General features: G+C 47.3%; 3 protein-coding genes across 7 annotated transcripts; 1 reads left to right on the top strand and 2 right to left on the bottom strand.

Annotated features, from left to right (window-relative positions):
* Positions 1–25,071: 25,071 nt before the first annotated feature.
* On the bottom strand, positions 25,072–49,594 carry ZBTB8OS (zinc finger and BTB domain containing 8 opposite strand). 2 transcript variants are annotated; one of them, XM_012511557.2, is made up of 7 exons: positions 49,024–49,594; positions 37,642–37,666; positions 36,844–36,965; positions 36,542–36,624; positions 30,414–30,502; positions 30,147–30,183; positions 25,072–25,183 (listed from the first exon to the last, which is right to left on the bottom strand). In XM_012511557.2, the coding sequence occupies exons 1-7, from the start codon at positions 49,151–49,153 to the stop codon at positions 25,097–25,099; spliced, it is 573 nt and encodes a 190-aa protein (XP_012367011.1). In that variant the 5' UTR covers positions 49,154–49,594; the 3' UTR covers positions 25,072–25,096. The 2 variants fall into 2 exon arrangements, with proteins under 2 accessions (XP_012367011.1, XP_003276423.1); XM_003276375.4 differs by lacking the exon at positions 30,414–30,502 and adding an exon at positions 34,750–34,802.
* Positions 49,595–49,734: 140 nt separating this feature from the next.
* On the top strand, positions 49,735–79,571 carry RBBP4 (RB binding protein 4, chromatin remodeling factor). The gene is made up of 12 exons (XM_003276372.4): positions 49,735–49,909; positions 50,498–50,645; positions 55,993–56,138; positions 66,938–67,111; positions 67,451–67,566; positions 67,684–67,844; positions 67,943–68,069; positions 68,202–68,279; positions 71,041–71,117; positions 71,244–71,301; positions 71,393–71,503; positions 78,561–79,571. Exons 1-12 carry the CDS (start codon positions 49,894–49,896, stop codon positions 78,624–78,626), a joined length of 1,278 nt encoding a protein of 425 aa, XP_003276420.1. The 5' UTR covers positions 49,735–49,893; the 3' UTR covers positions 78,627–79,571.
* Positions 79,007–103,142, bottom strand: SYNC (syncoilin, intermediate filament protein). 4 transcript variants are annotated; one of them, XM_003276371.4, is made up of 5 exons: positions 102,984–103,142; positions 94,529–95,699; positions 82,823–82,947; positions 82,578–82,654; positions 79,007–80,780 (listed from the first exon to the last, which is right to left on the bottom strand). In XM_003276371.4, the coding sequence occupies exons 1-5, from the start codon at positions 103,034–103,036 to the stop codon at positions 80,770–80,772; spliced, it is 1,437 nt and encodes a 478-aa protein (XP_003276419.2). In that variant the 5' UTR covers positions 103,037–103,142; the 3' UTR covers positions 79,007–80,769. The 4 variants fall into 4 exon arrangements, with proteins under 4 accessions (XP_003276419.2, XP_012366840.2, XP_030679194.1 ...); XM_012511386.2 differs by lacking the exon at positions 82,578–82,654; XM_030823334.1 differs by lacking the exon at positions 102,984–103,142 and having other exon boundaries at positions 79,284–80,780; positions 94,529–95,941.
* Positions 103,143–121,896: the final 18,754 nt, after the last annotated feature.

Raw genomic sequence — 121,896 nt, forward strand, 5'->3', positions numbered from 1 at the left:
CTCAGCCCCCCAAATGCTGGGATTACAGACGTGAGCCACCGCACCCGGCCTAAATCAGGATTCTTAACAATTAAAGTGTATCTGAATGAGGAAGGAAATGCTTGTCATTGTCTAGTCTTACCCGAGTAATACTGACACCTTTTGAAATTAAAACGTGATTTTTTAGTTGTTGGAGCCAGTAGGAAAAATGGCTGATTTGAACTTTATTCATATAAATGAAGTAGTGCTTGCATGTGTATACTCTAATGCACTTTAGTCTATGATCTAAATGTCCTTTTATGCTATAATCTTCTGCATGCAAACTTTACATACATCAGCATGAATATCCAACATTCACTGAACACAGTGCCACCAGCACTTGTAATTGCCTTTTCAGAAATAATGCTTTCTCATAATTGTTTATAACAAGCATCAAACTATCCCCACAAAACAACGATCAAGTTCACCAAACTAGACAGAGAATCTGTTGTATCATTTTAACATCATAGAAGAACATTTAAGACATGTTTGTAAGTTGTAAATAATGACTCCAGTTAGAGCATATATATTTAAGACGTTAGAGACCAGTTCTTTTCTAGAGTGAAACTGTCTATTGATGATTTGAGAAAATTGAATTCTTTGGTTTTTACATGTGGGCAAATGTTACATAGGGGTATAATCTGTTTAAATAAGCTTTATTTATGCCAAGGATTTTTTTTTTTAATATCGAGACTTGGTTAGACCAAAGTTTGCTCTTGCAGGAATGCCATTTATCAGCTTCTGAATGCCCTTCTAACTCCATTACCCTCAAGAGTGTCTGGGTATAGGATGAAGCATTACAAAAAGAAAGCACCACTGCAGTCATGCCTAGTGTCTGGAAGAAACAAAATGGACTAGATGTGCAGTTTAAACTCTAAGATCAGAGCTGCTGTGGTTAAAGCCTCCAACAAACCTTTCCCCAGACACCTCTGCAGAACTCAGGTGCACAATGTTGAAAACCATGGAATTAGACAACTTCCTGAATTCCCTTTGAGCCTTGCAGCCTCATCTCGTTACTCCTGTTACTCACCGTGCTTATAAGCAGGTAACCATATGGTCTCTTAGTGAAGCAAATCACATCCTTAGCACATGATGCTCCTTCTATGGGTATCAGATCTTAAGACTTTTTAAAATTTAGGAACAAATTTTTCAATATTATATTTTCAGTAATGCAATCAAAATAAGCATAGTTACTGTTTTCTGTACGGCTAAATACTGCCTAATGGATGAAAGAAGTTTGGTGCGGCCGGGCGCGGTGGCTCACGCCTGTAATCCCAGCACTTTAGGAGGCCGAGGCGGGTGGATCACAAGGTCAGGAGATCGAGACCATCCTGGCTAACACAGTGAAACCCCGTCTCTACTAAAAATACAAAAAATTAGCCGGGCGAGGTGGCAGGCGCCTGTAGTCCCAGCTACTCGGGAGGCTGAGGCAGGAGAATGGCATGAACCCCGGGGGCGGAGCCTGCAGTGAGCCGAGATCGCGCCACTGCACTCCAGCCTGGGTGACAGCGAGACCCTGTCTCAAAAAAAAAAAAAAAAAAAAAAAAAAAAAAAAAAAAAGAAGTTTGGTGCTTCAATTATTTATGAGCTCAGAACTCAATTCATTAAAGTTATTTTGCCAAGTCATGCCAAGGTATATTGAAATTTCCACTCATTAGTTTTTAAAACTTTTTTTTAGTCCTAAAATTAATAAGTATGGAAAATCACTAAAAGCAGTGTAGGATAAGGTGTGTTTAACTGGCCGGGCACGGTGGCTCATGCCTGTAATCCCAGCACTTTGGGAGGCCGAGGCGGGTGGATCACTTAAGGCCAGGAGTTCGAGACCATCCTGGCCAACATGGTGAAACCCCATCTCTAGTAAAAATACAAAAAAATAGCTGGGCATGATGGTGGGTGCCTGTAATCCCAGCTACTCGGGAGGCTGAGGCGGGAGAATTGCTTGAACCCGGGAGGTGGAGGTTGCAGTGAGCCGAGATCGCGCCACTGCACTCCAGCCTGGGTGACAGAGGGAGACTCCATCAAAAAAAAAAAAAACTGTATTTAACTGGGAAGGGTGATAATAATAGAATAATAGGTACAGAAGGACCAAACTTTAGATTATAAACAGAAAGTTTTATGTTATTTTATATGAGTGTATCAGTATTACTAGGTATCATTTATATAGCATTTTATATTCGCAAAGTGTTTAATAATTTTTATGTTATTCTTTACATATCTATGAAATAGGACAGTTTTTTGTTTGTTTGTTTTTTTTGAGACAGAGTCTCGCTCTGTCGCCCAGGCTGGAGTGCAGTGGCGCAATCTCGGCTCACTGCAAGCTCCGCCTCCCGGGTTCACGCCATTCTCCTGCCTCAGCCTCTCCAAGTAGCTGGGACTACAGGCGCCCGCCACCACGCCCGGCTAATTTTTTTGTATTTTTAGGAAAGACGGGGTTTCACCGTGGTCTCGATCTCCTGACCTTGTGATCCGCCCGCCTCGGCCTCCCAAAGTGCTGGGATTACAAGCGTGAGCCACCGCGCCCAGCGTAATAGGACAGTTATCCCACATGAAAGGTAAATAAATTGAGGCATGGAACAGTAAAAAAAACTAAGGGTCAGGCGTGGTGGCTCACAACTGTAATCCCAGCACTTTGGGAGGCCAAGGTGGGTGGATCACTTTAGGTCAAGAGTTGGAGACCAGCCTGGGCAATATAGTGAAACCCCTTCTCTACTAAAAATACAAAAATTAGCCAAGCATGGTGGTGGGCACCTGTAATCCCAGCTACTCTGGGGGCTGAGACAGGAGAATTGCTTGAACTCAGGAGGCGGAGATTGCAGTGAGCCAAGATCACGCTACTGCACTCCAGGCTGGGTGACAGAGCGAGACTCATCTCAAAAAAAAAAAGAACCTAAGACAACCCAGTTAAATGGTAGCAAAAAATAGGAAATAGAATGATCACATTTTCTGAATCCTAGACCATCAGCCTAATTCACTGAGGTGTATTGTGTATCACTCTATTTTATAGATGATTTTATACAAGTAACAGTGGATTGTTTTAAAGCTGATGTCATTGTATGTGGATACATTCTATATAGAATAAATGTTACGTAAAGGATGTGACTTTAGTTATGTCACAGGATCCTTAGGGTGTTGCTTTGCCACCAGCCAGAAACCTCTTGGCCGGTGGCTCCTCTGCTTGGGTTTTGCTTGTGCCTGCTGGGCTCATTCCACCCATGTGGCCTGGCAGGCTGTGCTCCACTGGGTGGTACCGGCCTGGATCTCGTGCCTGCCGAGGGTGAGCCAGGCACGGAGTGACGGGTGTGTGAGTGAGCGAGCGTGGGGTCCGGCCACTGCATACAACCAGGCGCACTGGCTGCAGCGGGGTGGACAGCTCTAGGCGCTGGCACAGGCACCAGCTTCATGCGAGGCTGCAGCGGGACCAGAGGTACCGAAAGCGGCTTCCGCTGCGGGCAGCAGCATCTGGACAAGGGGAATGCAGTGGCGTCCGAAATCTCAGGGATGCCAGGAACTGCAGAGCCCCAAAGAGGGTGTTAACAGTGTCACAGCCCTGGCTCAGGGAGCCCCGAGGTCTGGGCTGCCAGAAGGGCTGCAGCTCTTCTCTCCTTCTCGTCGCCCCCAACGTGGTGAGCAGGGGCGTGTTTCAGCCCTGCTTATGTTACAGCTCTTTCAGTCCACCATTTGGTGGGTCCCGAGTTCTTTTCCTGCATCCGAGAAGAATGAGGTACGCAGACAACTGGAGGGTGAGCAAGGCGGAGAGGAGCTTCACTGAGCAACAGAACAGCTCTCAGGAGACCTGAAGCAGGTAGCTCCTTTCCACAGGCAGGTCGACCTGGTGAGTGTCCGGATGACCAGCTCTCACCCAAGAGGAGACCTGCAGGCAGGTCCTTTTAAGGAGACTCAAAGCGGGTAGCTCCTTCCCGCAGCTGGTAGTCCTGACAGTCTGCTGAGTCCAGGGGTTTTTATGGGCTCAGAAGGGAGGAAGTGCATGCTGCTTGGTCCATGGGTGTCCATGGGCAACCCAGAAAACACCACAGGTTCTTACTCCAGCCCTGGACTCCACCAGGAACTGCCAGACCAACCCCCAGGCTTCAGGCATTCCCTGGCTTGAAGGTGGGATTTCACTGGGAACCCACCCTTTTCTACCCAGGAACCTGTCTGCCTCCTGCCATCAACATGCCTTCCATGGTGCCCAGGCTGTTTGTGCCAAGGGGCGCCTGCAGGCCTGAACCGAGCCACCCTCATCAACCGCCTGACTGGCCTCCCTCCCACGCACATGGGTGCCCAAAGTTTAGAGGGGGCTGAGGTGGCAGGGGGCTGGCGTGTCAGTGCCACCTCTAGCATGCTCAATCTGGCCAGGTCACGACAACACCTAGGTTTGGCCCAACTTTGCTGTGCAACAGAGCAGGTGCCAGGAGCAGAAAGAGGCCAGGGAATGGGAGCAGGCACTTCCGAGCCTGTGGGCGCTGGGAGCTTCCCCAGCCCTGAAGAGTGCAGGGATGCCCAGGTCTGGAGCCACAGCTGGGCGGCTGCAGCTGTGCCCAGGAGTGTGGGACTCCAGCCCTGCCAACTCAGTAGGGGCAGGGCTCCTGCCTGTAGCCAGCCCCTGTGGGCTCCGTGGAGCCATGAGCCTCAGCTGCGTTTCCCCCACTGCAGCTGGCATCGCAGCAGCGGCTGTTACAGATGGGCCACTGATGCCCTTAGTTACAAGAGTTTTAATGATAAAATTCAGGTTATCACAGAAATGGTAGTATATAGCCAACTGTTTTATATATTGTGAAGTATAAGTAACATATAATTTTGATACAGGAGTTTCTTAACTATTCCTGCTAATGGACCCATGAATAGGCCAGAAAAATGAAATCCACTGAGGATCTATAAACTTCATTTTCACGTCAGCCTTCTCCCCACAGAACTGTATTAATGCCACCAAAAAAGTAAAATATTTAAATATAATGTTAACAAGTAATAAACCACACAAAGCAATAGAAGCAAAGGGACTGTTGAAGTCAAAATATCTTGAAGTCAAAATATTTTGCAATTACTGAAATAGTATAACACTTTTCCCTACTCTTTTTTTTTTTTCAAACCATCAAAATCCATTGCATACTTTTTCACCTTTAAATAGGAAACCAGAGGCTGGGTATGGTGGCTCACACCTGTAATCCCAGAACTTTGGGAGGCTGAGGTGGTCGGATCATTTGAGGCCAGGAGTTCAAGACCAGCCTGGCCAACATGGTAAAACCCCGTCTCTATAAAAAATACAAAAATTAGCCTGGCGTGGTGCCGCATGCCTGTAATCCCAGCTACTCAGGAGGCTGAAGCACAATAATTGCTTGAACCTAGGAGGTGGAGGTTGCAGTGAGCTGAGATCACGCCACTGCACTCCAGCCTGGGTGACAGAGCAAGACTGTCTCAAAAAGAAAAAAGGAAACCAGAGACCAGGGAAATACCCTTTACCTTTACCTTTGTGCTTAGCTAGATCATTTGCAAGCAGAATTTTATACTTTGCCTGCCTTGCTCTTTCAGATTTCCAGATACACAATTCCATTATATAGTTTCTTGATTTTCCCATTGGGAAAATCATTTATTTCCTTGTTGATATTACTTACAACTACTTATTTTCTTTATTAAAGAGAAACATTTTTATTCAGCCCATAAGGGGAAAAAGGGAACAACATTTCTGCCTAGACCAGAGATCCTCAACTTTGGTCGCACATTAGAATCACCTGTGGAGCTTTTAAAGTACAGATGCCGCCGGGCAAATCCGAATCTCAGGCAGGTGGGGCTTGGGTGTCAGTATTTTTGCAAGCTGGGCTGGCCAGGCGCGGTGGCTCACCCCTGTAATCCCAGCACTTCGGGAGACCGAGGCGGGTGGATCAGGAGGTCAGGAGATCGAGACCATGGTGAAACCCCGTCTCTACTAAAAATACAAAAAATTAGCTGGGTGCAGTGGCGGGCGCCTGTAGTCCCAGCTACTCGGAGAGGCTGAGGCAGGAGAATGGCATGAACCAGGAGGCAAAGCTTGCAGTGAGCCGAGACTGCGCCACTGCACTCCAGCCTGGGTGACAGAGCGAGACTCTGTCTCAAAAAAATAAATAAAATAAAATAAAATAAAATACAGATGCCTAGGCAAATCCGAATCTCAGGCAGGTGGGGCTTGGGTGTCAGTATTTTTGCAAGCCAGGCTGGCTGGGCGCGGTGGCTCACGCCTGTAATCCCAGCACGTTGGGAGGCCAAGGCGGGTGGATCAGGAGGTCAAGAGATGGAGACCATCCCGGCCAACATGGTGAAACCCCATCTCTACTAAAAATACAAAAATTAGCTGGGTGTGGTGGCGGGCACCTGTAGTCCCAGCTACTCAGGAGGCTGAGGCAGAAGAATCACTCGAACCTGGGAGGTGGAGGTTGCAGTGAGCTGAGATTGCACCACTGCACTCCAGCCCGGCGACAGAACGAGACTCCGTCTGAAAAAAAAAAAGCTAGGCTGGATACAGTGGCTCATGCCTGTAATCCCAACACTTTCGGAGACTGAGGTGGGAGGATTGCTTGAGCCTAGGAGTTTGAGACCAGCCTGGGCAACATAACAAGACGCAGTCTCTACCAAAAATTTAGAAATTAGGTGGGCGTGGTGGCACATGCCTGTAGTCTCAGCTACTCAGGAGGTTCAGGTGAGAGGATCACTTGAGTGATCACTGAGTGAAGGATGCAGTGAGCTATGATGGTGCCAGTGCACTTCAGCCTGGACGATACAGCAAGATCTTGGCTCTAAAAATAAAAATAAATAAATAAAAGCTTCCCAATGTTTGTGACATGCAAAATAGAGCCCATTCAAGGTTTCCCTCTGTCCTCCCCATATAGATGCCAAGGAGACGCAGTAGGACTATTCGACCTTACACTCCACTGGTTTTCAACCGTATCATTAAGGAAAATTTTAAAAATAGAGGTGTCCAGTCCAGGAAAATATTTATTTTTGTAAAATTTCAAGACACACTGCATGTTCCATTATCTAAGGTTTTTAATAGAGACAAGTAATATCGACACTCTAATAAAATAATGAGTAGTCTTAAAATATCCCATTTTTATTTTGGGATGCATTTGCATTTTATTTGATTATGGGTATTGCATTCTGGAATTCACACAGTATTTCAAACCAATAAAAGAACTATGTAATGAATACGTGACTGAAATACTACATACTGAAATTTTACAAGCTTTAATATTTTCTTTTTAAAGAAAGGAACCAGAACACTCCAAGCTCTGTAAAAGCTCAATTGCTACACATTAGAATTCCATAAAATAATTGAATTAAGTCATTCTTAATAGTTCCAGCTAAATGGAATACTAGAGAGGCAGGAAAATACTACTGTATTATTTAAAGAAGACTTCAGACGAATTTGGAAACAAAGCAAATTTCTCTTTTACGTTATTTCTTCAAGAATTACCATTTTAAAAAAAAAGGTTTAAAAATAACTTAAAACACAACTTTTAGATAGAGTACCATTTTCATTCCCGCCTTGAAGGTTATGTTTGCAATCCATTCATGACAAGTATATCTCTTCAGTCTCCAACAAGAAAGAATTTCTTCCAATGACCAAATGGTACTTTCTTGCATTTTTTTTTTTTTTTTTTTTTTTGAGACGGAGTCTTGCTCTGTCGCCCAGGCTGGAGTGCAGTGGCGTGATATTGGCTCACACCTCCGCTTCCCAGGTTCAAGCGATTCTCCTGCTTCAGCCTCAAAGTAGCTGGGATTATAGGCATGGGCCACCATACCCAGCTAATTTTTGTGCCTGGCCAACATGGTGAAACCCCATCTCTACCAAAAATACAAAAATTAGCCTGGCGTGTTGGTGCACACCTGTGATCCCAGCTACTCGGTAGGCTGAGGCAGGAGAATGGCTTGAACCCAGGAAGCGGAGGTTGCAGTGAGCTGAGATTGTGCCACTGCACTCCAACCTGGGCAACAAGAGTGAAACTTCTTCTCAAAAAACAAAAGAAAAGATACTGTGCCTTTTGTTGCCTATCTGAATTGATTTTAAACTTTTTCTGTATACTGAGGAAAAAGTCCACAAAAAACCCAGGAGTTGAAAACCCCACCTAAAAGTATTAGCACCACATGTTAAAAAATGAAAGCCTTGAGATATGGCCACATTGGTTCACTCCTGTAATACCAGCGCTTTGGGAGGCCGAGGTGGGAGAATCACTTGAGGCCAGGAGTTCGAGGCCAGCCTGGGCATCAGTGACATTCTACCTCCACCAAAAAAACCCAAAAAATTAAAATTAGGCGGGCATGGTGGCACAGGCCTGTAGTCTCAGCTATTTGGGAAGCGAAGCTGGGGCAGGAGGATCGCTTGAGCCCAGGAATTCAAAACTGCAGTGGGCTATGATTGCGCTACTGCACTCCAGCCTGGGCCACATTGTGAGACCCTGTCTATTAAAAAAGTAACAAATAAATAAAAAAGAAAGCCTGGATTTTTTCTCCCTAAACAATGGGTATCACCTTCAAGCACGTGACCCCTCTATAAACCATGACTTTAGATATTATTTTCAGGGATGACTATGCCAGTGAGCAAGATTAAGGGGTAGAAGCTTTTCCTTTTCAGTTCTGTTTTTCCTCACAACGACTTTTCCTGGAAAGTTATTCAGTCTAACAGCTAGACCCCCCCTCCCCCAACCGCCCCCGTCGGAGAGGCCTGGGATTTACCAGACACTCCTAAAGCTAGATTAGCTAGACTCTGGGGGCGGTAGGGGGAAATAAGACATTTTTCTGTCGTATGTAGTGGACGCCTTATAAAAAACCCACATTTGGCCCGGCGCGGTGGCTCACGCCTGTAATCCCAGCACTTTGGGAGGCCGAGGCTGGCGGATCACCTGAGATCAGGTCAGTCTGGCCAACATCGTGAAACCCCGTCCCTACCAAAAATACAAAATTAGCCGAGCGTGGTGGTGGGCGCCTGTAATCCCAGCTACTCCGGAGGCTGAAGCAGAAGAATCACTTGAACCTGCGAGGCGGAGGTTGCAGTGAGCCGAGATCGCGCCATTGCACTCCAGCCTGGGCAAAAAGAGCGAAACTCCATCTCAGAAAAAATATATAAAAATATAAAAATAAAAATAATAAAAAGCCCACGTTTGCCAGGCACCGACTAGATGCAGCACTGTCCTCATTTAAAACAGTTGGACTTGGGAGGTTGTGCGCTGGAATTGACTAACCTGGAAGCCACGCCACGACTCAGGGGCGGCGGGGACTCGAATCCGCGCGATCAGATGCCGCGGCAGGTGCTTAAGGCCTGCAGCCTAGAGAGCGAGCCTATCTTATCCCCACTTCAGGAAAAGTTGTGTGGTGTTACTTAAGGTTGTGACATTGTGCTCTGTGAAGTCACTTGCGTCCCCGACACCCCTCAACTCGGCTGGGACTGGCCAGTGCCCTGCTCCCGGACCTCGCCGCGGCGGCCAGTAGGAGGCGTCGGGCGCCCCAGGAGTCCGCGGCCGAGCCAATGGGAGACCCGGGAAGGACTGGGGCGGAGCCTGGACGCGCCAGGCCGGGGAACCACTCCCGTGGGATTTGGCCAGAGGCATCTCACTGACGTCCTGTCGCCCAGGCTGGGGTGCAGTGGCTCGATCTCAGCTCACTGTGACCTCTGCCTCCCGGGTTGAAGCGATTCTTCTGCCTCGGCCTCCCCAGTATCTGAGATTACGGGCGTGCGCGACATGCCCGGCTAATTTTTTGTATTTTTATTAGAGACGGGGTTTCACCATGTTGGCCAGACTCGTCTTGAACTCCTGGCCTCATGTGATCCACCCACCTCGCCTCCCAAAGTGCTGGGATTACAAGCTTGAGCCACCGCGCCTGGCCTGAAGTGCAGGCTTTTGAATATAGATGCTCAACTAAGATATGGGAGAAAGCAAGCTAGATTAGCACAGGAAAAAGCCACAGTAGGTAAGTAGCAGAAGGGAAATAAGTCTAGAGAAGAGAAAGGAGAGGGAAAAGTAGAAACGAGTGACTCAGCTTGCCCAGCTTAATAAACTAAGATTCTAGCTACCATGTCACTTGTGCAGATGGCACGGGCTCCCAGGGTTGTCTCTAGAATGATGACAGCCCTTCACCAAGCACTGTGGACCTTTTTTAGAATTAAAGAGGGGGCTGGACACAGTTGCTGACACCTATAATACCAGCACGTTGGGAGGAGGAAGTGGGAGGGTCGCTTGAGGCCAGGAGTTTGAGACCAGCCTGGGCAACATACTGCCTTTGCAAAATTATGACTGAGACAGTGGAAAGAGAGCTAACCCGACGCCATCTTGCTTCTAACCTCCAAGCTGTCCTTGTTCATTCCTGGGCGGAGGCTGAACTAACTTCGGGAGAAACTTATAGTTTATAGTTTAAAACAAAGATGATAACAGCCCTTTCCCAAAACAAACCTCCTTGCCTGGGGACTAGGCTGCCTTTGTAGGACTAAGAAATTAGCCACAAGATTAGAAATTATGGTTTAGGATTCATGCAGCTGGAGATTATAAAATCTTGACCCTCCCTAAACTGCTCCTCAGATCAGTGCTTGAGATATTTTGCAGACCCTGCACTTGATGGATCAGCTGGGACCATCCAGATCGATAAACTGGCTCATCTGATCTTGTGACCCCCCCCCCACCCCGACCCAGGAACTGACTCAGTGCAAGAAGACAGCTTCCACTCCCTATGATTTCATCTCTGACCTGACCAATTAGCACTCCCGGCTCACTGGTTCCCCCCCACCCACCGAGTTGTCCTTAAAAACTCTCATCCCCAAATGCTGGGCAAATTTAATTGAGTAATAATATAATGGTCTCCCGCAGAGCCAGCTCTGCATGAATTACTCTTTCCCTATTGCAATTCCCCTGTCTTCATAAATCGCCTCTGTCTAGGCAGCAGGTAAGGTGAACCCACTGGGTAGTTACACTGTCTCCCAAAAAAAAATAGCAGTCAGGCATAGTGACACATGCCTGTAGTCCCAGCCACTCAGGAGGCTGAGGCGGGATGATTACCTGAGCCCAGGAGTTTAAGGCTGCAGTGGGCTACGATCATGCCACTGTACTCTGAGCAACAGAGCCAGACCTTCTTTCTAAAAAGAAGGCTGGGCACGGTGGCTCACACCTGTAATTCCGGCAGTTTGGAAGGCCGAGGTGGGCGGATCACCTGAGGCCAGGAGTTCCAGACCAGCCTGGCCAACATGGCAAAACCCCCTCTCTACTAAAAATACAAAAATTAGCCAGGTGCAATGGCGCATGCCCATAGTCCCAGCTACTTGGGAGGTGAGGTGGGAGAATCATTTAAACCCAGGAGGTGAAGGCTGCAGTGAGCCGAGATCGCACCACTGTACTCCAGCCTGGGTGACAGAATAAGACTGTCTCAAAAAAAAAAAATGTTATGCTAGAGTCAGACTGGAAAGTAAGTCATGATATATAGGGTTAAATAAAACTCATCTGATGAAAATTTATGGTTTGTAGGGCATGATTCCCCAGACCTCTTAGATAGGAATTTGGGCAAGAAAAAAAATTAAGGCTTAGTCCTCAGAGCCCATGACTATAATGTCTTTAGTGTTTATACTGGGAGGTAATTTATTTTATTTTTTTATTTTATTTATTTTACTTTATTTTATTTTATTTTATATTTTATTTTTGAGACGGAGTCTCGCTCTGTTGCCCAGGCTGGAGGGCAGTGGCGCAATCTTGGCTCACTGCAACCTCTGCCTCCTGGGTTCCAGCGATTCTCCTGCCTCAGCCTCCCCAGTAGCTGGGATTACAGGCGTGCGCCACCATGCCCGTTTGGGAGGCCAAGGCAGGTGGATCACAAGGTCAGGAGATTGAGACCATCCTGGCCAACATGGTGAAATCCCATCTCTACTAAAAATACAAAAAATTAGCCAGGCGTGGTGGTTGGTGTCTGTAGTCCCACCTACTTGGGAGGCTGAGGCAGGGGAATCACTTAAACCCAGGAGGCAGAGGTTGCAGTGAGCCAAGATCGCGCCACTGCACTCCAGCCTGGCGACAGTGAGACTCTGTCTCAAAAAAAAAAAAAAAAAAAAAAAAAGAATCTTGGTAAATACATTGAGTCTGAAGTCCCAAGTCTGCCTCTTATAGCCAGATAGTCTTAGTTGTCACTAATTTCCTCATTAATAAAAAGTAGAATAAATGTACTACATGTAAAATTGCTGGTATGACAAATGGGTAACATTTTCCAGATGGAAGCACCTAGAAAAATGTTTTGTACAGTGGAGACCTGGATATGCGTTTATGACAAAATAAATGTTGGTTCATTCTTTTTTTTGAGATGGAGTTTCGCTCTTGTTGCCCAGGCTGGAGTGCAATGGTGAGATCTCAGCTCACCGCAACCTCTGCCTCCCAGGTTCAAGCGATTCTCCTACCTTGGCCTCCCTAGTAGCTGGGATTACAGGCATGCGCCACCACACCCGGCTAATTTTGTACTTTTAGTAGAAACGGGGTTTCTCCAGGTTGGTCAGGCTGGTCTCAAACTCCCCACCTCAGGTGATCCGCCCACCTCGGCCTCCCAAAGTGCTGGGATTACAGGCATGAGCCACTGCCCCTGGCCATAATGTTGGTTCATTCTAAAAGCACACTCTTGCATGTCCAGAATTTAATTACCTATAAGTAATTAAGCAATTACTTATAGGTAAATTTTTTTTTTTTTTTTTGAAAAGGAGTTTCACTCTTGTCGCCCAGGCTGGAGTGCAATGGTGCGATTTTGGCTCACTGCAACCTCTGCCTCCCAGGTTCAAGCAATTCTCCTGCCTCAGCCTCCAGAGTAGCTGGGATGACAGGCGCCTGCCACCATGCCCAGCTTTTTTTATTTTTAGTACAGTTGGGGTTTCACATTGGCCAGCCTTGTCTCTAACTCCTGATCTTAGGTGATCCACCCACCTCTGCCTCCCAAAGTGCTGTGATTACAGGCATGAGCTATCGCGCCAGGCCACTTACAGGTAATTAAACAAAAAAAATGTACATAGCACATTAGGAAATCATACTGATAAAGTAATAGTCACTAAATTCTGACAGTTTGCTCTGGAAGAGCTTTTGGAGGATATCTTTTCCAATGTCCTCGTTTCTGAAGTGAGGAAACTAAATTCTCAGTCTCATAGTTTCTTTTTTTTTTTTTTTTTTTTGAGACAGAGCCTCGCTGTCGCCCAGGCTGGAGTGCAGTGGCGCGATCTCAGCTCACTGCAGGCTCCGCCCCCCGGGGTTCACGCCATTCTCCTGCGTCAGCCTCCCGAGTAGCTGGGACTACAGGTGCCCGCCATCTCGCCCGGCTAATTTTTTGTATTTTTAGTAGAGACGGGGTTTCACTATGTTAGCCAGGATGGTCTCGATCTCCTGACCTCGTGATCCTCCCGCCTCGGCCTCACAAAGTGCTGGGATTACAGGCGTGAGCCACCGCGCCCGGCCACTCAGTCTCATAGTTTCTCTGCCGCAAAGCTAGTGTCGTTGAAATCATTCAGGGCTTCTTGCTGGGCAGAATCTGGTAATCCCCAAGCCTTCTGCAGGTCAGATTAGGTGAGGGAGTAGCCCCAGTAGTTCATGATGGCACTTCTCCTATCTTGAGAAGGGTATGAATGGTTCTCCTTGAACATTGTCTTCCAAACTGGAAAGAACTGGCAAAAGAGGCTGTGAATACAACCACTTAGCCATCTTAGATGGGAGGTAGCAGTGATAAGAGATCAGCTGGTGTGGTGGCTCACACCTGTTATCCTAGCACTTTAGAAGGCCATGGCAAGAGGATCTCTTGATCCCAGGAGTTCAAGATCAGCCTGGGCAACATAGTAAGATCCCATCTCTAAAATAAAAATGGTTAAAAAGATCATTGGCCGGGTGCGATTGAAAGGGGCCAGGCGGAGACCAAACTACACCGGTCGCGGTCAAGAGATCTTTATTGGAGGTATCGAGCGGCACCACGCAAGGAGAAGGAAGAGAAGAGAGAGAGGGCTGCTGGTGTGCTGGGTTTTATATCCCTTGGGCCTACGTGGATTGGGCTAGGGGCAGGCCCAAGGGAAGGCGGGAGATGCTTCTTTCTGATTGGCCCTCCTTTGGCGGGTTCAGAGAGTGCCTGGTCAAGGAGGGGAGAAGAACCCGGAACCAGCCCCATCTTAAGGTACGGCACCATTTTAAGGTACCCCATGTTACCTAACATTCCTCCCTTTTTGTTTTCTTAAATGGGGGAAAATGGGCATCGTGGTTCATCTGGCTGCTTCCTGCTGAGTGGGGGCGCTGTGGGGAGGGGGCACAGGGAGAACTGTCAGGGTTGTGCATGGGGTAATGTTCCTTGTAGGTATAGATCCTCCAGTGCCGTGAGCCAGTTGAGGGGCAGGGATGGGTTGGCAATGAGCCAGCTGTCGGCACGGAGATCGTTGAGAAATTTGTGGATTCGGTTGGCGGTTGTCATGACTGGCTTGGGGTAGCAGGTTGTGAGCCCGTCTGTGGAATCTGTCCCGTCCTCGCTGGTGGCTAAAAGTTGGTAGTTTCTGAGGAGAAGCTGGTTAAATGTTTGGTTAGATATGGAAGAGAAACTTAATGAGGCAGGGGAGTAGTGCGCAGAAAGCGAGGATACCCATTAGGGGGCCTAAAAAGGGAAGGAGCCAAGCTAAGAGGGGGGTTTTGAGGGTTTCCCAAAGGGAGAGAGTAGTGCTAGCATTCATTAGTTTATGTTTTATCTGATGTAGGTTTTAATGCTAGTTTCGATTACTTGGGAATAACAACAGTTCTCCTGTAAGAAGATGCAAGTACCGCCTTTTTCGGCTGTGAGTAGGTCGGTGGCGCGGCGGTTTTGAAGGGTGACACCAGCTAGAGATGTGATTTGTCGTTGGAGGGCAGCTAGAGACTGAGCCATTTCCTCAATGGCGGTCTGAAAATTGGGATACGCTGTATACCTATGAGAGAGGTTGTTAGAGAGATTCCAAGCATGATAGGTAGGAAGATTGCTTTTTTTTCCCGACGGTCCTCAGGAGAGTTGGGTTTAGGGTGATTAAACTGATAGGCTTGAAGGCCTTCAGAGAAGGAGAGCAATGTGAGTTGCCGGTGGTCGGCGGGGAGGAGTTGCTTGTGTTTATGGAGCTAGAGAGTGGAACCGCAGCAAGAGGGGGTTTGTTGGTGTTTGCAAAGAAACAATCGGAAGTAGGGACCTGAGAGGTGTTTAATAGTAGTAATCCTTGATTGAGGAACAGAAGCCAGGAAGCCTGTATGGAGGTTGCGTCGGCCTGTGGGTGTAGCTGGGATTGTAGTTCAGTCTCTCCTTGAGAAATATGTGTGTTAATTTCGGCTGGAACCTGTTGGGAGTCAGTTTTTAGGGTACGGGCGATGGTTATAGTTTGTGCTGGGTAAGTGCTTGGGTATATTCCCCCTGTGGCTGCCTGGCCCCAGATTGCATTGGCTGGGTCAGTGATGTGAATTGCTTGAGATGAGGCATTGTTTTGGTGACATAATATATGAATGGGGTCTGTCTGTCTTTTTTTTTTTGGTGATTTAATTCATAACACAGCTGGTCCAGGGACACCCATAGTTTTGGGGACATTCAGTTTTACAGGCACTGCGGGATTGTTGGTGTGGAAAGCAAATGGCAAAGTGGAACATGTGGAAATAAGAGTCCTAACCGCTATTTATTATGGTGAGTTTAGGGAGGGGAAGGTTTACTGAGGATGCGTCGATGGAGCATCAGGTGTAACTGATGACATTGGTGTGTGACCTCCGGTTAGCGTTGTAGGTTTCTTTGAGGGTGAACAGGTAGTAGGGTTGTGAAGGGGGCCTGTTGGCAGAGGAGGGTCCGTAGAAGAAGATGTAAGAGGAGGAGAGCCAGAAGAGCGGGCTCGGAGCAGGCATGAGGGCGGCAGCTTACGCCTTAGGAATAGTAGGAAGGGAGGGCGTTTTAGAAATGCGAACTTTGAGAGGGTTGTGGGGTACGGGCGTGCCTGGCTTTAGAGGGGTTTGTGGGTTCGTGTTTAAGGAGAGACAGGCAGGAGGGTGGCGGGATTGAGGGGTGCACATGTTTGGAAAGTTACAGAGGAATCGTGCAGGAAGGAAACTAGGAGAGACAGTACGTGGCAAGGGGGAAGGGTTTGTAGCAGGAGTTCCTTGAGTTGATGGGGGGAGGTAATGACAACAGCTGCCCTAAACGTTAATTTCTTTGACTCTTGAAGTAGTAGGTAGGCTGCAGCCAGGGCCCGAAGGCAGGGGGCCCACCCTCGCACGATGGGGTCTAGTCGGCCGGCAGGGATGCAGAGCCTCCCATGGTGAGAGAGGAAGGGGTATATGCATACGGTGGCTGGCTGAACAGGGCGTCCCCTATTAGCCGATGGCCGTGTTGTGAGTCAGAACCTTCGAGCCAGTCATCACCAAAACGACAGAACTGATGGGCCTCTGTAAGGCCGAGGGCCATGGGTTACCTGGTACCAGGATTTTTTGAGCTAGAGAAGGGAGGAAACCCAGGCCGGATGAGTGAGGAGGGAAAGGAGAAAACTCAGTTCCCTGCGGGCCGAGTTCGCTCTCAGAATTGTTTGGATAGGTATGCAGCTGCCGCAAAGGTGGGTCCTTGCATCTGACCTAGGACTCCAAGAGCCAAGCCATTGTGCTCATGTACATATAGAATGAAAGGTTGTTGTAAGTCTGGAAGATGTAGGGCTGGGGCTTTGAGTAGTGCCTGTTGGAGTGACAGGAAGGGCTGCTTGACTGTGGCCTCTACAGGCTCGGATGGGGTACCTCAGGAGAGATCATATAGGGGCTTTGCTAATAAAGAGTGGTTGGGGATCCAAGTTGTAAAGTAGCCTGCTAGTCCTAAGAAGGAGAGTATCTCTTGTTTGGTTTTGGGGATGGGAAGACTTCTAATGAAGCACTTTCGGTCTAGGGTGATGGCCTTTGAGTCATGGGCAAGGAGGACTCCTAGCTAGGTGACTTGAGTGAGGGAGAGCTGGACCTTTTAGGGGGATACTTGGTAGCCTCGGTCAGCAAGGAAGTTGAGAAGAGAGGTGGTGTCAGTTTGTGAGACAGTTAGAGAGGGACTGCATAGGAGGAGGTCACTAACGTATTATAGGAGGGTGGACTGGGGAAAGTGTAATTTTTGTAGGTCTGAGGCAAGAGTTTGACCAAAGATATTGGGGCTATCCTTGGGGAAGCACTGTCCACGTGAGCTGTTGTGACTGTTTAGTGTCTGGGTCAGTCCAAGTGAAGGCAAACAGGTCTTGTGACTGAGGGGAGAGGGGAATGGTGAAAAAGGCATCTTTAAGATCTATGACTGAGAAATGTGTGGCACTAGGAGGAATAGAGGATAAGAGCTGAGGTCTTGGACGAGGCGGAATGTACCATTGGGTTTTTTTACTGCTAGAATAGGGGTGTTAAATGGAGAATGGGTTGGCCTGAGGAACCCTTTTCTTAAGAGGTCTAAAATAATTGGTTGTAATCCTTTCAGGCTGGAGACGGGGAGAGGATATTGGGGTTGGCTGGGGAAGTGGTGTGGGTTTTTAAGGAATATTTGTACGGGAGGACAGAGTGCTAATGAGGGGGTGGTGGTGTCCCACACTATGGGGTTGACGCTGGCTGGGAGCGAAGGCAGAGTAGGAGCAGGAGTTTGATCTATGGAACTCACCACCAAGGCAATGAGTGAGGTAGATTGTGGGAGGGTGATTGGGTTGAAGGTGATGGAGGTTTTAAATTTAGAGAGAATGTCTCTTCTTAACAAAGGGAGTGGGCATTGTGGCATGACTAGGAATTGATGGGAAAAGATGTGGCCGGAGAAAGTGCAGGAGAGGGGAGGAGTGGCTCTTGGACGTATGGTTTGGCCTCTGACCTCGACTATGGGAGATCCAAAGAGGGAAGTGGCACCCCAAAATTCCCTTAAAACCAAGAAAGTAGCTCCGGTGTCTAGGAGAAAGGTGATGGTACGTCCATCCACTGTTAAAGAGACCCTGGGCTCCTGCGTGGTGATGATTTGTGATGGGAAGGAAGTCCCAAGGCCCCGTCAGTCTTGAATGGCCAATCCTAGAAGATCGGGAGTTGGGATGGTGGCCGGCCTGGCCCCCTCCGGGAGCCGGGGCAGTCTATGCCCCAATGGCCAGATTGGTGGCATTTAGGACATGGCCGGTTGGGGGGGCCTGGGATTTGGGCACTCTCGGACCCAGTGCCCTTCCTTTCCGCATTTGAAACAGGGCCGTGGGGGCTGACGTTGGGATGGATGGGCAGACGACAACTTATGGCCGTGTGATCGAGGGGAGGCTTGAAGGGCTTGTGCCAGTAACTGGTACTTTTGCCTCTTTGCCTTCTCATCTCAATTGTGACACACCTTAAATGCCGTCGCTAAGATCTTGGTTTGAGGGGTGAGGGGGCCTTTGTCCAGTTTTTTTAGTTTACCTTTGATATCAGGAAAACTCTGAGCAAAAAATGGGCCATGAGGAGTTGCCTACCGTCTGGGGTGTCGGGAGCTATGTTGGTGTATTGTTGGCAAGAAAGGTAAGGCTGTAAGCTTGGATGAGGTATTGGAATTCTTTGATATGTAAAGCAGAATTGGAAGTGTAGGAGCCTAGGCGTTTTTCTATTTGTGATATGTCGGCCATAGAAAAGGGGACGTGGACTCGGACAATACCTTCAGCTCCTGCCACCTCTCTAAGGGGGAAAGGGGGTGTGTGTGACTTTGAGCGAGTGGCGGGGGGGCTGAAGGCCGGGGCTGATGGGATAGGCAGTTGAGGGCGTGGAGGGGGGCAGCAGGAGGCTGGGCGACTTCTGGTTGGGTGGCGGCCTTAGGGTGCGGTGGAGGGTGGTGGTATGGGGGGGGTTCGTCGGCTGGGTCGAAGTCAGGGGCAGAGGGAGAGGTTGGCCGTTTAAGAGCAGACAGGAGCTGCTGTGGTTTGCAAGGGAGACAAAGGTTAGGTGTATCCAGTAGGAGAAAGAAGCCATGGGTATATGGGATCTCTACCCATTTTCCTGTTCGCTCACAATAATTGCAGATATCCTGGAGAATGTTAGGATCGAGAGACCCGTAAGTGGGTCATTTGCTTTGGTTGTCTAGGGGATATGTGGGCCAGTTTGCTATTTGGGGTCTACAGTGGCCTTAGGGGCTTGAGGCGAGGCGAGGGGTCTCTTGCCTGCCTAGAGAGGGTAGACCCTGGAGGGGAAGACTTACCGAGACGAGGCCGGTGTTGGGCGAACAGCTTGGCAAACAGGAGAATGAGCGAAGACCGGCCGGGGTCTGGACTGAGCCCGAAAGGGATCGGGGTCCCACCGAGGGGGGTGGGGAGTCCCGATCTGAGTCACGGCACCAATGAAAGGGGCCGGGCGGAGACCAAACTACACCGGTCACGGTCAAGAGATCTTTATTGGAGGTATCGAGCGGCACCACGCAAGGAGAAGGAAGAGAAGAGAGAGAGGGCTGCTGGTGTGCTGGGTTTTATATCCCTTCGGCCTACGTGGATTGGGCTAGGGGCGGGCCCAAGGGAAGGCGGGAGATGCTTCTTTCTGATTGGCCCTCCTTTGGCGGGTTCAGACAGTGCCGGTCAAGGAGGGGAGAAGAATCCGGAACCGGCCCCATCTTAAGGTACGGCACCATTTTAAGGTACCCCATGTTACCTAACAGCGATGGCTCACGCCTGTAATCCCAATTTGGGAGGCCAAGGTGGGCGGATCACGAGGTCAGGAGATCAAGACCATTCTGGCTAACATGGTGAAACCCCATCTCTACTAAAAATACAAAAAAAAAATTAGCCAGGCGTGGGGGCAGGTGCTTGTAGTCCAAGCTACAAGGGAGGCTGAGGCAGGAGAATGGTGTGAACCCAGGAGGCGGAGCTTGCAGTGAGCCGAGATCACGCCACTGCACTCCACACTGGGCGACAGAGCGAGACTCCATCTCAAAAAAAAAAAAAAAAATCATACCACTATTGTTACCCATAATACATAGATAAGGACCAAGGTCATCAGTAGAGCAAGGATTAGGAATCAAGACTTGTGACTTAAGATTCCTTTTTTTTTTTTTTTGGAGGTAAGGTCTCACTCTCACCCAGGCTGGAGTGCAGTGGCGTCATCATGGCTCACTGCAGCCTAGACTTCCTGGCCTCAGGTGATTCTCCCACCTCAGCTGCCCAAGTTGGGACTACAGGCCTGTGCTACCATCCCTGGTTATTTTTCTGTATTTTTAGTAGAGGTGGGGTTTCAGCATGTTGCCCAGGCTGGTCTCAAATTCCTAGGCTCAAGTGATCCACCTGTGTTGGCCTCCCAAGCCTGACTTGAGATTCTTAAACTCTTGAGATTTGTGCAAGAAGCTGACCTGCAGTCTCTGCCTAAGAGATTTAAGTAGCCCTAAAACGCTTAATCCATTGATCATTAAGTAGTCAATGACCATCTATCATGTGATCTGGGGGCTTGCTTTCTATTCAGAGACAAAACTAGCAAACATTCGACAATTATAAAATTGACTAAGCTGGCAAATCTTTAAAACTAACTAGACAGGTGCAATTCAGAGAAGACCACTGATGGCCGAAATGGTTGGCAAGGTTTCTTGGTGACAGGCTTTGACGTGGAATTTATTTATTTATTTATTTATTTATTTATTTATTTATTTATTTTGAGACAGAGCCTTGCTCTGTCACCCAGGCTGGAGTGCAGTGGCACAATCTTGGCTGACTACAACCTCTGCCTCCCGGGTTCAAGCAATTCTCTGCCTCAGCTTCCTGAGTAGTTGGAATTACAGGCGCCCAACACCACGCCCGGCTAATTTTTGTATTTTTAGTAGAGACGGGTTTCACCATCTTGGCCAGGCTGGTCTTGAACTCCTGACCTCGTGATCCACCTGCCTCGGCCTCCCAAAGTTTTGGGATCACGGACGTGAGCCACCGCGCCCGGCCTGATGTGGACTTTAAAGCAGAACTTGCAGGATGTTTGCCCCTCATTGTGATGACCATCGTGTTTTGTTTTGTTTTTTCCAAACGATTGGGAGCTTTGACATAAAAATCCCAATTTTTGAGGTGTCATGAGAAACTACAACCCCCAGCTTGTATTCCCACTACCGACAAGGGCTATCACTGAGGCAGCTGACCTCTCAGACACGATAAGCCCTGGGCTCAACACATAGCCAATCCCATTACCCACCTGGCTCCTTAGGCAGTGGGTTTGTTTCCCTTACTTTAGGAGGAAGGATAAAGGCAGCCCAGAAAGGAGAATTGGACAGAGAAGTGAAGATGAGTGGGTATGTCATGAGGTGAGATAATGTCGAGACATTTATAACTAGAACAGAGTTTTCATGTAAGGATAAGGTTCAGTCCCCATTTAAATCAATTAGCTCTGCAGTGGGGGAGAATCTGCTCCCTAGGCCAAAACACCTATTTGAAATTAGCAGAATAATCTGGTGACAGCCAGTGCAACCATTTCAATAAATAAACCAAAAATAAACTGTGCATTGCTGCTGATGGACTAAAGATGCCAATTTTCTATATAAAGGGTGACACACTCAATTTCCTTCTATTCATTACATTTTGGCATATTTAAAAACTAACACACATTTTTCTTTCTTTTTTTTTTTTTTTTTTTTTTTGAGACGGAGTTTTGCTCTTGTTGCCCAGGCTGGAGTGCAATAGCGTGATCTCTGCTCACTGCAACCTCTGCCTCCCAGGTTCAAGCAATTCCCCTGCCTCAGCCTCCCAAGTAGCTGGGACTACAGGCATGTGTCACCATGTCTGGCTAATTCTGTATTTCTTAGTAGAGACGGGGTTTCTCCATGTTGGTCAGGCTGGTCTGGAACTCCTGACCTGAGGTGATCCGCCCACCTCAGCCTCCCAAAGTGCTAGGATTAGAGGCATGAGCCACTGTGCCCGGCCAAAACCACATATTAAAATTTGAAATCGACATTAAAATATAATAGATTATAAGTTTATCATAAATTATAAATATAATGTGTATTGCATAATTACATCTCACTTGTTTTTACTTAACTCCATTATGTAGTGCTGGTAGTAAGCAATATTGAGGCGGAATAGGGTCTGGAGGCGGGGAACCTAAGGCAGATTTGTGCTGACTTCCTGGAACTGAATCAAGAGGATCAGACTGTGTACTCCCTTTGGCTCCCCAGTCTTCATTCAGAACTTTACTTCAGCCTCTGATTGGTCACCTCCTACAACCAATCAGACTGGTCGTGGGCCACTCCTTAATTTACATACAGTATAACCAAGTAACCAATGGGAAACCTCTAGAGGGTATTTAAACCCCAGAAAATCCTGTAACCAGCGCTCTTGAGCCCCTTGCTTGAGCCTGCTCACACTCTGTGGAGTGTACTTTTTGTTTCAATAAATGTGTGCTTTCATTGCTTCATTTTTTTTGCTTTGTTTGTGCATTTTGTCCAATTACTTGTTCAAAACGCCAAGAACCTGTCAACTCATAGTCAAGACCTTTCACCGGTAACAATATGGTTGCCTCACATGCTTTTTGTCCTAGGCAGGTCTGTGCCTCACTTGTTTTTGTTTTGTTTGAGACAAGGTTTTACTCCTGTTGCCCAGGCTGGAGTGCAGTGGCGCGATCTCGGCTCACTGCAACCTCTGCCTCTGGGGTTCAAGAGATTCTCCTGCCTCAGCCTCCCAAGTAGCTGGGACTACCGCTGCATGCCACCACATGTGGCTAATTTTTATATTTTTTGTAGAAACAGGGTTTCACCATGTTGCCCAGGCTGGTCTCAAACTCCTGGGCTCAAGTGATCCACCCACCTCGGCCTCCCAAAGTGCTAGGATTACAGGCATGAGCCACTGTGCCCAGCTCTATTTGGTTTTAATATATTCCAACTCTCACCCTCTTCTTACTTTGGATTTGGCCTTCATTGCCTTCATGGTCTTCCATTGTTCATTTTCACAATTAAGCCCCAGTTAGCCCATGATATGCAAAGGTTCTGTGGAAAAAAGAGCCCCATCTCAGCCTGGCAATCAATCCTAATAAAAGGTAAAAGGATTCTGAGGGATGTGTTTGGCTTGGAGAGTAACAATTCAAATTTGTAAAATGTGCCTGAGTACAAAGAAGGTTAAAAAGCACTACCCAGTGTTCCTGCTATATATTCATTTGAAGAGCTGCTTTTCAAACCACAGGCTCTTGGCCTATTCATTAATCCTATTTTCTTTTTCTCTTTTGACTCGGAGTCTCACTCTGTCACCTAGGCTGCAGTTCAGGGGCACAATCTCAGCTCACTGCAACCTCCACCTCCTGGGTTCAAGCGATTCTCATTGCCTCAGGCTTTCAAGTAGCTGGGATTACGGGTGCCTGCCACCAAGCCAGGCTAATATTTTGTATTTTTAGTAGAGATAGGGTTTCACTATGTTGGCCAGGCTGGGCTTGAACTCCTGACCTCAGGTGATCCGCCTGCCTCAGCCTCCCAAAGTGCTGGGATTACAGGTGTGAGCCACTGTGCCTGGCTTTCATTAACCCTATTTTCTGTTAAATACCCATAGAAAAATAATTGCTAATCCGTTCCTTTTAGTTCAAGTTCACCATACTATGATGATATTTAGCACCACCCAGTGGCAATTTTTTTCTTATGTTCTTGGGAATAAATAGCAACTTTGCAAACTCTTGATCCCAAAAGAGAATACCTCAATCAATAGAAACAAGAAAAAAGTTGCAAATCGAACTAAATTTCATTTTTAAAAAGTCATGTACTTTAAGAGTTCAGATCATTTTAAGTTGTTTTACTGGCCTCCTGTCTCCTTAAAGACAAATAGCTAGGCCTGGTGCAGTGGTTCACACCTGTAATCCCAGTACTTTGGGAGGCCAAGGTGGATCACTTGAGCCCGGGATTTCAAGACCAGTTCAAGACAACATAACGAGACCCCATCTCTACAAAAAAATTTAAAAATTAGCCAGGTATGGTGGTGCATTCCTGTAGTTCCAGCTATTTGGGAGGTTGAGTTGGAAGGACTGCTCGAGCCCAGGAGTTCGAGGCCACAGTAAGCTATGATTCCACCACTGCATTCCAGCCTAGGGGACAGAGCAAGATCCTGTCTCGAAAAAAGGGACAAATAGCTTAGGTAGTTAAACAACAACAACAGTAAAGACATTTTTCAAAAATTCTCCTTTTATTCTCTAGTTATAAACATATACTCACTTTCAAATAAAATTCTGTATTAGAAGGAAAGGTCTCTTTGTAAGGCATAGTATTGACTTTTTCTTATGAGAAAACAGGAAATATCATCAGTGCTTTTAAAAAAGTGAAAGCATGAGAGAAAAATCAGGGCTCTATCTAGAGAAGTCTAATTGTTTCTCTACAAAAACCAACTGGAATATAGGATAGCTCTGTCCTATAGCAACCTAAAACACAACCTCCCTTGATGTACATATAGAAAATCTATGTCTTGTGGCCGGGCATGGTAGCTCATGCCTGTAATCTCAGTACTTTGGGAGGCCAAGGTGGGCAGATCACAAGGTCAGGAGATCAAGACCATCCTAGCTAACATGGTGAAACCCCATCTCTACTAAAAATACAAAAATTAGCTGGGCATGGTGGCGGGTGTCTGTAGTCCCAGCTACTTGGGAGGCTGAGGCAGGAGAATGGCGTGAACCCGGGAGGCGGAGCTTGCAGTGAGCTGAGATTGCGCCACTGCGCTTCAGCCTGGGCTACACAGCGAGACTCCGTCTCAAAAAAAAAAAAAAAAGAAAAGAAAGAAAATATATGTCTTAACCAACTTGGAAGAAAAACAAAATTCTGTGCGTGGAAATATATTTTTTCAAGTTATTCTTTTTTCAACCTGGATTCAGCCACAGGTTGCTGCTGACATCAGTGCTCCTCGCTGGGGTGAGGCTGGAGGGCTTGCATTGCACTGGAAGGGCATGAGGCACCTACTGCCACAGCAGAGAATCAAAGGACCATAACTGGCCCTTGGGGGTTGAAGAATTCTTAAAGTCTGAATATTTGGGGAACACAGACCAAGGCTGTGCCCTGATTTTCCCTTTCTGAAAGTCACACTTTAACTAAAACATTTCTGTTCTACAAATTTCCATATATCAAAAGATGCTGTAGAATTTAATTCATAGTGTCTTCTCAAAAGGAAGAGGAAAAAAAAACAGTTCTTCATAGAAGTCTTTTCTTTTTTGGTGTCTTAAATGTCAATGATCACAAAAACTTCCGGCTTCTCTTCATTATAGACCTGCATGGCTGAGTATGTTATTGCTTTGACTTCTGTTCCCTAAAGTTGGGGTTAGAGAAAAAAAAAAAAGGAAAATAGGATGTTGAAATAATAATCATTAACTCTAGCAACAATCAGCAGAAAGTAAAAATTTTAGTATTTTGAAAATGAAAAACTCACATGAAACAATTAGTTATCAAATTAGAAGAATACACAGGGATCCAAGAAAAATGAGAGGCAACATATGCACAGTGGAGCTGGGACATGGAACTCTAGTCCTGGCTTTGTTTCCACCTGGGTCTAGAAATTGTCTGGCCTGTCTGGACATCAGTTCTTCGTTTATAAAATGGGTTAAATCACATAAAGACCCATCCATGGGTATGTTCACTGCAGCACTATTCACAATAGCAAACACAGAATCAATCCACATGTCCATCAATGGTAGAATGGATAAAGAAAATGTGATACATATACACCATAGAATACTACACAGCCATAAAAAAGAATGAGATCATGTCCTTTGCAACAATGCGGATGGAGCTGGAGGCCATTATCCTAAGTGAATTCATGCAGGAACAGAAAAATCAAATACCATGTTTCCATACATTTCAGTGGGACATAAACATTGAGTACACATGAACACAAAGAGGGAAATGAGACACCGGGTCTACCTGAGAGTTGGGGGAGGGTGAGGATTGAAAAACTGCCTATCAGGTATTATGCTGATTATCTGGGTGACAAAATTATCTGTACACTAAACCCCCACAACACGCACGCAATTTACCCATGTAACAAACCTGTATGGGTACCCCATGAACCTAAAAATAAAAGTTGGAAAGAAAAAAAAGTAAAAAACTTTTGAGGATGATTTAAAAAAGAAAATGGGTTGAATCAAAGAACATAAGCTTTTCTACTATTTGGCTCAGGGCTCCTTCTGAAATCCAAACCACCTCCTTATACTCTGACCTAGGCCCTAGGAATTCAACTTACCCTCTTTTCCTCAGTTGACAACACTCACTTCACCTCTTGGGACTCTTCTCTTTCCAAGTCTAGCTGAAGAGTAAGATATAGTTTCCCAGGTCAAAAGCTCTCCACACATCTCTGATACAGGACACTGCCCAACCCTGCCCCAGTTTAAAACCACAGAATTAGATGTTCTCTTAGGTTCTTTCCAGCTCCAAAAGGAATCTACAATAATTCTGTGCACCATAAAATGTATCAGGCAATAGGTAAATGGCATTTGCTAGCTCTACACCACACACAAAAAGGAAGATTTCACAGAAGGATGTAAGTGGCACTGCAGCTGCTTTTTCTCCTCTGCCACAATCACCTGGCAAAACCACAACCTAATTCAAGTTCAACTGTCTGCTTATGGCAGCACACACCATGCTAACTGGTATCACCCCGAGTGTATGTCCACACATCTCAAACAGGAATTCAGTACTCGCAGTAAAATCTTACAATTACCAATAAATTCCCTTTTTCACTCTCTGAGAAAATTCTTTCTCTTCTCCTCTAGTGATCATTCCTCCCTCATCCTCTCTCTCAATCAACTGTGCTTCCTAGAGAAAGTAAGAGCAACTCAGTAAGAACTGACTCATCTTCCTACCACCAAATCTACCATCATGCTGTATCTGTACTCACCTTAGCCTCTCTGATTGCAATGAATGGCTTGTCCCTGGCTCCCATCAGAAGGCCAACTCCTATACGTGCGTACTTGATCCTATACCCCCCTTACCAAATTTTACCAAAGAGGCTGTGGCCCTATCTCTACAACCTTATCTCCTACTATTTCACCTTCACTCTCAGCTCCAGCTTGCTGTTCCCTGAACTTATCTCATTTCAGGGCCTTTACACCTGTTTCTTCGCCTGGAGAGTTCGTCCATATTTCTGCTCACTTCTCATCTCTCTTGCCTCTGCTCAAATATCACTTTCTCGAACATACTGATATATTTTGGCTGTGTCCCCACCCAAATCTCCTCTTGAACTGTAGTGCTCATTATCCCCACGTGTTGTGGGAGGGAGCAGGTGGAGATCATTGAATCACGGGGACGGTTTCCACCATGCTGTTCTAGTGACAGTGCGTGAGTTTTCAGGAGAGCTGATGGTTTTCTAAGGGGCTTCCCCCTTCGCTCAGCACTCACTTCTCTTCCTGCCACAATGTGAAGAAGGAAGACTTTGCTTCCCCTTCCACCATGATTGTAAGTTTCCTGAGGTCTCCCCAGCCATGCTGAACTGTGTCAATTAAGCCCCTTTCCTTTATAAATTACCCAGTCTCGGGTATGTCTTTATCAGCAGCGTGAGAATGGGTTAATAAACATGTATTTTCTGACTACCCCCTCCCCTCCTTCAACCACTCTTACCTCATCCTGATGGCACTGTTCACTATCTGAAATAATGTGTTTACATGTTTGTCTGGCTCACTTCTCCCACTACATTTTAAACTCAGTAAGGGCAGAGACTTTGCTTATCCTATTACATTTCTACCTCGAGTGCATAAAAAAAAGTCTGAAACACTAGAGGCACTTGATAAGTATTTGCTGAATGCATGCATAAATTCATGGATGGATGGCATATGGATTCATGGAGAGAAAGTAAAGACAATATTAAAACCAGGAAGGTATTTTTAAACCAAGAAATATTCCAGGAACCAGATGTTTTAATAAGCTATTTGTAAAACATTCCTTTTTGCTTTGAAAAGTTGTTTGATTGGCTGGGCGCAGTGGCTCATGCCTGTAATCCCAGAACTTCGGGAGGCCGAGGCAGGTGGATCACTGGAAGTCAGGAGTTTGAGACCAGCCTGACCAACATGGTGAAACCCCACCTCTACTAAAAATACAAAAATTAGCCGGCCATGGTGGCATACACCTATAATCCCAGCTACTCAGGAAGCTGAGACAGGAGAATCGCTTGAACCTGGGAGGCGGAGGTTGCAGTGAGCTGAGATTACGCCACGGCACTCCAGCCTGGGCAACAGAGTGAGACTCCATCTCAAAAAAAAAAAAAAAAAAAGATTATTTGATCATTCATTCAAAAAATAAGAAGTAGCTGGGCGCAGTGGCTCACACCTATAATCCCAGCACTTTGGGGGGCCAAGGTGGGTGGATCACCTGAGGTCGGGAGTTCGAAACCAGCCTGGCCAACGTGGTGAAACCACGTCTCTACTAAAATACAAACATTAGCACCTGGCGTGGTTGTATGCGCCTGTAATCCCAGCTACTCAGGAGGCTGAGACACGAGAATCGCTTGAACCCAGGAGGGGAAGGTTGCAGTGAGCAGAGGTCGCGTCACTGCACTCCAGCCTGGGTGACAGGGTGAGACTGTCTCAAAAAAAAAGAAAGAATAATAATAATAATAAAAACTGTTGGCTGGGCGCGATGGCTCACGCCTCCTTTGGGAGGCTGAGGTAGGTGAATCACCTGAGGTCAGGAGTTCGAGATCAGCCTGCCCAACATGGTGAAACCCCATCTCTACTAAAATACAAAAAATTAGCCAGATATGGTGTCATGTGCCTGTAATCACAGCTACTCGGGAGGCTGAGGCAGGAGAATCGCTTGAACCTGGGAGGCAGAGGTTGCAGTGAGCTGAGATCGTGCCACTGCACTCCAGCCTGGGCAATAGCATGAGACTCTGTCTCAAAAAAAAACAAAAAAAAACCCAAAAAACTGTTAGGAGTACCAAGCTGGAATTGGTGGTGTGCACCTGTAAGCTCAGCTACTCAGGAGACTGAGGTGGGGGGATTGCTTGAGCCTAGGAGTTTCGAATCAGCCTGGGCAACATAGCAAGGCACTGTCTCATATAAACAAAAACTCTTAGGAATAAATGGAATTAATTTGCTCACAATCCATTCTGAATACTTCCATGGCAATATGAATTTAGAATACAGTTATGTGCTGCATAACAACATTTTGGTCAATGATTAACTGCATATATGATGGTGGTCTGAGAAGATTATAATACTGTTTCTTATTTTTTTTTTTGCATATATGATGGTGGTCTGAGAAGATTTATTTTTTTTTTTTTTTTGCATTATGATGGTGGTCTGAGAAGATTATAATACTGTTGTTTTTTTTTTTTTTTTTTGAGATGGAGTTTTGCTCTTGTCGCCCAGGCTGGAGTGCAATGGCGTGATCTCCGCTCACTGCAACCTCTGCCTCCCAGGTTCAAGCGATTCTCCTGCCTCAGCCTCCCAAGTAGCTGGGATTACAGGCGCCTGCCACCACACCCAGCTAATTTTTGTATTTTTAGTAGAGGCTAGGTTTCGCTATATTGGCCAGGCTGGTCTCAAACTCCTGACCTAAAACGATCTGCCTGCCTTGGCCTCCCAAAGTGCTGGGATTACAGGTCTGAGCCACTGTGCCTGGCCTGATTTTTACATTTTTAAATGGTTGGGGAAAAAAATCAAAACAATGACATTTTGTTACATTTGAAAATGATAAGAAATTCAAATTTCAAAGGGCATAAATAAGTTTTACTAGAATACAAGTGAACTCATTCATTTAAGTATTATCTATGGCTACTTTGGTGCTACAACAGAAGCACTGAGTAGCTGCTCTTCTGTCATTCTTGGCCCACAAATCTTAAAACATTTATTATCTGTCCATTTTATAGGAAAAAACTGCCAACTCCTGTTCCAATAGATTTTCCTACCATACAGTGAGGCCATACAGGTTGGCAAATACAGAATCTAGAGACACACAGAAAGTAGAAGGTACAATAGAGAACATCTAGTCCAACATCTTTATTATAGGAGAAGAAATAAAGGTCAAAAAGGCAAAGAGAATCTCAAATTCCACAATAATCTGAACAAACTTGACCCTAGAACCCAATGCTGACGCCTCATCCACTAAATCAGGTGTGTATAATCACAGTATTTTAACAAAATATATCCAGACAGGCCAGAGAAGCTTGAGAAAAACATCACTTTACACCAGTTAGAACTAACTGAAGTTGATTGTCACATATATGAACTTTATGGTAAGGAAATTTTTCATGTTCTTAATGGCTGGATTTTAAAACATACCTGAGGGTGCTTGGACAATGAAAATTCTTCTCCCCACCTGAGAATACAAATTAAAACATGATTAAGATTTGTTCTCTCTTTATATGTTTTAAAATAAGCCTTGTAAATGTGGTTAACATGCTAGAAAGCCAAAAGAGACAGGAGGGGTCAGGGAGCTGTTAAGTTTCATTTTCATTTGTCAAAAGATACAGCTGTTGAGGGACGTGTGTGCAGTGTCATCGTTTGCTCTCAAGGTTGACAGTTAAGGCCAGGTGCGGTGGCTCATACCTATAATCCTGGCACTTTAGGAGGCCAACGGGAGGATTGCCTGAGCCCAGGACTTTGAGAACAGCCTGAGCAACATAGGGAGACCTCATCTGTACACAAAATAAAAAAAAAAAATTAGCTGGGTGTGGTGGCACATGCCTGTGGTCCTAGCCACTCAAGAGGAGGAGGCAGGAAGATTGCTTGAGCCCAGAAGTCAAGGCTGCAGTGAGCTGTGACTGCACCACAGCACTCTAGCCTGGGTGTCAGGGCAAGACTCCGTTTCAAAAAAATTTTTAATTATAGGCCAGGCACGGTGGCTCATGCCTGTAATCCCAGTACTTTGGGAGGCCGAAGCAGGTGGATCACTTGAGGTCAGCAGTTAAGGTCGGCAGTTTGAGACCAGCCTGACCAACATGGAAAAACCCTGTATCTACTAAAAATACAAAATTAGCCGGGCGTGGTGGCGCATGTCTGTAATCCCACCTACTTGGGAGGCAGAGGCACGAGAATCGCTTGAAACCAGGAGGTGGAGGTTGCAGTGAGCCGAGATCGCGCCACTGCACTCCAGCCTAGGCAACAGAGCAAAATGAAAAAGGTCAGGCACAGTGGCTCATGCCTGTAATCCCAGCACTTTGGGAGGCCAAGGTGGGTGGATCACCTGAGGTCAGGAGTTCAAGACCAGCCTGGCCAACATGGTGAAACTCTGTCTCTACTAAAAATACAAAAATAGCCAGGCGTGGTGGTGGGCACCTGTAATCTAAACTACTCAGGAGGCTGAGGCAGAAGAATTGCTTAAACCAGGAGGCGGAGATTGCAGTTAGCTGAGATCATGCCACTCCACTCCAGCCTGGGTGACAGAGCAAGACTCTGTCTCAAAAAAAAAAAAAAAAAAATTAATTCTAGTGGCCAGGCACGGTGGCTCCCACCTGTAATCCCAGCACTTTGGGAGGCAGAAGTAGGTGAATCCAGGAGTTCAAGACCAGCCTGGCCAACATGGTGAGAACTCGTCTCTACTAAAAATACAAAAATCAGGCAGGCATGGTGGCACGCGCCTGTGGTCCCACCTACTCGGGAGGCTGAGGCACAAGAAAGGTTTGAATCTGGGAGGCGGACGTTGCAGTGAACCAAGATCACGCCATTGCACTCCCAGCCTGGGCAACAGAGTGAGACTGTCTAAAAAACAAACAAACAAAAAAGTTAATTTTAGAAACTTTAAAAAAGGTTGATAGTTGATCTCAAAATAAATGTGCCCCAATATAGTGTACCTATGGTGGAATCTCAATAAACATTGTTTAGCAAATATTGTTTCAAAACAGAGTAGTAACATATTCAAAATTTTTACTATCCTCAGAGTTATGAAACTAGTTAAGTAGGCTGGGTGCGGTGGCTCACACCTGTAATCTCAGCACTTTGGGAGACTGAGGCAGGAAGATAGCTTGAGCTCAGGAGTTCGAGACCAGCCTGAGCAACGTAGTGAGACTCTATCTCTAGAAAAGATTAAAAAATAAAATAAAATTAGCCAGGCATCGTGGCATATGTCTGCTGTCCTAGCTATGTGGGAGGCTGAGGTAGAAGGATTGCTTGAGCCCAAAAGGTCATGGCTGCAGTGAGCCATGATCATGCCACTGCACTCCAGGCTGAGAGACAAAGCAAAACCCTCTCTCAAAACAAAAACAACAAAAATGAAACAAAAAAGAAAAAAAAAATTAAATAATACCTCCCATTGGAGAAAGCAAGTCTGAGTACCACAAAGGCAAAATACTAGACTCTATAATACAGTCCGAACTTGGTTTACACTTTACAACTTTTCCAAAAATATCCAAGATCTGTATATAGAAGGCCCTGGAAAAGTAATCTAGAACTTGGGATCAGTCTCCTCTCTGTCTTTGACACTAATGTGAGTGAAGATCACAACGTGGTGTAGTAGAAAGAGCAAAGTTTTAAAATTCTGTTCAAACACATATTAGCTAGTACTTTTGGACATGCTTGTTTCTTTTTTTTTTCTTTTTTTGAGCCGGAGTCTTGCTCTGTTGCCAGGCTGGAGTGCAGTGGCGCAATCTTGGCTCACTGCAACCTCTGCCTCCTGGGTTCAAGCGATTCTCCTGCCTCAGCCTCCTGAGTAGTTTGGATGACAGGTGCCCACCACCACACCTGGCTAATTTTTGTATTTTTAGTAGGGATGGGGTTCCACCATGTTGGCCAGGATGGTCTCAATCTCTTGACCTCGTGATCCGCCTGCCTCACGTCCCAAAGTGCTGGGATTACAGGCATGAGCCACTGCACCCAGCAAGCCTGTTTCTTTACTCGTTAAAAAACAACAAAAAACAAAACAAAACAAAAACACAGAGAAGATAATAAAAGATCTCACTTTACAAAAAGAAGTGAATGAAATTCAATATAAATTGGGGCCACAGGAGTTAGAGACCAGCCTAGCAACACAGCAAGACCCCATCTCTATAAAAAAATAAAAAATTAGCTGAGATTAGCCAGGCATGGTGGCAGGCGCCTGTAATCCCAGCTACTCAGGAGGCTGAGGCAGGAGAATCGCTTGAACTCTGGAGGCAGAGGTTGCAGTGAGCCAAGATTGCACCACTGCCCTCCAGCCTGGGCAACAGAGCAAGACTCTGTCTCAACAACAACAACAAATTAGCTGGGCATGGTAGTGCGCACCTGTAGTCCCAGCTACTTGGGAGGCTAAGGAAGGAGGATCACTTGAGCCCAGGAGTTCAAAGCTGCAGTGAGCCATGATTACACCACTGCACTCCAGCCTGGGGGACAAGGCAAGACCCTGTCTCAAATAAATCAATAAATTAAATTAAATGGAGCCGGGAGTGGTGGTATGCACCTGTTGTCCCAGCTACTCAGGAGGCCAAGGCAGGAGGATCGCTTGAGCCCAGGAGTTTGAGGATGCCTGGGCAACATAGTGAATGAGAACCATTTCTTTTTTTTTTTTTTTGAGACAGAGTCTCGCTGTTTCCAGGCTGGAGTGCAGTGGCGCGGTCTCGGCTCACTGCAGGCTCCGCCCCCGGGGTCCGCCATTCTCCTGCCTCAGCCTCCGGAGTAGCTGGGACTACAGGCGCTCGCCACGTCGCCCGGCTAATTTTTTTGTATTTTTAGTAGAGATGGGGTTTCACTGTGTTAGCCAGGATGGTCTCGATCTCCTGACCTCGTGATCCGCCCGCCTCGGCCTCCCAGAGTGCTGGGATTACAGGCGTGAGCCACCGCGCCCGGCCTATGAGAACCCATTTCTAAAAAAATAAATGAGGCCGGGCACAGTGGCTCAAGCCTGTAATCTAAACACTCTGGGAGGGCCGATGCGGGCAGATCACCTGAAGTCAGGAGCTTGAGACCAGCCTGGCCAACACAGTGAAACCCCATCTATACTAAAAATACAAAAAATTAGCCAGGCGTGGTGGCAGACGCCTATAATCTCAGCTACTCGGGAGGCTGAGGCAGAAGAATCGCTTGAACCCAGGAGGTGGAGGTTGCAGTGAGCTGAGATCACACACTCCAGCCTGAGCAACAGAACGAGACTCTGTCTCAAAAATAAATAAATAAATAAATAATAAATAATAAATGAAAATAAAATAAAAAAGCTATATGTAAAAGCAACCTAGGAGGGCCAGGCACAGTGGCTCATGCCTATTACCTCAGCACTTTGGGAGGCCGAGGCCAGAATACTGCTTGAGCCCAGGAGTTTGAGACCACCTGGGCAACATGGGGAGACCCCATCTCTTCAGAAAACAAAAAAGTCAGCCAGGTGTAGTGGCGCACTTGGTGGTCCCAGCTATTCAGGAGGTTGAAGTGGGAGGATCCCTTGAGCCCAGGAGGCTGAAGCTGCAGTGAGCCATGACCACACCACTGTACTCCAGCCTGGGAGACAGAACAAGACCCTGTCTCAAAAAAAAAAAATTAAAAAACCTAAAAAATATAATTAAGTGACTAAAGAAACTTGAGAAACAAGTTCAATCAAAGTGACCTAATCAAGTGTTTGCAAACTCTGGAAGGAAAAGTACGATTTGTTAATAGAAGGAATTGATTTAAATAGGTCTAGAAGTGAGAACAGATGAGAAAAAAAAGTGTCAGTGTTTCCCATCCACTAAGCTGGGCTTTATGCTGTGCCATTTAGCAATTACATGTATTCGCTCCCTAAAAAATCAACAAATTGGGAATCAGATTTAACAATTAAAATCAACTTTATTTTGATAAGTTTCTGGTCCTTCCAAGCCCTTAGGCATCCCACAAAACTCAATCTGCAAGTGGCCCTCTGATTTATGTTTCCATCTGTTTCCTTGCTCATTGAATTCAAGGAAGAATATAACTTTAACTCGGTATTTAAAAGACTTTCAAAACTTACCCAATTGATCGTAATTTGAAATTTCTTTGATCAATGCTAAGTACTTTCACTTCCTAGAAAGGAAAAAAAATTGTTTAATTAAAAAACTTCATAATAGACTATCTACTAAAAATCTTTTTATTTTGTTTTGTTTTTTTGGACCATCTACTAAAAATCCTTAAAACCTTTTTTTTTGAGATGGAGTCTTACTCCATTGCCCAGGCTGGAGTACAGTGGCGTGATCTCGGCTCACTGCAACCTCCGCCTCCCAGGTTCAAGCAATTCTCCTGTCTCAACCTGCTGAGCAGCTGGGACTACAGGCGCCTGCCACCATGCCTGGCCAATCAATTTTTTTTGTATTTTTAGTAGAGACGGGTTTCACCTTATTGGTCAGACTGGTCTCGAACTCCTGACCTCAGGTGATCCACCTGCCTCAGCTTCCCAAAGTGCTGGGATTACAGGCGTGAGCCACCGCGCCTGGCCTTTACAACCTTTTCTAGAAAACAATGGCACACAACTTCTGTGAAGCAAAGAAAATTAAAATGTTAGCTAAAATAGGAAAACAAATGAGATATATATGTATACAGTTTTTTTTTTTTTTGAGACAAGGTTTCGCTCTGTTGCCCAGGCTGAGTGCCATGGCATGATCTTGGCTCACTGCAACCTTCACCTCCCGAGCTCAAGCAATCCTCCCACCTCAGCCTCTGGAGTAGCTGGGACCACAGGCATGTACCACCGCGCCCAGATAATTATTGTTTTTTGTTTTTTTTTTGAGAGAGGGAGTTTCGCCATGTTGCCCAAGCTGAGTATTAAATATATTTCAAGGAAATAAGTTTTTTCTTACATATTCAAGGGAGGTATTCTAGAAAAATGCAAGATCTAAAAATATGAGTCAAAAGAATTTCTCTGCAAGATACATGGTAGAGAACTACTCTGGGCACACAGGGGCAGTACCTCTGCCGCTGCTGTACACTGCCACTTCGATAAGAGCTGTTGTTTAACGCTGGGGGAGAACAGATATATGGTGAGGAGGAGGACATAGGATTTCAATCACTCTGAGCCTAATAAAATACTGGTAGGCACTTGAACTCTGTAGGGTGAGTGACTCAGTTGATAGAATGAGTATAAGTAGTGAAGGTGGTAAAGCAGAGAATGGAGGAATTATAAAAGCAGAGAGTGCCATCTCTGTTAAATAGCAATGACATTGCAGATGTGTTCCCTTCTAAAGGATGACAGCAGCAAGCAATCTCCATTTGGCTTTTCCTTTTTTCATGTTAAGGAAAACTAAAAGCTGCAGTTGTTTAACTTAGGCCAATGTGACAGGGCTACTAAATTTCAAATAGAACAAAAGGAACAATGGATGGACATAAATATAGCTCAAACTTGGGAAACATAAAAAGTGTGGATGAGGATGCGTGCAATGCCCACACCTGTAATCCCAGCACTTTGCAAAATTGAGGCAGGAGGATTGCCGGAAGCTAGGAGTTCAAGCCAGCCTTGACAACATAGCAACACCCTGTCTCTATCAAAAACAAAAACAGAAAAAAATGTGGATGAAAACTGTAGGTACATTTTTATCACACAATCCTGACTAGTGACAAATACATGAGATCTAAATACGAAATGTTCACACATAGGCAAATGCAGGTTAACCAGGAAGTGCCCGTGGTCATTATAATCTCTGCAAATCAGTATCGTCTTATTTGTATGGACTGGTTTTGTTTCACATGTCCTATTTTAAATCATCTTAGTTCATATTAAAATATGAACTAAGAATCCATTTGCTCAGTAAAAAAGAAAAACCTTTGCTTACCCGAGGTATGAAGAATTCATCAGCACTGAACTTATAAAGCCATTCATCCAAAAAGTGAAACAGAAGAGACTGTAAGTCATCTCCTACACAAGATCAAATAGTATATTTAATAACTCTGGTCTCTAAAAACATACTTGAATTTAAAAGTGCAATAAATGTCTTAGGTCAGTTTAAAGAGAAAGAAAAGACTCATCCTTAATTTTCTGGTTCTTTTTGTGAAAATATACTCAGATTATGTAGAATACTGCACAATTCCATACAGTACTGTATAACAATTTCTTCCTTGTGAATAAATCATTTACCTTGAGTTTCTACTTCTACTGTTTGGAGGGGCTCCACTGTCCCAGTATCTGTCATGTAACCAAACATGGCCATTGCACATTGCTCGAATGCTTCCTCCAGAGTATCTCCCCATGCATGTAACCTAAAGAAGTATATTCATGCTCTGTGTAATACAATCCACTGCGAGAAAGAAAACTTGATAGCAAGCAAAGTCAAAATAAATTCAGTATGATAAATACAAATTTTAAGGCCTCAATCAATTTAATGGCACTGCAACCAGGTGCTTTTATTTTTATTATTTATTTATGTTTTTTAGACTGAGCTGGAGTGCAGTGGTGCAATCTCGGGTCACTGCAACCTCCGCCTCCTGGGTTCAAGCAATTCTCCTGCCTCAGCCTCACAAGTAGCTGGGATTACAGGTGGGCACCATCAGGCCCGGCTAATTTTTGTATTTTTAGTAGAGACAGGGTTTTACCATGTTGGTCAGGCTGGTCTCGAACTCCTGACCTCATGATCCGTCCACCTCAGCCTCCCAAAGTGCTGGGATTACAGGTGTGAGCCACCACACCCAGCCTTATTTTTATTTTTTATTTTTTGAGATGGGGACTCTCTCTGTCACCCAGGCTGGAGTACAGTGGTGCAATCTCGGCTCACTGAGCCACTGAACCCTGCAAAACTGAGTGCTTTTAAACCATCATTTTCATATTGTGAAGGAACCAAAATGAGAGGAGAAAAATTAAAGATAGGGATACCAAGATCGAAACATTCAGTCTTCCTATTGACGTGGTTTCAAAAGAATGAACTCCTGCTATACTCACTGGACATCTGCTGTATGATCCAAATCTGAGGGAGAGAGGGAAAAACACTTGTAAGACACTGAACTTGACTCTCAGATCACACACACAAAATAATTCTAGTCCGTTATTATTAGGAATATCATCTTTAAGGAGCAAGAAAATGTGGGCCAGTCCATCAACACCTTTTGCTATGTATTTACTCAACAAAGCTAATTGCTTTGCTTTGTTTGAATCTTTTTTTTTTTTGCGGGGGGACAGAGAACCAAGATCGCGCCAGCACTCCAGCCTGGGCAATAGAGCAAGACTCCGTCCAAAAAAAAATAAAATAAAATAAATAAATAAATAAAATTCCAGGTTTCTGTCTCACCTTTTCTTTTACAGTGAACCTAATCCTAGATAAAATCAATTTAGAAAATAAACTCCACAATATATGAGCTTTTTCCTGATATTCCCACAGGAAAACCAGAAAGTAACAAATGGTACTACAGCCACTCCCATGGACTCCCAACATTCTTCATCCAGATCATGACTCTTTTTTTTTTTTTTTTTAAGATGGAGTTCCTCTGTCACCCAGGCTGGAGTGCAGTGGCGCGATCTTGGCTCACGGCAGCCTCTGCCTCCAGGGTTCAAGTGATTCTCCTGCCTCAGCCTCCTGAGTAGCTGGGATTACAGGCGAGCACCACCACATCCGGCTAATTTTTGTATTTTTAGTAGAGATGGGCTTTCACCATGTTGGCCAGGCTGCTCTTGAACTCTTTTTTTTTTTTTGAGACGGAGTCTCGCTCTGTCGCCCAGGCTGGAGTGCAGTGGCGCAATCTCGGCTCACTGCAAGCTCCGCCTCCTGGGTTCACGCCATTCTCCTGCCTCAGCCTCTCCGAGTAGCTGGGACTACAGGCGCCCGCCCCATGCCCGGCTAATTTTTTGTATTTTTAGTAGAGACGGGGTTTCATCGTGGTCTTGATCTCCTGACCTCGTGATCCGCCCCACCGAGGCCTCCCAAAGTGCTGGATCACAGGCGTGAGCCACTGCGCCCCGCCACAACATGACTTTCATCAGTTCTTCCCACTTAGGATCATAGAATATTAGGGCTGGAAGGAATTCTTGGAGATCATGAATATGATTCCTTCACTTGGAACTGCCTTTGCAAAATTATAACTGAGGAAATTATGACAGTGAAAGAAATCAGACCTAACTGACTCCATCTTACTTCTAATCTGTAAGCTGTCCTTGTTCATTTCTGGTGGGCCCAACTAACTTTGGGAAGGAATTCAGTTCATGGTTAGACTCTGAAACAAGATTAATAACAGCCCTTTCCTGAAAAGACCCCCTTCTTGCCTGGGGACCAACCAGTCTGCCCTTCCAGGACTAAAAAATTAGCTACAAGATTAGAATTAGAGTTTAAGGGTCATGTACCTCTAGCTCTAAGAGTCTGAACCTCCCCAAATTGCTCCCGTGGATAACATCACTATTGTAAAACCTAAGATCAGTACTTGAGATATTTTGCAGACCCTGCACTCAGCTGCCACCACCCAGACTGGTGATCTGGCTCAACCCGTTTTGCCATCCCACCCAGGAAGAGAAGACAGCAAGAAAAACTCACTTCAATCCCCTGTGATTCCATCTCCAACCTGACCAATCAGTAGTATCCACTTCCCAAGCCCCTACCAGCCAAATTGTCTTTAAAAACTCTGATCCCCAAATGCTCAGGGAGACTGATTTGAGTAATAAAACTCCAGTCTCATGCACAACCAGCTCTGCGTAAATTACTCTTTCTCCACTGCAATTCCCCCATCTTGATGAATCGGCTTTGTCTGGGCAGCAGGCAAAGTTAACCCACTGGGCAGTTACACTTATAAGAAAAAACTTGAGGCTGGGCGCAGTTGTTCACGCCTGTAATCCCAGCACTTCCGGAGGCCGAGGCGGGTGGATCACAAGGTCAGGAGATAGAGACCATCCTGGCCAACATGATGAAAGCTTGTCTCTACTAAAAACACAAAAAATTAGCTGGGCGTGGTGGCGCGCACCTGTAAACCCATCTACTCAGGAGGCTGAGGCAGAAGAACCGCTTGAACCCGGGAAGCGGAGGCTGCAGTGAGCCAAGATTGCGCCACTGCATTCCAGCCTGGGCAACAAGAGCAAAACTCAAAAAACGAAAAAAAAAAAAAGGGGCGGGGGGGGAAGGAGAGGGTCAGGTCCCTAGGATGACCCTAACCCACTGTCTGTCATTGAAATGCCTGCCTGAGAAAGAGCATCATGGTCAGGAGAATATGTTTGTTCTAGCAAACACCTTATGTAGGCCCCTAAATTTCCTTTCTTAGAGCAGGTACTAAAAAGAGCTTACAAATGTGAATATCTATCTCTTACTACTTAGAAGTGTCTTTCTCAAAAACCCAAGAGCCATTCCTTTGAAATGCAATCAACGGGAAGCATGGGGCCTTTGTCTCCCAGCCTCTGTGGGAGGAAAGAATCCTCATTTCCATACTGTCAGCTATCAGACACAGCTAGACTAATCACATTTACGCTGATTAACTCTTTGTACTTTTTCACTTCTCTGACTCTACTAAGCCCCCCTCACTCCTCTCCCTTTAAAATGCCCAGTCATCCCCACACAAATCAGAATGGAGCTCAGCTCTTTTCCCTCAGTAGTTACTAAATAAAACCTGTTTTCACTGCTCTGAGTAATGTCCAGTTGTATTTACCTTTGACACACGAGTGAAGAAGCCAGACATAAAAGAATCTGGCCAGGCGTGGTGGCTCACGCCTGTAATCCCAACACTTGGGGAGGCCGAGGTGGGTGGATCACGAGGTCAGGGGCTCGAGACCAGCCGGGCCAATATGGTGAAACCCCGTCTTTACAATAATACAAAAAAAAAAAAAAAATGAGCTGGGCGTGGTGGCACCCGTCTGTAGTCCCAGCTACTAAGGAAGCTGAGGCAGGAGAACTGCTTGAACCCGGGAGGTGGAGGTTGCAGTGAGCCAAGATGGCACCACCGCACTCCAGTATGGGTGACAGAGCAAGACTCTGCCTCAAAAAAAAATGGCCGGGCGCGGTGGCTCACGCTTGTAATCCCAGCACTTTGGGAGGCCGAGGCGGGCGGATCACGAGGTCAGGAGATCGAGACCACGGTGAAACCCCGTCTCTACTAAAAATACAAAAAAAATTAGCCGGGCGCAGTGGCGGGCGCCTGTAGTCGCAGCTACTCGGAGAGGCTGAGGCAGGAGAATGGCGTGAACCCGGGAGGCGGAGCTTGCAGTGAGCCGAGATCGCACCACTGCACTCCAGCCTGGGCCACAGAGCGAGACTCCGTCTCAAAAAAAAAAAAAAAAAAAAAAAAAAAAAAAAAAAAAAAAGGCTGCGTGCGGTGGCTCACGACTGTAATCTCAGCAGTTTGGGAGGCCAAGGTGGGTAGTTCACTTGAAATTAGGAGTTCGAGAACAGCCTGGCCAACATGGTAAAACCCTGGCTCTACTAAAAATAGAAAAAATTAGCTGGGGATAGTGGCACAACCCTGTAATCCCAGCTACTTGGGAGGCTGAAGCATGAAAATCGCTTGAACCCAGGTGGCAAAGGTTGCAGTGAGTTGAGATCGCACTACTGCACTCCAGCCTGTGTGACAAAGTGACACTCCATCTAAAAAAAAAAAATAATAATAATAATTCCATTTCATTGAACATAAATTATTTTTATCTTTTTGCTTTTATTTATTTATCTTAAAGATGGAGTTTCCTGGCCAGGCGCATTGGTTCATGCCTATAATCCCAATACTTTGGGAGGCTGAGGTAGGTGGATCACTTGAGGTCAGGAATTCGAGACCAGCCTGGCCAACATGGTGAAACTCCGTCTCTACTAAAAATACAAAAATTAGCCCAGTATGGTAGCATGTGCCTGTAGTCCCACCTACTCGGGAGGCTGAGGCAGAAGAGTTGCTTGAACCTGGGAGGTAGAGGTTGCAGTGAGCCGAGATCACGGCACTGTACTCCAGCCTGGGCAACACAGCAAGACTCCACCTCAAAAAAAAAAAAAGATGGAATTTCCCTATGTTGCCCAGGCTGGAGTGCAGTGGCTAGTCATAGGCATGACCATAGTACAATACATCCTAGTACTCCTGGGCTCAAGTGCTTACCACCATCCTGGCCTTCTATACTTTTATGAAAAAGTAACTATATTGTTAAAAGATTTAACTGGTCATGGTGGCTCATTCCTATAACCCCAGCAACTGAAGAGGCTGAGGCAGGAGGACAGCTTGAGGTCAGGAGTTCAAGACTAGCCTGGACAACATACTGCGACTCCATCTCTTAAAAAGTTTTTTAAAAACCAGGTGTGGTAGTGCATGCCTGTAGTCCCAGCTAATCAGGAGGCTGAGATGGGGAGGACTGCCTGACTCTAGGAGCTTGGGCTGCAGTGAGCTAAGAGTGCAGTGAGCTGAGAGTGCAGTGAGCTGAGAGTGCAGTGAGCTGCACTCCAGTGTGGGCAACAGAGTAAGGCCCCATCTCTTAAAAAAAATAAGAGTTATTAATACAAAAAAATTTAGTGAAGACTGGCACTGTTTTGCATTTTTTCAAATATTTTAAATGTCTGGCAATATATTCATTTAGTTGGAGTGCATAAATAAAATCCAACCTCACAAATATGCAGAAGGAAAATAGAGGAGCATTTTAATAGCTTTTTCAAATAATTGTGGATAGGCTGGTCCAAGTGCAGTGATGTTTACAATTAATTCATCATAACCAGTTATAGATTTCTTGGTTCCTTCTCCATTCCCACTGCTTTACTTAACTAGCCTCTTAAAAAAATTATGGATAGTCTTTTTTTGTTATACTAAAACTCAAAACATGGTATTTTTTTCCGAGACAGAGTTTTGCTCTGTTGCCCAGGCTGGAGTGCAGTGGCGCAATCTCGGCTCACTGCAACCTCCACCTCCCTGGTTCAAGCAATTCCCCTGCCTCAGCCTCCTGAGTAGCTGGGATTACAGGCACCCGCCACCACGCCTGGCTAATTATTTTTTTGTATTTTTAGTAGAGCGCGTCCGTGTGAAGAGACCACCAAACAGGCTTTGTGTGAGCAACATGGCTGTTTATTTCACCTGGGTGCAGGCAGGCTGAGTCCGAAAAGAGAGTCAGCAAAGGGTGGTGGATCATCATTAGTTCTTATAGGTTTTGGGATAGGCGGTGGAGTCAGGAGCAATGTTTTGGGGGGCAGGGGCTGGATCTCTCAAAGTACATTCTCAAGGGTAGGGAGAATTACAAAGAACCTTCTTAAGGGTGGGGGAGATTACAAAGTACCTTCTTAAGGGTGGGGAAGATTACAAAGTACATTGATCAGTTAGGGTGGGGCAGGAACAAATTACAATGGTGGAATGTCATCAGTTAAGGCTATTTTTACTTCTTTTGTGGATCTTCAGTTACCTCAGGCCATCTGGATGTATACGTGCAAGTCACAGGGGATGCCATGGCTTGGCTTGGGCTCCAGGGCCTGACAACGGGTTTCACCATGTTTGCCAGACTGGTCTCGAACTCCTGACCTCAGGCAATCCACCCCTCTCGGCCTCCCAAAGTGCTGGGATTACAGGCATGAGCCACCGCGCCAGCCAAAACATGGTAGTTTTTTCAACGTTAGTTGCAATGTGGATTCCGTAACCATCACAATGAACTTACCATACTGTAAATTAAAATCCATTGATCTATCATGCACTTAGAATGAATCTTTTTGTTTTCTTTTTTGAGATAGAGTCTCACTCCATCATCCAGGCTGAAGTGCAGTGGCACAGTCACAGCTCACTGCAGCCTTGACCTCCCAGGTCCAAGTGATACTTCCGCCTCAAGTCTCCCAAGTAGTAAGGACTACAGACACGCACCACCACACCTGGTTAATGTTTTGTAAGAGACAAGGTTTTGCCACGTTGCCCAGGCTGGTCTCGAACTTATGGGCTCAAGCCATCTGTCCCCCTTGGCCTCCCAAAGTGCTGGGATTAAGCTCATCAGGCCTGAAAATTCTAACTGGACTTAAATTTTATCATTACCAACAAATATTGTCAGCTATTTTCCTTGATGTTGAGAGGTGACAGTGTGCTGGCAGTCCTCACAGCCCTCACTTGCTCTTGGTGCCTCCTCTGCCTGGGCTCCCACTTTGGTGGCACTTGAGGAGCCCTTCAGCTCACCACTGCACTGTGGGAGCCCCTTTCTGGGCTGGCCCAGGCGGGAGGCGGCTCCCTCAGCTTGCAGGGAGGTGTGGAGGGAGAGGCGCGAACAGGAACCGGGGCTGCGCGCGGCGCTTGCGGGCCAGCTGGAGCTCCGGGTGGGCGTGGGCTTGGCGGGTCCCCCCACTCAGCATGAGCCACCGCACCCGGCTAATTTTGTTTTGCATTTTTAGTAGAGATGGGGTTTCACCATGTTAGCCAGGATGGTCTCAATCTCCTGACCTCATGATCCGCCCACCTCAGCCTCCCAAAGTGCTGGGATTACAGGCATGAGCCACTGTGCCCAGCTAAAGTTTTTTAGATTTTATTTTATTTTTTGAGACAGAGTCTCACTCTATTGCCCAGGCTGGAGTGCAATGGTGCCATCTTGGCTCACGGCAAACTCCAATTCCTGGGTTAAAGCAATTCTCTTGCCTCAGCCTCCCTAGTAGCTGGGATTACAGGCATGCACCACCACACCCATCTAATTTTTATTTTATTTATTTATGTATTTATTTATTTATTTACTGAGACAGAGTCTCAGTCTGTCACCAGGCTGCAGTGCAATGGCGCAATCTTGGCTCACTGCAACCTCCGACTCCCTGATTCAAGCTGGGATTACAGGTACATGCCACCACACCCAGTTAATTTTTTTTTTTTTTGTATTTTTAGTAGAGACGGGGTTTCACCATTTTGGCCAGGATGGTCTTGATCTCCCGACCTCCCAAAGTGCTGGGATTACAGGCGTGAGCCACGGTGCCCGGCCTAACTTTTATATTGTTAGTAGAGATGGCATTTCGCCATGTGGGCCAGGCTGGTCTCCAACTTTTGGCCTCAAGAGATCCGCCCACCTCGGCCTCCCAAAGTGCTAGGATTACAGGTGTGAGCCACCAGGTCTGGCCGCAGGTTATTCAATAAAAGTTCTGTTTTTTTTTTTTTTTTTTAGACGGAGTCTTGCTCTGTCACCCAGGCTGGAGTGCAGTGGTGCCATCTCGGCTCACTGCAAGCTCCGCCTCCTGGGTTCACGCCATTCTCCTTTCTCAGCCTCCCCAGCAGCTGGGACTACAGGTGCACGCCACCACACCTGGCTAATTTTTTTGTATTTTTAGTAGAGACGGAGTTTCACCATGTTAGCCAGGATGGCCTTGATCTCCTGACCTCGTGATCCGCCCACCTTGGCCTCCCAAAGTGCTGGGATTACAGGCGTGAGCCACCATGCCCGGCCAAAAGTTCTATTTTCAAATGTATAGACAAAAATAAGAAAATTATTTTAAAATCTCAGTGGACAAGGCCTTCCCTGAGTATGACTTCTTATCTTAGAAGCCATAAAAGAAAGGGTTGGCCGGGTGTGGTGGCTCATGCCTGTAACCCCAGCACTTTGTGAGGCTCAGGTGGGCGGATCACTTGAGGTCAGGCGTTCAAGACCATCCTGGCCAGCATGGTGAAACCCTGTCTCTACTAAAAAAAACACAAAAATTAGCCGGGCGTGGTGGTGGGCGCCTGTAATCCCAGCCATATGGAAGGTTGAGGCAAGAGAGTCACTTGAACCCAGGAGGCAGAGGTTGCTGTGAGCTGAGATGGTGCCACTGCACTCCAGCCTGGGAGACAGAGCAAGACACTGTCTCCAAATAAAAAAAAAAAAAAAAAAAAAGAGGCCGGGCATGGTGGCTCATGCCTGTAATCCCAGCACTTTGGGAGGCCGAAGCGGGCGGATCACCTGATATCGGAAGTTCGAGACCACCCTGACCAACAGGGAGAAACCCTGTCTCTACTAAAAATACAAAATTAGCCGGGCACGGTTGTGCATGCCTGTAATCCCACCTACTCTTGTCTCAAAAAAAAAAAAAAAAAAAAAAATTAGCCAGGTGTGGTGGTGGTGCATGTCTGTAGTCCCAGCTACTCAGGAGGCTGAGGCAGGAGAATTACTTGAACCTGGGAGGCAGAGGTTGCAGTGACTGGAGATCATGCCACTGCACTCCAACCTGGATGACAAAGCAAGACTGTGTCTCAAAAAAAGAAAGAAAGAAAGGGTTAATGCAGGGGGTCCCCAACCCCCTGGCCGGTACCAGTTGGTGGCCTGTTAGGAACCAGGCAGCACAGCAGGACATGAGCTCACAAAGCTTCTTCTGTATTTACAACAGCTCCCCATTGCTAACATTACTGCCTGAGCTCCACCTCCTTTCAGATCAGGCACAGCATTAGATTCTCATAGGTGCTTGAACACTATTGTGAACTGCACATTGGAGGGATCTAGGTTGTGTGCTCCTTATGAGAATCTAAAGCCTGATGATCTGTCATCCCCAGATGGGACCATCTAGTTACAAGAAAACAAGCTCAGGGCTCCCATTGATTCTATATTACAGTGAGTTGTATAATTATTTCATTATATATTACAACGTAATAATAATAGAAATAAAATGCACAATAAATGTAATGTGCTTGAATCATCCTGAAACCATCCTCCCCTACAACCCCGGTTGGTGGAAAAACTGACTTCCGTGAAACTAGTCCCTGGTGCCAAAAAGGTTGGGGACCACTGGTCAATGAACTGCACTGCATAAACATACTTTCTGCCTAGTAAGAAAAACCAACAACCCAAGAGAAAAAAAAAATAACCCAAGAGAAAAAAGCGCAAAGAATATTAACATACACACCCCAGAATGGGAAATACAAATAGCTCCAAAACACTGTAATATGTTCAACTTCACTTACAGTAAGAAAAATACAGTAAGTATACTTTACAAATTGGAAAAGATCAAAAAGTATGGTAACAATTAGTAGAAGTGGGAGGAAAGAGGCACATTCACACAATACTAGTGAAAGTATAAATTGGTACAACTATAGACAGCAATTTGGCAATAACTGTCCAAGTTAAAATATCATTTTAAAAAATGTAGGAGTCTTAGCAATGGAAACAAAAAAAAACTTGGAGAACTTGATTCTACAGATCCACATGCACATGTACAAAACAATGGATGTACAAGTGTATTCACTGCTGCACCGTTTCTAATACCACAAGAGTAGAAACAGCCTAAACGTCCATCAACTGAAAATTGGTTAAAGCAAATGCTAGAACATCTAGGTATGTACATGTAAGAAAAAGGTAACGATGACTGCTCTACAGAGGGGGACTAGGTGGTTGCAGATGGGGGCTACCAGAGTTACTTTTCACTGCCTGTGTTACACTTTCTGAATTTCGAATCAACATATATGACCTATTAAAAATAATTTTTTTTTTGAGATGGAGTCTGGCTCTGTCGCCCAGGCTGGAGTGCAGTGGCATGATCTCGGCTCACTGCAACCTCCGCCTCCCAGGTCCAAGCGATTCTCCTGCCTCAGCCTCCCAAGTAGCTGGGATTACAGGCACCCACCACCATGCCCAGCTAATTTTTGTATTTTTAGTAGAGACGGGGTTTCACCATGTTGGCCAGGCCAGGCTGGTCTCAAACTCCTGACCTCAGGTGATCCACCGGCCTCAACCTCCCAAAGTGCTGGGATTACAGGCGTGAGCCACAGCACCAGGCATTTTTTTTTTTTTTTTGAGACAGTCTGGCTCTGTCGCCCAGGCTGGAGTGCAGTGGTGTGATCTCGGCTCACTGCAGCCTCCACCTCCTGGGTTCAAGCAATTCTCCTGCCTCAGCCTCCCGAGTAGGTGGGATTACAGGCGCCCACCATCATACCCAGCTAATTTTTGTATTTTTAGTAGAGACAGGATTTCACCATAATGGCCAGGCTGCTCTGGAACTCCTGACCTCAGGTGATCCACCCACGTCGGTCTCCCAAAGTGCTGGGATTATAAGTGTGAGCCACCACGAACGGCCTATAATATTTTAAAATTGTTTTTCAGTGAGAGAAGGGGATATGCTAGGAGGTATGCCAGCTCCAGAAAGCACAGAGCCTAGAATACTATGGTAAATACGTAGATTTTACAGAGAGGACAATGAGAAATTAATGAAAGATTTTAAGCAGACAAATAAAAGTGAGATTTGTGCTCCCCAAACCACAACTACCTTTAGAGACGACAGCTTAACGTTTAATATAGAATTTAAGAGACAAAGATAGGTTATGTGATTTGCCTAAAGTCACTAAGCGAATAAATGGCAAAACCAGCTGGGCGCTGCAGCGCGGGCTATGATCGCTCCATTGCACCCCGGCCTGGACGACAGAGCGAGACTCCATCTCTAAAAACATATATATATGTTATATATATATTATATATATATGTTATATATATATTATATATGTTATATATATTATATATGTTATATATATGTTATATATATATTACATATGTTATGTTATATATGTTATATGTTATATATATATGTTATATATATTATATACGTTATATATAACATATAATATAATATATGTTATATATTATATATGTTATATATTATATATATTATATGTGTTATATGTTATATATTATATATATGTTATATATTATATATATATATATATATATTTTTTTTTTTTTGAGACAGAGTTTCGCTCGTTGCCCAGACTGGAGTGCGATGGGGCGATCTCGGCTCACCGCAACCTCCGCCTCCCGGGTTCAAGCGATTCTCCTGCCTCAGTCTCCCGAGTAGCTGGGATTACAGGCATGCGCCACCACGCCCGGCTAATTTTGTATTTTTAGTAGAGACAGGGTTTTTCCATGTTGGTCAGGCTGATCTCGGACTTCCGACCTCAGGTGATCCGCTCGCCTCGGCCTCCCAAAATGCTGGGATTACAGGCGTCAGCCACTGCGCCCGACCTAAGATAATCATTTTTTAAAATCACAATCATAAATGGCAAAACCAGGTCTTTTTGCTAATATGATCGAGGTGAAACATCAAGTTAGAAATCCCCTAATTAGCTTTCCGAGTCCTCTAACCTCGCACACTCTAATCTCACCGTTGGGAAATATATGGGGGTAACAACCCTGCAAACGCCTGAAAATATGGTTATCTTTAGAATTTACGAAGATAAATGTGATTAGGCACATGTGGAAGAAGTCCAAGAGACTGTAAATGAGGGAGGCCAGGTTTCGCAACTATTAAACCAGGTAGCTTTTTCCTTCAGTATCCCCAGAAGTACGAACGAGACTACAACAGCCGGCACAAATGGGATCATGCTTTAAGTACCTATGGGGCAAAGTAGAAAGAGCAGCAGGAAGCCGCGGGTAAGGAGACGGGATGCCTGTGTGCTTACATCTAAAGAGAGAAGTAAACCACCTACTCACACTCGTACTTCCTATTAACTGGCGGATACTTGGCCTTGATCGCCTTCTGTTCTTCAGTCAAATTGTAATCTCTAACATCCTCTTCCTGCGCCATGACTGCAGGATTACACACTCTACTTCCGCCCTTCATCCACCGGACTTCGGCCCGGAGTTACTACTTCCGCTCTAGACTCCGCCCCTTGGCACACACCCTTAAGGACCACACTCCTTTCTCGAAGTTGGCTGTTGACCTACTTTAGTCCCAACCCTGCCGCTTGGATCACGTGTTTAAAAGACCAAAACCCCATCTTCTGCGCTTCCTTCATTACTAGTTCCTTCTAAAGACTAACGAAAAACGTTGAAGGGCACCTTGAATGAAACCCGTCTGGGTCTGAGTGGTGAGGTTCTTTGCCCCGCTTCACCCCCAAAATTGATAATTAGACCCAAAGGCATTCTAGATTTTTCATCTCAGTACTCTGAAAGGGTCTTAAGCTTAATAGCCTTCAAGAAAATGGCTGCCCTCTTGCCGCGGGAGTGTGCGGACTAAACCTCTCTCACGTGACCCTGACCGGGCGCAGTCCCGTCAACGCCGGCGCGCGCAATCGCTGGAAGTCGGCTCGGGGAGGCGTGGGGGGAGGGGCGGAGCGCGCGCCTCGGTCCCCGTGGAAAGCTACTCCGCGCGTCTGGATAGGTCGCGGACGCGGCTTCCCCGCCCATCCCGCCATTAGGAGCGCTCCGATTGGCTGATGTTGGCGCGAAGGTGCGCGAGTCAGCCCTCGCGCTGGGGGCGCAGGAAACAATAGAGGCCGCGCGCACAGAGCGAGCTCCTGCAGCCTCCCCGCCCCTCCCGCAACGCTCGACCCCAGGATTCCCCCGGCTCGCCTGCCCGCCATGGCCGACAAGGAAGGTGAGGGTGCCGGGGCCGCCCCAGGAGGGCAACGGGTGCCGGGGCTGAGCCGCGGCCTCGACACGGCCTAACAGTGAGGGCAGGCCCGAGTTTGCCGAGTGCAGTCCCCGGTACTGAAGGCGTGAAGAGGGAACTCCCCGCGGGGCGGGCTAACGGCTCGCCAGTTCCCTGGGACCGACTTCGGTCGCAGCTGGCGAAGCCAGCGGTGGGGCCCCTGGCGAGTGTTTGTTCCTCTTCCCGCCCCCGGTATCGCTCTCTCGGCCTCTGTCCCGAGCCTCGGGACGCCGCTTCCTACCCACAAGGCTCGGAGCTCGGGCCTCCTCGTCGGGCTTGTTTCTTCGCGCGCGAGCGTGCTCCGAAGGCCTGGCTGGCCCCGTGGCCTGGAACAGATAACGGAGTGTTTGGCGGGGCGGGCCCGAGGAGTTCCGGCGCCGCGAAAGTGGAGAGTGTGGGTGCCTCTGCCGTGGGGATTTAGACAGATCACCTCCATTTCATAGTCAGGATGTAGGAGTCATGCCGGTAGCTTTGCAGAGGATTACCCGGTTTCCGTTGGTTTGCTAACTTAAATTTGTTTTAAAAAAATTTTAGCAGCCTTCGACGATGCGGTGGAAGAACGAGTGATCAACGAGGAATACAAAATATGGAAAAAGAACACCCCTTTTCTTTATGATTTGGTGATGACCCATGCTCTGGAGTGGCCCAGCCTAACTGCCCAGTGGCTTCCAGATGTAACCAGGTGACATGACTCTCCTGAACGTCATTTTGATGTGTCTTCAGTGTAGATTTCTCATATTGATTTTGTGTTTTCCGCTCTTCAGTCACCCGGAGAAGGCATGTGATCAAAACCTCTTAGTGACATTTTTTCTAGGCCACAAAGTAAGGCAAAATAACAAAATGATTTTGTAATTTACCTGACGAGAGAAAACATTTTGGCGTTTTCTTTCTCTGATACTGAATTAAATAGCTGTAGCTGATGATAATACCTGTAATAATAATAGCTGTACCAAATAATAGTACAAAACTTGTCAACTTTCAAAAAGTATTATGGCCAGGAGCAGTGGCTCACACTTGCAATCCGAGCACTTTGGGAGGCCTAGGCAGGAGGCTTACTTGAGGCCAGGAATTGGAGACCAGCCCTGGGAAGACCCCCGGCTCTACCGCCCCCCACACAAAAAAAGATAAAAAGTATTACCATGAGTCCAGTCCTTACAACAAAACTTTTTTTTTTTCTTTTTGAGACGGAGTTTCACTCTGTTGTCCAGGCTGGAGTGCAGTGGCGCGAGCTCGGCTCACTGCAACCTCTGCCTCCCAGATTCGAGCGATTCTCCTGCCTAAGCCCTCCCAAGTAGCTGGGATTACAGGCACCTGCCACCACGCCTGGCTAAATTTTTTTGTATTTTTAGTAGAGACGAGGTTTCACCATGTTGGACAGGCTGGTCTCCAACCCCCTGACCTCTGGTGATCCGCCCGCCTCTGCCTACCAAAGTGCCGGGATTACAGGCGTGAGCCACTGCACCTGACCTCAACAAAACTTAATTTGAATTCTCGTAGTATGTCATGGTACCTGCTTTCAAGGAGCACATTGTCTAGTTGAAGTGGCAGATATAAACTAATAATTATAGTTACATATGATGACAGCAGTTGTAGAGAGATAATTAGGGTACCTAGAAAACACCTGCAGGTGGAATGGTTTTCTTATAAGGGGTTTGGGCATAGTGAGGGCTATAAAGATTAATCCCATGTTTCTTACATGTAGGTAGCTTATCTCTAACGGGATAAAATATTTAGTTTGCATTTATTGGGGCTGTATTTGGTGCCACATCAGGGGATCCAAATTAGTTATAATTAGCATAAAAGTGGTACAGATAAAATTGTCAGAGGAAGGAAAATTTGCCTCATTTCTTAAGAAGAAATGACAATGCAAAAAACAAAGGAAGGTAAATTTAGATGATATTAACATAGTTTTAACAAGACCATTGTGCCATTTGGGATAATGGATTTTCTGTTACAAAACTACCCAAGTTTTCTGAATAACATTCAGAAGCGATTGTGTGCTAAGTAAATTCCTTCAGAACTTGGATCTTTAAAAGTTAAGGTAATTGCAAAATGTTATTAGACTATGATGTAGCTCAACAAATGATAGAAATTGGGCAGAAATTATACTAGTAACTTAGGAATGAGACTGCTACCTTTACAGTGGCATAAGGAAAAATAGGGAAATGTGTCCTAGGGACGTTACACAAAACCATAGTAAAAACCTAGAAATTTGGAGTTAGAAGCTGCTTTTTTCTTTTTTTCTTTTTTTTTTTTTGAGACGGAGTCTTGCTCTGTTGCCCAGGCTGGAGTGCAGTCACGTGATCTCCGCTCACTGCAAGCTCCGCCTCCCGGGTTGACGCCATTCTCCTGCCTCAGCCTCCCAAGTAGCTGGGACTACGGGCACCCGCCACTATGCCTGGCTAATTTTTTGTATTTTTAGTAGAGCCGGGGTTTCACCGTGTTAGCCAGGATGGTCTCAATCTCCTGACGTCGTGATCCACCCGCCTCGGCCTTCCAAAGTGCTGGGATTACAGGCGTGAGCCACCGCGCCCGGCCTAGAAGCTTCTTTATCATGACCAGGAGTTCCCACATTCAGTTGATCATCAGAATTGCTTGGGGAATTCAGGATAATTGGAATCATTTCTGTCAAGAGTTTTCAGTGGTAATTCACACCATTTAAGAACTTGTGGGCTGGGCATGGTGGTTCACACGTGTAATCCCAGCACTTTGGGAGGCTGAGGCAGGCAGATTGCTTGAGGCCAGGAGTTCAAGACCAGCCTGGGCAACATGGTGAAAACCCTGTCTCTACTAAAATTACAAATATTATCCGGGCATGGTGGTGCGTGCCTGTAGTCCCAGCTCCTCGGCAGGGGCTGAGGCAGGAGGATCACCTGAGCCTTGGGAGGTCAAGGCTGCACTGAGCTGTGATCCTGCTACTGCACTCCAGCCTGAGGTACGGAGTGCCACCCTGTCTCAAAGAAAAAGAACTTGTGGCAGAGTACTTAATGAGAAGTGTACTGGAATGGTGATTCCACATTTACTATAGTCATATGCTAAATTGTGCTTATTGGACTAGTGGATCACAGATACTGGCCACTCCATACCTACCAGACATTCTAGAACCCCTACTTTTCAGAAACTTCCCAAGTAATATACTAGAATGACTAGCTAGGTTTCGAAAGCAAGAATTAAAGACTTAATTCCCCAAGGCTGAAATCTGTACTGTCATCTTAGTAGTTTTCTGCATTAGCAAATCTAGATAAATAATGTGAGAATTGTTTTGTTTTTTGTTGTTGTTTTGAGATGGAGGACGGAGTTTCACTCTTGTTACCCAGGCTGGAGTGCAGTGGCATGATCTCAGCTCACTGCAACCTCCGCCTCCTGGGTTCAAGCGCTTCTCCTGCCCCAGCCTCCCAAGTAGCTGGGATTACAGGCACCCACCACCACGCCCAGCTAATTTTTTGTATTTTCAGTAGAGATGGGGTTTCCCCATGTCCAGGCTGGTCTCGAGCTCCTGACCTTGGGTAATCCACCCACTTCGGCCTCCCAAAGTGCTGGGATTACAGGCATGAGCCAATGCGCCTGGCTGAAAATTGTTTTTGAGACAGGATCTTGCTCTGTTGCCCAGACTGGGTTGCAGTGGCACAATCAGAGTTCCCTGCAGCCTTGACCTCCTGGGCCAAGGGATCCTCCTGCCTCAGCTTCTGGAATAGTTAGGACTACAGGCATACGCTACCACGCCTAGCTAATTTTTGAAAAATTTTTTTTGCTATGTTGTCCAGACTGTTCTTTAACTTCTGGGCTCCAGTGATCCTCTCACTTTGGCCCCTCAAAGTGCTGGGATTACAGACATGAGCCACCGTGCCTGGCCCTGTTTTTGTTTTTTAAGATGAGGATTACTTACAAGCAAGCAGCCCTGATGCAGTGTTTACTTTTGTGTGTGTTCTTTTTCTGGTGTTTACTCAGATCCGTTTTCCCCCTTTAAAGAGAAAGAAAAACCACAATTGTAGTTCTGTAACACTGTCCTCTCTTTCATTCTTTTTCTGGTTCTTGTCTAACCTTCTACATACAGGTAATTCCAATTTTCTGTTCATATCCCTCTTCATTTCTCTTCAGTGTAAGGTAGATGCTCTCAAAGCTTTGCCTGTGACATCTGTGCAGAAGAATTCCTATTGATATCTTTAGACCTAACTTCTCCAGAGCTTTTCCTGATTTTTCTTCTGCCTGCCGCTGTCTTCCCTGGTGTATCTTACTGGCTTCCCCATTTTGACATGTTGTGAATGGAATTATTCCTTACGTGAAGGCCTTACCCCAACTTTCTCTCCTGTTGTTCCTATTTCTTTTCATCATAATTGGCTTTGGTTTGACGTTTTCTCTTTCTCCATTTTATAGGCAGTCAATTTATAAACCCCAGTGAATTCTGGTTGTGTAGCATCTTTCCCATCTAGACCAGGGGTTCTCAAAATTTTATATGCATCATAATCAGCTGGAGGTATTGTGAAACAGATAGTTGTGCCCCACCTTCTAGAGTTTCTGATTCAATGGGTCTGCAGTACATGTGGGAATTTGCGTTTCTAACAAGTTCCCAGGTGATGTGGATGCCCTTGACCCGGCATGGAGTACAGAATGCCTTAAGACGGCATTCAGGACACTAAATAAAGTCGGTTTTAATCAGCCTTCTCTCCCACTGTGCTTTCCCATATCAGAAGTCAGATTTGGACTTCAGCATACTTCTGTTACTTAGTAGCTGTGTGATCTCAGGCAAATCGTTTAATTTTCTTTTCTTTTTTTTTTTTTTTTCTTTTTTGAGACAGGAAGTAGTCTTTCTCTGTCACCGAGGCTGGAGTGCGGTGGCAGATCTCTGTTCACTGCAGCCTCCGCCTTTCGGGTTCAAGAGATTCTTGTGCCTCAGCCTCCCAAGTAGCTGGGATTAGCCAGCCGCCAGTTTTTTTTGTTTGTTTTGTTTGTTTGTTTGTTTTTTGAGACAGAGTCTTGCTCTTTTGCCCAGGCTGGAGTGCAGTGGCACCATCTTGGCTCACTGCAACCTCTGCCTCCTGGGTTCAAGCAGTTCTCCTGTCGCAGCCTCCTGAGTAGCTGGGACTACAGGCACCGCCACCACACCCGGCTAATTTTTGTATTTTTAGTAGAGACAGGGTTTCACCATGTTGGTCAGGCTGGTCTCGCATTCCTGGCCTCAGGTGATCCACCCTCTTCAGCCTCCCAAAGTGCTGGGATTACAGGCGTGAGCCACCATGCCTGGCCCAGCTGCAGGTTTTTTGAGGTCAGGAATCATGTCTTAATCGTCTTTGTACTTCCATCGCGTTTGGAGTAATGTGTCCATTGATTAGGCAGTTAGTAAATATTTGAAAAATTGGTTTATTTTATGTTATTTCCTCTTCTTTCTCTTTTTTCATTCTTTTCTTTTCAATTTCTTTGCACCCTTTCCCCTTCTTTCCTTTTTAATGAAAGTTTTAGTAAACAAAATTATTAGCATACCCAACAATGGTTTGCTTTCCCTCCAACCTGTTGGTAGTGAGTGAGTAGTTAATTCACGTTTTATTCCATTAAATGTTTTACTTTTTCTCCAGAGTAATTAAGTAGAAAATATGGCTCTTGGCCAGGCACGGTGGCTCTTGCCTGTAATCTCTGCACGTTGGGAGGCTGAGGTGGGTGGATAATTTGAGGCCAGGGGTTCCAGACCAGCATGGCCAACATGGTGAAATCCTGTGTCTACTAAAAATACAAAAATTAGCCAGGCATGGTGGCAGGTTCCTGTAGTCCCAGCTACTCGGGAGGCTGAGGCATGAGAATTGCTCGAATCCAAGAGCCAGAGGTTGCAGTGAGCCAAGATCACACCACTCCATTCTAGCCTGGGCGAAAGAGTGAGACTCTATTTATAAAAAAGAAAGAAAGAAAAGACCCTTAATGACTTTTTCCCCTCTCTTAAAACCTGGTTGTAATAGTGACTTTTACATACATGTATATTGTCAACTTCGCCATCTCCTGATGTTACTAATTTGAATAGTGACTATATATTGCCGTTACAGACCAGAAGGGAAAGATTTCAGCATTCATCGACTTGTCCTGGGGACACACACATCGGATGAACAAAACCATCTTGTTATAGCCAGTGTGCAACTCCCTAATGATGATGCTCAGTTTGATGCGTCACACTACGACAGTGAGAAAGGAGGTAGGAATCTTAGAGGTGAAAGAAGTAAAGATGTATGGGTCATATCTTGTATGTCTTTGAATTATAAAAGTTATGTGCACTTTGATAAAGTAAACTCTGACTTTAGAAACAATATGTAAGCTTGAGGGAAAGCCTGAGTTTGCAGTGGTAGGTATTTATATTAGAGTTGTACGTATCAGAAGAAATACTTAACACATCCTTGGTTCTGTACCTTCACAGTAAACTTTTCTCAGCTGGTGCTGGGGGGGAGGATTTCTGCAATTGAAAGAAGCAAAAATATACCATATATTATTGCTGTACATTTTTGATTTTTAATTTTTTTACTCAGAGTCTCGCTCTATTGCCTAGGTTGGAGCGCAGTGGCGTGATCTTCTCTCACTGCAACCTCCGCCTCCCGGGTTCAAGCGATTCTCCTGCCTCATCCTCCTGAGTAGCTGGGATTACAGGCGCCCGCCACCACGCCTAGTTAATTTTTGTATTTTTAGTGGAGACAGGGTTTCACCAAGTTGGCCAGGCTGGTCTTGAACTCCTGACCTCAGGTGATCCACCCACCTCAGCCTCCCAAAGTGCTGGAATTACAGGCATGAGCCACCGCGCCCATCCATATTGCTGTACATTCTTAACATGGGAGATAACTACCCCTAAGGAGGTGAAAAATTGGTTTGTGTATATGAGTAGGTGTAAATAATCTTACTGGTTGATTGTTTAAAGCACAGATATGCACAGAGTACATAGGATATCTATGGTATTAAAATTTCATGGGACTGGTGGGGAGGGGATAGTTCTTAAAAGAGTTCTTAGAGGAGCAATAGTAAAAAAAAAAAAAAAAAAAGGTTGAGAAACACTAACTTAAATTACCCTTTCTAGGTTTAAAGTGGTAGAAATGACTTACTTAACCATGGCAGTCTCTATAGAAACTAAGTTCCAGTGAGTTGTTTAGTTATATCCTGTTTTTAGGCCATAACCTAAGAGTTTAACTGCTCATGAAATGCTTACGCTTTCCTTTTTTTTTTTTTTTGGAGATGGAGTCTCGCTCTGCCGCCCAGGCTGGAGTGCAGTGGCATGATCTTGGTTCACTGTAACCTCCACCTCCCAGGTTCAAGCGATTCTCCTGCCTCAGCCTCCCAAGTAGCTGGGACTACAGGCATGCGCCACCATGCCCGGCTAATTTTTTGTATTTTTAGTAGAGACAGGGTTTCATCATGTTGGTCAGGCTGGTCTCGAACTCCTGACCTCAAATGATCCTCCTGCCTTTTGTTCTTGTTGTTACTGAGGCACACATACTCTGACTGGTAGTGTGATAAATTGTAAAACTACATATATGTGTGTGTGTATATTTATATCGTGTGTATATATTATATGTATAATTTTGCACAATATAAATGGGTTATATTTATATATAAACAAATTACGTATATATGTATGTATATGTAAAACTACATATGTGTGTATTTATATTGTGTAAAATTATATATAATATATCTAATTATATAAAATATATAATTATATAATATATAATTATATATTTTACATAATATAAATGTATTATATTTATATATAAGTATATATAAATTACATATGTAAAACTACGTGTGTGTATATATTTATATTGTGTGTGTAAAATATATAATTTATATATACATATAAAAATACAAATTTTATATATATAAAATATATATAATTTTACACACAAAAAATATAAATATATACACACACATATATGTAGTTTTACATATATATATATAAAACACCCCTTCTCCCATGTACTAAACCTTTCTCCGGCCAGGTGCGGTGACTCACGCCTGTAATCCCAGCACTTTGGGAGGCTGAGACCAGTGGATCACTTGAGGTCAGGAGTTCAAGACCAGCCTGGCTAACATAGTGAAACCCTGTCTCTACTAAAAATACAAAATTAGCCATGTGCAGTGTGTGCACCTGTAATCCCAGCTACTCAGGAGGCTGAGGCAAGAGCATCACTTGAACCTGGGAGGCAGAGATTGCAGTGAGCCGAGATCTCACCATTGCACTCCAGCCTGGGCAAAAAAAAAAAGGGGGAAACTCCGTCTCAAAAACAAAACAAAAGAAAAACCTTTCCCCTGGATAGCACTTAAATGGTTGTATTGTGATGTATTGTTTTCTGAAGGATTTATCCTGTGTATTGGATCACTCATTCAACACATATGTTGAGTAGTTTTGTATGCCAGGTATAGAATATGCAATATAGGTTCATAATTTGCTTTTGTGGCCTAATATATCTGGGGCATGTATCTGTGTTAGTAGATGGAGACCTGCCTCCTTTCGATGGCTGTATAGTAGACCATAATTAACTATTCCTTATTGATTGACATTTAGATGGTTTCTAATTTTTTGACTTCAAAAGCGTAGTTTTGCTATAGACATTCTAAGTAGAATGTTGTATCAAAGGGCAGGACCGTTTTTTAATAAAGTGCTAAGTTGCATTCCAAAGAAAGATTTGAAGTCCCACAACAGCGTATGTATTTATGTCTGTTTCTCCATGCCCTTGCCAACACTGGACTCAGTGGAGTTCATTCTCAAGTTTACATTGCTTTTTTTATTTGTGATGTTGAGCTTACATCTCCTGCTTATTTATGTTTTTTGCCCATATTTCCTTTTGAGTTACCTCTTCATATAAGGTAAATTACACCCTCTCCACCCAATAAATAGGTGCAGATCATTTTCTAGTTTAACTTAAAATCTTAAGTCCTGTTATTGGTTAGAAGCTGTAAGTTGCTTTTTTAATGGGGCCTTGCTCTGTCACCCAGACTGGAGCGCACTGGCATGATCTTAGCTGACTGCAGCCTCCTTATGAGCTCAAACGGTCCTCCCACCTCTGCCTCCCAAGTAGCTCTGGCTACAGACATAGACCACCATACCTGGATTTTTATTTTATTTTATTTATTTATTTTTTGAGTCGGAGTCTGGCTCTGTCGCCCAGGCTGTAGTGCAGTAGCGCAATCTCTGCTCACTGCAACCTCCGTCTCCTGGGTTCAAGCTGTTCTCCTGCCTCAGCCTCCCAAGTAGCTGGGATTACAGGCACCCGCCACCACACCCAGATAATTTAAATTTTTTTTTTTTTTTTTTTTAAAGAGATGGCATGTCACTATGTTGCTCAGGCTGATCTTGAACTCTGGCCTCAATCTTCCCACCTCAGACCTCCCCATTCAATGATTTCATAAAGTATGTATTCATCTATTGTTGTCTTCTGGGACTTTTATGTTTGGGCCATTAAAACTTTTATCGTTCTGGTATTTGGTATGGAATCAGAATCCAGCCTTTTTTCCCTACATGATTGAGTTTTTGTTGTTATTTTGGGGCGGAGTCTTGCTTTGTCATCCAGGCTAGAGTGCAGTCACACAATCTCGGCTCACCGCAACCTCTGCCTCCTGGGCTCAAGCAATCCTCCTTCCTCAGCGTCCTGAGTAGCTGGGATTGCAGGCATACGCCACCATGCCCAGCCGATTTCCATTGTATTTTTTGTAGAGAGTAGGTCTCACCATGTTGTCCAGGCTGGTCTGAAAACTCCTGGGCTCTTGCAGTTCACCCACTTTGGCTTCCCAAAGTTCTGGGCTTATAGGCATGAGCCACTATACTCAGCCAAAAAAATTTTTTTATTCAGTCAACCATTGATGGACACTTGGGTTGATTTCCATATCTTTGCTATTGTGAATAATGCTACAGTGAACATACAAGTGCATGTGTCTTTTTTGTAGAACAATTTCTTTTCTTTTGGGTGTATACGCAGTAATGGGATTGCTGGGTTGAATGGCAGTTCTATTTTTAGTTTTTTTTTTTTTTTGAGATGGAGTTTCCCTGTTGTTGCTGGAGTAAAGTGGCGCTATCTCGACTCACTGCACCCTCCGCCGCCCAGGTTCAAGCAGTTCTTCTGCCTCAGCTTCCCGAGTATCTGGGATTACAGGCATGCGCCACCATGCCCGGCTAATTTTGTATTTTTAGTAGAGATGGGGTTTCTCCATGTTGGTCAGGCTGGTCTCGAACTCCCAACCTCAGGTAATCCACCTGTGTCAGCCTCCCAAAGTGCTGGGATTTACAGGCGTGACCACCATGCCTGGCCCTGTTTTTAGTTCTTTGATAAATCTCCACAGACTACTTTTCACAGTTGTTGAACTAATTTGCATTCCCACCAGCAGTGTCTAAGTGTTCCCTTTTCTCTGCAGCCTTACCATGTTATTTTTCAACTTTTTAATAATAGCCATTCTGACTGGTGTGAGAGGCATCTATCTGTTTTGATTTGCATTTCTCTGATGATTGGTGATGTTGATCTTTGTTTTTTCACATTGGTTGTCTGCTTATATGTCTTTTGAGAAGTGTCTGTTCATGTCCTTTGCCCACTTTTTTTTTTTTTTTTTTTTTTTTTTTTTTTTTGAGACAGTCTCGCGCTATCGCCAGGCTGGAGTGCAGTGTGGCAATCTCGGCTCACTGCAACTTCCGCCTCTTGGGTTCAAGCGATTCTCCTGCCTCAGCCTCCCGAGTAGCTGGGACTACAGGTCCGTGCCACCACACCCAGCTAATTTTTGTGTTTTTAGTAGAGATGAGGTTTTACCATGTTGGCCAGGATGATCTCCATCTCCTGACGTCGCGATCTGCCTGCCTTGGCCTCCCAGAGTGCTGGGATTACAGGCTTGAGCCACCACGCCCGGGTTTTTTTGTTTTGTTTTGTTTTTTTACCAGTCTCTCTCTCTCGTCCAGGCTGAGTGCAGTGGTGCGATCTCACTGCAACCTCCGCCTCCTGGGTTCAAGTGATTCTCCTGCCTCAGCCTTGTGAGTAGCTGTGATTACAGGTACCCGCCACCACACCAGCTAATTTTTGTTGTTGTTGTTGTTGTTTTTTGAGACAGAATTTCACTCTTGTTGCCCAGGCTGGAGTGCAGTGGTGCAATCTCGGCTCACTGCAACCTCCACCTCCCAGGTTCAAGCAATTCTCCTGTCTCAGCCTCCCGAGTAGCTGGGATTACAGGCATGCACTACCACGCCCGGCTACTTTTGTATTTTTTGTAGAGATGGGGTTTCACTCTGTTGGCCATGTTGGTCTCGAACTCCTGACCTCGTGATCCACCTGCCTCAGCCTCCCAAAGTGCTGGGATTATAGGTGTGAGCCACCATGCCTAGCCTAGTTTTGTTTTTTAAGGAAGTGATATCTCGGCCCAGGCGTGGTGGGCTAGCGACTGTAATTCCAGCACTTTGGGAGGCCGAGGCTTATGGATCACGAGGTCAGGAGTTCAAGACCAGCCTGGCCAACATGGTGAAACCCCATCTCTACTAAAAATACAAAAAATTAGCTGGGCGTGGTGGTGTGCACCTGTAGTCCCAGCTACTTGGAAGGCTGAGGCAGTAGAATCGCTTGAACCCGGGAGGCGGAGGTTGCAGTGATCCGAGATCGTGCTACTACTGCACTCCAGCCTGGGTGACGAGCAAGACTCGTCTCAAAAAAACATAAAAATTAAAAAGTGATGTCTCTAGTCTTTAGTCCAAATTTATAATAAATTATTATATATTTTACTCAAGCTGGTAGATTCTTAGTTGTAAGGTTCACGGGCTCAAAAGTGGCTCAGTGGTAAAAATCACTATGGTGGTTACCTTGTTTGAGGACATAGTATTGACTGGGAAGACCCAGTACCTTCTGGTAAGATGGGGATGTTTTATATTTTGACCTGGTGCATACATATGTAAAAATTCATCAAGCTATGACGATTTGTGCACCTTTACTATATCATGTTATACCTCACGTTTGTTTTAATAGTATTTATATGGAGAGAAGCCAACAAAATAGGAAGGCAAGTTGATACCTCAGCCTTTCTTTTCTACTTCAGATTGGCCTTTTCACATAACAGCTTCAACACCTATTTATTTATTTGTTTATTTTGTATTATATTACGATACATGTATTTTTTCAGACAGGGTCTCGCTCTGTTGCCCAGGCTGGAGTACAGTGGTGTGATCACAGCTCACTGCAGCCTCAGCCTCCCAAGCAGCTAGGACTATAGGCATGTGCCACCACAGTCAGCCCCTGAAATGATTTTTTTTGAGACGGAGTCTCGCTCTGTCGCCCAGGCTGTACTGCAGTGGCATGATCTCTGCTCACTGCAAGCTCCGCCTCCCAGGTTCACGCCATTCTCCTGCCTCAGGCTCCCAAGTAGCTGGGACTACGGGCGCCCGCCATCGTGCCTGGCTAATTTTTTGTGTTTTTAGTAGAGACGAGGTTTCATGGGGTTAGCCAGGATGGTCTGGATCTCCTGACCTCATGATCTGCCTGCCTCGGCCTCCCAAAGTGCTGGGATTACAGGTGTGAGCCACCGCACCCGGCCTTGAAATGTTTTTTAAATGCAGTTTTCCATTTCTTTTTTTAACCCTGTCAATTTTTTTTTTTTTTTGAGATGGAGTCTCACTCTGTTGCCCAGGCTGGTATGCAGTGGCACGATCTCGGCTCACTGCAAGTTCCACCTCCTGGGTTCATGCCATTCTCCTGCCTCAGCCTCCCAAGTAGCTAGGACTGCAGGCACCCACCACCACGCCTGGCTAATTTTTTTTGTATTTTTATTGGAGACGGGGTTTCACCGTGTTAGCCAGGATAGTCTCGATCTCCTATACCCTGTCAAATTTAACAGTGAGGGATGTGTGCAACTTTGATAACACTGATGTTAATAAGTTCTGATAACCCAGTAACATTGGGCCGTCCCAATTGTCAATTTTGAATACGCTAAGTTCCTATTACTCTGGTTTTCTTTATGGTTTAGGAGGCCTGCGTTTAATATATACCCAATACTGAAAGAACCAGTGTTATGTAGTGGTTACGCCTTGCTCTGTGGGCTCTGTGCCAACTGTGGCTTCTCCTTTGTTATTGGTGCCTCTTTTCTGGCAGCTATGCTTCTTTTTGTTTTTTTGTTTGTTTGTTTGTTTGTTTTTGAGACAGAGTCTCACTCTATCGCCCAGACTGGAGTGTAGTGGTGCAATCTTGGCTCAGTGCCACCTCTGCCTCCTAGGTTCAAGCAATTCTCCTGCCTCAGCCTCCTGAGCAGCTGGGACTACAGGCACGTGCCACCACGCCCAGCTAATTTTTATCTTTTTAGTAGAGATGGGGTTTCACCATATTGGCCATGCTGGTCTCGAACTCCTGACCTTGTGATCCACCCGTCTCGGCCTCCCAAAGTGCTGGGATTACAGGCGTGAGCCACCGCACCCGGCCACCTTTTATTGGCCGGGGATGGGGTCATTGGCCTTTGTAGTTGTACATCAGAGATATGATGGGGGTTCAGTTCCCAGTCACTGCAGTAAAGCAAATATATAAAGCAAACCACACAAATTTTTAAATGTTTGCACTATACTATAGTCTCCTAAATGTGCAATAGCATTATGTCTAAAAAACAATGTACATACCTTAATTTGAAAATACTTCATTGCTAAAAAAAATAATAATAATAATGCTGACGCAGAGGCACCAACTGAACACATGTTGGGAAAATGCCACTAATAGACTTAGTGCAGGGTTTCTGTAACCTTCAATTGGGGAAAAACACATAATATCTGTGACGCACAATAAAACGAGCTATGCCTGTACTTAGACTGAAGTTTCTTGAGGTACGTACCATATATGCCTTGTTTTTTCAGATTGTAGATGCTTGTGGGCTGGAGTTATGGAAAAAATTAGGGATTTTTTTCTCCTTTAGAATCTATCTTGAATTTTTATTTTTAGGTTTTTAGCCTGTGTGAAACATTTGCTTTTCAAAAGTTATTTTGAAGTTGAAAGTTATCTAATACGCCAGCCATACCACCCATGTATGTCTTTGCTTTCTGAAAAGATGTTTGTCCTTCAAAGAATAACACTGGGCCCGGCCCAGTGGCTCTCTCCTGTAATCCCAGCACTTTGGGAGGCTGAAGCGGGTACATTATCTGAGGTCAGGAGTTCAAGACCAGTCTGGCCAACATGATGAAACCCCATCTCTACTAAAAATACAAAAATTAGCTGGGCGTCATGGCACATGGCTACTCGGGGGACTGAGGCAGGAGAATCACTTGAACCCAGGAGGCAGAGGTTACAGTGAGCTGAGATCATGCCACTACACTCCAGTCTGGGTGACAGAGCAAGACCCTGTCTTTAAAAAAAAAGAAAAATAGCACTATATAGGAATGCGATTGACAGAATATTTTTATTTATTTTTAAGTTACTCTCACAACTTCTTTGCTTCATGGATAAGGTATTTGATGCTCAGAGAAACTGAAGGCCTTCCCTGAATCACCAAACTAAGTAAGTGACAGAGCCACTTAGGGGCCTGGGTCTGACTCTTACTTCGGAACTTTTGCAACCGTACCGTGCTGCCTTCTATTCTTTGATCATTAACTACCTTCATTTATATATTGCTTTGCCAAGATTTACATAAGCACACATTATATTGTTATATATACTACAATGGTACTTGAGAGAAGTCTCTTAAGTGCATATAGTAGTCATGTGTGAATAAAAAATGTTTTCATCTAGTTGTTGCCTACCTGGTTTATTTCAACCAGGGACTTTGGTTGGCATGTGTAAGTGGGTGTAGCAAAATGGAACTGGCTCCTGTGGCTCTGTTTTTCCTCACTGAAATAAAAGAAACACTGTGAGGAGAAGATAAACGGCATTATGGTATTCAGAACACTCATCCCAAGCTAGAGCTTCATATAAGCGATGCAAGAAGAGGGCGCTTCAGTGTTAGGACACTGTGTATTTCATACTCATTATAGTATATAAGCGATGCAAGAAGAGGGCGCTTCAGTGTTAGGACACTGTATACTTCATACTCATTACAGTATATAAGCAATGCAAGAAGAGGGTGCTTCAGTGTTCAGGACACTGTGTACTTCATACTCATTATAGTAGTAGCATTGGTTTTATTTATTCAGCATACTTATTTATACTTTGAAATTTGAAAACTTTATTTATTTATTTATTTATTTATTTATTTATTTTGAGACGGAGTCTTGCTTTGTGGCCCAGGCTGGAGTGCAGTGGCACGATCTCAGCTCACTGCAACCTCCGCCTCCCGGGTTCAAGCAATTCTCCTGTCTCAGCCTCCCTAGTAGCTGGGACTACAGGCGCCTGCCACCACTCCCGGCTAATTTTTGTATTTTTAGTAGAGACAGGGTTTTACCATACTGGTCAGGCTGGTCTCGAACTCCTGACCTCAGGTGATCTGTCCGCTTCAGCCTCCCAAAGTGCTGGGATTACAGGCGTGAGCCACCGAAAACTTTATTAAGATCTGTTTTTGAAGTATGTGGGCGAAGGATTACCCAGATGCTGAGGCAAGAGACTGAAGGCACAAACTGTTTCAGTATAATAAAATAGTTAGAATAAGAATAGTTATAATACAAAGTAGATACAGAGATGATCATGGACATTATCAATCATTAGTATAAACATTGTTAATCATCAACTTTTAATATTACTCTTTGTTGTATTACTAATATAACCAAGGAATAACCGGTGGGTATAGAACGAGGTGCTGAAGGGACATTGTGAGAAGTGACCTAGAAGGCAAGAGGTGAGCCCTCTGTCACGCCTGCATAAGGGCCACTTGAGGGCTCCTTGGTCAAGCGGTAACGCCATTGCCTGGGAAGGTACCCGTTACTTAGCAGACCATGAAAGGGAGCCTCCCTTTCCTTGGAGTCAGGGAACACTCTGCTCCACCAACCAGCTTCTTGTGGGAGGCTGGATATTATCCAGGCCTGCCCACAGTCATCCGGAGGCCTAAACCGCTCCTTGTGGTGCTGTGCTTCAATGGTCATGCTCCTTGTCCACTTTCATGTTCCTCCCATACTCCTGATTCCTCTTTGAAGTTCCTAGAAGATAGCAGTAGAAAAAATAGTGAAAGTCTTAAAGTCTTTAATCCTTCTGATAAGTGCACAGAAGAAAACGCTGACATATGCTGCCTTCCCTCTCTGCTTCAGCTGCCTGAAAGGGAAGGGCCCCTGTCCCATGATCATGTGACTTGCTTGACCTTATCAATCACTTGGACGACTCAGCCCCCTTACCCCACCCCCTTGTCTTGTATGCAATAAATATCAGCGTACCCAGCCATTTGGGGCCACTACCGGTCTCCGCGTCTTGGTGGTAGTGGTCCCCCGGGCTCAGCTGTTTTCTCTATCTCTTTTGTCTTGTGTCTTTATTTCTTATGGTCTCTCGTCTCTGCACACGGGGAGAACACCCGCTAAGCCCCGTAGGGCTGGACCCTGCATCAGTAGAATTCTAGTTTTCCTTAATTTCAGATGGTAATATAATACAGCCATCCCTCAGAATCCATGGGGAATTGTTTCCAAGACCTCCTTTGGATACCCAAATTGACAGATGCTGAAGTCTCTGATACAGCATGGCATAATGTTTGCACATAACCTATGCAGATCTTCTCATATACTTTAAAATGTCTCTAGATTACCTATAATACCTAATGTAAATATTATATAAATAGACTATTGTTCAGGGAATAATGATGAGGAAATCTGTACATGTTCAATACATGTGCAGTGTTGTTCTGAATATTTTCAATTAATGGTTAGTTGAATTCATGGATGAAGAACCCACTGATATGGAGGGCTGACTGTATTTCTTATTATTTAACTACCTGGAGTCACGGGTAGGAAAGCACTTCATAGTGCTAGCAAATGTATAGATTACATCTAGTAATTATGCCAGTTTGTTGCTAAGGAAAAGTCCTTGCCTATGTGCTTACACTATGGGTAACCTCTTAGAGTAGCTCTTGTTTTTTCCTCATTTGCAATTAATTTATTTACAGAATTTGGAGGTTTTGGTTCAGTTAGTGGAAAAATTGAAATAGAAATCAAGATCAACCATGAAGGAGAAGTAAACAGGGCCCGTTACATGCCCCAGAACCCTTGTATCATTGCAACAAAGACTCCTTCCAGTGATGTTCTTGTCTTTGACTATACAAAACATCCTTCTAAACCAGGTACGTGCCCTTTTCTGTTCAAATACAAATGAGTCACTACAGAAATACATGGTTCCGCTCACTCTGAGTTTAATTGCATGTTACCCTGTGTAATTTAACCTCTTGTGATTTGTATTGATACGTGTATATTTTTCTTCATTTTCCTCTGTGAAAAAATAATGCCTTTTTACATAGAACAAAATACTGGTGCTGTTTAAGCATTATCTCTTTGGTCATAACGGTTCCTATATCATTTATAAATGTTAAGAGCTTTAGACATCTTGACCAAAATTCCATTATGCTCAGTAGGCCCAGAGTGCCAGGGGACTGGGTAGTCTTGATGTGTCTGTCACTTTGCAGATCCTTCTGGAGAGTGCAACCCAGACTTGCGTCTCCGTGGACATCAGAAGGAAGGCTATGGGCTTTCTTGGAACCCAAATCTCAGTGGGCACTTACTTAGTGCTTCAGATGACCACGTGCGTATCCTTCCCATTTTGAAGCAAATCTGGGCTAGTTACCAATTGGTTTTTTTTGGGGGGTGTGTGGGGAGGTGAGAATCTTCCATTTATATAATGGTTAATTTTACATTTAAGACCATCTGCCTGTGGGACATCAGTGCCGTTCCAAAGGAGGGAAAAGTGGTAGATGCGAAGACCATCTTTACAGGGCATACGGCAGTAGTAGAAGATGTTTCCTGGCATCTACTCCATGAGTCTCTGTTTGGGTCAGTTGCTGATGATCAGAAACTTATGATGTGAGTAGAATCCATTCAGGGTTTTTTTCTAAATATCTTGTCTAAGTTTTATGTTTGGTCACCATTTCAAGGTTTTTTTCCCTTTTTTTTCACTGAAGTTGGGATACTCGTTCAAACAATACTTCCAAACCAAGCCACTCAGTTGACGCTCACACTGCTGAAGTGAACTGCCTTTCTTTCAATCCTTATAGTGAGTTCATTCTTGCCACAGGATCAGCTGACAAGGTCAGTTTCATTTGTTTTAATAGAAAACATAATTTCTCTAGCTTTTTTTGAATTGCAGAGATATTTTACTTACAGTATTTTTTTTCTTATCTTAAAAAATTGATTTACTCTTGCTTTTCTTTTCGTACATAGACTGTTGCCTTGTGGGATCTGAGAAATCTGAAACTTAAGTTGCATTCCTTTGAGTCACATAAGGATGAAATATTCCAGGTAAGAGAAACTAATGCTACTGTTTTGTTTGTTTTAAGAAAAACCTGCCGGGCCAGGTGGCTCATGCCAATCCTAGCACTTTGGGAGGCTGAGGCGGGCGGATCACAAAGTCAGGAGATTGAGACCATCCTGGCTAACATGGTGAAACACTGTCTCTACTAAAAATATAAAAAATTAGCTGGGCATGGTGGCGGGCGCCTGTAGTCCCAGCTGTTCGGGTGGCTGAGGCAGGAGAATGGCATGTACCCGGGAGGCAGAGGTTGCAGTGAGCCGAGATTGTGCCACTGCACTCTAGCCTGGGCGACAGAACGAGACTCCGTCTCAAAAAAAAAAAAAGAAAAGAAAAGAAAAACCTGGATGTATGAGTGGGCACACATTTGCTTTATGCTGTTGCTAAAAATAGAAATCTATATGCTTATGCTACTTTCTGTGGGAATTGTTTTTTCTTTGTTATTTCTATACTTTCTCAAACGGTTATTGACCACTTACATTCTTCAGATATTAAGAAAACTAGGCCAGGTATGGTAGCTTATGCCTGTAATCCCAGCACTTTAGGAGGCTGAGATGGGTGGATTACTTGAGGCCAGGAGTTTGAGACCAGCCTGGCCAACATGGCAAAACCCTGTCTCTTTATTTTTTAATAAAAATTTATAAAGAAAGGAAAACTAGTGCCTGATTATTTTTTCAGCCTTGCTTCTGACACTTAGTGATCTCTTCCCTTCTTCCAATATATTCTTCATCCTTCATTACATGCCACATGTGTTGATTTCTCAACCCAAGCCTAAACCTCTGGCTCCGTGTTTTCTGCCTCATCAGTTTAAACCCATTTATGCCTAGTGTTCCATTATTGGAACGCTAAGCATGTGGGAGTTTATATCCTGCTCAAGGTCATCGCCCAGGTCTGATTGCAAAAATTAAAAAAAGAAATAATCATTGCACTATGTTCGAAGCTAGTAGAGCCGGGTTTCACCATGTTGGCCAGTCTGGTCTCGAACTCCTGACCTCGGGTGATCCACCTGCCTCAGCCTCCCAAAGTGCTGGGATTACAGGCATAAGCCACCACGCCCAGCCGAGCCCAAAATTTTATAGTGAGGGAGGGCTTGTTTAGAAATTACTATAATAAAAGGTTTTGTCAAGTGTTACGAACCTGAGGGTGGTAAAGATTAGTTCTGGTGTGTGAAGGTGGCGTCTGAACTGGGTTTTAGGTGAGCCATACTCCTACATACTTAGTCTCTTATTTTCTACTTTTCAGCCCGCTTTGGTGAACATTTTATCCTTACCCTATCTCTTTGCTTTACTTGTGATGGTGTTCTTGCCTGGACAGAATCCAAATTCTTCTTAATTGCTGGTCACTAATGCCCTTTTTTTCTGTATCTTAAGGCTAGCTAGCACTTTTACCATATTTGGTAACAAACTCTGATTGTTGGATATATAGTAGTAAATTTTTTGTCTGACTCTTTAATAAAATTATTGCATGGAGTCATTTTTAATCAGACTTATGTGTAATACAGAACTCATAGTAAATACTTGGGAACACAGTTATTGTATATGTCATCTGTACTTTAGTTCTTAGGTCAGAATTGGATTGCATTTGGGTAGAGGCCAGAATTAGCCAATAAGAATAGATAAGATGTAGGCCAGGCACGATGGCTCATGCCTGTAATCCCAGCACTTTGGGAGGCCGAGGTAGGTGGATCACGAGGTCAGGAGTTCGAGACCACCCTGACCAACATGGTGAAACCTCGTCTCTACTAAAAATACAAAAACTAGCCAGGCATGGTGGTGCACACCTATAATCCTAGCTACTCAAGAAGCTGAGGCAGGAGAATCACTTGAACATGGGAGGCGGAGATTGCAGTGAACTGAGATCTCCCCACAAGAATAGACAAGATGTGATGTTTCAGAACATAAAATGATGCTGGGCACGTGGCGCATACCTCTAGCTACGCAGGAGGTTGAGGCAGCAAGATCCCTTGAGCCCAAGAGTTCAAGTCCAGCCTAGAAACAACATGGTGAGGCCTCATCTCCTTTTTTTGTGATACCAGCCTAACCCTATCTCTACACAAATACAAAAATTAGCCAGCCATGGTGGCCGACACCTGTAATCTCAGTTACCTGGAAGGCTGAGGTGCAAGAGTCGCTTGAACTTGGGAGGTGAGGTTGCAGTGAGCCGAGATCCTGCCATTGCACTCCAGCCTGGGTGACAGAGCAAGACTTCATCTCAAGAAAAAGTGTGCAAGGGGGTGCTGTGGGAATGGAACAAAAGCTTATATCCTGGGTCTAGTAATGTCTAGTAATGGGTTCTTTTTTTTTTTTTTTTTTTTTTGAGACAGAGTCTGTCACCCAGGCCGGAGTGCAGTGTCATGATCTCGGCTCACTGTGACCTCTGCCCCCCGGGTTCAAGCAATCCTCCTGCCTCAGCCTCCCGAGTAGCTGGGATTACAGGCACCTGCCACCACACCCAGCTAATTTTTGTATTTTTACTAGAGACAGGGTTTCACCATGCTGGTCAGGCAGGTCTTGAACTCCTGACCTCATGTGATCCACCTGCCTCCCAAAGTGCTGGGATTACAGGCGTGAGCCACCGCGCCTGCCCATAAAATAAATTCTTCAGCTCTTAATTTTAACTGTAGCGTCTATAATACCTTGACTTCCTCTTCCCTTTTATTTGCAAAATTTTTAAATTGTTAAATATTTTGTGAATTTTTTCCCTTTATTTTCTAATTCATGGCTTTGCTCTTTTCTTCATTCCTATGTGTAGGTTCAGTGGTCACCTCACAATGAGACTATTTTAGCTTCCAGTGGTACTGATCGCAGACTGAATGTCTGGGATTTAAGGTAATTCTTGTATTCATCTTGTATTCATTCCTCTCTCTACATAATTATTTCCTTTATTTACACTTTGCAAAGGTAGTTACTAAGGGTAAATCTGTTTTAACTTTTAAAATTATGCTTTTGTACTAGTAAAATTGGAGAGGAACAATCCCCAGAAGATGCAGAAGACGGGCCACCAGAGTTGTTGGTATGTTAAAAGCACTGGACAGTACTGAAATAGTCTGTAATTTAATGTCCTCTATCTGCATTTCACATCTTTGTTTTCTTCCCTCTTTCAGTTTATTCATGGTGGTCATACTGCCAAGATATCTGATTTCTCCTGGAATCCCAATGAACCTTGGGTGATTTGTTCTGTATCAGAAGACAATATCATGCAAGTGTGGCAAATGGTAAGGGTTTGGTCATTTATTTTGGGGAGGCGAAATAAGCGAGACATAGAATCGATTTACATTTATATATTTTATGATTACAGCTACCATCTCTGTTCATTTTACTCCCAGGTGTGATTTTAAGACTTGTCTATACATTATCATTTTCAGCTGCCTGCTCTTGACTGTATTTGGTTATACCACTGGTATTTTAAACTCTGCTAAACAAAACTGACCCTCTCTCCCACTTCTGCTTTCTCCTCTCCTCCTCCTTTCTTTTTTTTTGTATGGCTCCAACATTTTCCCAGCTAACCAGACTTGAAAACTTAAGAATTTTCTGTGTCTGTTTACCTCTAGTTCTAGTTCACTTCCAGATTTCATTCCATCTATTTGCGGTGTTTCTCCCATCTTTCCTTCTCATCTTACAAGTACAAATTTACATACCCAAAGGAGGTGTATCATATCACAGCATCAAATACTACTATTTCTCCATGAAACCTATCTAGATTTCAAAAATGTTCCCTATCTCTACCTCAAAGAATGTTAACACCCTCCTTAAATTTTCTTTCTTTTTTTTTTTTTTTTTTTTTTTTTTTTTTTTTTTTTGAGATGGTCTCTCACTTTTTCACCCAGGCTGGAGTGCAGTGGTGCCATCTTGGCTCACTGCAACTTCCACCTCCCAGGTTTGATCGATTCTCCTGCCTCAGCCTTCTGAGTAGCTGGGACTACAGGTTTGTACCACCATGCCTGGCTAATTTTTTTGTATTTTCATTAGAGACAGAGTTTCACTGTGTTGGCCAGGTTGGTCTCAAACTCCTGACCTTGTGATCTGCCCACCTCGACCTCCCAAGGTGCTGGGATTGCAGGCATGAGCTACCGCGCCTGGCCTCTTAAATTTTCAAAGCACTTCAATTTAATAAAAATAACTGTAGTGTCTCATACATTAATATTTTAAAAATAGTTATATTCGGCCGGGCGCGTTGGCTCGCACCTGTAATCCCAGTACTTTGGGAGGCCAAGGCAGGTGGTTCACGAGGTCAGGATATAGAGACCATCCTGGCTAACACGGTGAAACCCCATCTCTACTAAAAGTAAAAAAAAAATTAGCCGGGCGTGGTGGCGGGCGCCTGTAGTCCCAGCTCCTCAGGAGGCTGAGGCAGGAAAATGGCATGAACCCGGGAGGCGGAGCTTGCATTGAGCCAAGATTGCGCCACTGCACTCTGGCCTGGGCGACAGAGTGAGACTCCGTCTCAATTAATATATATATATTCTGGAGATAGGTGGTGGTTATGGTTAATACAATGTGAGTGTACTTAATGCCACTGAACTGTACACTTAAAAAGGCTAAGCTGATAAATTTTATGTTGTATGGAGTTTGCCACAATTTGGAGGTGGAAGACAATTTCTTGCTCTGTTGTTCAGGCTACAGTGCAGTGGTGCAATTACAGCTCACTGCAGCCTCCAATTCCGGGACTTAAGACATCCTCCTACCTCAGTCTCCCTAGTAACTGGGACCACAGGTGTGCATCACCATCCCTGGTTAATTTTAAAAATTTTTTTTGTAGAGATGGGGTTTGCCATGTTGGCCAGTCTGGTCTTGAACTTGTGAGCTCAAGCGATTTGCCCACCCACCTCCCAGAGTGCTGGGATTACACGCATGAGGCTGGCCTGGCGCCCCCCCCCCCCCCCCACCTTTTTTTTTTTATTTTGAGAACTGTGTAACTTGGTGGTTGTCTGGTAAAGGAAAAGAATTCAGAAGAAACTTTTGGTGTGTCTCAGAGTAGATCTAGTACCAGGAATAAGTTCCAGGAAATAATTTTTGACTAATCATGAGGAGAGGGATGTTTTCATCAGTACTGTCTTAAAATGCAATAGCTCTGTTTTTTCTTTTTTTTTATTTAAAAAAAAATTTTTTTTCTGAGATGGAGTCTCACTGCCTTGTCCAGGCTGGAGTTCAGTGGAACAATCTCAGCTCACTGTAACCTCTGCCTCCCAGGTTCAAGCAATTCTCCTGCCTCAGCCTGCTGAGTAGCTGGGATTACAGGCATGTACCACCATACCTGGCTAATTTTTTTTTTTTTTTTTTTTTTTTTTTTTTTTTTTTTTTTTTTTTTTTTTTTGTATTTAGTAGAGACGGGGTTTCACCATGTTGTTGGTCGGGGTGGTCTCGATCTGCTGACCTCATGATCCGCCCTCTTTGGCCTCCCAAAGTACTGGGATTACAGACGTGAGCCACCGTGCCCAGCATTTTTATTTTTGAGACGGAATTTTGTTCTTGTTATCCAGCCTGGAGTGCAATGGTGCAATCTTGGCTCACTGCAACCTCCGCCTCCCGGGTTCAAGCAATTCTCCTGCCTCAGCCTCCCGAGTAGCTGGGATTACAGGCATGCGCCACCATGCCTGGCTAATTTTTTCTAATTTTTTTTAGTAGAGACTGGGTTTCTCCATGTTGGTCAGGCTGGCCTCGAACTCCTGACCTCAGGTGATCTGCCTGCCTCGGCCTCCCAAAGTGCTAGAATTATAAGCGTGAGCCACTGCGCCTGGCGCAATAGCACTATTAATTGAAGACAGAAATAAAATTAAGTTTGTGACCTGCCAGATTAACAGATTGTATTACATCCATACTTTTTTTTTCTTTTAACCTCCAAATACTATCACAACATCCATACTTTGTAATATTACCTATCAAAAAGAAGTATGGGTCGGGCGCGGTGGGTCACGCCTGTAATCCCAGCACTTTGGGAGGCCGAGGCGGGTGGATCACAAGATCAGGAGATCGAGACCATCCTGGCTAACACGGTGAAACCCCGACTCTACTAAAAATACAAATTAGCTGGGCGTGGTGGCGGGCGCCTGTAGTCCCAGCTACTCGAGAGGCTGAGGCAGGAGAATGGCGTGAACCGGGGAGGCGGAACTTGCGGTGAGCCGAGATCGCGCCACTGCACTCTAGCCTGGGCGACGGGGCGAGACTCTGTCTCAAAAAATAATAGGCCGGGTGCGGTGGCTCACGCTTGTAATCCCAGCACTTTGGGAGGCTGAGGTGGGCGGATCATGAGGTCAGGAGATCGAGACCACGGTGAAACCCCATCTGTACTAAAAAATACAAAAAAATTAGCCGGGCGTGGTGGCGGGCGCCTGTAGTCCCAGCTACTCGGAGAGGCTGAGGCAGGAGAATGGCGTGAACCCAGGAGGCGGAGCTTGCAGTGAGCCGAGATTGCACCACTGCACTCCAGCCTGGGCGACAGAGCGAGACTCCATCTCAAAAAATATAATAATAATAATAAATAAAGAAGTATGATTAGGGGCTGTGCTCAGTGGCTCACACCTGTAATCCAAATACTTTGGGAGGCCAAGGCCGGATTATCACTTGAGCCCAGAAGTTCTAGACTAGCCTGGGCAATAAAGTGAGACCCTGTCTCTACCAAAAAAAAAAAAATTAGCCAGACTTGGTGGCACGTGCCTGGAATCCCAGCTACTTGAGAGGCCAAGGCAGGAGGATACCTTGAATCCAGGGGGTAGAGGCTGCTGCGAGACATGGTGGCATGTGCCTTTAGTCCCTGCTCTTTGGGAGGCCGTGACAGAAGGATCCCTTGAGCCCAGGAGTTTGAGGCTACAGTGGGCTGTGATCACACCACTGCACTCCAGCCTGGGTGACATAGCGAGACCCTGTCTCAGAGAAAAAAAGAAAGAAGTATGGTTAGGGTTATAAGATATTCATGACATGCTGTTAAAATAGGGGAATCGCAGACCGAAGAATAGCATAATGGTATTCCTCATATTAAAATTTTGTGTATCTAGTCTGTATTTAGAAAGCTAATTGCTGGCCAGGTGTGGTGGCTCATGCCTGTAATCCCAACACTTTCAGAGGCCAAGGTGGGCAGATCACCTGAGGTCAGGAGTTTGAGACCAGCCTGGCCAACATAGTGAAACCCCGTCTCTACTAAAAAATAAATACAAAAATTAGCCAGGCATGGTGGCGGGCGCCTGTAATCCCAGCTACTTGGGAGGCTGAGGCAGGAGACTTGCTTGAACCCAGGAGGCGGAGGTTGCGGTGAGCCAAGATCGCACCATTGCACTCAAACATGGGCAACACGAGCAAAACTCCAACTCAAAAAAAAAGAAAATAAAAGAAAAGCTGTTCGCTAAAATGTGCTTGGTACCTAGTTCTTGGTTTCTTTAGATCTTTCTGTGTTATAATTTTTTTACAAAAAAGATGTGTAACTTGAAAACAGAAAATTCACCTTGCTCTCTTTGTAATAAATCCCTTCAACATTAATACAAAAACTTAATAGCTGGGCGTGGTGGCACGTACCTGTAGTCCCAGTTCCTTGGGAGGCTGAAGTGGGAGGCTAGCGTGATTCCAGGAGGCAGAGGTTGCAGTGAGCTAAGATGTCGCCGCTGCACTCCAGCCTGGGTGACAGAACGAGACCCTGTCTCAAAAAAAAAATACTGAAGAGTTCAAGGTTAAACTAGATCCCTGCAAGGCCATCACCTCCATTCCAGGTTGTTACTTTATTTGATATTTTTAGCATTGTAATAGAGTAAGTGAATATTTGGTCTTTGTCCCAGTTCTTGGCACAGAGCTCCCCAAAAACACTTGGAGTTTGCAGAGTGCTAAGAGTGTCTTTGTCGTTCCTAGTGATCCACTTTGGACCACACATGAGTTTGTTCTACTGGGCGGTGACTTTGGTGGGGCCCCTAGATAGCCTCATAGTGGGTTTAGTCAGAAAGGCCAATCACTTGATTTGAGGGTTAAAACTTGTCGGCCCACTCACCAACCTTGGGGTCGCAGGGCTAGAGATTGAACTCTATAAAAACTCCTAATTTGGTGTGCTTCCGGGTTGGTGAACAACTCGACATACTGGGTGGGTAGCATGCCCAGAGACTTGATGGAAACTCTGCAGCCCCTCTCCACCTTGCGCTATGCATCTCTTCCATGTGGTTCCTCAGCTGCATCCTTTATTTAAAAAAAAAAAAAAAAACAGTAATAGTTAAAAGGCTTTCTTGGGTTCTGTGAGTCATTCCATCAAATCATCAGACCTGAGGAGGCAGTAGTGGGAACCCGAAATTTGTAGTCAAGTAGGATAGAAATGTGCAGGTAGCCTGGGACCAGCGACTTGCAACTGGCTTCTGAAATAAGGACAGTCTTCTCCAAAGCTAACTTCAGATAGTGTCAGAATAGGACTGAGTTGTTGTACACCCAGTTGGTGCCATGAGAAAAGGTACCCCACATTTGGTGTTAGAAGTGACGTCAAAAAGCATCACACAATTGTATGTATTCTTTTCTCTGGGGTCAGATCACAAGCTCTTTGAAGGTAAGACTATCCCGTCCTCTGCAGTACTTACCATGGTGATACGTGCATGGTAGGTGCTAAGAGCAGTAAATTTTGCTCCTGTAAAAGTGGTTCTTGTATTTTAAGATTATGCCATTGGATACAGGTATTCTGTCAAGCAGTAAAAGTAGAGTTTATTCTATACAAGAACAGTTTTTCTCTTCAATATATAGAGATTTGGAACATGTTGTTTTGGAAGTTTTAAGTGTGCAGTTCAGCAGTCTTCAGTGTATTTACAGTTGTGCAACCATCAACTACAGTTAGTTTGAGAACATTTTCATCATCCGAAAAAGAAACCCTGTACCCATTAGCCATCATTTCCTATTTTTCTCATAGTCCCCCAGCCCTGGGCAGCCATCAAGCTAGGGATTTGCCTGTTTTGGACCCCTATTTTTTTTAGACAAAGTCTTGCCCCCCGGGCTGGAGTGCAGTGGCGTGATCTCGGCTCACTGCAACCTCCGCCTCCTGGGTTCAAGCGATTCTCCTGCCTTAGCCTCCCAAATAGCTGGGATTACAGGCGCCTGTCACCATGCCTGGCTAATTTTTATCTTTTTAGTAGAGACAGGGTTTCACCATGTTGGCCAGGCTGGTCTCGAACTCCTGGCCTCAGGTGATACGCCCGCCTTGGCCTCCCAAAATGCTAGGATTACAGGCGTGAGCCACCACGCCTGGCCTGGACACCTTACATAAATAAAATCCTAAAGTATGTGACGGCTTTTTTTTTTTTTTTGGCACACAGTCTTGCTTTGCCGCCCAGGCTGGAGTGCAGTGGTGCAATCTTGGCTCACTACAACCACCACCTCCCAGGTTAATCAATTCTTGATGCCTCAGCCTCCCAAGTAGCTGGGACCACAGGTGTGCACCCCCACACCTGGCTGATTTTTGTATTTGTAGTAGAGATGCAGTTTCACCATGTTGCTCAGGCTGGTCTCAAACTCATGACCTCAAGTGATCCATCTGCCTCAGCCTCCCAAGTGCTGGGATTACAGGCGTGAGCCACTACACCTGGCCTGACTTTTTTATGCCAAATAATATTGCATCATATGGATTGGATATATCATGTATCCATTTTATTAGTTGATGTATATTTGGATTGTTTTTACTTTTTGGCTATTATTAATCATGTCTGGTTAGGCCGGGCACAGTGGCTTACGCCTATAATCCTAGCACTTTGAGAGGCCGAGGCGGGCAGATCACCTGAGATCAGGAGTTCGAGACCAGCCTGGCCAACATGGTGAAACCCCATCTCTGTTAAAAATACAAAAATTAGCCAGGCGTAGTGGCATGTGCCTGTAATCCTAGCTACTCTGGAGGCATAGGTTGCAGTGAGCCGAGATGGTGCCACTGCACTCCAGCCTGGGAGACAGAGCAAGACTCCATCTCAAAAGGAAAGAAAAATAATAATGCCTGGTTAAAGAACTCAAGAATGTTGGTTATCAAGACAAATAGTATCCACACTTCAGTTTTGTGGGAATGTCCTAATCAGGGGCCTGGGGACCAGCTGCCTATTTTTATTAGAACATGATCATGCTAATTAATATTTCATAACCCATTATAGGTTGTCTCCGGATACTTTCATCCAAGAATTGAATAGTTGTTTCATCTAAGAATTGAATAGTTGTAAAACAGATTGTGTGGCCCAAAAGCTCTATTTGCTGTCTGGCTTCCTGGCTTAATCTGTTGTTGAAACCTTGAGTTTTAGAAGAAGTCTTCATGTTTAAATTCTTTTTCTTGTTTTTGGGCAGGCAGAGAACATTTATAATGATGAAGACCCTGAAGGAAGCGTGGATCCAGAAGGACAAGGGTCCTAGATATGTCTTTACTTCTTGTGATTTTAGACTCCCCTTTTTTCTTCTCAACCCTGAGAGTGATTTAACACTGGTTTTGAGACAGACTTTATTCAGCTATCCCTCTATACAATAGGTACCACCGATAATGCTATTAGCCCAAACAGTGGGTGTTTTCTAAATATTAATAGGGGGGCTTGGTTCAACAAAGCCACAGACTTACGTTGAAATTTTCTTCAGGAATTTTCTAGTAACCCAGGTCTAAAGTAGCTACAGAAAGGGGAATATTATGTGTGATTATTTTTCTTCTTATGCTATATCCCCAAGTTTTTCAGACTCATTTAAGTAAAGGCTAGAGTGAGTAAGGAATAGAGCCAAATGAGGTAGGTGTCTGAGCCATGAAGTATAAATACTGAAAGATGTCACTTTTATTCAGGAAATAGGGGAGATTCAAGTCATATAGATTCCTACTCAAATCTTGACACCTGACTTTCCAGGATGCACATTTTCATATGTAGACCAGTTTCCTCTTGGTTTCTTCAGTTAAGTCAAAACAACACGTTCCTCTTTCCCCATATATTCATATATTTTTGCTCGTTAGTGTATTTCTTGAGCTGTTTTCATGTTGTTTATTTTCCTGTCTGTGAAATGGTGTTCTTTTTTTTTTGTTGTTGGTGTTTGTTTTTTTTTTTTTAACTTGGGACCACCAAGTTGTAAAGATGTATGTTTTTACCTGACAGTTATACCACAGGTAGACTGTCAAGTTGAGAAGAGTGAATCAATAACTTGTATTTGTTTTAAAAATTAAATTAATCCTTGATAAGAGTTGCTTTTTTTTTAGGAGTTAGTCCTTGACCACTAGTTTGATGCCATCTCCATTTTGGGTGACCTGTTTCACCAGCAGGCCTGTTACTCTCCATGACTAACTGTGTAAGTGCTTAAAATGGAATAAATTGCTTTTCTACATAACCCCATGCTGATGGGTTTTATTTAGTATAAAACATCCATCAAACACCAGTCTCTGGCTTCTAGAAGAGTCCTTCAGATGACAGTTGTTTTCCATGGTCTTTGACTATCAAGAGCAGAATTAAATATAATAGTCCCAGAGCTGTAGAAAAGAGCTTTACTCCTTCCCAGGGAAAGTGAAAGACATAAAACACTGAATCAGAGGTGGCACAGATTAGTCTCTGATAAGGTAACGTTTCTTTGAAGTCTATCTCTAGAGAACTACATGGACTTTCAAGAGTGTCAAAGGCAGTGTGGTAGAGAGAATTTAAGGCAAAATTTAAATTTGGAAAAGGTGCTTGAACCTTTTCTCAGAGAGAGGTTTTATCTCCCCAGTGTTTTTCACTGGGGCCTTTACTTAGGTTAGAAATAATAGGCTTTGAATGCCTCTATCACCAGATGCAATAACCAGTTAAAATGCCTGTTTTTTCCCAATCACTTAGTTTTTTTTGTTTGTTTGTTTTTTAACTGAGTAGATCATTCTGACCCAAAACCACTTTCATGAGGTGAGATCCTTGGGAAAATCTGAATAGCGTTAACCATTAGATTCAAATCTCGATTGGTTTCTTTTCAAGTCTAGTTGTTTTAAGAGTATAGTGAGAATTACTTTGATACAATTTTAAGAATAAACTATATGGGTCAGCATATTCTTGAACAAAAAGTAAACTTTGTAGAAGTATTCATTTAAATTCTAACACTCATGGCACAAAAGAATGGAAATTGTAAACCCATGTAATGGAAATTGGCTATTTTTTGACCCCACATGTGCCCCTCAAAAATGGTTTTGGTTTGGGTCAACACAAGGCAAGATACATTCTTTAAAATACTCCCAGATGCGTCCATACATTCATCCTTTACTCAGTGTATATGTGAGGGTTGCTGCTGGAAGACAGGAGGCTCATTTTTCCTTTCCTTGGTGCATTGAGATCAGTATCAACAGCAGATGAAATAGAATCCAGCAAAGAGTTGACATGTTCTGCCTCCGGCCAACTCTAGAATCTTTTTAAGCAGGTCAGCCAGTATTTGCAGCTTCCACAGGATGAATTGCTTGCCAAGTTTCTGGCGCTTTTGTCTGTTTGGAAGAGTACGTCCAAAGGGTACTTAGTGATCCTTTGCTAAGAAGTTTTTGCTGTTTCTGGGTTACAGATTTGGCCATATATTTCTAAACAGCCCCTGTAAGGTTGAAAGAAAAAGAGAAAGTTTATAACAATGAACTTCTGAGGTTTAGTTACTGCAGGCTTTGTTGAGAAGAGATTGTTACAGTGTGATTTATGGATGATCAGGGATGACTTTCCCCTAGCAAATATTTAGATGCCTCCTGTTTGTCAAATTGAATGGTAACCTATGTGATGGTGACGGGAGGGATAGTTAAACGTTTTCTCTGCTAGGTTAACTTCTCACAGGTATAATTACAATGCCTGAAATTCTGTAGTTTCATTTCTTTGGATTAGTCATTGTCTTTTCCAGATCGTACTTTTAATCTGATCCACACAAAGGTAGTTAGCAGATCATTAACCTCAATTGCAAGGTTATAATTTCTCAAACATTAAGCATATTATCAGTCATGTGGATTCAAACACAGTATAAGAAAATCCTCAAGGCTGGGTGCGGTGGCTTATGCCTGTAATCCCAGCTACTTAGCAGGCTGAGGCAGGAGTATTGTTTGAACCCAGGAGGCAGAGTTGCAGTGAGCCAACTACTCCAGCCTGGGCAACATAGCAAGACCCCCCATCTCTACTAAAAAAATTTTTTTAAAAAATAATAAAATCCTAGAAAATTAGAAAAAGCAACAATAGTTACTTGTGGCCCAGGCACGGTGGTTCACGCCTGTAATCCCAGCACTTTGAGAGGCTGAGGCAGGTGGATCACACGGTCAGGAGTTCAAGACCAGCCTGGCCAAGATGGTGAAACCCTGTCTCTACTAAAAATACAAAAACTAGCTGGCCGTGGTGGCACGCTCCTGTAGTCCCAGCTACTCAGGAGGCTGAGACAGGAGAATCGCTTGAACCCAGGAGGTGGAGGTTGCAGTGAACCAAGACCGTGCCACTGCACTCCAGCCTGGGTGGCAGAACGAGACTCTGTCTCAAAAAAAAAATTAAAGTTACTTGCGAATTTGATGTAAGTTTAGGAAATGAATAAAATTTATAGGCATCTGTATAATGTACAACTTGACACGGACTTTCTTTTATCCTTAGTTTCTTTCACGGACTCTAGAACTTTTATGAGAATATACTGGTAAAACATTGGGGAGGGATCCTGAATAGGTGATTGGTCAGAAAGATGCCTTCAGTTTTGTCAGTGTCTAAAAGTTAAGTCTGTGTAGGCCAGGCACAGTGGCTCACACCTGTAATCCCAGCACTTTGGGAGGCCAAGGCAAGTGGATCACAAGGTCAGGAGATCGAGACCATCTTGGCCAACATGGTGAAACCCCGTCTCTACTAAAATACAAAAAATTAGCCAGGAGTGGTGGTGCTTGCCTATAATCCCAGCTACTTGGGAGGCTGAGGCAGGGGAATCGCTTGAACCCAGGAGGCAGAGGTCACGCCACTGCACTCCAGCCTGGCAACACAGCAAGACTCCATCTCAAAAAAAAAATTTGTTTTGTTTTTTTGAGGCAGTCTCACTCTGTTGTACAAGCTGGAGTGCAGTATTATGATCTTGACTCACTGCAACCTCTGCCTCCTGGTTCAAGCGATTCTCCTGCCTTGGCCTCCTGAGTAGCTGGGATTATAAGTGCCTGCCACTATGCCCAGCTAATTTTTGTATTTTTAGTGGAGACGGGGTTTCACCATGTTGGCCAGGCTGGTCTCGAACTCCTGACTGCAGGTGATCCACCCTCCTCGGCCTCCCAAAGTGCTAGGATTACAGGCGTGAGCCACTCCGCCCGGCCTGTTGTTTTTAAGGCATTAATTAGTATTGTTAGGAAAGCAGTAACAATGCAAACACCACTCTTCTCTCCACAAAGATCACCTTGAGACTGTGTCTCCATTCCACCTGCCTGAGAAGTGGGAGCATCAGCCTGTTCCAGGCTCTTGGGTAGCATAGCCCTTTAAAAAAAGAGAGCCATTTTCCATATGTTTGTGGATAAGCACAATTTGAAAATCATTTCCCAAATCCTTTTTTTGTTTTTGACTCTAAGGCAAAATTTTCCCTAAGCCCTCCCACCATCCCCTTAGCCAGTGTTAGATAAGATTTGTGTAGCAGCAGAAACTGACTTATAAGTAGAGAGCTCTTCAGCCAGACTGAGCCTTAGCTGCTCCATCTCTTTGTTCTTCTGTTGCTGGAGTTGCACCCCATTTCTCAACTGCCTCTGGCGTTCTTCCATTTCCTCCAGCTGTTCCTGCATGAGATGGCCGAGAACATTTCTAATGAGCCAAACAATAAAAACTCACATTGTCCACTCTTATTTATAAAACACTTTTTTGTTCATTGTTTAATCTTCATAGCAGTATTGAGGCTGGTATTTATATGATAGGTTACGAAACAGAGGTTCCAAGAGGTTGTGTCTTGGGAGAAAAGTGGCAATGCTTTTGAAAATGGTGAACTAAAAGGAATCTTATCTGTTAACCACAGCTTACTTAATAGAATCCTGGGAGGGTGATCGGGACTGTTTAGTATTACAACCTTAGTGTCATTGAGGAGGATTTTGGTCTAGTTAGTGAGCTGAGTTTCATATACCTCTCCCTCCATGTGCAGGTTTGTTAACATAATTGGTAGTGTTTTTTTGTTTGTTGGTTTGTTTGTTTTTTTTGAGACGGAGTCTCACTCTGTCCCCCAGGCTGGAGTGCAGTGGCGCGATCTCGGCTCACTGCAAGCTCCGGCCTCCTGGGTTCACGCCATTCTCCTGCCTCAGCCTCCCCAGTAGCTGGGACTACAGGCGCCCGCCGACACGCCCGGCTAAGTTTTTGTATTTTTAGTAGAGATGGGGGTTTCACCGTGTTAGCCAGGATGGTCTCGATCTCCTGACCTCGTGATCCGCCCGCCTCGGCCTCCCAAAGTGCTGGGATTACAGGCTTGAGCCACCGCGCCCGGCCCATAATTGGTAGTTTTTAATAATACAAAATACTTAAATTGAAATACAGAAGTGTGGCAACAATTATTAAATATTGGCTAGAATTCTAGGAGAGTTACACAACTAGTGGGAGTCCATGTTTAGAAAATAAATGGCTTAAGGAAAAAGTTTTTGTGTCCAAAGCTCCTTAAAGTCAGAGATATTTCTGCCTGGTACTTACCTTAACATCATGTGGAAATTGATGCTTTAATGAGGGTGTTGGCTATCCTAGGTGTTAATTTCCTGCATCCTTTTTTCTTCTTATTTATTTCTTTTTGTATAGAGACAGGGTCTTGCTATGTTGCCCAGGCTGATCTTGTTCCTGGGCTCAAGCAGTCCTCCCGCCTCAGTCTCCCAAAGTGCCGGGATTACAGGTGTGAGCCACTGTGCCCAGCTTATCCTTTTTTCATTACACAAAAAGACTGAATTTGTTTAGTTGTTCTAAGTTGGAAGATGAAGATGGTATGCACAGGAGGCCCTTGGGAGCCCTCATAACTTTGTCATTCTTCCAAAATCAGGCTGGGATGCATTCTGTAAATTGTCCCTGCCTAGGATGTATACCTGAGGAATAAGGTAAGGAAGATGTCAGCAAGTCAGTCTCTGGTTTACCTGCTAGCTGGCATGGATCCTTAAGGAAGCAGGAGGGAGTTGGGAAGAGAGGAAGGGGTGAAGTTGGTATCTTTTAAAGGGAGAGTGACTTTACCTCAGATTTTGAAGAATACTAAGGAATCCAGTTGTTGGGGTACATGTTATTATTAGAAGGATCTGGATAATTTATCCTCTGAGTCATACTTGACATTGTACCTGTGGCACATCAGTCCGCACTGTTTGATACTCTGGCTGAATCTCAGCTTTCACCAACATTGTCAAAGGACCTTTTTTAGTGCCCAGCCATGCCTAAGAGTGTGTCATCTGAAGAGGGAAGCAGCTGCATACTGCTGTCCTGATTGCTCATTCCTCACTACCTACCAGACCTGTTGGTAAGGTACAAAAGTACATGCTTGGAAAAGCAGTCTGCACCACCAGTGATAAGCTGTGACAGAGTGGAACAGCCTCAATGAAATGAAGGATTGCTACAGTGGCATTAAGGATGGTCTCTCTTAATCCTGTGTTAACCACTAGATTAACTTTACAATCAACTCAAAATCCTTCAAAGGCCTTCCACTTTCTTTAGTGGCATTCAGACCCCCTCTAGTTTGACCCCTACCTCCAACTTGAGCCTCCATTACACTTCCCTATGAACATTTTCCTCTAGCCCTGGACTACTAGTACCGAAGCCACTAGTCACATAGGACTCATTTGAAATATGACTAGTCTCAACTGAGATGTGATGTAAGTGTAAAATACACAGCAGATTTCTTTTGTTGTTGTTGTTGTTGTTTTGAGACGGAGTCTCGCTCTGTCGCCCAGGCTGGAGTGCAGTGGCGCAATCTCAGCTCACTGCAAGCTCCGCCTCCCGGGTTCACGCCATTCTCCTGCCTCAGCCTCTCCGAGTAGCTGGGACTACAGGCGCCCGCCACCACGCCCGGTTAATTTTTTGTATTTTTAGTAGAGATGGGGTTTCACTGTGGTCTCGATCTCCTGACCTCGTGATTCGCCCCCCTCGGCCTCCCAAAGTGCTGGGATTACAAGCATGAGCCACCGCGCCCGGCCCACAGCAGATTTCTAAGACAGCACACAAAAAGAATGTAAAATATGTCAAAAATATTTGATACTGATTACATGTTGAAATATATGTGTTGGGTTAAATAAAATGCGTTAAAGTTAATTTCATCTGTTTCTTTTTTTAATAGAGCTACCAGAACATTTAAAATGACATCTGTGGCTTGCAGTGATAGACAGCACTACTCTAGCCTGACCAACTCATATCTGTGTGCCTGTGTTCCTGCCACTTTTTTCACCTAGACAGCCAGTCCCTTGTTTTCTGCTGCCTTCTACCTACATACTAATTTCCCAAGGGCCAGTACATGTCTGTCTACAGTTGCCCCAGCACTTGCATTGACAGCATTCCCAATTTTAATTTTCTACATAGGCCAAAGACAAAGAAAGGATACTTTCCCCAACTCAGGAAAAGGGGAACTGCTACAGCAATAGTAGTATAAAGTAACAGGTGCTGTGGAAACAGGAGGGTTATCTGTCGCACACTAAGGATATCAGGGGAAACTTCAGGAAGAAGGGAAACGGGTTTAAACGATGAGTAAAGAGTTAAAGGGGAAGAAGAGGTCTAATCAATGTGTAGTCACGGAATTGTGGGAAAGTGGCTTACTAGTTCATTCCCTGCAACCCTATGGATATGGGAGTATTATTAATCTCATGTTTCATGTGAGGGTGCTGAGCCACAGAGCTTAGGTAATTTGTCCAAAGTTTCCAACTTAGTGATAGAGCCAGGATTTGCCATTGGCTTAGAGCTCATACTCAAAGTAATAGGATTTTTAGTCGTTGTCAAACTTTTCTGTGCAACCCCAAAAGCTAGCCAAATTGGAGTGCCCCTGGTACTTTTCAGTTAGAGAATAACTCCACTTTTACCTGCTTTATATGTTGGCATGCTATGTAAAATTCTCTGGGGGAGAAGGTCCACACCTTTAGAGAAAACTTTAGTTTTGGAAACCACTGGTCTAAAGAATACATAAAACTGGCCAGGCACGGTGGCTCATGCCTGTAATCCCAGCATTTTGGGAGGTTGAGGCAGGCGGATCATCTGAGGTCAGGAGTTCGAGACCAGCCTGGCCAACATGATGAAACCCAGTCTACTAAAAATACAAAAAATTAGCCGGGCATGGTGGCGGGTGCCTGTAATCCCAGCTACTTGGGAGGCTGAGGCAGGAGAATCGCTTGAACCTGGGAGGTGGAGGTTGCAGTGAGCTGAGATTGCGCCATTGCACTCCAGCCTGGGGGACAACAGCGAGACTTCATCTCAAAAAAAAAAAAAAAATACATAAAACTGTTTAATACACCAGGCACGGTGGTTCACGCCTGTAATCCCAACACACTGGGAGGCCAAGGTGGATCACCAGGTCAAGAGATCAAAACCATCCCGGCCAACGTGGTGAAACTCCATCTGTACTAAAAATACAAAAATTAGTTGGGCGTGGTGGCATGCGCCTGTAGTCCCAACTTCTCGGGAGGCTGAGGCAGGAGAATTGCTTGAACTCGGGAGGCAGAGGTTACAGTGAGCCAAGATCACGCCATTGCTGGGATTACGGGTGTGAGCCACTGCACCCGGCATGAATTTATTCTTAAGGTTCAGCTCCAGCATCTTGAAGTGCCTGAGTATGAACTCAAGCTAGATTGTTCAGGAGTTACATCCTCGCTCCATCACTCTCAAGCTGCCTAACCCTGGGCAAATCACTGCTCTGCCTTACCTCTGTCTTATTTTTCAAATGCCTTATACCTAACTCACAGAGATGTAAGGACTAAAGGAATTATTTGGTGTAAAGAACTTCAAGTACATACTATTGTTTTTTGTTTTTGTTTTTGTTTTTTTTTTGAGACGGAGTCTCGCTCTGTCACCCAGGCTGGAGTGCAGTGGCGCAATCTCGGCTCACTGCAAGCTCCGCCTCCCAGGTTCACGCCATTCTCCTGCCTCAGCCTCTCCGAGTAGCTGGGACTACAGGCGCCCGCCACCACGCCCGGCTAATTTTTTGTATTTTTAGTAGAGACGGGGTTTCACCGTGGTCTCGATCTCCTGACCTCGTGATCCGCCCGCCTCGGCCTCCCAAAGTGCTGGGATTACAAGCGTGAGCCACCGCGCCCGGCCTAACTATTGTTGATCTATGAAATGTCCCCTCGTTTGCCCAGGTTGGGGTAGTCATGCCTGTTTTCATCAGGACAGTGCCTTATCACTACAGCTGTTACAGTGCTTATAACATTGAAATGTGTTTAATTGATTCCAAGACTGTCACATTTTAACATCTCGGATCAGGATGCATGTTAAAATCAACAGTGCTTAGATTTTACGAAATACACTCTTTTTGTCTGTTATGCTTCCTTCTGGAGTACAAACTTTTTTTTTTTAAGACGGAGTCTCTGTCGCCCAGGCTGGAGTGCAGTGGCGTGATCTCAACCTCCACCTTGCGGGTTCAAGCAGTTCTCCTGCCTCAGCCCCCGAGTAGCTGGGATTACAGGCATGCACCACCACACCCGGCTAATTTTTTGTATTTTTAGCAAGACAGGGTTTCACCGTGTTAGCCAGGATGGTCTCGATCTCCTGACCTCATGATCTGCTTGCCTCTGCCTCCCAAAGTGTTGGGATCATAGGCGTGGGCCACCGCGCCCGGCCTCTGGAATACAAACTCTTTGAGGGCAGGAGCGTTACCCCCACCCCCCAACACACACACTTTTTTTTTTTTTTTTTTTTTCTGAGACGGACTCTTGCTCTGTTGCCAGGCTGGAGTGCAGTGGCGCAGTCTCGGCTCACTGCAACCTCTGCCTCCCGTGTTCAAGCAATTCTCCTGCCTCATCCTCCGGAGAAGCTGAGAATACAGGCACGTGCCACCACGCCCAGCTAATTTTTGTATTTTTTAGTAGAGATGGGGTTTCACCATGTTAGCCAGGATGGTCTCAATCTCTTGACCTTGTGATCCGCCTGCCTCCGCCTCCCAAAGTGCTGGGATTACAGGCATGAGCCACCGCACCTGGCTTTTTTTTTTTTTTTGAGGTGAGTCACTCTGTCACCCAAGCTGGAGTGCAGTGCCACAATCTCAGCTCACTGCAACCTCTGCTGCCCAGGTTCAAGCTATTCTGCCTTAGCCTCCTGAGTAGCTGGGATTACAGGCGCCTACCACCACGCCTGGCTAATTTTTTTGTAGTTCTAGCAGGGACAGGGTTTCACCATCTTGGCCAGGCTGGTCTTGAACTCCTGACCTCATGATCCACACACCCGGCCACACATACTATTTCTAATTGCTATTGCCAGCACATAGCTCACTGCCTGGCCCACTGTAATTAGGCACTTAGAAACTTGAATGAATTGCCGGGCGCGGTGGCTCACGCTTGTAATCCCAGCACTTTGGGAGGCCGAGGCGGGCAGATCACGAGGTCAGGAGATCGAGACCACGGTGAAACCCTCTCTCTACTAAAAATACAAAAAATTAGCCGGGCGTGGTGGTGGGCGCCTGTAGTCCCAGCTACTCGGAGAGGCTGAGGCAGGAGAATGGCGTGAACCCGGGAGGCGGAGCTTGCAGTGAGCCGAGATTGCGCCACTGCACTCCAACCTGGGCGACAGAGCGAGACTCCGTCTCAAAAAAAAAAAAAAAAAAAAAAAAAAAGAAACTTGAATGAATTGATGAAGGTGATGACAGAGGCAACGTTAAGAGTGGAGTGCAGCCTAAGGATTAAAGGGACACCCTTAAGAAGTAAGCTGATGGGCCGGGCACGGTGGCTCACGCCTGTAATCCCATCACTTTGGGAAGCCGAGGCGGGCGGATCACAAGGTCAGGAGATCGACACCATCCTGGCCAACATGGTGAAACCCCATCTCTACTAAAAATACAAAAATTAGCTGGGCGTGGTGGCATGAGCCTGTAGTCCCAGCTACTCGAGGGGCTGAGGCAGGAAAATCGCTTGAACCCAGGAGGCGGAGGTTGCAGTGAGCCAAGATTGTGCCACTGCACTCCAGCCTAGCAACAGAGTGAGACACCGTCAGAAAAAAAAAAAAAAAAAAAGTAAGTTGATGAAATAGAACTTTAGCAAACAGTTTAGGAAGCCATTTCAGAAAGAAAACTTACGTCCTTCAGACCTTGCTTCCTACTTTAATGATGGTATAGCAACAAGAGAAGCTATTACACTACCAAGAGTGTTTCAGGCCAGACAAGGTGGCTCACACCTGTAATCTCAGCAACTCGGGAGGCTGAGGCAGGAAGACCAAGACTTCTTCTCAATAGAAAGAGAAAGATTCATTTGATAGAGATTAGATAGACAGACTTCTGAATATTCTTTTTAAAACTTTGTGTCCTAAGATTATCTTTGGAAAACAATCCTTGGGAAATCATCAAATCTGAAACCATCTTAACCTCTTCCTTAGAGTAGCTTTCTAATTATTCTCCATTGCTCTGCATCTGTAGCCCACTTTATATCCTGCCACCAGTACTTCTTGTAATCCCAGCACATTGGGAGGCCGAGACGGGTGGATCACGAGGTCAGGAGTTGGAGACCAACCTGGCCAAGATGGTGAAACCCCATCTCTACTAAAAATACAAAAATTAGCGGGGCCTGGTGGCGGGCACCTGTAATCCTAGCTACTCGGGAGGCTGAGGCAGGAGAATCGCTTGATCCAAGAGGCAGAGATTTTGGTGAGCCAAGATCATGCCACTGCACTGTAGCCTGGGTGACAGAGCAAGACTCCATCTCCAAAGAAAAAAAAAAAAAGTAGAGAGGCAGGCAGTGGCTCAAGCCTGTAATCCCAGCACTTTGGGAGGCCGAGCCAGGCGGATCACCTGAGGTCAGGAGTTCGAGACCAGTTAGCTAACATGGTAAAATTTCATCTCTACCAAAAACACAAAAGTTAGGGCCGGGCATGATGACTCATGCCTGTAATCCCAGCACATTGGGAGGCCGAGGCAGGCAGACTGCCTGAGCTCAGGAGTTCAAGACCAGCCTGGGCAATACGGTGAAACCCCGTCCCTACTATACAAAAAATTGGCCGAGCTCGGTGGCTCACACCTATAATCCCAGTACTTTGGGAGGCCGAGGTGGGTGGATCATGAGGTCAGGGGATCCAAACCATCCTGGCTAACATGGGGAAACACTGTCTGTAATAAAAATACAAAAAATTTGGCCGGGCGCGGTGGCTCAAGCCTGTAATCCCAGCACTTTGGGAGGCCGAGGCGGGCAGATCACGAGGTCAGGAGATCGAGACCATCCTGGCTAACACGGTGAAACCCCGTCTCTACTAAAAATACAAAAAATTAGCCGGGCGTGTTGGCGGGCGCCTGTAGTCCCAGCTACTCGGGAGGCTGAGGCAGGAGAATGGCGTGAACCCGGGAGGCGGAGCTTGCAGTGAGCCGAGATGGTGCCACTGCACTCCAGCTTGGGCGACAGCAAGACTCTGTCTCAAAGAAAAAAAAAAAAATTAGCCAGCTGTGGTGGCATGCACCTGTAGTCCCAGCTACTCGGGAGACTGAGGCAGGAAATCGCTTGAACCCAGGAGGCAGAGGCTGCAGTGAGCCCAGATCATGCCACTGCACTCCAGCCTGGGTAACAAAGCGAGCCTCCTCCAAACAAACAAACAAAAATTTGCCAGGCGTGGCAGTGTGCACCTGTAATCCCAGCTACTCGGGAGGCTGAGGCAGGAGAACTGCTTGAACCCGGGAGGCAGAGGTTGCAATGAGCCGAGATCACACTATTGCACTCCAGCCTAGGCAATAGAAGAGACTCCGACTAAAAAAAAAAAATTAGCTAGGTCCATGGTGGTGGGCACCTGTAATCCCAGCTACTTGGGAGGCTGAGGCAGGAGAATCACTTGAACCTGGGAAGCGGAGGTTGCAGCAAGGCGAGATCGTGCCACTCCACTCCAGCATGGGTGACAGAGGGAGACTCCATCTCAGAAAAAAAATTAAAAAAAAAAAAGTAGCAAGGCAATCATGTTATTTCCCTGATTAAATCCCTTTAATGATGCAGCAGACTACTGAATAAAGTCCAAAACTCAAGCTTTTCACCTGTAGCCAAGTTACTAATTATATTTCAGATATGTTGAGTTAGATAAAATATATTTAAATTAATTTTACCTATATCTTTTCTCCCCTGCTCCCCTCAGGCTTAGCTCAGCTGAATCTTTGCCTATTTTAATGTGGCTTTTAGAAAATTTATAATTATTTATGTGACTTGCATTATATTTCTGTTGGGCAGCACTGGTCTAGATTCTCCCTATACTTTCATACCTAGCTCAAATTCCACCTCTGGCCGGGCGCGGTGGCTCACGCTTGTAATCCCAGCACTTTGGGAGGCCGAGGCGGGCGGATCACGAGATCAGGAGATCGAGACCACGGTGAAACCCCGTCTCTACTAAAAATACAAAAAAATTAGCCGGGCGTGGTGGCGGGCGCCTGTAGTCCCAGCTACTTGGAGAGGCTGAGGCAGGAGAATGGCGTGAACCCAGGAGGCAGAGCTTGCAGTGAGCCGAGATCGCGCCACTGCACTCCAGCCTGGGCAACAGAGCGAGACTCCGTCTCAAAAAAAAAAAAAAAATTCCACCTCTTTTTTCATGAAGAGTTCTCTGATTTAACCAGTGGCTAAAAATAATCTATCCCGGCCGGGCGTGGTGGCTCACGCCTGTAATCCCAGCACTTTAAGAGGCCGAGGCGGGCGGATCACAAGGTCAGGAGATCGAGACCATCCTGGCTAACACAGTGAAACCCCGTCTCTACTAAAAATACAAAAAATAAGCCTGGCGTGGTGGCGGGTGCCTGCAATCCCAGCTACTCAGGAGGCTGAGACAGGAGAATGGCGTGAACCCGGGAGGCGGAGCTTGCAGTGAGCTGAGCGCCACTGCAATCCAGCCTGGGCAAAAGTGACAGACTCTGTCTCAAATAATAATAATAATCATCATCATCATCTGTCCCACAGCCCTTTTACCTGCACCTCTCATAAATTGCCTATTACTTTCTACCCTGAGATACAACTATTAATGTAATGTCTGTCTGAGTATTGGCTATTAAGGATAGTATTGATGCTAAATAAATGACTTTTCACTAGACTGTGAACCAATTTTTTAAAAAATAGGGTAAGGGGAATATGAAGAGTTTAAAAACATTCAGTATTACTGCTGGGTGCGGTGGCTGACGCCTGTAATCCCAACACTTTGGGAGGCTGAGGACGGCGGATCACCTGAGGTCAGGCGTTTGAGACCAGCCTGACCAACATGGTGAAACCCCATCTCTACTAAAATACACAAATTAGCTGGACATGGTGGCACAGGCCTGCAATCCCAGCAACTTGGGAGGCTGAGGCAGGAGGATTGCTTGAACCCAGGAGGCAGAGGTTGTAGTGAGCTGAGATTGTGCCACTGCACTCCACTGCACTCCAGCCTGTGTGACAGAGCCAGACTCTGTAAAAATAATTGGGAGGCCGAGGTGGGTGGACTGCCTAAGCTCAGGAGTTTGAGACCACCCTAGGCGACATGGTGAAACCCCATCTCTACTAAAATACAAAAAATTAGCCGGGTGCAGTGGCGGGCACCTGTAGTCCCAGCAACTCAGGAGGCTGAAACGAGAATTGCTTGAACCCAGGAGGTGGAGTTTGCAGTGAGCTGAGATTGGTCCAGTGCACTCCAGCCTGGGTGAAAGAGCAAGACTCCGTCTCAAAAAATAAATAAATAAATAAATAAATAAAGATAAAAATAAAAAACATTCAGTATTATGACCCCAAAAACCACAGTGTTGTTTGTTTGTTTGTGTTTTTGTTTTTTTTGAGACGGAGTCTCACTCTGTCGCCCAGGCTGGAGTGCAGTGATGCAATCTCAGCTCACTCAACCTCTGCCTCCCAGGTTCAAGTGATTCTCCTGCCTCAGCTTCCCAAGTAGCTGGGACTACAGGCATGTGCCACCACGCCCCCCTAATTTTTGTCTTTTTAGTAGAGACGGGGTTTCACCATATTGGCTATGCTTGTCTCATACTACTGACCTTGTGATCCACCCACCTCAGCCTCCCAACCGAAGTGCTGGGATTACAGGCGTGAGCCACCGCTTCCGGCCAGAGTGTTTTCATAATACAAACTACAGAAAGCTTGACAAAATCTTCAGTGAAGCGAATGCAGCCATTTCAACAGGGAAACTTGTTCCCTTAAGGGCATATCAAAATCTCTGGGAGGACATAGATTTTTAAGTTTATCCAAAGGAATCAGTGTTTCAAAAGATTAAAGTACTGCTTAGAGCACCACACTACAGTCTTCTCATTAGTGCCCAGCAGCACATGTGCTCTGAGCCTTGAGTGGCAGACAGTAATACAACAATAAGTAAAATGTATTCCCTACCTTCTGAAAGTTCACAGTCTAGGAGGGACTACGTAATTGTTTATTCACTTAGTATTTATATCCCACTCTGTTCTAAAAACGGATTAGAACTGGCTCACACTTAATCAGAAATAACTTGAATGCAAGAGAGATGGGACAAATGCACATAAAAGGAAAGTGAAGATTAGAGGATTCTATTAAGGTTGGTGCAGAATTAATTGCAGCTTTTGCCATTAAAAATACTGGAGCCCAGGATTTCAAGACCAGCCTGGGCAACATGGCAAAACCCTGTCTACAAAAAATACAAAAATTGGCCGGCCACGGTAGCTCACACCTATAATCCTAGCTCTTTGGGAGGCCAAGGCTGGTGGATAGCTTGAGCTCAGGAGTTCAAATCCAGCCTGGGCCACATGGTGAAACCCTGTCTCTACAAAAAATTAGCCAGGTATGGTGGCACACACTTGTAGTCCCAGCTGCTTGGGGGCACTAAAGCAGGAGGATTGCTTGAGCCCAGGAGGTCGAGGCCGCAGTGAGCCCTCAAGATTGCACCTGTCTCAAAAAAGAAAAAATTAGCTGGGCATGTTGGTGCACAGTTGTGGTCCCAGCTACTCAAGAGGCTGAGGTGGGAGAGTGGTGTGAACCCAGGAGGCAGAGCTTGTAGCGAGCTGAGATCGCACCACTGCACTCCAGCCTGGGCGACAGAGTGAGACTCTGTCTCAAAAAAAAAAAAAACAGAGTGCAGATAACTTTAGTCCCTAGCATGGGCCTGAATGAATGAAGAATGGAGAAAAGAATTGCGTGGCCCCAAAGAACAAATTTTTCTTCCTACATGTGACACTATCCTTCAGCCCCAAAGACCTTGGACTCTGGCCACTCTTTCCCCAGGTTAAAAGACCTCAGTTCATTCCATGCCCAATGGGCCTACCCTGTACTGCTGCACCTCTTCATCTCGTTTTTGCCTCACAAGTGCGATCTGGTCCTCCAGGTTCCTGTTTTGCAGGCGGAGCTGCCGGGCCTCTGCTTGCAGGGGTCTCAGAGCCTCCTTCATCTCCTGGATCTCAGCCTGGGTTTTCTGCAGAGCTTTCGTCCCAGCTTCTTTCCTCTCTAGGAGCTGCAGGAGCTGAGGCTCGTATTCCTCCTCCAGGTCCTGGCGGCTCTCTGCCATGAGATTCTCAAACTGGGCAGAGAGTCGCCGGCTTTCCTGGAGAAAGTGCCCATCCCTCTGGCTTGGAGGGGCTTCTAGTTGTTGCCGCAGCTGCTCCTTCTGCTTCTGATAGGCATCCCGGAGCTGGGCCAGTTCCTCTGAGAGCTGGGTTGCCCTCGTAGTCAGCACTTCCCGGAAATCGGCAAACTGAGCCACGTCCTGCTGGCGGCACTCCAGCTGGTATTGGAAGGCCACACATTCCTTCGTCACTTTGAAAAGCTTCTGCTTGACCAGCCGGATCTCCTCCCTTAGGCCATCTCTCTCCAGCTCTGCTTGGGCATGGAGCTTGTAGGCAGCCAGGATGTCTTGATGGACTTGCTGTACCTCCTGTAGGGCTGGTTCCCGGAGCAGTACAAGCTCATGGATGAGCTGATCCCTCTCCTCTTCCAGCTGGGCCACAGCTTGGACACACTGCTGGAAACGCCCCTCTAGCAATTCCAGGTCCTCTATGCTCAGGTTCTCCTCCATGCTGGGGCTCGGCTCGGCTCTGCGGCTCTCCTCGGGGTTAGATTCCTCCGCCCTTGTGACTGTCATAACAACCTGCTGTGGGCTTGTGGGCTTTCCTGGCTCCCCGGGCCCCTCCACAAACTGTATCCAATCTGGCTCCATGGTTTCCTCCACACACACTGTCTCCTCTGGATTCCCAGGCTCCTCCACACGCAGAGCCTCATCTGGCTGCACGGCCTCCTCAATATACAGGGCCTCCTCTGCCTTCTCAGTCTCTTGCACATAGAGTGTCTCATCAAGGTCACCTGTGTCGTCCAGGTAGAGAATGTCTTCGAGGTTTAAGGACCCCTCTGAAGATAGAGTAACTTCTGGGTTCAAGGCTTCTGCCTCATTTAGGGATTCAGAGTTCTCTGGAGGAGGAGAATTGGCCTCTGCTCTTGTTTTCCTGCAAAAGCAATGACTGAAAGTGAAAGGGCAGCCACAATCCAAGGATGGTGCGATCCCGGAGCCAGCAGCCACGGGCCTAGACCACCTCAGGTTCTCAGACATCAGCAGCCACTCGTCTGCTCCCTCCACTCTGTCAATCCACCCCTCCACACACCCAACCACTGTGTAGATCCCCTGCCAGCATCCCAGCAACATCACCATATGGTCTCTGCTTATGCAGCTCCAAGGACCCGACATACCTCAGGCACCACTGTTTCTTCCACAATTATAATAAATATATGTTTTTTTGAGACGGAGTCCTGCTCTGTCGCCCAGGCTGGAGTGCAGTAGTGCCATCTCGGCTCACTGCAACCTCTGTCCCCTGGTTCATGCAATTCTCTTGCCTCAGCCTCCCAAGTAGCACCACCATGCCATTTTTTTTTTTTTTTTTTTTTTTTTTGAGACGGAGTCTTGCTCTGTCCCCCAGGGTGGAGTGCAGTGGCGCGATCTCAGCTCACTGCAAGCTCCACCTCCCAGGTTCAAGCCCTTCTCCTGCCTCAGCCTCCCAAGTAGCTGGGACTACAGGTGCCCGCCAACACGCCCGGCTAATTTTTTGTATTTTTAGTAGAGACAGGGTTTCACCGTGTTAGCCTGGATGGTCTCGATCTCCTGACCTCGTGATCTGCCCGCCTCGGCCTCCCAAAGTGCTGGGATTACAGGCTTGAGCCACCGCACCCGGCTTTTTTTTTTTTTTTTTTTTTTTTTCGAGACGGAGTCTTGCTCTGTTGCCAGGCTGGATTGCGGTGGTGCGATCTCGGCTCACTGCAACCTCCGCCTCCCGGGTTCAAGTGATTCTCCTGCCTCAGCCTCCTGAGTAGCTGGGATTACAGGCACATGCCAACACGCCCAGCTAATTTTTGTATTTTTAGCGGAGATGGGGTTTCACCATGTTAGTCAGGCTGTTCTCAAACTCCTGACCTCGTGATCTGCCCGCCTCAGCCTCCCAAAGTGCTAGGATTATAGGCGTGAGCCACTGTGCCTGGCCCAGTTCTAATAAAATTATAACGTTGAGGTAAAACCTTCCTTGCAACGTTGTTTTTTTTCTTTGAGATGGAGTCTTTTTTTTTTTTTTTTTTTTTTTTTTTTTTTGAGACGGAGTCTCGCTCTGTCGCCCAGGCTGGAGTGCAGTGGCGCAATCTTGGCTCACTGCAAGCTCCGCCTCCCGGGTTCACGCCATTCTCCTGCCTCAGCCTCTCCGAGTAGCTGGGACTACAGGCGCCCGCCACCACGCCTGGCTAATTTTTTTGTATTTTTAGTAGAGACGGGGTTTCACTGTGGTCTCGATCTCCTGACCTCGTGATCCACCCGCCTCGGCCTCCCAAAGTGCTGGGATTACAAGCGTGAGCCACCGCGCCCGGCCGAGATGGAGTCTTGCTCTGTCACCCAGGCTGGAGTGCAGTGGTGCCATTTCAGCCTCCGCCTCCCGAGTAGCTGGCACTACAGACACGTGCCACCACACTCAGCTAATTTTCGTATTTTTAGTACAGATGGGGTTTTACCATGTTGGCCAGGCTGGTCTCAAACTCCTGACCTCAAGTGATCCGCCCCCTTCAGCCTCCCGAAGTGTTGGGATTACAGGCGTTGAGCCACCACGCCCAGCCCTTCCTTGTAACTTTTAGCCACTGGATTTACCTGATTCTTCCTTCTAGGATCAGATATTTCTACCTTCCTTTCTATATAAGTTATCTAAACACTTAAAGATAACCATGGTCAGCCAGGCTCGGTGGCTCACACCTGTAATCTCAGCACTTTGGGAGGCCGAACCAGGTAGATCACCTGAAGTTGGGAGTTCAAGACCAGCCTGACCAACATGGAGAAATCCCATCTCTACTAAAAATACAAAATTAGCCAGGCGTGGTGGTGCATGCCTATAATCCCAGATACTCAGGAGGCTGAGGCAGGAGAATCTCTTGAACTTGGGAGGCGGTGGTTGCAGTGAGACGAGATTGCACCATTGCACTCCAGCCTGGGCAACAACAGCGAAACTCCGTCTCAAAAAAAAAAAAAAAGATAACCATGGTCAAGTGTGGTGTCTCATGTCTGTAATCCCAGCACTTTGGGAGGCCAAGACCTCTTGAGTCCAGGAGTTTAAGGCCAACGTGGGCAGCATGGCGAAACCCCATCTCTACAAAAAACTACAAAAAATTAGCTGGGCATGACGGGGCACACCTGTAGTCCCAGATACTTGGGAGGCTGTGGTGGGAGAATCACCTGAGCCTGGGAGGTCGAGGCTGCGGTGAGCCGTGATTGCACCACTCTGCACCCCAGCCTGGGCAACAGAGACCCTGTCAAAAAACAAAAACAAAAAAAAAACAAACAACAACAAAAAAACAGCTTATCTTTGTTATTCCACACATGTCCAGGTTTCCAGTGCCCTCTTCATTTGTGTCATATCCTTGTGACACAAATGACAGCTTTCAGACTGTCACTCTCTTGAGGATTTTTTTTTAATTTACCTTTATTCTTAAGTTCCCCAAGAGCTAGAAATTGGGATGGGTATCAAAAGCAGTGCCCCAGGGCTGGGCGAGATGGCTCACGCTTGTAATCCCAGCACTTTGGGAGGCCAAGACCGGTGGATCACCTGAGCTCCGGAGTTCGAGATCAGCCTGGCCAACATGCTGAAACCCCGTCTCTACTAAAAATACAAAACTTAGCAGGGCATGATGGTGCATGCCTGTAATCTCAGCTACTCGGGAGGCTGAGGCACAAGAATCGCTTGAACCTGGGAGGCAGAGGTTGCAGTGAGCCGAGACCACACCACAGCCTGGGCGACAGACCAGGACTCCATCTCAAAAAAAAAAAAAAAGCAGGCCAGGCACAGTGGCTCACGCCTGTAATCCCAGCACTTTGGGAGGCTGAGGCAGGTGGATCATGAGGTCAGGAGATTGAGACCATCCTGGCCAACATGGTGAAACCCTGTCTCTACTAAATACACAAAAATTCGCCGGGCATGGTGGCCGGCACCTGTAGTCCCAGCTACTCGCGAGGCTGAGGCAGGAGAATGGTGTGAACCTGGGAGGCGGAGCTTGCAGTGAGCCAAGATTGCGCCACCGCACTCCAGCCTGGGCAACAAAAGCAAACTCTGTATCAAAAAAAAAAAAAAAAGTTTTTCATACCAAGTGCTTGTAAGCAACATTTCTTGTTTCTGTAAAAGTTCATCTTGTTAGAACTGGCCCACCCTTCTAGCCTGTCAAACGCTCTTGAAGACAGATTCTATCATTCCGACATCTGAGCTCTTTGACCCAGCTGCCTATTGCCTGCCAGCTCAGTCAGTTCCCACTGGGGAGTGCTCTCTTGCTGCTTTGCCCCTCAAATGCAAATGGCTTTGGTCTTTCCTGTTTCTGATTTTTGTTTTTGTTTTTGTTTTGTTTTGTTTTTTTTGTTTTTTTTGAGATGGAGTCTCCCTCTGTCGCCCAGGCCTGAGTACTGTGGCATGATCATAGCTCACTGCAGCCTCAACCTCCCTGGCTCAAGCCATCCTCCTGCCTCAGCCTCCTGGGTAGCCAGGACTACAGGCACGTAGCACCACACCCACTAATTTTTTAACTTTTTGTAGAGATGAAGTCTCACTATGTTGCTCAGGCTGGTCTCAAACTCCTGAGCTCAAGCGATCCTCCTACCTAAACCTCCCAAAGTGCTGGGATTACAGGCATGAGCCACCACATCCGGCCACAGGCAAGAAATCTTCAGACAGCTCTTTCCCTCCCCTGTATAGCCAGTTCACTGAGAATTGACTTTTCTTTTCTTTTCTTTTTTCCTTTTTCTTTTTTTTGAGATGGAGTTTCACTCTGTCGCCCAGGCTGGAGTGCAGTGGCGTGGTCTCAGCTCACTGCAACCTCCTCCTCCTGGGTTCAAGTGATTCTCCTGCCTCAGCCTCCTGAGTAGCTGGGACTATAGGTGCCTGCCACCATGCCCGGCTAATTTTTGTGTATTTAGTAGAGACAGGGTTTCACCATGTTGGCCAGGATGGTCTCAATCTCCTGACCTCGTGATCCACCAGCCTCGGCCTCCCAAAGTGCTGGGATTACAGGCACGAGTCACTGCGCCCGGCCAAAAAGTGACCTTTCTTAGAAAGACTACGGTCTCCATTCCCCTCTTCTGCATCACACTTTCAGGGCCCTACTCCAAGTCATCATGTCTCACTGGCACTTTTGTCCTGGTCTTCTAAAAGGACTTCCTCCTCTCCTCAACTCCATCTATTCTCTACACCACCACAGTTAATTTGCCACAACACAGAGTGAACTATTGTTCCACTTCGCCAATAAATACCCAAACTGCTAGGCATGGTTTCAAAGTCCTTAAAGATGTGGCCCAAACATACCCTTTTTTTTTTTTTTTTGAGCCAGAGTCTCGCCCTGTTGCCCAGGCTGGAGTGCAGTGGTGCAATCTCAGCTCACTGCAACCTCTGCCTCCTGGGTTCAAGCAATTCTCTGCCTCAGCCTCCCGAGTAGCTGGGACTACAGGCGCCCACCACCATGCCTGGCTAATTTTTTGTATTTTTAGCAGAGACAGGGTTTCACCATCTTGGCCAGGCTGGTCTCGAACTCCTGACCTCGTGATCTGCCTGCCTTGGCCTTCCAAAGTGCTGGGATTACAGGCATGAGCCACCGCACCCGGCCCCAAACATACCTTTTTTAGCTTCCTCTCACATTATTCCTGCAACCCACCCAATGCTTGACATCCCAGAGCTTGCATTAACTTTTTACACCTCCTACTCTAAGCCCACGGTGTCCAGCTGAGAAATGCAGCTTCTCAAAAACCACCTAACTAGAGAACAACCCTGTACTACCTGGGAAGGCAGCGCTCCTAGAGCCAGGGCCAGGAAGGATGCACCTGCTCAGCCAGCCAAACCCACTCTGATAGTCAACAGTCCTTGCTTTCCCAGCAGACGGCCCTTTCATCATTCTCGTGCCGAGCCGCCCACCTTGGAATGACTTCACCGTGTTCAAGATTATTCTAGGCATTTTACATGAATACTCATTTATAGAATCCTCATCATCTATTGGCTGGGCGTGGTGGCTCACGCCTGTAATCCCAGCACTTTGAGAGGCTGAGGCGGGTGGATCACCTGAGGTCAGGGGTTTGAGACCAGCCTGGCCAACATGGTGAAACTCCGTCTCTACTAAAAATACAAAAAATTAGCTGGGTATGGTGGCACGTGCCTGTAATCCCAGCTACTCGGGAGGCTGAAGCAGGAGGGTCGCTTGAACCTGGGAGACAGAGGTTGCGGTGAACTGAGATTGTGCCATTGCCCTCCAACCTGAGCAACGAGAGTGAGACTCTGTCTCAAAAAGAAAGAAAGAAAGAAAGAAAGAAAGAAAGAAAGAAAGAAAGAAAGAAAGAATCCTCATCTATTATCTCCATTTTATAGATGAGGAAGCCAATGCACAGAGTAAAGAACTCACACAAGGTTCCACAACTGTTGTAAGTGGTGGAGGCTGGAGAAGGCCTGCGGTATTTACCACCCTCCTAGGATAGGCGTGAGGTCCAAAAGAGGTAACTACAGCACATATAAAAAGCCTGGCATGCAGCAGTCACAATATACTTTTTTTTTTTTTTTTTTGAGATGGAGCTTCACTCTTGTTGCCCAGGATGGAGTGCAATGGTGTGATCTCCACTCACTGCAGCCTCTGCCTCCTGGGTTCAAGCAAGTCTCCTGTCTCAGCCTCCCAAGTAACTGGGATTACAGGCACATGCCACCACGCCTGGCTAATGTTTGTATTTTTAGTAGAGCCGGGGTTTCACCATGTTGGCTGGGCTGGTCTTGAACTCCTGACCTCAGGTGATCCGCACACCTTGGCGTCCCAAAGTGCTGGGATTACAGGCGTGAGCCACCGCGCCCGGCCCACAATATCCCTCTATCTACCTAACAAATTTCTACTCATCCTTCAAGCCCTGCTCAAACTTCATCTCTTCCATAAAGTATCTCCCAGACAGCCCCATGTGTGTTCTCAGGGCACTCTGTATGCAGCACATCTTCACACTTACTGCTCCAGTTACAGAAGTGCACGTGTCTGTCTCCCTGATAGTGAGTTTCCTAAGGACAAGCAGAGTTCTCATTCTGCTCTGTATCCTAGGGTGGGGCTCTGTAAGGGCAGACAGGCAGAAACCAGATGAACTCCAAGGAGGAAATCTGCCCAAGGTCGAATGGCAAAGCTGGAAGTAAAACCCAGGCCTCCTGACCTCCAAGCTGTGGTGTTAGCACACATCGTGTTGCCTCCACCACCCCACCCATGGCACCAGGCCTCTGCTGGGTGCTGCCCTCGCACAGCTGCCTCTTTTAAACAGAGAGAGGAGGGAAAGAAGCAGATGACAGGAGGCTCAGAGGAGAGGAAGCCAGCTTAGCTGGGGCCCCTGACCTCGGGCTTCCTTGAGCCCTGGGCAGCCTGCCTCTGACACTCTGTCCCTGTCCCCAGAGAACCGCAGAGCTCTCCAACCCTGTTCAGGGATGTGGCTGGGAGTGCATGTGACACTATGCAGGCAAGGGTCCGTGTGTCTGACTGTAGCTGTAGGCGTGTGGACAGCAGTATGGGCAAGTGTGTGTGTGTAAGACCGCTCAGCTTTGTGCCCCTGTGTGACAGTGAAGGGGTGTCAGGAGGTGTGTATTTGCACCCTCACCTCTTGGTACACTGGGAAGTTCCAGAGCCACAGTATGACCTGGGACAGAAATACTCACCCCTCACCCCAAACCCCTCAGCCACAGGTCCCTTCCCCCACTAATCAGCGGTGCCCTGCCAGCAGGGATAGTGGAGGGCCCCTGGACCTTTCCCCCACCCATCCCAGGCCAGACCGGAGAGAACGAGCCCTGATAGACTCTTAACTTCAAGCTGGCAGATGCCCAGCCTTGCACCAAGTGGCTTCCACACAGCCAATTCAGCAGGGGAGGCCTCCGTCTCCACCTGACATTTGCAGGGAGGAATGAAGGCAAGCGAGAAGTGTCTTTGGCTGCTAAGGGCCAAATGGCACTTGAGCGGTGGATGCTCACTCGCCTGAAAGGGTTAATTCTCATGTAGCCCCGGGAGGGGGAGGGGTATTATAAAAAGCCACAGACAAAAGGAGGTGCCAGGACCCCGGGACGGCCCGACTCCCCGAAGTCCCCTCACGAGGCGGCTCCAGTGCCCCACCCCGGCTGGACCACTACCCCTAGGCAGGCGAAAGACGCCCGCGGTCGGGGGGAAAGGGAACCCGTCCAGCAGCAACCCCTCCCCAGGGGGGCGGCGACGCGGGCCCGGCACGGTCCTACCTCGCGGCCTGGGAGGCGCCGTCCCCGCCGCGCCGGGGCTCCGGGCTGGCCATGGCTGCGCGACCCCGGGCTGGCGGCCGCGTTATTAATAGCCGGGCCCGCGGGCCCCTCGCTCCGGCGCCCGCGCCCGCCGCACTGCCAGCTGCAGCCGACACCGGATCCCGGCCGCCCCGGGCCGGGCGCGCCCACTTGGCCGGGGCTCCTGCCGGGGGAGGAGGGAGCGGCCGCGCGGACCTGTGGGCGGGGAGAGGCCGCCCCTCCCGGACCAGCCTGGGGCGGGGGTGGGAACGGGAGCCTGGAGCGGCCTTTCCAAACCTCCCAGCCCCCTGGTCTTCCCGAACCTTCTCCCACCCTTCCTTTCGTGGGGTCCCGGTGCAGGGGGAAAAGGGAGAAGGGGGTTTTAAGCCCCAGGGAGCACCTTCCCTGTCCAGCCTGGGAGGGTGAGGGCAGGGTTCGGCGGGCTGCGCAAAGGGAGCCAGCACCCCTCTCCCGCGAGTGTTTGGGGGTGTCCGCCGCCGCTCAGCGCCCTCTGGTCCCCACCCACGAGGGGAAGGCCCGCAGCCACCCTCTGGGCACTCCGGGCTGTCCCCCGCAGCTGTCGTGAAGGGCGGGGCAGGGCGCGGCCGGGGAGGAGGGTTCACGGCCACACCCCGCGCGTTTGGGGACAGCCTGGAGCCTGGGGGCGGGCTGGGTGGCTGGGGTGAGGGAGAACTGCGGAGGAGTTTACGCCTATCACATTGAGTCCACATTTAACCCCACTTTCTGCCCCACCCTTTGAGGCTTCCTGGGGTGTCTTCCCGGCTCCACCTGTCACCGCACTCAGCCCACTTCTGTCAACTTCAAGATAATACCTCCCCCCACTAGTGTCAGGGTCAAACCAGCACTGACGTCTTTCTCCCCAAGAGAGAAGCTGCTGGGCCCCTTCCCAGACCTGGGCTTCGGGCGTTCTTCCTTCGGATTCCTTCTTCCACTTAGCCACCCTGTCTGGGGAGGTCTTTGACTCAATCGCAGAAGAATGCCGGCACCATAACAAGCCCCAGGGGCTGGGGTGCCTGGGAGGCCGGTGGGGGAAGCATGCCGTGGTGCTGAATGTGTGTGGGCTTGTGCGCCCCTGTGTGACTCTGCGGTGATTGTGGGGTACATGTCTGTGTGTGAGCATGTGGATGTGTGATTGTGTGATCTCAGGGTGAATGTGTGTGGTGATTGTGCCATGGTGGAGTGTCTTTGTGGGGCTGGCGGTTTTGACTGTGTGTGGGGGGCATGCGTATGGTCCTGCGTGTGACTCTGTGTGCTTGTGCGTGACTGGGGGTTGATGAATGTTCATTCATCCTCGCCTCTGAGTGTGCCGCCTGTGGCTGTATATTTATATTTCTCTGTCTAATGCAAGGGGGTGGAAGATTTAACACCCAGGGCAGCCAAATATACCCTTGTAAGGTATGCACGAGAAAAAGCCAGGTTTTGAGGCTGCTGGTCATTTTCTGACTTATCCCTGAACTATTCCAGGGGAGGAGGCTGGCGAAGCCTCAGCTGCTGGGCATTTGACATCTGCTGCCCGCCAGAGGAGAGCTAAGGCAGCAAGGGCAGGCCTGCCAGCGGCTCTGTTTGCTGTGGTACCAAGCAACAGGCGGCAAGGGTGGCATTCAGAGGAGCTGGCTCTGCCCCTCCAACCCCCAGCCCAGGACCTGGCCTTGGGCTGTCCCCAGGACTGAATTTCTGACCCCCTCCTACCCGCCTGCTCAGAGCTTCTTTAGGCTGAAACCCTGAATTCCCCAGAGTCCCAGAAATTTCCCCACCTCCAGGCCTTTGTTGCTGTTGTTTTTGCTGCTGTTGTTTCTTGCAGTCAGGGTCTCACTCTGTCATCCAGGCAGGAGTACAGTGGTGCGATCATGGTTCACTGCAGCCTCAACCTCCCAGGCTCAGGTGATCCTCCCATCTCAGCCTCCCGAGTAGCTGGAACTACAGATGCACAGCACCACACCTGGATAATTTTTGTATTTTTTGTAAAGACGAGGTCTCACTGTGTTGCCTAGGCTGGTCTCAAATTCCTAGGCTCAAGCAACCCTCCTGCCTCAGCCTCCCAAAGTGCTGGGATTACAGGCATGAGCCACCGCGCCTGGCCAATACTATTCGTTGTCAATTATTTTCTTCTCTGTTTCCCCCACTAGAATGGAAGCCCCATGAGGGCAGAGACTTTATGTGTCTTGTTTACTGCTGTGTCCCCAGAGCCCAGCACAGGGACTACCACATGGTAGGACCGTAAAAAAAATTGTTTTGGTTTTTTATAACAATAACAATCATTTATTTTACCCACAGATCTGTGATTTGGGCATGGCTTGGTGGAGGCAGCTCATTTCTGCTTCACGTGGCATCAGCTGAGGTGGCTTGCCCAGAGGCTGCAGAACTCGCATCCAGGACGGCTCACTCATGTGGCTGGCAAGTTGATGTGGTCTGTCAGCTGGGAGCTCGGCAGGGGCTTTGGCTGGGGGTCTTGGTTCTCCTCCACACGGGCTTTTCCACGGGTTGCTTGTGCTTCCTCATGGCATGGTGGCTAAATCCCAACAGTAAACGTCCCAAAAGAACAAGGCAGAAGTGAAAGGCATTTTTTTTGAGCTAGCCTTGGAAGCTATACACTGTCACTGCTGACCTATTCTGTTGCTCAAGGCAGTCACAAAAACCTGGGCCTCTAGCTCAGGGGAGGAGGAGACATAGATGCCACCTTTTAATGGGAAGGGTGTGTCAAAGTCACAGTATAAGAAGAGCTTATGTATGGAATGGGATATAGTATTGCCTCTATCTTGGGAAAATACAGTCTCCCAAAGATGCAGACTCACAGCTTGGTCTTCCACCATCTCCAGACTGTGGCCCTAATCCACACCTGTCCAAGAGCAGTCCAAGCTCCCTTCTGGTGCCTCATTCTATCCAATGAAACTAAAAGGGAGGGGTCACTCACCTCACACCACCTCTGATTGTGTCCCATTGCCAGGGCTCAGTCACATGGCCATATTTAGCTTTAGTGGCTTTTTTTTTTTTTTTTAGACGGAGTCTCGCTCTGTCACCCAGGCTGGAGTGCAGTGGCGCGATCTCGGCTCACTGCAGGCTCCGCCTCCCGGGTTCACGCCATTCTCCTGCCTCAGCCTCTCCGAGTAGCTGGGACTACAGGCGCCCGCCACCACACCCGGCTAATTTTTTGTATTTTTAGTAGAGACGGGGTTTCACCGTGGTCTCGATCTCCTGACCTCGTGATCCGCCCGCCTCGGCCTCCCAAAGTGCTGGGATTACAAGCGTGAGCCACCGCGCCGGCCGAGTTTAGTGGCTTATTATAAAGGATATTTAAAAGGATACAGATGAAGAAATGAATAGGGCAGAGTTATGGAGGAAGGGGCATGAAGCTTCCGTGCCCTCCCTGGGCACACCATCCTCCAGGAACCTCCATATGTTCAGCTGTCTGGAAGCTCCAAAAAAATTGTTGAATGAGTGAAGGGAAGGAGGATGGTCTTACTTAGGCTAATTTAGGCAATATTTGATGCCTGCTGTGTGCTAGGCCGGGGCCACTCACCTCTCAGGAGCCCCAGTCTACTCGGGGAGACAGACACACATGTGCCCAGATTGCACATAGCAAGGCAGAGTGAGGTATTTGAGCCGATAAGATTCAGCTCACTTGGCAAACACTGGCACTTGGGCTGTGCTGGGCCCTGTATCAGAGCAAACAGCCTTATTTGGCCCAAGCCTGCAAGAAGCTTTCAGTGTAGAGGAAGCTGGAACCGTCTCCTGGGGAGAAAAACCTATGCAGAAAATAATGCCAAATCACTGGGCTGAGTGATGCGATAGACATTGAGAACCAGGGAAGCCAGGAATGGATGGGAGAAATGAACTCTGGGACTGGGGATGGCCTCGTGAACAAAGTACCTGGGCCTGGAAGGATGAGAAAAGCTGTTCTGGAATCAGGAATCAGGCACAGACTCTGCTTTGAAGGACAAGCGCAGCCACTCTTATCTCTCAGCCCCTCCACAAAGCCAAACCCAGGAGGAGGAGAGAGGCCCCTGGGCTGGCTACTCTTTGCCTAACCTTCCTTCCCAGAGCTGTGTGTCCTGGAGCTGACTCCTGCGGCTAGCCTCTCCTGGGCCCCCTTGCCTTCTGGTTTCAGGTGGGGTTTGGCCAAACTGGGGACCCTGGCAAGAGATCAGAGAGGGAGGAGAGTGAGATCAAGATATTTATTTATTTTTATTTTTTATTTTTTAGGGGACAGAGTCCCGCTCTGTCACCCAGGCTGGAGTGCAGTGCCATGATCTCAGCTCACTGCAAACTCCGCCTCCTGGGTTCAAGTGATTCTTGTGCCTCAGCCTCCCAAATAGCTGGGACTACAAGCATGTGCTACCACACCCAGCTAATTTTCGTATTTTTACAAAATACAAAGAGACAGGATTTTGCCATGTTGGCCAGGCTGGTCTCAAACTCCTGACCTCAGGTGATCCACACACCTCTGCCTCCCAAAGTGCTGGGATTATAGATGTGAGCCATCACACCCAGCCTAGATAAAGATATTTATTATGCCCCCCCCCCCACCCCGCCTGTGACTTTGGCAGTAACTATATTCCTCCACCAAAAGCCATGGCTCCTGTTGGGTGGTTTGTACCCATGGGTACAGCTCTGGCCAGGTTCCTTAACAAGGCTCCCTCCCCTGCTCCTTCAGGCCCAGGGGTAATGACTCCATTCCACCATTGCGAGTCCCAGGTGCTGCGCCATTCCTGCCCACACCTCTGTGAATGGTCTCTTCATTAAATCCTCTGCTGGCAAACACTGAGTGTTTGAGTGTGCCCGTTTCCTGCTGAGACCCCTAAGATAAAAACTGAACCTTAGAAAGCTGGGCCCTGGACAGATAACTTAGGGAGACTCTCTTTCTAAATACCCCCCACAGCTGGGTGTGGTGGCTCACACCTCTAATTCCAGGTGTGAGGGAGGCTGAGGCAGGAATATTGCTTGGGTCCAGGAGTTCAAGGCTACAGTAAGCAATGATCGCACCACTGCATGATGCCCTACTGCCTGGGCAACAAAGTGAGACCCTGTCTCCAAAAACATACGCAAATAAATCCCCACCAGCTGGGCTCCATGGCTCACGCCTGTAATCCCAGCACTTTGGTAGGCTAAGGAGGGCGGATCACCTGAGGTCAGGAGTTCAAGACCAGCCTAGCCAACATGGTGAAACCCTGTCTCTACGAAAAATACAAAAACTAGAGCCAGGTGCGGTGGCTCATGCCTATAATCCCAGCACTTTGGAAGGCTAAGGCAGGTGGATCACCTGAGGCCAGGTGTTCGAGACCAGCCTGGCCAACCTGGTGAAACCCTGTCTCTACTAAAAATACAAAAATTGGCTGGGTGTAGTGGCTCATGCCTGTAATCCCAGCTACTTGGGAGGCTGAGGCAGGATAACTGTTTGAACCTGGGAGGTGGAGGTTGCAGTGAGCCAAGATTGTGCCACTGCACTCCAGCCTGGGCAACAAGAGCAAGACTCTGTCTCAAAAAAAAAAAAAAAAAAATCCCCACCAAAAACCAGAATCAGAAACGTTGTGAACAAACTTCATCTTGAGTGAAGACTTCTGGGTGCCACTCCAGGCAGGGTCCCCACCCAAGGGGTCCCTCTGTCTTTTTTTTTTTTTTTTTTTGAGACGGAGTCTTGCTCTGTCGCCCAGGCTGGAGTGCAGTGGCGCAATCTCGGCTCACTGCAGGCTCCGCCTCCCGGGTTCACGCCATTCTCCTGCCTCAGCCTCTCCGAGTAGCTGAGACTACAGGCGCCTGCCACCACGCCCGGCTAATTTTTTGTATTTTTAGTAGAGACGGGGTTTCACCGTGGTCTCGATCTCCTGACCTCGTGATCCGCCCGCCTCGGCCTCCCAAAGTGCTGGGATTACAAGCGTGAGCCACCGCGCCCGGCCGGTCCCTCTGTCTTAGGACTGTAGTTTCTGTGGCTTGTAGAATGGGGCATGCAGGGGACTGTGAGTGAGTGGACATGTGTGTGAGAGGAATGGATGGATGAGCTGGGAAGTGGAGAGGCACCAGAGGGCAGCAGGGGAGGCGTGGCCTTGGCAGCCGTCTCTACCAGACCCCAGAGCAGATCCTATAGGACCCTGGGAAGCCAACCTCCCTGAACCTCAGCTCCCTCTCGGCAAAATGGGCAATTAACACCCTCTTCACAGGATTGTTGTGAAATGCAATCAAATGTGAGGCTCAACACATGAGCCACTGGAAGTGGAGTTGCTCTCCAAACTGAGAGTAGCACATCCCCCATTACTACTGATGCACGTAGAGGCCATTCTGCTCACTTTTTTTTTTTCTTTTTTTTGAGACGGCATTCTTGCTCTCGTCACCCAGGCTGGAGTGCAGTGGCACGATCTTGGCTCACTGCAACCTCTGCCTCCTGGGTTCAAGCGATTCTCCTGCCTCAGCCTCCCAAGTAGCTGGGATTACAGGCACCTGCCTCCACACCTGGCTAATTTTTGTATTTTTAGTAGAGAAGGGGTTTCTCCATATTGCCCAAGCTGGTCGCAAACTCTTGACCTTGCAATCCACCTTCCTGGGCCTTCCAAAGTGCCGGGATTACAGGCATGAGCCACCACGCCCGGCCTCTGCTCACTTTCTTTGTGCCAAGAGCTCCAGCAACCCATCTAGAGGTGGGAGGAGGGTGGTACAGAGATGCCCTGGCAGGGCCCTCAGACCCACCACTTCTGTTTTTTGTTTTGAGACAAAGTCTTGCTCTTGCCCAGGCTGGAGTGCAGTGGTATGATCAGTGGGACCACAGGTGTATGCCACCCCACCCGGCTAAATTTTTTATTTTTTGTACAGATTGCAGCCAGATAGAGGGGTATCTCACCATGTTGCCCAGGCTGGTCTTGAACTCCTGAACTCAAACGATCCTCCAGCCTCAACCTTCCAAAGTGCTGGGATTACAGGCATGAGCCACCGCACCCAGCCTTGACCTACTGCTTCTAGAGAGCCAGGGTATGAATCCAAGCTTTGGAGTGCTTACTTGCTGTGTGACCTTAGGAAAGTCACTCCACTTCGTGGAAATTGTTTTCTTCTCTGTAAAATTAGATAACACAGCCAGGCGCGGTGGCTCACTCCTGTAATCTCAGCACTTTAAGAGGCCGAGGTGGGTGGATCACCTGAGGTGGGGAGTTCAAGACCAGCCTGACCAACATGGAGAAACCCCGTCTCTACTAAAAATACAAAATTAGCTGGGCATGGTGGCACATACCTGTAATCCCAGCTACTCGGGAGACTGAGGCAGGAGAATCGCTTGAACCTGGGAGGCGGAGGTTGCAGTGAGCCAAGATCGTGCCATTGCACTCCAGCCTGGGAAACAAGAGCGAAATTCTGTCTCAAAACAAAACAAAAACAAGAAATAATTAACTATTATTTTTGAAACTCCCCTTTCTCCTGCTTCCTCTCTCTGAAGCTGCAACCAGGGGCTGGCTGACTACAGCATGTGTCTTCACTGGCTCATTCATTCACTTCACCATTTGTTAGGCCAGACAATGTGTTAAACCCTAAGAACACAAAGACAGTAAGTCATTAAAGCAAGACCTATATCTGTATGACTTCATGGCTGTGTCCCTTGTCCCTAGGTTTTCAACAAATAGTGGCCAAATGATGTGTTCATGAAGAGTATGGTAGTGAATAAGACTAATAGAGAATAAAGAATAAAAAGAAAAAACAAATAGTGGCCAAATTAGTAAATGATGTTAGCTATATTCTTGAGCCCCTACTGCATGCCAGATGCTAAACTAGTCTCTCTTTTTTTTTTTTTGAGACGGAGTCTCGCTGTGTCACTCAGGCTGGAGTGCAGTGGCGCAATTTTGGCTCACTGCAACCTCCACCTCCCGGAGTCAAGCAATTCTCCTGCCTCAGCCTCCCGATTAGCTGGGATTACAGGCACCCACCACCACGCCTGGCTAATTTTTGTATTTTTAGTAGAGAGGACATTTCGCCATGTTGGCCAGGCTGGTCTCAGACTCCTGCCCTCAGGTGATCTGCCCGCTTGGGCCTCCCAAAGTGCTGGGATTACAGGCCGGAGCCACTGCGCCTGGGCTAGAAGGCATTTTATCTGCCTCAATGCAATAAATCTTCAGAACAGCCCTATGACATGGGGCCTGTAATAAAGCCCATTTACTGATGAGAAAACTGAGGCTTGGAGAGGTTATGCAACTTAGTTGACCAAAGTCACACAGAGAGGAAATGGTGGCACGCAAGATTCAATACACTACCTCCACGAATGCATGATGTGTTATCCACATCGTCATTAACCTTGACTTCCAGAGACTTACAGTCTAGTGGGAATCTGGCAGCCTTTCCAGCCTCAGACTTAGCCCCGAGGGCCCAGGCATGGCCACGTTTTGTGTCTCCAGGCAAATTACTTAACCTCCTTCGAGCTGCTGCTTTTTTTTTTTTTTTTTTTTTAAGACCAAGTCTGAGGCCGGGCGCGGTGGCTCACGCTTGTAATCCCAGCACTTTGGGAGGCCGAGGCGGGCGGATCACAAGGTCAGGAGATCGAGACCACGGTGAAACCCCGTCTGTCTACTAAAAATACAAAAAAATTAGCCGGGCGTGGTGGCGGGCGCCTGTAGTCCCAGCTACTCGGAGAGGCTGAGGCAGGAGAATGGCGTGAACCTGGAAGGCAGAGCTTGCAGTGAGCCGAGATGGTGCCACTGCACTCCAGCCTGGGCGACAGAGCGAGACTCCGTCTCAAAAAAAAAAAAAAAAGACCAAGTCTGGCTCTGTCACCCAGGCTGGAGCGCATTGGCACCATCTCGGCTCACTGCAACCTCTGCCTCTCGGGTTCACGCCATTCTCCTGCCTCAGCCTCCCGAGTAGCTGGGACTACAGGCGCCCGCCAACACGCCCGGCTAATTTTTTGTATTCTTAGTAAAGACGGGGTTTCACCGTGTTAGCCAGGATGGTCTCGATCTCCTGACCTCGTGATCCGCCCGCCTCGGCCTCCCAAAGTGCTGGGATTACAGGCTTGAGCCACCACGCCAGGCCAAGTGTTCTTCTCTTTATTTCCTCCTTTCTCCCTGCCCTCTGGGACCGCTGTCTGGGAGCCACTGGGGCCTATCCGGTGCTGACCACCAGCCACCGCTTCAGAGGACGCTGCGTTCAGGGTCGTCCCTCCCCAGGTCGGGCAATGCCGAGCACTGCCTCCAGGGGGCGCCGCCACCCCGACCCCGCGCCCCGGGGGTTGTCTTTTCCGCCGCGGCCGCGCGGGGCCGCCCGGGCCCTGAGTTTTCAGGACCGACGGCGCGCCGACAGTGGGGAGGTCGGCGTCCCAGCTGAATCAAGGACGTCCTTTAGCACCGCAGTGATAATGAACACACAACAACAATAATAGCGATCCACCCATAGCGAGCTGCTGCAGTTTAAAGGGCGCATGCTCGTGCTGGGAGGCTGTGGGACTCAGGGAAGGAGCCAGGCCTTAGACTCTGAGCTGGGTTCGAATCCAGAGCAGAGCAGTCTCTCATGTTTCCGCTCTGTACCTTTAGGCTTCTCTGAGCTTCTGCTTCCTTTTTTTTTTTTTTTTTTTTTTTTTTTTTTGAGACGGAGTCTCGCTCTCTCGCCCAGGCTGGCGTGCAGTGGCGCAATCTCAGCTCACTGCAAGCTCCGCCTCCCGGGTTTTACTCTGTTCTCCTGCCTCAGCCTCCCGAGTAGCTGGGACTACAGGCGTGCACTACCTACGCCCGGCTAATTTTTTTTTGTATTTTTTTAGTAGAGATGGGGTTTCACCGTGTTAGCCAGGATGGTCTCGAACTCCTGATCTTGTGATCCGCCCGCCTCGGCCTCCCAAAGTGCTGGGATTAGAGGTGTGAGCCACCACGCCCGGCTGTTTTGTTTTGTTTTTTAAGTTGGAGTCTCACTCTGTCCCCCAGGCTGGAGTGCAGTGACACAATCTCAGCTCACTGCAACCTCCACCTCCTGGGTTCAAGCAATTCTCTTGCCTCAGCCTTCTGAGTAGCTGGGAGGGACTACAGGTGTGCGCCACCATGCCTGGCTACTTTTTGTATTTTACAAAACTACTATATTGGCCAGGCTGGTCACTATATTGGTTTCACTATATTGGCCAGGCTGGTCTGGAACTCCTGACCTCAGGTGATCCGCCCGACTTGGCCTCCCAAAGTGCTGGGATTACATGTGTGAGCCACCACCCCCAGCAGGATGTTTTTGTTTAGTGCCTAATCTCCCCTCATTACAGAGCGAAGCCCTCAAAAGCAAGAACCTCATCATCAAGGGCTCCATGCTATGCCCAGGGCCCTGCCCTGTGAATGTTCGGTAAACGTGTGTCTAACGAATAAGCGATTCCACCCAACTGGGTGGACACTCACTAAGCTTTCTCAACAGCCTCGGCTCAAAGGCACATACACAGAGTCAACACAGCCACGTACACAGGCACACACATGCACAGAGTCACAAATGGTGCACAAATATGCAACAGGCTCACGCACAAAGCTGAATTCATCTGTGCTCACTACTCCTCTGTGTCCCGGGTCTGTTTTCTTTTGTGACTTGGGGTCCCTGAGAACAAGAGTGTTGTTTTTTTTTTCTTTTTTTAGATGGAGTTTTGCTCTTTCGCCCACGCTGTAGTGAAGTGGCAAGATCTTGGCTCACTGCAACCTCTGCTTCCCAGGTTCAAATGATTCTCCTGCCTCAGCATCCCAAGTAGCTGAGATTACAGGCGCCTGCCACCATGCCCGGCTAGTTTTTGTATTTTTAGTAGAGACAAGATTTCCTCATGTTGGCCAGGCGAGTCTTGAACTCCTGACCTCAGGTGATCCACCTGCCTCAGCCTCCTGAAGTGCTAGAATTACAGGCATGAGCTACTGCACCTGGCAAGAGTTATGTTTTTTTTCTTCGAGACGGAGTTTCACTCTTTCGCCCAGGCTAGAGTGCAGTGGTGCAGTCTCGGCTCACTGCAACCTCCGTCTTCCGGTTTCAAGCGATTCTCCTGCCTCAGCCTCCTGAGTATCTGGGATTACAGGTGCCCCCCACCACGCCTGGCTAACTTTTGTATTTTTAATAGAGACAGGGTTTCACCACGTTGGCCAGGCTGGTCTTGAACTCCTGACCTTGTCATCCACCCGCCTCAGCCTCCCAAAGTGCTGGGATTACAGCCTAGGAGCCCCTAGTGAGAGGTGACAACATGCTGGCAGTCCTCACAGCCCTCACTTGCTCTTGGCGCCTCCTCTGCCTGGGCTCCCACTTTGGTGGCACTTGAGGAGCCCTTCAGCCCACTGCTGCACTGTGGGAGCCCCTTTCTGGGCTGGCCAAGGCGGGAGCCGGCTCCCTCGGCTTGCAGGGAGGTGTGGAGGGAGAGGCGTGAGCGGGAACCAGGGCTGCGTGTGCTGCTTGCAGGCCAGCTGTAGTTCGGGGTGGGCGTGGGCTTGGCGGCCCCGCACTTGGAGCAGCCCATGGGCCCTGCCGGCCCCGGGCGATGAGGGACTTAGCACCCAGGCCAGCAGCTGCGAAGGGTGTACTGGGTCCCCCACCAGTGCCAGCCCACCGGCGCTGCGCTGGATTTCTCGCCTGACCTTAGCTGCCTTCCCACAGGGCAGGGCTCGGGACCTGCAGCCTGCCATGCCTGAGCCTCCCATCCCCTCCATGGGCTCCTGTGCGGCCCGAGCCTCCCCGACGAGTGCCGCCCCCTGCTCCACGGCGCCCAGTCCCATCGACCATCCAAGGGCTGAGGAGTGCGAGCCCACGGCGCGGGACTGGCAGGCAGCTCCACCTGCAGCCCCAGTGCAGGATCCACTGGGTGAAGTCAGCTGGGCTCCTGAGACTGGTGGAGACGTGGAGAACCTTTATGTCTAGCTCAGGGATTGTAAATACACCAATCAGCACCCTGTGTCTAGCTCAGGGTCTGTGAATGCACCAATCGACACTCTGTATCTAGCTACTCTGGTGGGGCCTTGGAGAACCTTGTCTAGCTCAGGGATTGTAAATACACCAATCAGCACCCTGTGTCTAGCTCAGCGTCTGTGAATGCACCAATCGACACTCTGTATCTAGCTGCTCTGGTGGGGCCTTGGGGAACCTTTGTGTCATACTCTGTATCTAACTGATCTGATGGGGACGTGGAGAACCTTTATGTCTAGCTCAGGGATTGTAAACGCACCAATCAGTGCCCTGTCTAAACAGACCACTCGGCTCTACCAATCAGCAGGATGTGGGTGGGGCCAGACAGGAGAATAAAAGCAGGCTGCCTGAGCCAGCAGCGGCAACCCGCCCGGGTCTCCTTCCACCCTGTGGAAGCTTTGTTCTTTTGCTCTTTGGGTCCACACTACTTTTGGGAGCTGTGACACCGCGAAGGTCTGCAGCTTCCCTTCTGAAGCCAGCGAGACTACAAGCCCAGCGGGAGGAACGAACAACTCCAGACGTGCCGCCTTAAGAGCTGTAATACTCACTGCGAAGGTCTGCAGCTTCACTCCTGAGCCAGCGAGACCACGAACCCACCGGAAGGAAGAAACTCCGAACACGTCGGAACATCAGAAGGAACAAACTGCGGACACGCGGCCTTTAGAACTGTAACACTCGGCCGGGCGCGGTGGCTCACGCCTGTAATCCCAGCACTTTGGGAGGCCGAGGCGGGCGGATCACGAGGTCAGGAGATCGAGACCACGGTGAAACCCCGTCTCTACTAAAAATACAAAAAATTAGCTGGGCGTGGTGGTGGGCGCCTGTAGTCCCAGCTACTCGGAGAGGCTGAGGCAGGAGAATGGTGTGAACCTGGGAGGCGGAGCTTGCAGTGAGCCGAGATCGCACCACTGCACTCCAGCCTGTGTGACAGAGCGAGACTCCGTCTCAAAAAAAAAAAAAAACTAACACTCACCGCGAGGGTCCGCGGCTTCATGCTTGAAGTCAGTGAGACCAAGAACCCACCAATTCCGGACCCACTAGGAGAGGGCAATTTGCTCCCATCAGACTGGGAATCCCAGGCAAACGCTCTATCTCCCCAACTAACTTGAGGACCTGGGCTCAGGAGTGTCTCCCTTACCAGCCCAGGAGCTCCTGCTCCAGGCTGCTTCTACTTCAGGCTTTGGAGCCCTTGGGCCATGCTACATACGTTCACTAACTAGCCGTGGAGCCGCAAGAACAGAATGGGCTTTCCTTGCTTCAGCCAGGTACTCCAGAAGCAGAGCTGAGCTGGATCTCCCCCAGCAGGCTGGTGGCTCCCACAGGCATGGCTGTGTCTCCCTGACCCCTCTCCACCTCTGCCACTGTCTACCGGCCTGACCCTTCTACCTCGATACAGCAGTTAGGGCTGTGCTGGGCTGGGCTGCCCGAGCTTTGGAAGCAGCAGCAAACCACACTGAGACAGGTCCTTTGGGAGTCCCTAGGAGATGGTAGGATCAGCGAGGCTGCAGTAGGGGTGACCTGGCCTGCTCAGTATGTTGGGCAAACTCATCCATATATCTAATCACTCACCAAACCAGTCCAGAGTTCTTGGGCCCGGGCCTGCAGCGCTCTATCTGTATTATGTAGTTAAATTGTCTCATCAATCCTGTGAGGTGGGTGTGATCACACCTCATTTACAGATGAGGAAATTGAGGGTCAGAGAACGGGAGTGACTTGCCCTAAGTCATAGAGCTGGGAAAGAGCTGGCTGGTTGCCTACTGCATCTCCTCCCCAGGTTCAGGAAATGTTTAGGGATAGATTCCACAGGTAGAGAGAGGTGTGCGGCGGGAGGCCCAGGTTTCTGGCTTGGGTGGCTTTCAGGAGAGTGTTGGCTCCTGAGACAGGGAGTGCAAGAAGGTGGGAGTGCCTGTCAGGGAGCTGAGGAGCAGTGGGGACGCGTAGGTTGCTAAGCAGCCAACCAGGGCCGGCGAGAAGTGGGTCTGGAACCCCGGCTTCCCCATTCCCAGCAGGAGCGTCCCCTGCCTACTCCTCACCCAGCTCTTTTTTTTTTTTTTTTTTTTTGAGACGGAGTCTTTCTCTGTCCCCCAGGCTGGAGTGCAGTGGCGCGATCTCGGCTCACTGCAAGCTCCGCCTCCCGGTTCACGCCATTCTCCTGCCTCAGCCTCCCGAGTAGCTGGGACTACAGGCGCCTGCCACCACGCCTGGCTAATTTTTTTTTTTTGTATTTTTAGTAGAGACGGGGTTTCACTGTGTTACCCAGGATGGTCTCGATCTCCTGACCTCGTGATCCGCCCGCCTCGGCCTCCCAAAGTGCTGGGATTACAGGCTTGAGCCACCGCGCCTGGCCCTCCCCACCCAGCTCTTGGCACTGGAGTCCTGGGTTCAAGTCCCATTCTCCATTTGACCCCATCTGAAAAACATGGGTACAGGCCCCGTGAGGTCAACACCTGGGATTCCTGCTCCTTTAAGCCTTTCCCAGTGGAGGGCGTGGCCCTGGCTGCAGGTGAGCGCTGTTGCCACATCAGCTGGGTGAGCCCTGCCCTGTCCCCTCCCCCAGCTCCGGAGGGAGGCCCTAGAGGCCCCAGAGGACGGTGGGAAGTGGGTGGGGAGAAAAGGCGGGGCCTACTTGGCTGGAGAGAAGGGGACGGCCCTAGGGGTGGGTGAAGGCACCTGAGTGTTGAGAACACCTGACTGTGCTAGCCTCTGTGTGTCTGTGAGGGTGTCTGTGAATGTTCCAGAGTGCACAGGAGTGTGTACAAAATAAACGTGCACTTTGACCGTGAGGATACAAGGTTGTATGCAAGACTGCATGAATGTCTCAAATACCTCTTTTGTGTGCCTTTGTTTCTGTGTGGCTGTCCCTGGGTGTGCGGGAGTAAGTATGAATGTGTTTGTGTGTCTCCAGGGTGCCTTTGTGTGGCCAAGTGTGTGTGTGTGACCCTCTGAATAAGTCTCAGAATAAACCTGAGCTTTTGTGAGTCCACATTTAGAAGCACCCCTCCAACTGGCCCCAGGCTGATGGAGGCATAAAGCCTGCCCCATCCTTTAAAAAAGCCCAGCCCCTGTGCCCCCTCTCCCTTCCTGGTGACTCGCCGCCCCCCGCACCTGCCCCCAACCTCCAGAGCCTCCTGCCTTAAAGAGCAGTCCCTCTCTTGCCCAGCTTGTCATCTCAACACTCAAAGGAAGGCTCAGTCCCCTCCTCTAGGTGGACTTCTGTGACCAGGGAAGGGGTGCCTAACATTATTTGCTAAGCATCTTCTATTGTACCCGCATTTGACAGATGATGACACACAGCCCAAAGCAGTGCAGTGACCTGCTGCAGGTGGGCACTTGTGTTTGATTCCATGACTCTTTTTTTTTTTTTTTTTTGAGACAGGGTCATGCTCTGTCACCTAGGCTGGAGTGCAGTGGTGCAATGTTGGCTCATTGCAGCCTCAACCTCCTGGGATCAAGTGATCCTCCTGCCTCAGCCTCCCATGTAGCTGGGACCACATGTGTGCACCACCACACCCAGCTAATTTTATTTCTTTGTAGAGACAGGGTCTCACATTGTTGTCTAGGCTGGTCTCAAACTTCTGGGCTCAAGTGATCCTCCTGCCTCGGCCTCCCAAACTCCTGGGATTACAGGTGTGAGCCACAGCGCCCGGCAATTCCATGGCTCTTAAAGCCCCTGGTAGGATCCCTGGCCATGTCCAGCCCCCTCAGTGTCCCCAACCCAGGGACTTTGAACTTGGGAAAGAGAAAGGAAACTGACATTTAGTGAGCCCCTCAGCCGCTCGCTTGGCCCTTCCCATGTTGTCATTTTATTCCCTTCAGGCTTGCTCAGAGAGGGAGGCAGCTTGCCTAGGGTCACATGGTCAGAAAGTAGCCAAGCTAGGATTTGAACCCAGGCCTTTCTGGCTCTGGAGCTCATGCTATTAGGTGTAGGGGGAGGTTGGGGATGGGCTGGTCCAGGACTGACTGACCTCTAGTTGCAGAGGGAAAGGAGGAAAGTATGACGAGACATGGGTGGAAATGGAGAGAAGGCTGAGGTGACACAGCCTCATGTGAGCTCCATCAACAGCCCCAGTAGGACTTCCTGTCCTAACCAGAATCCGGCTCCCTGTCCATTGCCCCTCTCCCCTAGACGGAGAGGGCTGGATTGGGGAAAAACGTGACTAAATCAGCCCAGGCTCGAACAACCTCTCTACTGGCTAGTCGCAGTGTTTGGAATTCCACCGTTCCAGTGACCTCTGTCCCCTTTCGGCCCTTCTTTCCGAACCACAGGCGCCCAGGATGTGTCTCCAGCCCCGCCTGGGGAAGTCTGGCTAGAGCAGAGGGCACCAGATTGATGGAAGTCCTGGATGCTTTTCTGGAATAAGGGTGGAGGCAGTGGCGATGGGACAGGGCGTCTGCAGGGAGTGGGAAGGGCAGGCCTCTGGGAGGCAGATCACAGCAAAAGCAGGACTTGAATCTCACCTTTGGACTTCAGGTCCAGGGCTCTTGCTACCATATGTGGCTTCCACTGGATACCAGGGCTGACTTTGGCTGGTGGAGGAGGCCACAGAAGCAAGGATGTGAGAGCCAGAGTTCATTTGGCTCTTCTGAGTGACAAGGACCAGAGAAATGCTCACCCAAGGGCTTCAGGAGACAGGGCCTTGTTTGAGGCTGTTGGGAGAAGTAAGGCAGGCAGGGATGGTGCCCCTTACCTCTAAGCCTCAGGGAGTCTTCATGGATGTTCATAAAGCAGAATAGCTCTACCGACCTGGATGCCTCCTCTTTGCCTCGGCTGCAGGCCCCTGATGCTCCCGAGTCTGAGGCTTAGTGGTCACAGAGACTGTCACGCTGAGACGTTGCTTCTGTCCTTCCTGCATGTCTTGCCCGAGCAGCGTCCTTGCTGCTCTCGGCTCCTGCTGCTTCGTGGTCCTGCCCACAGCCTTCTCTGGATACTCCCTCCTCCCTGACAGAGGATCTACTGTTGGGGAGGAGGATCCAGTGAATCTGATTCTTAGGGGGCAGCTTCAAGCCAGACCATGTCATGGGCCACTGGCCAGCTGAGAGAGGGCCAGGCCCTAGGTCAGGCCCACCTCTGATCTAGTTAGTGGCAGACCAGTTGAGTCACCTGGTGACGTAAGAGATCCTTAGAAAGGATGGTGGGCAAGGCAGGCACTTAGAGCATAAACCCCTCCCTTGAATCCAGACCCCGATTTCAGCCATTTCCATGAGTATCTTTTGGTGTCTTTGCCCCTATGCCCAACACAAGGCTGGCAGAGCTGAGTGTCAGTGACTGTTCGTGAACAGCCAGGTGAGTGAAGTCCGCCAAGGAGCTCTGAGGCTCCGCTGAAGGCCGAGGCTGTGCGGTGGGGCCTGGGACTCCAGTGTCCTTGTCCAGGGCTCTCCAGGATCACCATCATCCTGAACCTTCCTGCCTCCAGGCCTGTGGGCTTGGGTCCCTCACATGGGTCTGCTTCTCTGTGTCCTGGACGTGCCAGGGCACTGGAGCTCTCTGGTGCCACTCCTGCCATGCCAGACTCTGGGGTGTAAACACACAGCCTCTCTCTGCTTGCAGGTCTGACTATACTGCACATCCCTGACCCTGGATCTCACAGCCTCTCTGCCTTGCTCCCTCACTGCCTGGGTGTCCTTCTGTTTCCGGCCTTTATGGGTGGCCCTGCCTGACCCCCCTGACCCATGGCCAGGCCTGAGGGGCCGGGTGGGTGGTGGAAGGAGGGTGCACAGTGCAACTGTTGTGCAGGGGATCAGGGTGGGGCCAGTCCCTGCTCTGTGTTCCAGCCTGGCTTGAGTCCTGGCAGGCCAGAGGGTGAGCTGCTGCTCTGCCCACAGCATCATCTCAACATCCGTTCCACTGAATGGGTCTGGAGCTGATATGGAAGCTGCCCAAGAAAGCCCTTGGCTGGACTCTCCTTCCAGGCTATTATCGATCCCTTTGCCTCTGGCTCCTCCATCTCTCAGCCTGTGCCCTGGGCCATGACAATGACAAGGATGTGGCTGGTATGGCTATGGCATGTGAACACAATGCTGGTTCAGGGCTGCAGTTCAAAATGCTTCCTCTGGGAACTGGAGGTTAATACCAATGGGGCTTGATGAGGGAGATGGGGAATCAGCGTGGGGACGGGGTTAGCTGAGGGGACCAGACTGAGTGAGGGGATTGGGGCTGAGTGAGTGGATGGGGACTCAGTGAGGAGATGGGGACCTAGTGAGAGGATGGGGCTCAGTGAGGAGATGGGGACCTAGTGAGAGGATGGGGCTCAGTGAGGGGATGGGGCTCAGTGAGGAGTTGGAGTTTCAGTGCGGAGTTGGAGGCTGAGTGAAGAGATGGGGCTCAGTGAGGCGATGGGGGTTCAGTGCGGAGCTGGAGGCTCAGTGAGGGGATAAAGGTTTGGTGAGGAGATGGAGGCTCAGTGAGGGGATGGGGCTTAGTGAGGGGTTGGGGCTCAGTGAGGAGAGGGACTCAGTGAGGGAATGGAGCTCTGTGAAAGCTTGAATTAGAGAAGGGGTAGACAAGCCTCCAAACTCCTTACCCTAATGATCTCTTCCCACCCCGGCTCTGGTCCTGGAGCCTACCCCTGGTCTATATTCAGCTTGACCCAAGAGGGACGTGGCTGTGCACCTTGGTATCAGTGACCTGTATCTGGGACCAAGACAGGCAACACCAAACAGTCCTGAGTGGCAAACTGTGAGGCCTTAGGGGTTAGGGGGCCAGGGCTGGGAGGGAGCCACGGAAACCAGTGAGAGGGAGGCCTGGCCTTGGGTCCTGGAGGGCAAGGAACCTCTTATTTCCCAAAAGGTTCCTCCCACCTCTAGGGTCCTGTAGGCTGGAGGCAGCTTCCAGAAAGGCATTTGGAATGCTGAGAACAGAGGTGGCCCTATCCCAGGTTCTTGGGATGCCCCTTCCCTCCTCACCACTAAGCCCCCGCCCCTTTTTTTTTTTTTTGAGACAGTCTCGCTCTGTCGCCCAGGCTGGAGTGCAGTGGCACGATCTTGGCTCACTGCAGCCTCTGCCTCCCGGGACTCAGTG

This window comes from Nomascus leucogenys, chromosome 12 (genome assembly GCF_006542625.1).
Source record: "Nomascus leucogenys isolate Asia chromosome 12, Asia_NLE_v1, whole genome shotgun sequence".
Classification (NCBI taxonomy): Eukaryota; Metazoa; Chordata; class Mammalia; order Primates; family Hylobatidae; genus Nomascus; species Nomascus leucogenys.

Excerpts from the sequence above, each read along its gene's own strand:
- ZBTB8OS (XM_012511557.2), bottom strand. The coding sequence starts at position 49,153 with ATGAAGGGCGGAAGTAGAGTGTGTAATCCTGCAGTCATGGCGCAGGAA. Across the intron at positions 37,667-49,023 it reads AGTTAATAGGAAGTACGAGT|ATTTGGATCATACAGCAGAT; the intron begins GTGAGTAGGTGG and ends TCTCTCCCTCAG. Across the intron at positions 25,184-30,146 it reads CATTGTCCAAGCACCCTCAG|GGAACAGAAGTCAAAGCAAT; the intron begins GTATGTTTTAAA and ends CCCCAACTTTAG.
- RBBP4 (XM_003276372.4), top strand. Across the intron at positions 50,646-55,992 it reads TGGCTTCCAGATGTAACCAG|ACCAGAAGGGAAAGATTTCA; the intron begins GTGACATGACTC and ends TTGCCGTTACAG. Across the intron at positions 67,567-67,683 it reads TTAGTGCTTCAGATGACCAC|ACCATCTGCCTGTGGGACAT; the intron begins GTGCGTATCCTT and ends TTTACATTTAAG.
- SYNC (XM_030823334.1), bottom strand. The coding sequence starts at position 95,938 with ATGTCGGGTCCTTGGAGCTGCATAAGCAGAGACCATATGGTGATGTTG. Across the intron at positions 82,948-94,528 it reads AAGAGGTGCAGCAGTACAGG|GAACAGCTGGAGGAAATGGA; the intron begins GTAGGCCCATTG and ends CATCTCATGCAG. Across the intron at positions 82,655-82,822 it reads GAAGAGCTCTCTACTTATAA|GGCTATGCTACCCAAGAGCC; the intron begins GTCAGTTTCTGC and ends CTTTTTTTAAAG.